The sequence below is a fragment of the Balaenoptera ricei genome, chromosome 8 (assembly GCF_028023285.1).
Source record: "Balaenoptera ricei isolate mBalRic1 chromosome 8, mBalRic1.hap2, whole genome shotgun sequence".
NCBI classification, from domain to species: domain Eukaryota; kingdom Metazoa; phylum Chordata; class Mammalia; order Artiodactyla; family Balaenopteridae; genus Balaenoptera; species Balaenoptera ricei.
The window spans coordinates 60,088,703-60,210,598 of record NC_082646.1 but is presented as its reverse complement, the minus strand read 5'-3'; the positions used below and the strand labels follow the sequence as shown (position 1 = coordinate 60,210,598).

Genomic DNA, 121,896 nt, shown 5'->3' with positions numbered 1-121,896 from the left:
AAAATCTATTTGATACTTTTAAGAAGATACTTTTTATATTTTATCTGACATTCTTATTTCTTTCCACAAAAGAGTTGGTATCATTATGTAGCTTATTAATGGAAAGGGAAGCCCCAGTGGTGTACTTTTGGCCCTGCTATAAGTCATTCTTTCCTTCAAAAAACTTTTTTGATAGCATGCTCTCTTCTTAGCACACAGGTATCCTGGGACAGGATTAACTACATCTAAGGATCAAGGGTCCCCAGAATGCCCTGGGTCTTGGGGACATGTTAATTTGGTGATGGCTGCTTTGACATCCTTGTTCCTCAGCATGTAGATGAGAGGGTTGAGGACAGGTGTGAGAATAGCATGCACCATGTTGCCCATGATGTGGAAGTCAAGGGGTAGGTCAGCCTTGTAGGCCACATAGGCTATGGCAATGGATGAATAGTAAGTGCCAACCACCAGGAGGTGGGAGCTGCAGGTAGAGAAGGCTTTCGAGAGTCCTTCTCGGGAGCTTATGCGAAGCACTGTGGCCAGGATATGGGCATAGGAGAGAAGCACCAGGAGAAGGGACAGGAAGGACACCACCATGGTGATGCAGAAGCCCATGAATGTCTGGGGTGTGGTGTCAGAGCAGGAGGCCTGGACCACAGCCAAGTGGTCACAGAAGCCATGGTAGATGTGAGCAGTGCTGTCAAAAGCCATGTGGAAGGTCTGCAGTACTGCTGGTATGGGCAGAAGGAGGGTAGTGAACCAGGCACTGGTTGCCAGTGCAGCATTGGTCTGTGGGATCATGAGGACAGGGTAGTGCAGTGGACAGCAGATAGCCACATAGCGGTCATAGGCCATGACCACCAGGACGAAGGCTTCAGAACAGGAGAAGCTGTAGAAAAGGTACATCTGCAAGAAGCAGGCAGAGAAGCCGAGGCAGTGGTCCCTGAGTAAGAGGAGAGATAGCATCTTTGGGACAGTGGATGTGGTGAAGAGGATGTCCAGGGCTGAGAGGTTGATCAGGAAGAAGTACATGGGCTTGTGGAGTCTGGGCTCTATCACCACGGCCACCAGGATCAGGGTGTTACCCACAAGGATAAGCAGGTAGAAGAACAAGAAGATGAAGGAGACAGGAAGGAAGAGGAACTCCTGTAGAGAGGGGATGCCCACCAGGTAGAAGATGGATGAAGAGTCTTTTGATCCATTACAGGCTGTGGCATCCACGGTGAGACAGAGCTACATGCCAGGGTGACAGGCCATCAGAGCATCTGGAAACTGGATAAAACAGGAGTTTGGAAGGAGAATTCTGTTCAGTTCACTCTACAATTAATGCAATCCAAATCATTTATGACCAAGTTTAGAGGACTGGTGGTACCATCGAATATTAACTCTTCCGTCTTAACGCACAATTTACTCCTTCCTTCTTCCATCAACTCTTTAGTAAGTATCTACAATGTGCAAGGCTGTGAGAAGGTAAACAAGGCACACAAAGCCCCTGCCTTCACAGGGGCTTAAATTCTAGTAGAAGGATGGTATGTTTAAAAGCCAATCACACAGTTAATTATCTAGGTACAACTGTGATAAGTGCATTCAAAGAGCTTCCGTCCCTTCCCTGCTCCATTTCCCACACTATCTCTTGGGCATCAGATCTTAGATGATCTCTTAGATTCCTACGTTATTGTTTTTTACTTTTGCTCTTGTTTCAAGTTCTACTAAGTGACATCACTATACCACATCACTAGAAAGGGATGATTTTTCCAATATTTTCTGCCGCATGCTGCCTGCTCAGGCTACTCATTACCCAGGGAATGTCTCCCCTCTCATTTTCCGGGTGCAGCAGCTCTGCCTACCTCTCTCCCTGCCAGGTTCTCTGGGTGCTCTCCCACCCAGTGATGTTTCAGTGATGGGAAGGACAAATGCCTTCAGAGGGACAACTCTCTTCCTGATGGAGACCAAGCTGATGGTGCATCTTCCCCTCATTTAGGGCCTGTCCTGGGTCTGTCATCTTCCTTCTTCCTGGCTGCCACAGCCCAATGGGTATTGTGTTTAGTTCTTTGATGCCCACTCTGCTGTGGGCTCCTCCAATACCAACTCAGAAGAAGCCACAAGGAGATGTCGTGAGAGCTCTTGTTGCTAGAAAGGACCCAGAGAACTGAAAGCTGTAGCTGCCCAAATACAAAAACCCCTATATCATAGGTTGTTCATTAAATGTGTGCTGGGGTCAATGCAGGGACTGCTGAGGCAATTTTGGCTTGTCCCGACTTCAGGATGAGCCTCTAATGAGTGGTCCCGGCAGTTTCTTGTTTACATCTGCATCACTGCTGTTTGAACCCTGTTGATTTCACAAGCAGTTTCCCTTTGAATTCCTAAGAACGACAGCTACCTTCTTTCTTCTCTAAAACAAATGCAAAACAAACTAGTTAAAAACACCTCTCGTGTCCTAAAATTACAGAATGTCAGACTGGAAAAAAAGGTGTTTTTAATCTTCAATTTCAACCCAATTCCCCTCCCCCACACTTCCTCACCACCTTTTAAAAATTTACTAGTTTGCTCTGTGATTGATTTGGATCATGCAGCCTGGCTTCTAGATTTGGAAGTGGTGACTGGCAAATGCTTTGTCTAAAATGAGCATGGGAAGAACAACCGGCCTGTGTGTGTGCTCCTTGAAAGAGAACCTCAGAGGTCACCCTGAGGACCTGGCAAGAGAGTGACCTGATTGTCTCCATGTTGAAGGGTTAACCCTCAGTTAACTAGAACCCCGTTCCAACAAGTGTGGTCACCAGTTTTTTTTCACACCCAAAGGAATGCAAACTGCACTGCCCTGGACATTTCTGCTCTCAGAGAGGCATCTGTGCCTGCCGGTCCCAGGTGAGGCAGAGCAGGGGATTTGAGGGGCAGAAACGTAGAGGGCTGAAGCCAGAGGGGTCCTAAGGGAGCCATCAAGTCTAACTCCCCTCTCCTCCATCCTCCGCCCCACCGCTTTGCAGATGGAAAAAGGGATGCTGAGACCCCAGTGGAGAGGTGGCGCATGGCTTTTTACACCAGCTGGTACTGGACTATCCAACAGGCAGACCAGGCATGTGCTGGGTCACCAGCCAAGCAAGGGAACCAAAAATACTTTTTGAAAGAATTTAACATTTAATCTTTCAAAGCACCATTCAGCTGGCCCATCATAGGAAATATCCAGATTTGGCTGGACTTTCTTACACTATTTTACGGGTTAGGATTACACACTACATCTGAATGATGTAGCCGTGCGTAGGGTCTAACGGGTGCTGCTTCCTAGGGCACAGAACTTGCCGCAGCAGGTTCTCCCTGTTGGGATTGTCTACAGGCCAGTTATAGTGCTTGGTGGGGACAGGGAAGGACAGAAAATCACCGAGTGTCCAACCTGATGCTGCATTTTTTTTTTTTTTAGTGGATGATTTAATATAACCTTTTGAGAATGTAAGAAGCCAGTTATATAGAAAACCAAATATATACCAATAACATAAAAGATTTAAATAATGCATCATCAAAAGCTTAAATGTTTGTGTATACAAATGTTACATGTATGCAATTTTCATCTCTATAGATAATGCACATTTTTCTTTTATCCATACTTCCCTTACAAAAACCTATCATATACTTTATTACAAAGATACTCTTATTTAGTTCCAAAAGGGTAGATATTTTATGTTATAATTTGATGAAACTTAAAAATCAAGACTAGAAACATGATCAAAGGAGATATATACTTTTTTTTTCAGAAAGGAAGAAATATTGTTCTTATTAAGTTATGAGCACTTTTTTTTTCTTATTAGTCATCAATTTAATACACATCAGTGTATATATGTCAATCCCAATCTCCCAGTTCATCACACCACCACCCCCACCCCCCGCCGCTTTCCCCCCTTGGTGTCCATACGTTTGTTCTCTACATCTATGTCTCAATTTCTGCCCTGAAAACCGGTTCATCTGTACCATTTTTCTAGGTTCCACATATATGCGTTAATATACGATATTTGTTTTTCTTTCTGACTTACGTCACTCTGTATGGCAGTCTCTAGATACATCCACGTCTCAACAAATGACCCAATTTCGTTCCTTTTAATGGCTGAGTAATATTCCATTGTATATATGTACCACATCATCCTTATCCATTCGTCTGTCAGTGGGCATTTAGGTTGCTTCCATGACCTGGCTATTGTAAATAGTGCTGCAATGAACATTGGGGTGCATGTGTCTTTTTGAATTATGGTTTTCTCTGGGTATATGCCCAGCAGTGGGATTGCTGGGTCATATGGTAATTCTATTTTTAGTTCTTTAAGGAACCTCCATACTGTTCTCCATAGTGGCTGTATCAATTTACATTCCCACCAACAGTGCAAGAGGGTTCCCTTTTCTCCACATCCTCTCCAGCATTTGTTGTTTGTACATTTTCTGATGATGCCCATTCTAACTGGTGTGAGGTGATACCTCATTGTACTTTTGATTTGCATTTCTCTAATAGTTAGTGATGTTGAGCAGCTTTTCATGTGCTTCTTGGCCATCTGTATGTTTTCTTTGGAGAAATGTCTATTTAGGTCTTCTGCCCATTTTTGGATTGGGTTGTTTGTTTTTTTGATAATGAGCGGCATAAGCTGTTTATATATTTTGAAGATTAACCCTTTGTCCGTTGATTCGTTTGCAAATATTTTCTCCCATTCTGAGGGTTGTCTTTTCGTCTTGTTTATGGTTTCCTTTGCTGTGCAAAGCTTTGAAGTTTCATTAGGTCCCATTTGTTTATTTTTGTTTTTATTTCCATTACTCTAGGAGGTGGATCAAAAAAGATCTTGCTGTGATGTATGTCAAAGAGTGTTCTTCCTATGTTTTCCTCTAAGAGTTTTATAGTGTCCGGTCTTACATTTAGGTCTCGAATCCATTTTGAGTTTATTTTTGTGTATGGTGTTAGGGAGTGCTCTAATTTCATTCTTTCACATGTAGCTGTCCAGTTTTCTCAGCACCACTTATTGAAGAGACTGTCTTTTCTCCATTGTATATCCTTGCCTCCTTTGTCATAGATTAGTTGACCATAGGTGCGTGGGTTTATCTCTGGGCTTTCTATCTTGTTCCATTGATCTATGTTTCTGTTTTTGTGCCAGTACCATATTGTCTTAATTACTGTAGCTTTGTAGTATAGTCTGAAGTCAGGGAGTCTGATTCCTCCAGCTCCATTTTTTCCCCTGAAGACTGCTTTGGCTATTCAGGGTCTTTTGTGTCTCCATACAAATTTTAAGATTTTTTGTTCTAGTTCTGTAAAAAATGCCTTTGGTAATTTGATAGGGATCGCATTGAATCTGTAGATTGCTTTGGGTAGTATAGTCATTTTCACACTATTGATTCTTCCAATCCAAGAACATGGTATATCTCTCCATCTGTTGGTATCATCTTTAATTTTTTTCATCAGTGTCTCATAGTTTTCTGCATATAGGTCTTTTGTCTCCCTAGGTAGGTTTATTCCTAGGTATTTTATTCTTTTTGTTGCAATGGTAAATGGCAGTGTTTCCTTAATTTTGCTTTCAGATTTTCAATTGTTGGTGTATAGGAATGCCAGAGATTTCTGTGCATTAATTTTGTATCCTGCAACTTTACCAGATTCATTGATTAGCTCTAGTAGTTTTCTGGTGGCATCTTTAGGATTCTCTATGTACAGTATCATGTCATCGGCAAACAGTGACAGTTTTACTTCTTCTTTTCCAATTTGTATTCCTTTTATTTCTTTTTCTTCTCTGATTGCCGTGGCTAGGACTTCCAAAACTATGTTGAATAATAGTGATGAGAGTGGACATCCTTATCTTGTTCCTGATCTTAGAGGAAATGCTTTCAGTTTTTCACCATTGAGAATGATGTTTGCTGTGGATTTGTCATATATGGCCTTTATTATGTTGAGGCAGGTTCCCTCTATGCCCACTTTCTGGAGAGTTTTTATCATAAATGGGTGTTGAATTTTGTCAAAAGCTTTTTCTGCATCTATTGAGATGATCATATGGTTTTTCTCCTTCAATTTGTTAATATGGTATATCACATTGATTGATTTGCATATATTGAAGAATCCTTGCATCCCTGGGATAAATCCCACTTGATCATGGTGTATGATCCTTTTAATGTGTTTTTGGATTCTGTTTGCTAGTATTTTGTTGAGGATTTTTGCATCTATATTCATCAGTGTTTTTGGTCTGTAATTTTCTTTTTTTGTAGTATCTCTGTCTGGTTTTGGTATCAGGGTGATGGTGGCCTCGTAGAATAAGTTTGGGAGTGTTCCTTCCTCTGCAGTTTTTTGGAAGAGTTTGGGAAGGATGGGTGTTAGCTCTTCTCTAAATGTTTGATAGAATTCACCTGTGAAGCCATCTGGTCCTGGACTTTTGTTTGTTGGAAGATTTTTAATCACAGTTTCAATTTCATTGCTTGTGATTGGTCTGTTCATATTTTCTATCTCTTCCTGGTTCAGTCTTGGAAGGTTATACCTTTCTAAGAATTTGTCCATTTCTTCCAGGTTGTCCATTTTATTGGCATACAGTTGCTTGTAGTAGTCTCTTAGGATGCTTTGTATTTCTGCAGTGTCTGTTGTAAATTCTCCCTTTTCATTTCTAATTTTATTAATTTGAGTCCTCTCCCTCTTTTTCTTGATGAGTTTGGCTAATGGTTTATCAATTTTGTTTATCTTCTCAAAGAACCAGCTTTTAGTTTTATTGATCTTTGCTATTATTTTCTTTGTTTCTATTTCATTTATTTCTGCTCTGATCTTTATGATTTCTTTCCTTCTGCTAACTTTGGGTTTTATTTGTTCTTCTTTCTCTAGTTCCTTTAGGTTAAGATTAAATTGTTTATTTGAGATTTTTCTTGTTTCTTGAGGTAGGCTTGTAGAGCTATAAACTTCCCCCTTAGAACTGCTTTTGCTGCATCCCATAGGTTTTGGATTGTCATGTTTTCATTGTCATTTGTCTCTAGGTATTTTTTAATTTCCTCTTTGATTTCTTCAGTGATCTCTTGGTTATTTAGTAACGTATTGTTTAGCCTCCACGTGTTTGTGTTTTTTACATTTTTTTCCCTGTAATTCATTTCTAATCTCATAACGTTGTGGTCAGAAAAGATGCTTGATATGATTTCAATTTTCTTAAATTAACTGAGGCTTGATTTGTGACCCAAGATGTGACCTATCCTGGAGAATGATCCATGCGTACTTGAGAAGAAAGTGTAATCTGCTGTTTTTGGATGGAATGTCCTATAAATGTCAATTAAATCTATCTGGTCTATTGTGTCAGTTAAAGCTTCTGTTTCCTTATTTGTTTTCATTTTGGATGATCTGTCCATTTGGTGTAAGTGAGGTGTTAAAGTCCCCCACTATTATTGAGTTACTGTTGATTTCCTCTTTTAGAGCTGTTAGCAGTTGCCTTATGTATTGAGGTGCTCCTATGTTGGGTGCATATATATTTATAATTGTTATATCTTCTTCTTGGATTAATCCCTTGATCATTATGTAGTGTCCTTCCTTGTCTCTTGTAACATTCTTTATTTTAAAGTCTATTTTATCTGATATGAGTATTGCTACTCCAGCTTTCTTTTGATTTCCATTTGCATGGAATATCTTTTTCCATCCCCTCACTTTCAGTCTGTATGTGGCCCTAGGTCTGAAGTGGGTCTCTCTTAGACAGCATATATATGGGTCTTGTTTTTGTATCCATTCAGCAAGCCTGTGCCTTTTGGTTGGAGCATTTAATCCATTCACGTTTAAGGTAATTATTGATATGTATGTTCCTATGACCATTTTCTTAATTGTTTTGGGTTTGTTTTTGTAGGTCCTTTTCTTCTCTTGTGTTTCCCACTTAGAGAAGTTCCTTTAGCATTTGTTGCAGAGCTGGTTTTGTGGTGCTGAATTCTCTTAGCTTTTGCTTGTCTGTGAAGCTTTTGATTTCTCCATGGAATCTGAATGAGATCCTTGCTGGGTAGAGTTATCTTGGTTGTAGGTTCTTCCCTTTCATCACTTTAAGTATATCATGCCACTCCCTTCTGGCTTGTAGAGTTTCTGCTGAGAAATCAGCTGTTATCCTTATGGGAGTTCCCTTGTATGTTATTTGTCATTTTTCCCTTGCTGCTTTCAATAATTTTTCTTTGTCTTTAATGTTTGCCAGTTTGATTACTATGTGTCTCAGCATGTTCCTCCTTGGGTTTATCCTGTATGGGACTCTCTACGCTTCCTGGACTTGGGTGGCTATTTCCTTTCCCATGTTAGGGAAGTTTTCGATTATAATCTCTTCAAATATTTTCTCGGGTTCTTTTTCTCTCTCTTCTCCTTCTGGGACCCCTATAATGCGAATGTTGTTGTGTTTAATGTTGTCCCAGAGGTCTCTTAGGCTGTCTTCATTTCTTTTCATGCTTTTTTCTTTATTCTGTTCTACAGCAGTGAATTCCACCCTTCTGTCTTCCAGGTCACTTATCCTTTCTTCTGCCTCAGTTATTCTGCTATTGATTCCTTCTAGTGTAGTTTTCATTTCAGTTATTGTATTGTTCATCTCTGTTTGTTTGTTCTTTAATTCTTCTAAGCCTTTGTTAAACATTTCTTGCCTCTTTTCGATTTTTGCCTCCATTCTTTTTCCACGGTCCTGGATCATCTTCACTATCATTATTCTGAATTCTTTTTCTGGAAGGTTGCCTATCTCCACTTCATTTAGTTGTTTTTCCTGGGGTTTTAATCTTGTTCCTTCATCTGGTACATAGCCCTCTGCCTTTTCATCTTGTCTATCTTTCTGTGAATGTGGTTTTTGGTCCACAGGCTGCAGGATTGTAGTTCTTCTTGCTTCTGCTGTCTGCCCTCTGGTGGATGAGGCTATCTAAGAGGCTTGTGCAAGTTTCCTGATGGGAGGGACTGGTGGTGGGTAGAGCTGACTATTGCTCTGGTGGGCAGAGCTCAGTAGAACTTTAATCCGTTTGACTGCTGATGGGTGGGGCTGTGTACCCTCCCTGTTGGTTGTTTGGCCGGAGGCGACCCAACACTGGAGCCTACCTGGGCTCTTTGGTGGGGCTAATGGCAGACTCTGGGAGGGCTCACACCAAGGAGTACTTCCCAGAACTTCTGCTGCCAGTGTCCTTGTCCCCACGGTGAGCCACAGTCACCCCTGCCTCTGCAGGAGACCCTCCAACACTAGCAGGTATGTCTGGTTCAGTCTCCCCTGGGGTCACTGCTCCTTCCCCTGGGTCCCGATGCCACACTACTTTGTGTGTGCCCTCCAAGAGTGGAGTCTCTGTTTCCCCCAGTCCTTTCGAAGTCCTGCAATCAAATCCCACTAGGCTTCAAAGTCTGATTCTCTAGGAATTCCTCCTCCCGTTGCCGGACCCCCAGGTTGGGAAGCCTGACATGGGGCTCAGAACCTTCACTCCAGTGGGTGGACTTCTGTGGTATAAGTGTTCTCCAGTCTGTGAGTCACCCACTCAGCAGTTATGGGATTTGATTTTACTGTGATTGCACCCCTCCTACCATCTTATTGTGGCTTCTCCTTTGTCTTTGGATGTGAGGTATCTTTTTTGGTGAGTTCCAGTGTCTTCCTGTCGATGATTGTCCAGCAGTTAGTTGTGCTGGTGTTCTCGCAAGAGAGAGTGAGAGGGCTTCCCTGGTGGCACAGCAGTTGAGAATCTGCCTGCCAATGCAGGGGACACAGGTTCGAGCCCTGGTCTGGGAAGATCCCGCATGCCACGGAGCGGTTGGGCCTGTGAGCCACAATTGCTGAGGCTGTGCGTCTGGAGCCTGTGCTCCGCAGCAAGAGAGGCCGCGATGGTGAGAGGCCCGTGCACCGCGATGAAGAGTGGCCCCCACTTGCCACAACTGGAGAAAGCCCTCTCACAGAAACGAAGACCCAACACAGCCATTAATAGATAAATAAATAAATAAATAAATAAAATTAAAAAAAAAAAGTGGGAGTGAGAGCACATCCTTCTACTCCGCCATCTTGGTTCCGATCCCTGATGCTGCATTTGATGTACATCATCTCCTCCCATCATCCAACCCTTCCAGGGAGTGGTTATGCCTTTCAGCATATGAGAAATTGAGGGTTGGAGAAGGACAGGCCTTTGTTCAAGGCCATGGCTGGAGGGGGGTCAGAGCAAAGGTCATTCTGGAGCCAGTCTGCTGTAAAAGAATCTTGCCTGGCAACCAGAAGTCCTGGCTCCTGCAGCTCTGCCGCTCACTTACTTCCTGTGACTTTGGTGTATGGCTGTTAGCATTACTGACACCATCTTGGTCCTTTTCACTGTCTCCTGACCCTAACCAGGATTGTACTGTGTGGTACCATCAAAGGCTTTGTAGTTAATAGATATTGTTTAATACTCATTAGGACCATGTGGCCTCTATGCTGTTAGTCCCCAAACAATGCTGAAAATCTTCTCTGATATATTCCTGGTGCCCATGAGACTGGTCACCCATTCATAAATCTTGACTTAGGAATGCACATCCTATCTCCAAGCACTTACCCCTATACACTAGGTTAACTATAAAATTGTCCCAATGCCCCCTTGTGGTGTGTAGTGCAGCTGCGAATGCTTCCAGATCATCATCCACCTGATCCCGATCCCACTCTGTGAATAAGATACCCTATAATAAACTGATCCATTGATTACATGGAACTGCCTGCCTCATTTTTCGATCTCAAGATGCCTTCTCAATTTTAGTTCCCTCCATGAGAAAACACTTGGTTTTCTCACCTGTGCAGTGAAGGGTTTGGAGGAAAAGTTCTCTGAGGGGTTTCCAATCCAATGAACTGTTTTCTGTGTCCCCTCTGGGTCTGGCAGAGCACATGTCACATGGACCATGCCCCAGAAGGAGAGGGCGAGGGCTTTCCCTCCTAGTGAGTACCTGCTGCCAGCCAGGGGCTTTACCTCCATCATGTCCTATGGGCCTTAGTGGTCCAGTGTGTGCACCTGTGAGTCAGAAAGGACTGGGTTCCAATCCCAGCTCCTACCTGCAGCTCATTTCCTTCTGGGCTCATTTCCTTCATCTGTGACCCCCTGGGTTTGTTGTGAGTCCTTGCAGAGAGAATGCTTAAACAATGCTACACAAGAGCCTGGAACAGGTAGGAACTCGAAGTGTGCTAGTGTTTCCAATGTTTCTGCCACCATTAGCCTTGCTTTCCCATGGGAAGGCTTTGGCCAAGATGACATGAATCCACCTCTGAGCACACAGATCTGCCAGGATATGTGGTCCAAGGTCCAGCAGCCCACATACACACAGCCAACCTGGATCCTGGACGTCTGCCTCTTGTGCACACACAACCAGTCTTCCTGACCCCTGGTCCTGGTTCTACCTGCCCCCCACATCCTTGCCCTGTCTCCCTACTCTGGTCTTTGCTGAGCTTTGGCACTTCACCCTTAGCTCACTCACCTTCCAAGCCCTGTCTACCTTGGTGACTCTTGTGTCCCCTTTGTGTCTTCCAACCCGGCCAGGCAGAGAAGAGCCAGGTAGGTGCTGGGCTGTGGCTCATTAACCCCCTAACCCCTCCTTTTAGTCAGGCCTTCGGGGGTCCTCTCCCTTTGGGGCTCCTTTGAGGCACTGAGTCCCCACCCCCCAGTCACCCAGGATCAACTTCTTGGTCCCTCCTAGAGCACGTGTTGGGAGGGGACTTGCCTCTGGGATTTGCTGATAATGAGAACAACATTGTTAAGAGCCCTCATGGGTTCCAGAACTTTACAACCAACGGGGCAGCTTTTATTGACATTATTCCATCTGGTCCTCAGAACAGTCAGGGGAGACAGGCAGCCCAAGAAGAGGAAACTGAGGTCCAGAGAAGTGAAATGACTTACTGATGCTTATACTAATGTTTAGTATCAGAGCTGCAAGGCAGACCCAGGGCTTCATTTCCAGGCCTGTGCTCTGCATATGGGTAAGGGCATAGGGTCTGAAGAGACAAGTCCTGGGTATGAATACCAGTTCTAATATATTTTAGCTATGTCACCTTAGGCATGTTACTTAACCTCTCTCAGTCTGAGTTTCTCCATCTGTAAAATGGAACATAACAATATTACCCATCTCATAGAGTTTTTGAGAGGATTTAGGACATAGTGAAACATGATTTTTTGAAACTGACTCCAAGGGTTTGGTTTGTATTATCTAGCAATAGCCAGAGGAGAGGCTGCCTGCATCTATTCTATTTCCCAGGGGACTAGTGATGTTCATCTCCTGCAGGAGAAGATACAACTTTCATGGGCTCTCGGAGTCTCTAGATGCCAAACAGCTGGCTTCACCAGGTACTACTGTCAACAGCTGGCATCTGAGCTTAGACTGCTTAGTACCCAGTAGTTGGTTTTTTCTGCTTATAAAGTTACTCTCTTGCTCCCTTTCCCCCCAGAAGGAAAGCAACAAGGGTCAGGGCCATCATGCCTCTATCTTAGGGTATATATGTGTGAGTTGTTAGCAGCCAACACTCAGCTGCCAGCGGGAAGACCACTAACTGTGTCTACTATAGTCTATCCCTTGAACCTCTCGGATTCATTCACTTTTCACAAGTTCACTCCATTTGGACATAGGGTTTCCAGGATTCTGATTAGTCACAGTTTCAAGGGAAATTTCTAAGAGAAGGATTAGTTGGATTAACGACTGCCCTCGCTGCTGCAGTCAGTCCCAACGCTGCAGGTGACACTTCATCATCCCTCTCCTCTGCCACCCATTCTAGATTCCCTTCCCCTTTCCCTTCACATTCAGTCATTTCAGTGGGTCTAGATGGATTCCCTCCTAGCATGACCCAGACCCTCATCCCTGACAGTTCTGAGCCCCTGTTTACTCTGCCTCATCAAGCTATAGTTGCTTTAATTGTCCACTAAGAGTTAAAGTTGGCAGAAACCAGAAATGCTCACTTGCCTGAGTGCTGACCTCCCAGCCCCCATTATGTAAGAGTGGTTTTACCTCCTCCTGAAGATCACGGTCAATTGCCCTTCTAAATATGGTAACTCCTTTTTCTGACTGCTGGTCTGCTTTCACAGTGGGCTTAAAATGACCAAGCAGAAGCTGTAGCTTTAAATTTAGTGAGATTTACTGTGTCTCCTGGTGAATCCGGACTGCTTAATCCACAGAGGCCAGAATCGTCAGGACTGGAAGTACAAATTCCCTCAAATAGGTCACTGTGGGTAATGGTGGATGGAGCCACTCTAACTTCCACCCACTGGTTCTTGGCAGGAAGCATCACTTTTTAATGGGCATCCAAGCTGAAAATGGATCCATCCCATTGGATGGGAACATGGACCCTATTACCGCTCCCTGATTGGAGCAGCTAGTGGTTTTCTTATGCAATCATTTCCAGCCTCCCACCCACCTATATTGCTGATACATGAGTATTTGCTAACAAACAAGTGATACCAATGCCAAAAATATAAAAACTTACAGGAGAAAATGTTTACATTGAATCAAATGCTAACTTCTTGGCTCCCACAGCCCCCTTTGCTTCTCTCTGTCCTAGTACCTTATATTATTTCTCTGGGTCTGACTCCCCAGTTAAACTATGGATACCTTGAGGGCAGCAACTATGACTGGCTTATTTCTGTCTCTAGCAGTCCTAGTAAAGATTTTAAATATAAATGATTGGATGATCAAATTTTATTCATCACATTACTGACTGATGAAAACTGTGAAAACCAATTATTCTATAGCACCAGTGGGAAGACTTCTTGATCCAGTATTTGAGGACCAGGTTTTAGCTGTCTGCTCAACTGAATGAAGTCAATTTGGGTTGCTGTAATTCATTTAAAAATATTTATTGTGTTTATTCTGTGCTGGGCACTGTCATTGGTGCCCAGGGAGCTGAACTATTTGCATCTAAGGATTAAGGGTCCCAGAATTCCCTGGGCCCTGGGGACATGCCATTTTGGTGATGGCTGCTTTGACATCCTTGTTCCTCAGCATGTTGATGAGAGCGTTGAGGACAGGTGCGAGAATAGCATGCACCACGTTGCCCATGATGTGGAAGTCGAGGGGTAGGTCAGCCCTGTAGGCCACGTAGGCTATGGCAATGGATGAGTAGTAGGTGCCAACCAGGAGGTGGGAGCTGCAGGTGGAGAAGGCTTTCAAGCATCCTTCTCAGGAGCTGATGCGAAGCACTGAGGCCAGGATGTGGGCATAAGAGAGAAGCACCAGGAGAAGGGGCAGGAAGGACACCACCATGGCGATGCAGAAGCCCATGAAGGTCTGGGGTGTGACGTCAGAGCAGGAGGCCTGGACCACAGCCAAGTGGTCACAGAAGCAGTGGCAGATGTGAACAGTGTTGTCAAAAGCCATGTGGAAGGTCTGCACCACTGCTGGGATGGGCAGAAGGAGGGCAGTGAGCCAGGCACTGGCTGCCAGTGCAGCATTGGTCTGTGGGGTCATGAGGACAGGGTAGTGCAGTGGGTGGCAGATAGCCACATAGCGGTCACAGGCCATGACCACGAGGATGAAGGCTTCAGAGCAGTTAAGGCCATGGAATAGGTACATCTGCAGGAAGCAAGCAGAGAAGCTGAGGAAGTGGTCCCCAAGCAAGAATAGGGACAGCATCTTGGGGACAGTGGTTGTAGTGGAGAGGATGTCCAGGGCTGAGAGGCTGATCAGGAAGAAGTACAGGGGTTTGTGGAGGCTGGGCTCTGCCACCACAGACACCAGGATCAGCTCATTTCCCACCAGGATGAGCAGAGAGATTAAGAGGAAAATCAAGAAGACAAGGAGGAAGAAGGATTCAAGCAGAGAGGGGATGCCCACCAGGTAGAAGACAGGTGAGGAGTCCTTTGATCCATTACAGGTGGCTTCCATAGTGGGTCAGGGCTGGTTATTTGCAGACAGACACTGGAAACATCAGTACATATCTGGAAACCAGAACAACCAGGGGAACATTAACTAGAACATGCATCTTTTTGTTTCCAACATGGATCTCAATCCTAACTGTTTCTTTGTGCCTGGAATTTCATTGCACAACTAAGATGCTCAGGATAATGAGTTGTCTATTGAGCAATGGTTAAAAAGCTGGTCCTGTGTCGGGGGCAAGAGGGGTGAACATAAACCCCTGAAGGGCTGTCAAGGGACAGGTACAACACTTACAAAGAACTGGGGCCAGTATTAGCAGCTCCAGGGACCCAGAGAGCCCCACATATGGAATAAGTTTCTTACAATTAGAACTATCCCATAAGGCAAAACACTGGCTTGAGAATGAGTGAATTCCTTATAACTAGAGGTATGCAAAGCTGGGGTCTTTTGAGCTGAAATGGTGCGCAGGAGGTTTAATATTTAAATAGGAGCTAGATTAAAAACCCTTAAGCAACCTTCTGACCCTAGATCCATTGGTTCTTTAAAAAAAAAAAAAAGTAACATAAATGAACTACATCAATCAGATTGTGGAGGATTCCCTTTCTATGATATCTTATTGATAGGAAGAGCTGCTTCCCCTAAGGGCTGCTACAGAATGCAGTCTGCTTCAGCCAAGAGCAGCTCCCCTTTCTGTGCAGCTGCTGCTGGGACTCTGTCTGTCTCAGTCTAACCTGGGTCCTTGTATCCTGTCTATTTGTCATATCCAGAGACCAGTCATCCTGATTTGCCCAGAACCGCCTGGTTTTAGCACTGCAAGTCCCATCCCAGGAGATCCCTTAGTCCCCGGCAAACTGAGATGTCAGTCACCTTGCGAGGGCAGAGGCATTGTATATGCCTTTGGTAGAAGGAGTGATTTCCCGAAAGGAATCCAAGTGGAAGATAGATTCTCCCCCTGTTGGGAAAAAAACAAACTCTAGGGCACTTCCTGGGTCACTCCATGGTCTTTCCCCCTCCTGGCTGCTGCAGCTCAGCCGGTGTCACTGTTAAGCCACTTCATGCCCACTGCTCTGGGCCCCAGTTCAGAGGGCACCACAGAGAACTGGAAAGTCTCAGAACCAGTGCCAGGAGAGAAGAGCAAGCACCCTTCAGGGAGTAACTCCGCTCCCAGGAGGCTGCTGAAGGTTACTGCGCGTGCACGGCAGCCCAAGGCCCCCGAAGTGAGACTTCCCAGCCCCCAGCACTGAGCTGAGGGAAGTGTTGACTCGCCCTTCACCTTGACTAAGTGATCCAGGGTCAGGTTATGTTGATGTTCAGATCACAGCCTCCCTGCCCCAGGGACCCCTGGAGCAGATCCACTTGGTTTTCCAGGACCACCTCCAGCTTCTCCCTCTTCTAACAAACCCTTCTCACGCCACAGAATACGTAAGCGTGGAAATGGCCTGCAGATAATTGAGTCCCTGACCCTTTCTTTCACAGATGAAAAGTCAGGCTGGGGAATTCCCTGGTGGTCCAGTGGTTAGGACTCTGCGCTTCCATTTCAGGGGGCGCGGGTTCAATCCCTGGTTGAGGAACTAAGATCCCGAAAGCTGGGAGGCCAAAAAAAAAAAAAGACAAGTCAGGCCGGGGTGGGGATGGGGAGCAGCCCCCAGGTCAACAGCTGGTCTGTACCAGACTTGGTCCTGGAAACCAGGCCTCAGGCTCTGGTCTTGGACTCTTTCCACCAAGCCAGGCCACCTGGAGGATTTGGAAGCTCTGGTTTCCACCTGGGGAAAAAATAGGCCAAAAGTTTTATTTTCCTCTCTCCATTTCTTAGGCTGATGTCAGAGACAGTTATGGATTTCTGTTTGGTTCTGAGGGCGTTTTCAAACAGTTTCAGATGGTCTGGTTACTAAATAGAGGCGCTACATGGCTAGAAAAAAAATGCTCTTTTCAAGAAATGACTTAAGGAAGAGGTGGATTGGGCACATCTGCGTGGAAAAAAGTCATGACAATCAGGTCCCGTGTCCTGAGCAGAACGGTTGTATACCTGGTGCCTGGTAGTTGTGGCACATATACACAATGGAATATTACTCAGCCATAAAAAGAAACAAAATTGAATTATTTGTAGTGAGGTGGATGGACCTAGAATCTGTCATACAGAGTGAAGTAAGTCAGAAAGAGAAAAACAAATACCGTACGCTAACACATATATATGGAATCTAAAAAAAAAAAAAAAAAAAAAATGGTTCTGAAGAACCTAAGGGCAGGACAGGAATAAAGACGCAGACCTACTAGAGAATGGACTTGAGGACACGGGGAGGGGGAAGGGTAAGCTGGGACGAAGTGAGAGAGTGGCAAAAAACAAAAAACAAAAAAACCCTACAACTACAGTTTCAGTAGTTGTGGCTCACGGGTTCTAGAGTGCAGGCACCAGGCACCTGGTACCTGGCTCATAATAAACCCTCAACAAATATTTTTTAAATAAATGAATTAATTAATGAAAGGGTTAACCTGAGTTAAACTGAACTTTTTCCCATAATGGACTAGTCAGCAGGGATTTTTCTTTTCTTTTCTTTTCTTTTAACATCTAAATTGATAGAATGCACATTTCCGGGGAAGCTGCTGCAATTCTGAGATGCTGTTCCCTCCGCTGGCTGGGCCCATGTAAGCAGGTTTTGCAAGGTCTGCGGGGCAATCACAGAACATCAGAGCCAGAAGGGTCCTTAAAAGCAAGCAACGTAGTCCAATCCCCACAGCCCTCCTCCCATTTTTCAAATAAAATAACTCAGAGAAGGGAGTGACTTGCTCAATCAAGGTCACACAAGGAGCTGGAAGTCAGACTCCGGGCTCCCTGCCAGGTCTCCCAAGGGTCCACCACGGGAGAGGCGCTGAAGCGTCCCTGTCTGGCAGCCCACATCATTCTTGTATCCCTCACCAGCCTGAGGATTCCTTGGGGCTGGAGACTGACCCTGACTCCTTTCCTATAAAGCCAGGATCTCAGTGTGGCCCAGCGCCTGGCTTCTTCGTGTTTCCACAGAGCTGTCCTGACCACCTCAGGGCTTTCCCTCCAGCATTGCTGCGGAATCAGACACTTCATCCTGTGGAAAGCTTCGGTCCTGCTCCCCTATTGTTGCTGATAGGCAGGAGGAGGCTCAGAGAGGGGCTATGCCTGGCCAAAGTCACACAGCCAGTGAATCAGCAGCCAGCCTGCAATGCTATAAATTGGGGCAGAACGATTTTAGCCCATCTCCCTTCTCGTAGGGCCCCTCTCATAGTGGGGTGATGGTCCCTAATTGCCTGTCCCCTTAAACTGTGCCCTTCCAGAACCCTGTCCCTCCTTGGGCTCTGACAGGCTCTGGGCACTTCCTTTGCAGCCTTCATGCCTACATAAGAGGGGGCTCAGCTCACCTGCAACCCAGGCCACTCCAGCTGCCCCTTCCTCTCCCCAAGCCAGCGCTGCCTCAGTGGGGAGGACACGTTGGGGCTGAGACTGGTTCCATTAAAACCCCAGGCCCTCCTGTCCCTAACCTGCTGGATCCTCTCCCCTGAGGTCCCTTTCTAACAGGGCCCTGTGTAATGCTTTTCTGAGGACTCCCAAGTGGCTGGTTAGCAGCTACCACTGGGCTTGGCTGATATTAGAACAACAAGATTAATAGTCCTCACTGGGGCACAGAACTCTGTGGTCTATGGAGGTTTTCCCACCTACTGAGCAACAGTTCACAGCCCGACGTGACAGGTGAGGAACCCAAGGCTCAGAGGTGAAAGGAATTGCCCAGGTCACACAGCAGGCCGAGGGCCAGGCAGGATGGAGGTCTCAGATTTGCTAACTCTCAGTCTAGCCTCTGAGCCAACCAACCACACAAATGAGACGAAGTTTGTGAAAAATCTCTATATAACTGTAAAGTGCTGTGCTGTTAGCCAGGGGATGGGGGTGTGGGGACCCTTCAAGTGTTTTGAAGCTAGAGGAACAGGTGTGACAAAGCAGAGAGCCACTCAGGTTCCCAAATCTTCACTCTCTCTCACTCGCTTGCCCTCTCTTACTCTCACTGTTTCTTAGATGCCTTATAACTCCAAGTCCAACCTCCTCCAGGGAGCCTTCCGTGACTTATCTTCCTCCAGCTCCCAGGGCTCTTGCTCTCCTCTGGATTAACCAGGCTGACTGCCTATGCCATCCACTTTAAAGATTAGGAGGGGACTTCCCTGGTGGCGCAATGGTTAAGAATCTGCCTGCCAAGGCAGGGGACATGGGTTCAAGCCCTTGTCCGGGAGGATCCCACATGCCACAGAGCAACTAAGCCCGTGTGCCACAACTACTGAGCCTGCGCTCTAGAACCTGCGAGCCACAACTACTGAGCCTGTGTGCCACAACTACTGAAGCCCACGTGCCTAGAACCCTTGCTCCTCAACAAGAGAAGCCACTACAATGAGAAGCCAGCGAACCGCAATGAAGAGTCGCCCCTGCTCGCCGCAACTAGAGAAAGCCGGTGCGCAGCAATGAAGACCCAACACAGCCAAAAATAAATATAAAATAATAAATGAATTAAAAAAAAATAAAGATTAGGAGAACTGAGGTTCATCATTCATTCCACATTGAATGAAGCTGGCTTCGTGCTGGGTGCCTGAACACAGTGAACTGACAGTCTAGTGGAGGTAGCCTATGGAAAAAATTGACCACCAATCATATCCAGTGTGATCTGTACTACTATAGAGTTAAAGGGCTCAGAGGAGGGAACAAAGTAGGTTTGCATGATGGAAGACAACTTTCAGGTGGGTTGTGAATTATAAGCAGATGAGGAGAGCTCTTCAGGCCAATAAGGCAGGGACAAAGTGAGGAAAGGGTGGAAAAGTAGATGTGTTAGAGGGGCAGATAGAAGTGTGTTTGGGATGCAGTATAGAGGGAGAGACTGGGAGTCTCAAAAGATGAGGTCTGCAGGGGCCAGAACCAGAAGGGTCTCGAATTCCAGGCCAAGGAATACGAAGCCAGCACGAGGACATTGGAGAACTAGGGGCAGCCTTCAGGCAGGGGGTTAACAGATGCTTGTTTCAGAAAGATCACACCCACTGCCACGTGGAGAAGGGATTCAAGCGGGAGAGGCTAGAGGCAGGGAGGCCAGCCAGGGAGATGGGTGGTGAGGAGAGAAAGAGGGTGAAGGAACAATGATAATGATGACAGAAGCTGCTGCCCTTTAGTGAGTGCTTACTTGTACCAATGACTGTGCCCTGGTGGTCACATACTTGGTTTCAGTTCTTCTGATCAGTGGTTTTTATTACCCTGGTTTTTATTATCCAATTGTCTTCAAGGCCCACACTTCTTAACTATCAAGAATCAGATAGATCTTCAAGAGGCAGCATTGTCAGAATTTGATAACGGCATATGGAAGAGTGCGAGACGATGCTGGGCGTTCTGGCTTGGGTGATGAGGCAGGTGGCGGTGATGTTGGCTGAGCTGCAGCACGTGGCGGTGGGCAATGGGCAGTGTAGGTGAGAAGACTTTGCAGGGAGATGATGAGTTTGGTTTTGGACATGTTGCATTAGAAGGACCCATGGGATATCCAAGTGGGGATGACCAGCAGGTATTGGAGGGTTTAAGTCTGGAGCTCAAGAGAGAGAGCTGAGTTGCTGACAAAGACTTGGGAGGGCTATGCTTTATGGAGCTAGGGAGAGAGTGTAGAGTGAGGACAGAATATTGGAGGAAACCAACATGAGACTGAGGCAGAACAAGAAACGTCTGCAAAAGATGCTGGGAAAAAAATGGCCAGAGAGAGTGAAGCAAAGCCAGGAGAGTATGATATCACAGAGGCACTCCAAAGGGCACATGTGGCCAGCAGCAGTAAAAGCTGCTGTTGGGATTGGAAGGATGAGAAGTGAAGAGTGTCCAGGAGATCCAGCAAGGAGGAGGTCAGTGGGGACCTCAGGGTGAACAGGTCCAGTGGAACGATAGGAGTAGAAGTTTGGTGGTGTGGACATTTGGGGGGTAAGTAGGGAGAGTGGGTAACATTTTCAAGATGTGTGGCTGTGAAGAGACGTGGATGGTTGGAGGGCAATGAGGGATCAGGGAGGATTTTGTTATATTTTTAAATTGGAAATATTTGAGCAGATGTCCCACCATTTGTTGGTAGGAGTTGGCCAGCAGAGAGGGAGAGGAGGAAGGGATGGTCAAAGAGGAGGAGAAGTGGATCTTCTGAGCCCAGGGTCTGGACTACTAGTAGGTGAGAAGGAGGTTTAAAAGAGAGAGAGAGAGAGAAAGGCAAGATTGCAGATTTAGTGGTACAGGGGTAGGGGGGCAACTTTCACTTAAGACAAGAGTGGCGGGAGAATTTCATGAAGAGGCTGAGACTGCAGGGGAGTTTGTTCTCCATCGAATGGGTCTGAGAGGGCATATAGTGGATATGTGCTCAGATCCTGGTGCCAGACCAGTTTGGGTTCAAGCCTGGCTGGGAGCTCTCTGAGACTCTGTTTCCGCTTCTGTAGAATGGGGGTTTGTTTACTGAGTGCAAGCTCTGTGCTAGTGCGGCGCAGGTTGAGAAGAGGTGAAGGGTGCCAGCAGGTGTCAGAAGCGTCTTCTACCCAGGTTACACAGCCCTGTCCCTCTCTCCTGGGACCGTGGGGAGGCCCATAACATTCCCAGTCCAGGTCTCACCCACCTGAGAAAGTGGGGAGGTCCAGAAATGTCTCTAGGAGGCGTCCATGTATCTCAGGAACATTTTCGAGCTCAGAACAGAAGACAGCCTGGCCCTCTAAGTTCCACCTGAGTGCAGGCGAGCTGCCTAAGCCGCTCTGCCCTGGAAAGTCGTCAGTGACGCTCTGTCTCTCTCCGTCTCACCCCTGCTGCTCCTCACCTTCCCTGGTGTCAGGCTCCCACACATGCGAGAGGCTGGAAAAGGAAGGTGCCAGGGAGGAAAGGGAAGTTATAAATACGTCCAGGGAGAGACGGGGCTGCCTCCCGGTGTGGGCAGGAGGCTCCTGGAGCTCTGGGGAGGAGAGTCCAGAATCAGGGACCACGACGGGGGCCTCCAGCATGGAGGGGGCCTCCTCATCGCTGTCACCATCCTTCCTGCCACCAGGAGGCAGTGTGGCATCAGCTTTGGGGGCCAAACGCACTTGGGTTCAAATCCCAGCCCCTCCATTTGGGCAATGACGTCACTTCTCTCTGCCTTTGTCTCCCCTTTGTGAATCGGGGTAATAGTACCAGCAATACTGGCTGGAATGAAGGTTTAGTGAGACACGCCAGGTGAGAGTTCTTTGCAAACTGTGAAGTGCTGTGAAGAAGTTTTCTATACCATCACCGCCATAGCCACTGAGAAGTTACCCCAGGATGTCTTCCCCTCTGAGGTTTTTCAGCCTGGAAAGCTGGGAGCAGAGGACCTGGCTGAGGAAAGTTCCCTGGGGTATGAGCAGTCTGTTGAATACTCGCTGATGAAGGCCATGTAGAGAACTAGGATATTATCCTGACCACAGCCATGTTCTTTCGGGAGCACAGTCAAAGGTGCTATACTCAGTGCTCAACTCTGCATAAAACCTCATGGCTTAGTGACTGATGGACAGATGACTGAGTCCTCAAACTAGTCCTTTGGGACAGTTAAGTGCCAAGGTTAGGGACATGAGCTCTGGGACCAGATAGTCTAGGTTAAAAACTGGTCTGCCAGGCTTCCCTGGTGGCGCAGTGGTTGAGAGTCTGCCTGCCGATGCAGGGGACATGGGTTCGAGCCCTGGTCTGGGAAGATCCCACATGCCACGGAGCAGCTGGGCCCGTGGGCCACAATTGCTGAGCCTGCGGGTCTGGAGCCTGTGCTCCACGACAAGGGGGGCCGCGGTGGTGGGAGGCCCACGCACCACGATGGGGAGTGGCCCCCGCTTGCCACAACTAGAAGAAAGCCCTCACACAGAAACGAAGACCCAACACAGCCATAAAAAATTAAAAAATAAAAAAAATAAAAATTAAAAAAAAAAAACTGGTCTGCCTTTTACCTGCTGTGTAACCTTGGGCAAGTCTCCTAACCTCTCTGTGCCACCATTTTCTCCCCAGGTGAGGGGACTTGTGGTCACGTCCGGTGTACCTGTGCAGTGCTGGGCCGGCCTCCTATGGTGAGGGGGCTCATGGTATCGGCCACGTCAGAGCTCTACGTGCACTGCTTTCACAGCCCCCTCCGGGAGGGGACTTGTGGTCAGTGGTCACGTCTGGGGTACATCTGCACTGCTGTCACAGCGTCCTCTGAGGGGGGGACTTATGGTGAGCAGTCAGGTCTTAAGTACAAGTGCACTGCTGTCACAGCCTCGTCAGGTGAGGGGGCTGTAGTATCTGTCACGTCAGAGGTACACGTGAAATGCTGTGAAAGCTTCCTCAGGTGCGGGGAAGTGCAGCGATGGTTCATGTCTCACCACATGCCTCTGGCCTGTGGAGCTGTGACATCACTGCATGTGTATCGCAGACCTGACCACTCACTGCACAACACTAACCTGTGCAGGGTAGGACATGTAAGGTTATCATAGGTAGTTGGGAACATTGACTAAGTTGATACAAGTAAAGTACTTTGAACAGTGCTTGGCCTGTAATGAATGTCAGTCATAATTATTGCATTCATTTTATAGTCAAGGACACTGAGGCTTAGAAAAATGAAGTAACTGTCCAGCGCCACATAGTTCGTCGTTTGCTGAACTCGGGCCCAAGGGACTCCAAAGAGTGGATTGGTTTGCTTATGCTGAACTGCCTTCCCTTGTGGCTATTTCTAGAAGATAGTTGATATTTCTCACTCAAGAGACAGGAGTCTCCAACCTAAGGACCCTTAGGAGGAGATTCTGTGGCCCTCTAGGCTCCCGGTCTGGGCTCACCTCTGATTCAGACACCACCGTGAAACCCGCTTGCTGGAGAGTTCCACCCCTGCCCTTGCCAGAGCCCAGGCCTGCTCCACATGGGACACCTCAGGCCTGGTCTCTCCCCTCCCCGAGGAAGACACGTCTATGTTCCACTCAGAGAACAGAAAAAAAAAGGGGGCAGGCATTTTAATAAGGACGGCACCACTTCAATGGTGCGAGAATTTTACACATGAGTGCCAGGAACAGTTGGAGTGAGTGAATCTAGGAAACATGTGTGCAGAGTGGAGGGAGTGGGTGTGCTTGGGGTGGAACATGAGAAGGAGAGAACCAAGCAAAATGCAAACTGACAATGCTCCAAATAAATAGCACTGAGGAAAACAGCTTAGCCTGTTCCAGCCCCTCCTGAGAGACTTAGAACAGAGGCAAGTTGGGTGTCCCACCCTGGCCCAGACTGGGCCCTACCGGCAGTCAGAACCCTCCTTGCCTGTATAGTCGTCACTGGAGCATTTGTGGAGGACCAACCTGGTCAAGAAGCAGCTGCCCATGCTCAATCTGCTTCCTGCCTTCTGCATCTCCAGGCTCATAACCCCATCAGGTGAGGAAGTGACTCATCTTCCTAGGTGAAGCATGAAGCATGCTTCCCCAGCAGCTGTCATAAACTCTGCCCGAGTCGCAGAAATGAATCCCGGGCAGTGAAGGCCCTGGATGTCTATAGATAACCCCTGCAGTCCTGCCACACTTGCTTTCCCCCAGAGAACAAAATGGTAGTAATGTTTGTTGAGTACCTATTAACTACTTACCAGGCACTGTGCAAAGTACATCCACTCATTAGCCCCATCCTGCAGATGAGAAGACAGAGGCATGAGGAATTAAGTAACACATGGGTATGAAGTTTCGGTTTGGGAAGATGAAGAAGTTCTGGAGATGGATGGTGGTGATGGTTCCACAACACTGCGAATGTACTTAATGCCACTGAACCATATACTTAAAATGGTAAATTTCACGTTTTGGATATTTCACATACACATTTCACGTGTGTATTTCACATACACACCAAAACCCCCTACAAACAAGCGAAGAATTAACACAGCTACCAAGTGGAGAAGCCAGTAGTCCTGCCCCAAAGCCTTGTTCTTGTACCTTTTCCTCTCACTTGCAAGTGGAGATTCTGATCTGGCAGAAGACAGAGAAGTAGGGGGCACTCCATATCAGGCAGAGGGAGATGGGTTTATCCTGAGGGCGCTGGGGAGTGGGGTGGGAGCAGGGTTTAAAGAAGGGAGGGGCATGGTTAGATTTAAAGTCTGGAAAGTTCCCTCTGGCTCACAGGAAGATGGAGACCGGAGGTGGGGAGGAGGCTGGGACACTGCCCGGGCCAGAGCTGCTGGTGGCCAGGACCAGGGCAGTGAGAGCAGGATGGGAAGAAGTGGGCCGGTTTGAGAGACGGGTGTGGAGGAGAGGGAGAGAGGGGAGCAGGCGGTGACCGCTCTCACTGGGCTCCTTCTGGCCTGTCCATTTCAGCCTCCTCTGACAGTCATCCTTCCCGCCCCCTCCTCCTGGACTGGAGTCTTAAAGGAAGAGCCTGGGGCACCGACCTCCTCTCTGGCCCCCAGGGGGCAGTGTTACAAAGTCTGCAGGGCGTTGGGGCCCTTGCAGCCAGGGGCAGACGCTTGCTCCCCTTGGTCTCCACTCCCGATCTCCGCTGTACCCCCTCCCCCATGTCCCCTCTCCCAGGAGCCAAATCATTAATAACCGTAATCCCTCATGTCCCGCACTTGACACTTTACAAAAGCAGTGGTACATCCATTAGCTCATGTTCCTTCCCCAAAGACGGGGGGCAGAGCAGAACGAGACCTACCCCCACCACTTTATAATAAGGAAACTGGGGACCGGGCAGGACATAGGACCTGACCAACGCCAGTGTGTTGGTGGCAGAGGCAGGGTTGGGAGCCACGGGCCAGCCAGTGCCCAGTCTGGACCCTGTGAGAGGGGACAGCCTGCAGCACCCACAGAACAACAGCTGTTAACAACTTGAGTGCCCTCCCACCTCAGAGGGCCTTCCCAGTGATTGAGTCACATGGGGTTGTCAGTGAGGTCAGAATGACCCGGCCTCTGATTTACTTCTATCGCATCCTCTGCTTCTAGAATTACAAGTCATCGCCATTACCATCGCCACCATATTAATAATGGCTCACGTCTGCTTAGCTCTCAGACTTAGTGAGCACTAGTCCATCAACTCATCTGAGCCTTAGGACAGCCCTGGGAAGGTATTTCACAGACAAGGGTCCTGAGGATCAGAGACGGCAAGTGACCAGCCTCAGATCACCCAGCTAGGTCTCCAGGGAGTTTACAGTCTCCTGGGAGAGCTACGCACATACAGAGTGAGATGAGTGAGATAGAGTGAGATGATTGGGTTTAGTGCAGCCCTGCCAGGAGGTTTCCCATCATCTCTACGGATGAGGAGACTGAGCCTCAGAGATCTTCTTAGCGGGTCAGGATTGAACCATCTGATGCCCACGCCCATGCTCTGTCTGGGCACAGGGCTGCCACTTTCAGGGAGGAATGTAGAGTTTCCAGCAGAGTACGTGTTCTCTCCGGGCTGGAGGGAGAGGCTGGTGGGAGGTAGAGGCAGTTGGACCCACGGGAAGGCTGCTGTTAGGGCAAAAGGGCTTCTCTAGAAAGAAACTCCAGACCGGGTTTAAGCTGCAGAGAGCACAGCATGGGCTGTGTAAGGCTGGGTGGGCTGGAGGAGCCATCGGCTGTGCTGAGCCATGGTGGGTAGGGCTGAGCGGCCAAGCCAGACACCTACCTGCCTGCAGACCCATGATTCTCCTCACCTAGTTGGGAAATTTGCTGCGTTCTCATCCAGGAGCCATGCCAACAAAGATGGGAAAGTCCTGAGCCCTTGGCAGGAGGGTGTCTGTTTCTCATTCACCAGAGGGAGAAACTGAAGCCCACGGAGAGACTGGGACTTCCCTGTGGTCATGACCCAGCACAGCCTGCCTCTCTCCAGCCTCAGTCTCCCAATATGAAAAAGGGAGGGGATGAATTAAGTGAGCTCCAGGTTCCTTCCTGCTCTGACCTTCTGAGTACCACGGGTCCATCCTTGCTGTCCTTGGCTCAGACCCCAGCCCCGGCTGTATCCTCCACATGTAGCCCTGGGCAAATCACATGGCCTCTCTGAGTGTCAGAGTCCTCATGGGTGAAGTAAGTATGCACTGCCTTCCTTGGGCAGATCTAATGAGCCATGCATGAGAGCATGTCGGCACAGCTTGAGGTCTGACCCCCAGGCAGCACCTGGGGGTAGGGATGGCTGAGGCTCTGACCGAGGCCATTACTTGTCTGCCTGGCCAAGGGCCCATTTATAGATATCTGCTCTCTGGCTGCCAGGCCAGAGGGAAGTAGGAGCAATGGTGCTGATGTGGCAGTTTAGAGCCTTTTTCAGGAAGGAGCTTCCGGCCACCCTTCCCCTTCCCCCACTGCCCTGCCCCCCCTCATCTTCTGGGCACCCTCACAGTGATCCTCAGAACAGTCCTGAGGGTGGGCCATTTGATATCACCATGTCCATTTAACAGGTGAGAAGACTGAGGCCCAGAAAGGAGAAAGGACGTGCTCCAAGTCCCACAGCAAGGTAGTTACAGAGCTGGGACCAGAACTGAGGTCTCGAGGCTGGAGCCCAGGACTCTCCCCTTGTAACCAAATTCCTCTTTTGCCTGGCTTGCAAAAAGGCATTTCCCCACGTGGGATGACTTGAAGAGGTAAAGGCTTGGGTTCTGTGAACGGCTTGGGGTTTCCAAAGCAGCATCAGGCTCGATACAAGGCACAGGAGTGTGCAAACATCATGGGGCCCTGGAAGCTGCAGAGCTCTGTAAACTGTGCCAGGCTTTGCCAACGGTATGGGACTCTAAAAAGACATCAAGCTTTGCAAACTGTGGGAATCCACAGATGGTGTTGCGATCCACACACATCATGGGGCTCTGTAAAATGCACAGGGCTCAGCAAACCTCACGTTGGCAAGTGGCAAAGGTGGGGTGCAAACCAGGTTGGTTGAACCTCAAGTTGGGGCCACCCAGAGTGGAACCTCACTGCAGGATTAACCCAAGAGCTATCTGAAGGCCTGTTAGCTTAACTCCCAGAGGTCCCAGGGATTGGACTCGTGCTCTAATTCCACAGCTGGGTTCAGGAATATTCTTGGACCTGTGTCAGCCTGGGGAGGCTGAGGTGATATATGAAGGCTGCTCGTGCCTGAGGTTACTGTATGTTCTGTGCCCTATGGGGTGCTGTGCATGCTTTTACTCAAAGATTGGTGAAATGAACTTAGCCAGCCAAGCTGGTCCCAGCATCTTTCCATGTGCAGAACTTCTGCAGCCTCTGGGGCCAAGGAGGGGGCAAGTGAGCCTCCAGAAAGTCGAAAAGACCCTTCCCTCTCTCGACCATGCACCTGCAATTTGGAGTCTGGAAGGCTGCACCTCTGCCAATCTCTGTGAGGACTCACAGTGCCTGTCTGAAGGATTTAGAGAGAGAGAGAGCCAATTTGGTTTTCTCGAGCAGGATTGAGGTCTGGTTTTCCATCAACACAAGCCAGCTGTTGACCTTTCCCTGGGTGGTAGTCCTGCATTCCCATTTCTGGTCTCTCAGAGGCTCACTCACGTTACGAGTATCTATCAAGGGCCTACTGTGTGCCAGGCTGATCTGTGACTACTTCAGATACTCCCCCGCTTCCTTCTAGCATCCCATACAGCCACTGGGAGCCAAGTGGGGCTGACGTGTGTCTCTCTGTCGTTGCACCCCAAAAGCTGAACTCCAATCCCACATCCCTACATCATGCAAAAACTCTATTGGAACTGGGTCGGGTTCACTTCTGTATGTTGGATTTGGGGGAACCCAGAGGTTTTCCTCAGAAAATGCAGCCTGGGTAGAGGAAAAAGCCTGGTTCCTAGCATCAGAGGTTCAAGGCGTGATCCCACAACCTACTAGCTAGGTGACTTCTGGGCAGTTACTGAGACTCAGTGCCTCATCTGTAAAATGGGAGAATAAGTACCCGGCCCACAAGGTCATTAGGAGGGCCAAATGGAAAGCGAAAGTGTGGAGCAAGGAGGAAGACCAGGTTCCTTGCCCTCTCACTGCCCTGTTCTGAGACCCACCTCTGCCACTCCCTTCTCCGAGCTCCAGGCCTCAGCCTTGGATTCTTTTTCGCTCACTGAACTTGCACAGTAGCCCTGCGAGTGAGGACTATCGTCCCTTCTTTATAGATGAGGCAGCTGACTCTCAGAGAGGTGCAGGGACGTGCCTAAGGCCACTTGACTGGCGAATGACAAAGCTGAGATGGGACTCAGGTCTGTCTGGCTCCAAGGCCTCCGTCCTCAGTCTTCAGTGCAGAAAACTCTGGGAATCTCATATGTCCTCTTCTTCTCTCCACCCTCCCTCCGCTGAGACGGCCGTACTTTTTGGAGCTGCTACCATGGGCCCCTGCCCTCCCCCAGAGGCGCTGGCCACTGTGACTCCCAATGGATAGAGCCCCTCCTTGCTCTGGATCTGAGGAGCTCAGAGAGGAGATAGGGGATCAGTGAGAGGGGGTGCGAGCTTGAGGGGGACAGAGGTTCAGTGAAGGAGGACAGTGGGGGAAAGTGGCTCTGTCCGGGGCTCCTGGTGGGTGAAAAGAGTTCGGTGTGGGAGGAGGCTCAGAGCGAGAGTGGGAATGCAGAGAGAAGACTGGAAAATCAGGACTGAACGACCCCAGGGCTGGGAGGGGCCACCCATCCACAGTCCCTCCGCCCCTGACCTCTCCACTGCTGTAGGAGAAAATGTCCAAGCGCAATGCCAAGCCAGAGGCTGTGAAGGAGCGGGCTGAGGGGAAGCTAGCCAGCAGCCTCCTCCCATCAGCGGGGCTGGATCTAAACAAACCCATCCTCCTCCACAGCTCTGGCCCCGGGCTGCCCCAGCCAGAGATCAGAGGAATTCAGAGAAAGAGACAGAGAGAAGGAACTAGTGACCAAGGGAGACAGGCACTTGGAGAGTGGGGTCAAGTCTGAGCAGGACTTCCTAACCCACCTGGAAGAGGTGGCAGCTGTCCACTGTGGCCCCAAAAGCATCGATCGACCCAGTGCCTGGAGCCCCCACGTTGGCGCATCCCTGCTGTCGTTCCCTGGCTGCTGTCTACAGAAGCCCCAGATAAGTTCTCGCTCCCTCTCTCCCACTAAGCTCCAGTCCTGAGACTGAAATAGGGGCTGAAGCTCACCGCGCCCCAGAAATCATGGGACCCAGGATAGGTAAGTCTGGACAAAGTCAGAAAGGGGCATTGGGAGGGAGTCTGGGGCCCACGTTCCCAGGGCGAAGGGTGAGGCTGTAGAGGTAACTTGTGCGCTCTGGGGTGAGGCAGGGGTTCGCAGTTCCCTACACTGAGCCAGACACATGGCCAGACCTAGTGAGGGTGTGTTGAATGAATGAGTGAATGACCAGAGGGGCAGGAAGGGACACTGTTTACTTAGCTGGAGGCAGGGCACCCAGCCTAACCTCCCTGATGAGACAGAGAAACCGAAAGGGCAATGGGAAGGGAGGCCCCTGGATGCTCCCCAAGCCCTGTTCTCCCTTTGAAGTAGGGAAAGATAGAGACAGACAAAGCAGACAAAAACAGAGATAGAAGTATAGTCAGACACAGAGCAAGTCCAGAGATACTCAGTGTCAGACAAAATCTGAGACAGAAGGCCAGAGACAGCAGGAGAAGACAAAGATCAACAGGTGTCAGCTGGAGCAGTGCAGGGACAGGGGCGACCAGCTCAGAGAGAGGGCTGCGGAAGAGACCAGGAGAAATAGAGAGAAGCAGAGACAGTGAGAGAGAGAGAGAGAGAGAGAATCAGACAGAGACAGATCAGAAGAGAGACAGGCCTGCAGACAAAGAATCCGAAAGATCAGCACAGAAAAGAAACCGATTCAGAGAAAGACCTGAAGAGACCTACATGCGTTTGTTGGTGGTGGGGCGGGGAGGAAGCGGGAGGGGAGGTGTCCCGAAGCCTTGAGAAGCCAAGTCTGGAGCGTGCCCAAAGCACCACGTGGAGAGGGCGGCGGTTCTGGGAACAGAGCGTCCTGCTGAGCTTCTTGGGCAGGAGGAGGAAGGTGGAAGAAACAAAGGGTCTTCAGATAGGGTGGCCCTCGGGCTGGACGCCCTGCAGCGATCACCTCTGGCCTTCTCCCAGCTGTCTGTGTGCCTCACACCCACTCAGGCAAGGCCGGACTTGCATCGGGGAGTGAGGCCTGAGGGCTTCCTGGGCTGAGCAGGCAGACGCGCGGCTGTGTTGCGGCCATGGCTGTGTTGCAGTCACGGCTTGAGGACGTGGCGTGGAAGGAAGGGTGGGGGTGGATGCTTCCTCTGAAGCCCTCGCAGGAGAGATGACAATGAGGTCAGATGTGAGTGAGTTGGTTTGCAGATGGGCCACTGACAAACCAAATACCCAGTCAGCCTTGGCATGTTATGGGATCTGAGGGTTGGTGATCCTACGGGAAGAAACTAGTGACTTTGGCTGTACTGCACCTGTCCCCCAACTGTTATTCTGACCCCTGCAGGGCTCGGCTCTGGAATATTCTCTAGCTGGCCCTCCGCTTCCCACACACACAGCAGGAGGCTGACCCCAGCTTCTGCCCACTGAGGCACCCGAAGCCTCCTCTGACCTCTCTTCCTGAGCCCCAGTCTGAGCTATGGCCAGGCTTCCCCCATGCTCTCTTTCTGGTCTGAGGGATGTGGGGATGCAGCTGGGGCAGGACACAGAGCCTGGAGCCTGGTAAGAAACCCACACACAGCTGGCCTGAGGGAGAAGGGCCAGCAGTCCCAGCCAGGGGCAGACACCAGAGAGAAGAGTCAGGGTCAGACCTGGCCGTCAGCCAAGTCCCAGCACCAACTCGCCACGTGCTTTTAGGCAACAGGCAGAGCTTCCCTGTCTATGGGGGAGACGCTTAAGAAAATGATCTCCCCAGACCATGCCCATTTTGTGAGTTAGGGAAGCTGCTTTCCCACCTCTGCACCTTTGCTCAGCTTTACCTCCACCCGGAAGGCACCTGCCCACATCCCATTCTGGTGAAATTTGTCCTGTTTTCTAACTCCTCCAAACACCAACTCTTCCAGGAAGCCTTCCAGACTGATTCTCCCAGCTGGAAGTAACCTCTCTCCCATATGCTGTTTGACCCTCTCTTTGCAGTTCGTCCTTCCTTGTTCCTGGTACTGTTTCTGTTGTTCTCTCCAGTCCTAGGTTCAAATGTGGGCCAACCCAGGGCAGGGAGGTGGGGCAAGGGAAGGAACCAGGTTCAAATTGTAGCTCTGCCTCACTGGCTTTATGAGAATGCAGTGACATTCTCTCACCCTTTTTAATAAGTGAGGAAACACATGCTCAGAGAGGGCAAGTGACTCGTCCAAGGTCACCCAGCAAGCAAGCTGCAGAGTCGGGGCCAGAACCAGGCCTGTCCCATGCCAAAGCCCTTTCCGTTCTGTGCCATTGCCCTCGGGGCTTCCTCTTCCCTTCACACACCCCACGCTGGTGAGTCACCACCCACCTTGGGCACTTCTCCACTGGTTCCAGACAAAGCAAGCTGTTCTCTGGGAGCTACTGACTGGGGAGTGGGCAGGGGATTTATTCCCCTAGGCCGGGCCTGGTCCGATGTGCCAGATCTCAGGCAGCTGGGAACCACATGGCGAGCTTGCCTAGACCCCACGATCGGATGCCAGGTATCCACTGCCCAGTCCGCTTCTGTCCCTCTCTGGGACTCACTTTCTCCATCTGTGCAGTAGATGGTAGGGGTCGGCTGAGGTGGTCCCTTGGTCCCTTCCAGTGCTGAGAAGCTCAGTTTTCTGTCTCTGGAGAGAGCAATGGAGCAGAGGCCTCTTGTATGGGGCAGGCTTGGCTATCTCCAGGATGCAAGTCTGGGCCTAGCCACACCCTGGGGGTGGAGAGGAGGTAAACTTGGTTCCTGCTACCCCTCACAGGCTGCAGCCCAGAGCCCTAAGCACTGATGCTTGGAGTGATGGAGAACAATGCCCGCCTCCCCAGACTGGGAGCTCCCTGGGAATGGGGTCTGATCTGATCCATTCCTGAGGGCCCAGAACCTGGCCCAGGTGGGGCAGAGGTGGGGTATTGGGGAAGGCTCAGCGCAGAAGCTCTCCTCCGTCCTCCTCATGCCCCCAGCAACCCCTGCCCCATGACGTTCCTTCCCTCCCTCCAACCTGCTATGAAAGCCTACTCTTATTGAGGACTGGAGACTCGTGATAAGGAGTGAGGTGGGGTACAATGGGGCCCTTGGGGAGTAAACAGTAAAGCACAGAGAGTGACAAGCTGGGACTCTTGGCTGGGGGAAGCAGTGTGGCCTGGGCCAATGGCCACGTGTCTCTGGGGCTCAGGCTCTGTGTTTTAGGCCTAAGGAGGCCGGCCTGGATTCCCTGTGGGCTCAGGGCTCAGGGCCCACCCTCCATCCCCCAGCCCTCATCACTATTTTTAGGGTCATCTCGGGTCTAGATGGGGTAGTCAGGGCTGGACTTGGGAATAGAAATTCCCAGCACAGTGTCTCTGACCCAGCTTGGAAAACACCAGAAAGCAACAGCTGGAGGCCAGCAACATGCTATTGTCCTCCCAACAGACCACCCAAGGGTCCTGCTAGGAGGAATTTCCCAAAAATGACAGCCAAGCCCAAGGCCCAAGACTGCCCCCCCCCCCAATTCCTGTCTGTGATTCTTCCCCTGCGGAAGCCTTGTGGGACCACACGGGGAACTGAAGCCCTCAGGGGTCCCACACTGCCTCCACCCCACCCCAGGCTCATGCTGCAGCCCCCCCGCTTCCCCAGACTCCCACACTCCACCCTTCTCTCCTCCCTCACTCAGTTTAACTCAATTCAAGAATCATGTTTTTAAGCCTGGCCTGGCCTTGAAAGATGAGAAGTGGTTTGCTGGGAAGGCAGGACACTCCAGGCTGAGGGTACAGCATGTACAAAGGCTGAGAGGTAGAAAAGAACAGGATGAGTTTGGGGAATAGCAAGCATCTACTGGGGCGAGAGAAGAGTGTTCACTAGGGGTGGCCTTGACCTCCTGGAGGTTGTGGCGTCCGTACTCACGTGCTGCAGATGGGGTCCTCAACTCACCATTGTTGAGGGCCACAGTGTACCAGGCAGGGCATTTTCCTTTAACCCTACCAAAAATGCTGTGTGCCCAGAGAAGGCGGCTGAGGCTTAGAGAGGCTAAATAAACTGCCTAAGATCACAGCCACAATGTGGCAAAACAAATATTTGAATTCAAAGTCTTCTGTCCCAGAGGGTTTCAACAGGGACCAGATATGGTCCATCAGGACCCAGCAGAGGACAGCCTCTGCCCGGGGGAGCCCACTGGCTAATCGGGCAGATAAGAGGGGGTCATAAGTGATGCAGGAGGGCGACCAGCCTGGCATCCTAGAGAAAGGGCTGAGGGAACTGGACCAGGAGGGGCAGGGGAGGCTTATGGAGGGAGAGAGAGCTGGCGTGGGCTGCAGGAGCTAGGCCGGGGAGCCAGCAGGCTGAGGGAGCCCAGGGCAATCTAGGAGGTAGGAAGGGCTGGAGGCGAGGGTTAGCCATGAGGCTGGCCTCCTCCTACCCACACACCTCCAGAGAGAGGTATCTGGACAAATGGATTGCCCAGTGTCTGCGGCTGGGAAATCATCACAGCTCAGGCTGTGGCTGTGTGAGTGCTGGAGGTTGGTAGGTTTTCCGGAAACCTCCGGGCTCCTTTGTGACACTGCACCATTCCCTCAACCTTGGCACCTGAACATGGTTCCAGGATGGATTCCTCCTTTTGCTCTGTTCTCCTCAGTCAGGGCATATGGCGGAGGCTTCTCACTCTCAAAGGCAAGTTTGCCCTCGTGTGGCTTCTGCTCCCTTCTCTCCACACATGCCTTCCAGACTGAGAACCAGACTGGCTCTGGCCCGTGTCCTCTCATGGGCTGTCCTGGAGCCCACGATCTCCTAGGCGTCTTCCCCTGGGAGCCCCCCTGCCAGCCCAAACTCACATGTCCAAGGCTGAGCTTACTATCACCCTACAATCCTGCCTTAAATGGTGGTACACCCAGACCCAAAGCCTCACCTCTCCCCACTCCCCTGCCCCCAGGGCTCCTCGGCCTCCTGCACTCCCCATCCACCCACTTTTCCACCCAGTACTGTCCTTTCCATCCCATCTCCCCACTGTGGTCCATCAGCTCATTACTCTATATCCCCGCTGCCACCACCCGGCCCAGACCCCATCATCGCTCGCTCCCCTGGACCCCACTCCTGCACTCTCCCGGGTCCCGGCCCACAGCCTGACTTCTCCACTCTCTCCCAAGAGGCACGGAGGTCTTCATAGGAGGCCAAATGAGACCTCATCACTGGGCTCAGGACGAAGCCCAGCCCTCCAGCCTGGCGTTCAAGGGTGGTCATAGCCTGGCCCCTCCAACCACTCCAGCCTCACCTCCCCACCTTGACCCCAGTGCTCCAGTCTTGCTGGACTATTTGTTCCCTGAGTGGTCTTTGCACTTTCATACTTCTGCCCTTTACTCTGATGTTTCCTCCCCTGGGAAGCCTCCCAGAACCTTTAAATGTGGTCTAGGACCTCTTCACTATGTTTCTATAGTCTTGGAACTTCTTGTGTCACACAGTGAACACATGTTGTGATTCTGTATTAGATGTTTGCCCCGCCATCACACACACACACACCCACACACACACCCTGGTAGCTCCCTGAGAGCGGGCACCTGGGCTGCTTGCTTCCAAGACCCCGGCCACCTGCCTTGTGGAGCTGTCAGTATGTGTGGAAACAGTCTTCATTCTTACTCCTAGAACAAGCAGAGACAAACTCCATCCCCACCGTGGTGACCCTGGGCAAGTCATGGCCTTTTCTGGCCTTGCTGCCTCACCCTTCAAAGGGTTAACCCAGCCTTGGCTTCCTGTCCAGCAGACTCCTCAGGCCCAGGGTTGCTGTGGGTCACAGATGGGGAAGCCCACAGGCAGGTGAAAAGGGTCCTGAAGCGGGCCAGGTGGGCCCAAAGAGGCTCTAACAGGGCAAATTGCCACATGAAAGGCAAGCATCTTAGACCAGCCGAGTGTTTCCATATGGGAATGTGGGCCCAGTGTTGCCAGATCTGCTAATCTTTCAAGAAAAAACAAAAATCGGGAGTTTTGTGTGAAATTTCCTGATTTTTTAAATGCTGCCAACTAACTTAAAAACACTCAGTGAGCCAACATTGTACAAGCCAAATAAAAATGTCTAGGAGTCAGATGTGCCCCCAGGCAGGACTGCCATCCGCCCCGCACAACTCCAGAGGGTGCCGTTCACTTCACGGCGCACAGCTTATGCAGCTACACATGGGGCCTTTGGCCAGGGCCCTCCCGTTGTAACCTCTGCCCCGTATTATCTCTCTGCCAGTTCCTCTGACCAGCCTGGCAAAGCGTGTATGGTGGCAGGGGTAGGGGAGAGTTCTTTCCTTCTCTCTCTTTTTTTTTAAAATTAATTAATTTATTTATTTTTGGCTGTGTTGGGTCTTCGTTTCTGTGTGAGGGCTTTCTCTAGTTGCGGCAAGTGGGGGCCACTCTTCATCGCGGTGCGCGTGCCTCTCACTATCGCGGGCCTCTCACTATCGCGGCCTCTCTTGTTGCGGAGCACAGGCTCCAGACGTGCAGGCTCAGTAGTTGCGGCTCACGGGCCCAGTTGCTCCGCGGCATGTGGGATCTTCCCAGACCAGGGCTCGAACCCGTGTCCCCTGCATTGGCAGGCAGATTCTCAACCACTGCGCCACCAGGGAAGCCCCTCCTTTCCTTCTCTTGCACAGGGAAATTATCAGGAAAAAAAAAAAAAAAAGTCTTGGAATGCAGCAGGTGAGGATGGAGAGGGGAGGGAAGACAAGGAGACAGCAGCGGGAGGTTTCCAGAGGGTTCTGTGCCTCTTCAGGGATCAGGAGGAGGTGAGAGAGTAATGCTGGGGCTGAGTGTCCCACCGGAGGACAATAAGTTCTGAGGCCTGGAGATAGCTCCACCGGAGGACAATAAGTTCTGAGGCCTGGAGATAGCTCCCTGGAGAGTTTGGAGCAAACACTGACAAAACTGACACTGTGCAGCATCTTGGAGTTAAAGGATGTTATCTGTGTGACCCTCATGCAGGCTTGAGAGGCAAGGCTTATTATTCCTATTTTGCAGAGGCTCAGAGAGGTCTAATTGCTGGCCCGAGGCCACACTGGGTCTGAGTGACCCTAGATCGTGCTCTCTCTGCTGAGGGACAGGCTGGAATGTTCTGGAGAAAAAGTGCCCTTTCCTTGTCCCTCCTTGGTCCAAGCCCTCTTCCTCCATCCTCAGGATATGAGAACTCTCCCAGGCTCTCTCGGCATTTCTCAGCCCGCCCCTCCTCAAAGTTCAAATCTGGGCCTTGGTTATGAGTCCTGAACTTTCACCATACTCAGGTCCCCTGGACTGAGGGCCACATGTCCTTCTCACCATATTTCTCTGTCCAGCCTTGCCCTGACAGCACTCTCTGAGACCCACAGAAGAGGGTGTTGACTGACCAATGAACTGACTGACTGACTGACCAGCTAAAGAACCAGCTGGTAGAACGGCCAACTGTCCCCATACAACCACCTTTGACAATTAGCTGGAGGGAAGCCAGGCCGGAATAAGAAATGGCTACATGGCGATTATTTTTCATAGGTTCGAAGGCCATCGTTGGCAGCCACCATCTCATGGTTGCTGTTAGGGGCCCAGGTGTCAGACAGACCTGAATTCCAGTCCAGGCTTTGCCATTTACCAGCCCCAGGACCTGGATAAGTCCCTTCCCCTCTCTGTGCTTCAGTTTCCTCATCCACGTCATGGAGTCACAGCAGCTACGTCAACGGTTTGCTAGGAGGCTGGGTGAGTGTGCCCAGGCCAGCACATAGGGTAGCCCCAGGGCAAACTCCTCCATCAGGCCACTTCCTGCAGGGGGAGAAGTTGAGCCAGAGAGCTGGGTCTCCCAGCCCCCTGCCTGCCTGGCCCTTCAGGGCTGAACTTTCTCCTGGTTCCCAAGTTCTAGATGTGGCAATGCTCCTTGCTGTCCCAAAGCAAGTATGAAGGCGGGCGGGGTGTTTGTACCTGACAGGGAAGAAAACAATGTTCACTGAGCACCTGCTATGCACCGTGTCTGTGCTGGTTCCCCACATGTTGGTGACACAACCTGTCAATAAGACAAAGTCTATTATTTACCGACATAAGGGACAACACCACTTCTCAAAGCTTTGGCAGTATCTCGGAGTGGGGAGGAAAGGTCAATATTTGTTGAGAATTTGGAAGTTTGTTTTACAGCCAGTTCTTCAGGACGGGGAGAGAGGTGGGTGAGGGAGGGTTGACCAGGACTGGGTAAGAATAGTGATACCACAGTCCAGGGTTTGCTGGTAGAAACAGCAAGGTGAGGATCTGGGGGGCAGAGATTCGAAGAATCTGAGGTGCACATCCTGTTGATGGTTTCCCTTGAAGAGTCGCTCCATCTTTTCGGAAGTTCCTGTCATAAAAAATCAAGCCATTTGCTGGGGCTGCTCAGTCGAAGACGAGTAACAACTAAAAATGCTAATGAAGACAGTGGAATAGCAAAGTCAAGTTAATGTCATCGGTAAGGTGTGGTTTGGGGCTTCTAGTGTCCAGGCTGAATGTGGCGGGAGGGTCTTGTTCTCGGGGGGCGCTCTCGGCAGTGGGAAGTAGGGATTGCTGGCCCTGCGTTGAGGATGAGGAAGCAAAGGGGCCACTGGTCTAAGGGATTAAAACCTGGGCGATTGCCTCCACAGCTAGTGAGTGTGCACGGCGGGAGGGGGTCCAGCTCCTCAGGTCTTGCGGTTGACTGGGGCTTGGATGGGAAAGAGAGAGTTGATCCACAGACGGAATAACTGGAGCTGTCAGAGGGAGGCGTTAACGTGGAGAAACCAGGGGTGCGTGGAAGGGAATGGGTTCAGGTGGGCCTGTGGCCTCAGAGGTACTTGAAAATTATCAGGAGAGGGGAGAGCATTGGCCCTCAGGAGGCCTACTGTGTGCCAAGCCTGAGCCAGGCACCCGAGATGCCTTACCTCCTTGAGTAGACGCTATATCCTCGCCTTACAGAGGAAACAGGCTGAGAAAGATAAAGGGGCACGTCCAGGCTCGCAGCCCCATATCTGCCTGAGATGTGCTGTTTATAGCTGGGAGATGGCTGGAGTAGGCAGACCCCTGAGCCTTTCCAGGAAAGAACAGGCAGGGAAAATCAACCCTTCCTGTCGGGCTGCTATCTGAACCTTGCCCCTCATCCCCCAGACTCAGATTCCTGGCCGTGGAGGGGGTATGGCCACAGCCAGGACCCCGTGCCTTGCAGACATCTGGAGTCTCTGACTGAACTGAAGGTGTCTGGCTGACAGACTTTTGGGGCAACTTTCTGACTGGCTTTCTGAGCAGCTGCTCTACAGTGAGTGGGCAATTGACAGCCCGAACAGACAAGTCTCCTGAAGGACAGTGGACTAGTGGACCAGTGACTTACCAGCTGATGGACATGAGTGCACGAGCAGCCGCGTGACCCACCGACAGGCACACAGACCCCTTGCCTGCCAGCCCTTGGAACCACCTGGCATACCTGGGGCCCCCAAATCTGGCTACCCACCTAGGAGAGGAAGAGGCTGGAATTTTTTCCTCGGACCTGGTTCCCTGTCTCTCTCCTTATTCCTACAGGCCACCCCAGCCCAGCCCAGGGTCACTCCCTCAGCTGCCCTCTCTCCTGTCAGGGCTGGCCCTTGAAAAAGCCTTCACAGGACGGGAAGGGCCTCAGAGGCAGCAGGTGAGGTGAGGTGGACACACAGCCCCGGATTCGGGACCCTCCTTCCAGGGGGAGTTCTATCCCTTATCAGGGAGTCAGACTGTCTGCCGCCAGCCCCCCTATAGAGGCCTCCAGCCCACAGGAAGGGGTCAAAGGGGACTGACAACCAATCTGACCAGCCCTGTTCAGGGACCGACTGGCCACCCAACACACTGACTGGTGGTGGCTCTCAGGGGGGACCCGGGGGGACAGGGCCAGGGCTTCCCTCCTCCACCCAGAGGCTCACACTATACACCGGGCCACAGGAGGGTGGAAGGTTCTGAGCCAGTCCATTGACCTTTTGCCCCCTCCCTCATCCATCCCCTGGGTTTCTTTCAGAGCTGGGGATACAGGTCAGTGACTTCTGCCCTTCCAGCCTCAGCTCCAGCCTCATCATCTGGTTGGCCTGGCTCCTTGGGGGCGGACACTGCTGCCTTCCAGGCGGCCTGGCTAGGTTTGGTTGGGCCGAGACAGAGAAGAACGTGTGCTTCTTCCCCTCATCAAATCTGTGCAAGGAGCACAGGGTGACACTGAGATGAACACCTCGGCTCGTGTTCCTGCACCAACGTGAGCCAGCAGAGCTAGTTACCTGTGAGCCTTGGTGTCCTCATCAGCAGCATAGAGATCAAGAAAGCACCAAAGGCGTGGAGTTGTTGAGATGCTCCACGAGCATGCAGAATGCGCATGCAAGCCTTTACATAGAGGGACAGCATGTAGCACAGCCTCTGTGCTATAGTAGGTGACTGGTCTCTACTGGTGAGAGGAACTGGGGTTCAGAAATCATCCTGTCAATCTCCTCTGGCTGAGTTTGCTTGGAACCCCCTCACCTTCTCTTCTCCTTCAAAGTGACCTCCACAGAGCCTCGCCCCAACTTCCCTTATCTAGGCCAACCCCTTATCTCCTCCCTGTCAGGTGCCACTTTTGTTTCAGCATCTCCTTGTTTCCTCTGAGTGTTCATACCCCGCAAAAGGGACTCCCTCCCAGCCACACACACTTGCATTTCCTCAGCCAAATTCCTCAAGCTATTTGTTTTTTTGTTTTTGTTTTTAATGAATTTATTTTTCAAAATTTATTTATTTTTGGCTGTGTTGGTCTTTCATTGCTGTGCGCAGGCTTTCTCTAGTTGCGGCGAGCAGGGGCTATTCTTTGCTGCGGTGCGCGGGCTTCTCATTGCAGTGGCTTCTCTAGTTGCAGAGCACGGGCTCTAGGTGCATGGGTTTCAGTAGTTGTGGCACATGGGCTCAGTAGTTGTGGCTCACGGGCTCTAGAGTGCAGGTTCAGCAGTTGTGGCGCACGGGCTTAGTTACTCCGTGGCATATGGGATCTTCCTGGACCAGGGCTCAAACCCGTGTCCCCTGCATTAGCAGGCAGATTCTTAACCACTGTGCCACCAAGGAAGTCCCTCCTCAAGCTATTTAAATAGACATTTTTCCAAAGATATGGCCAATAAGCAATGAGAAGATGCTCAACATCATTAGTCATTAGGGAAAATCAAATCAAAACCACATGAGGGTTATTTGTAGTGAGGTGGATGGACCTAGAGTCTGTCATACAGAGTGAAGTTAAGTCAGAAAGAGAAAAACAAGTACCGTATGCTAAAGCATATATATGGAATCTAAAAAAATGGTACTGATGAACCTAGTTGCAGGGCAGGAATAAAGAGGCAGACATAGAGAATGGACTTGATGATCCAGGGGTGGGGTGGGAGGGCAAAGCTGGGGCAATGTGAGAGTAGCATGGACATATATACACTACCAAATGTAAAATAGTTGGCTGGTGGGAAGCAGCAGCGTAGCACAGGGAGATCAGCTCGGTGCTTTGTGATGACCTAGAGGAGTGGGATAGGGAGGATGGGAGGGAGGCTCAAGAGGGAGGGGATATGGGGACATGTGTATGCATATGGCTGATTCGCTTTGTTGTGCAAAAGAAACTAACACAGTATTGTGAAGCAGTAATACTCCAATAAAAGTCTATTAAAAAAAACCACATGAGATATCATTTCACACCCATGAGGATGGCTATAATCAAAGAGACAGACAATAATAAGTATTAGCAAGAATGTGGAGAAGTTAGAACCATCATCCATTGCTAGCAGGAATGTAAAATGGTTTTAGAAAACAGTTTGGCAGTTCCTCAAAAAGTTAAACATAGAGTTACCATATGACCCAGGAATTCAACTCCTGGCTATATACCCAAGAGAACTGAGGAAAAAAAGAAAAATAAAAAATATATATATAGAGAGGATTAACCAAGATGGCGGAGTAGAAGGACGTGCTGTCACTCCCTCTTGCGAGAGCACCAGAATCACAACTGACTGCTGGACCATCATTGACAGGAAGACCCTGGACTTCACCAAGGAGGATACCCCACGTCCAAGGACAGAGGAGAAGCCACAGTGAGACGGTAGGAGGGGCGCAAGCAGAGTAAAATCAAACCCCGTAACTGCTGGGTGGGTGACTCACAGACTGGCGAACACTTATACCACAGAAGTCCACCCACTGGAGTAAAGGTTCTGAGCCCCACGTCAGGCTTCCCAACCTGGGGGTCAGGCAACGGGAGGAGGAATTCCTAGAGAATCAGACTTTGAAGCCTAGTGGGAATTGGATTGCAGGACTTTGACGGGACTGGGGGAAACAGAGACCCCACTCTTGGAGGGCACACACAAAGTAATGTGTGCATCAGGACCCAGGGGAAGGAGCAGTGAGCCTGGGGGAGACTGAACCAGACCTACCTGCTGGTGTTGGGGGGTCTCCTGCAGAGGCGAGTGGTGGCTCTGTTTCACCGTGGGGATAAGGACACTGGCAGCAGAGGTTCTGGGAAGTTCTCCTTGGCGTGAGCCCTCCCAGAGTCTGCCATTAACCCCACCAAAGAGCACGGGTAGGCTCCAGTGTTGGGTTGCCTCAGGCAAAACAGCCAACAGGGAGGGAACCCAGCCCCACCCATCAACAGTCAAGTGGATTAAGGTTTTACTGAGCTCTGACCGCCACAGCAACAGGGAGGGAACCCAGCCCCACCCATCAATAGTCAAGTGGATTAAGGTTTTACTGAGCTCTGACCGCCACAGCAACAGTCAGCTCTACCCACCACCAGAGCCTCCCATCAAGCCTCTTAGATAGCCTCAACCACCAGAGGGCAGACAACAGAAGCAAGAAAAACTATAATCCTGCAGCCTGTGGACCAAAAACCACAGTTACAGAAAGATAGAGAAGATGAAAAGGCAGAGGGCTATGTACCAGATGAAGGAACAAGAAAAAACCCCAGAAAAACAACTAAATGAAGTGGAGATAGGCAACCTTCCAGAAAAAGAATTCAGAATAATGATAGTGAAGATGATCCAGGACCTTGGAATAAGAATGGAGGCAAAGATTGAGAAGATGCAAGAAATGATTAACAAAGACCTAGAAGAATTAAAGAACAAACAAACAGAGATGACCAATACAATAACTGAAATGAAAACTACACTAGAAGGAATCAATAGCAGAATAACTGAGGCAGAAGAACGGATAAGTGACCTGGAAGACAGAATGATGGAATTCACTGCTGCGGAACAGACTAAAGAAAAAAGAATGAAAAGAAATGAAGACAGCCTAAGAGACCTCTGGGATAACATTAAACGCAACAACATTCGCATTATAGGGGTCCCAGAAGGAGAAGAGAGAGAGAAAGGACCAGAGAAAATATTTGAAGAGATTATAGTCGAAAACTTCCCTAACATGGGAAAGGAAATAGCCACCCAAGTCCAGGAAGCGCAGAGAGTCCCATACAGGATAAACCCAAGGAGAAACACGCCGAGACACATAGTAATCAAAGTGGCAAAAATTAAAGACAAAGAAAAATTATTGAAAGCAGCAAGGGAAAAACGACAAATAACATACAAGGGAACTCCCATAAGGTTAACAGCTGATTTCTCAGCAGAAACTCTGCAAGCCAGAAGGGAGTGGCATGATATACTTAAAGTGATGAAAGGGAAGAACCTACAACCAAGATTACTCTACCCGGCAAGGATCTCATTTAGATTTGATGGAGAAATCAAAAGCTTTACAGACAAGCAAAAGCTAAGAGAATTCAGCACCACCAAACCAGCTCTACAACAAATGCTAAAGGAACTTCTCTAAGTGGGAAACACAAGAGAAGAAAAGGACCTACAAAAACAAACACAAAACAATTAAGAAAATGGTCATAGGAACATACATATCGATAATTACCTTAAACGTGAATGGATTAAATGCCCCAACCAAAAGACATAGACTGGCTGAATGGATACAAAAACAAGACCCATATATATGCTGTCTACAAGAGACCCACTTTAGACCTAGGGACACATACAGACTGAAAGTGATGGGATGGAAAAAGATATTCCATGCAAATGGAAATCAAAAGAAAGCTGGAGTAGCTATACTCATATCAGATAAAATAGACTTTAAATTAAAGAATGTTACAAGAGACAAGGAAGGACACTACATAATGATCCAGGGATCAATCCAAGAAGAAGATATAACAATTATAAATATATATGCACCCAACATAGGAGCACCTCAATACATAAGGCAACTGCTAACAGCTATAAAAGAGGAAATCGACAGTAACACAATAATAGTGGGGGACTTTAACACCTCACTTACACCAATGGACAGATCATCCAAAATGAAAATAAATAAGGAAACAGAAGCTTTAAATGACACAATAGACCAGATAGATTTAATTGATATATATCGGACATTCCATCCAAAAACAGCAGATTACACGTTCTTCTCAAGTGCGCACGGAACATTCTCCAAGATAGATCACATCTTGGGTCACAAATCAAGCCTCAGTAAATTTAAGAAAATTGAAATCATATCAAGCATCTTTTCTGACCACAACGCTATGAGATTAGAAATGAATTACAGGGAAAAAAACGTAAAAAGGACAAACACATGGAGGCTAAACAATACGTTACTAAATAACCAAGAGATGACTGAAGAAATCAAAGAGGAAATCAAAAAATACCTAGAGACAAATGACAATGAAAACACGACGACCCAAAACCTATGGGATGCAGCAAAAGCAGTTCTAAGAGGGAAGTTTATAGCTATACAAGCCTACCTAAAGAAACAAGAAAAAGCTCAAGTAAACAATCTAACCTTACACTTAAAGAAACTAGAGAAAGAAGAACAAACAAAACCCAAAGTTAGCAGAAGGAAAGAAATCATAAAGATCAGAGCAGAAATAAATGAAATAGAAACAAAGAAAACAATAGCAAAGATCAATAAAACTAAAAGTTGGTTCTTTGAGAAGATAAACAAAATTGATAAACCATTAGCCAGACTCATCAAGAAAAAGAGGGAGAGGACTCAAATCAATAAAATCAGAAATGAAAAAGGAGAAGTTACAACAGACACTGCAGAAATACAAAGCATCCTAAGAGACTACTACAAGCAACTTTATGCCAATAAAATGGACAACCTGGAAGAAATGGACAAATTCTTAGAAAGGTATAACCTTCCAAGACTGAACCAGGAAGAAATAGAAAATATGAACAGACCAATCACAAGTAATGAAATTGAAACTGTGATTAAAAATCTTCCAACAAACAAAAGTCCAGGACCAGATGGCTTCACAGGTGAATTCTATCAAACATTTAGAGAAGAGCTAACACCCATCCTTCTCAAACTCTTCCAAAAAATTGCAGAGGAAGGAACACTCCCAAACTCATTCTATGAGGCCACCATCACCCTGATACCAAAACCAGACAAAGACACTACAAAAAAAGAAAATTACAGACCAATATCACTGATGAATATAGATGCAAAAATCCTCAACAAAATACTAGCAAACAGAATCCAACAACACATTAAAAGGATCATACACCACGATCAAGTGGGATTTATCCCAGGGATGCAAGGATTCTTCAATATACGCAAATCAATCAATGTGATACACCATATTAACAAATTGAAGAATAAAAACCATATGATCATCTCAATAGATGCAGAAAAAGCTTTTGACAAAATTCAACACCCATTTCTGATAAAAACTCTCCAGAAAGTGGGCATAGAGGGAACCTACCTCAACATAATAAAGGCCATATATGACAAACCCACAGCAAACATCATTCTCAATGGTGAAAAACTGAAAGCATTTCCTCTAAGATCAGGAACGAGACAAGGATGTCCACTCTCACCACTATTATTCAACATAGTTTTGGAAGTCCTAGCCACGGCAATCAGAGAAGAAAAAGAAATAAAAGGAATACAAATTGGAAAAGAAGAAGTAAAACTGTCACTGTTTGCGGATGACATGATACTATACATAGAGAATCCTAAAACTGCCACCAGAAAACTGCTAGAGCTAATTAATGAATATGGTAAAGTTGCAGGATACAAAATTAATGCACAGAAATCTCTTGCATTCCTATACACTAATGATGAAAAATCTGAAAGAGAAATTATGGAAACACTCCCATTTACCATTGCAACAAAAAGAATAAAATACCTAGGAATAAACCTACCTAGGGAGACAAAAGACCTGTATGCAGAAAACTATAAGACACTGATGAAAGAAATTAAAGATGATACCAACAGATGGAGAGATATACCATGTTCTTGGATTGGAAGAATCAACATTGTGAAAATGAGTATACTACCCAAAGCAATCTACAGATTCAATGCAATCCCTATCAAATTACCAATGGCATTTTTTACGGAGCTAGAACAAATCATCTTAAAATTTGTATGGAGACACAAAAGACCCCGAATAGGCAAAGCAGTCTTGAGGCAAAAAAATGGAGCTGGAGGAATCAGACTCCCTGACTTCAGACTATACTACAAAGCTACAGTAATCAAGACAATATGGTACTGGCACAAAAACAGAAACATAGATCAATGGAACAAGATAGAAAGCCCAGAGATAAACCCACGCACCTATGGTCAACTAATCTATGACAAAGGAGGCAAAGATATACAATGGAGAAAAGACAGTCTCTTCAATAAGTGGTGCTGGGAAAACTGGACAGCTACATGTAAAAGAATGAAATTAGAATACTCCCTAACACCATACACAAAAATAAACTCAAAATGGATTAGAGACCTAAATATAAGACTGGACACTATAAAACTCTTAGAGGAAAACATAGGAAGAACACTCTTTGACATAAATCACAGCAAGATCTTTTTTGATCCACCTCCTAGAGTAATGGAAATAAAAACAAAAATAAACAAGTGGGACCTAATGAAACTTCAAAGCTTTTGCACAGCAAAGGAAACCATAAACAAGACGAAAAGACAACCCTCAGAATGGGAGAAAATATTTGCAAATGAATCAACGGACAAAGGATTAATCTCCAAAATATATAAACAGCTCATTCAGCTCAATATCAAAGAAACAAACACCCCAATCCAAAAATGGGCAGAAGACCTAAATAGACATTTCTCCAAAGAAGACATACAGACGGCCACGAAGCACATGAAAAGATGCTCAACATCACTAATTATTAGAGAAATGCAAATCAAAACTACAATGAGGTATCACCTCACTCCTGTTAGAATGGGCATCATCAGAAAATCTACAAACAACAAATGCTGGAGAGGGTGTGGTGAAAAGGGAACCCTCTTGCACTGTTGGTGGGAATGTAAATTGATACAGCCACTATGGAGAACAATATGGAGGTTCCTTAAAAAACTAAAAATAGAATTACCATATGACCCAGCAATCCCACTACTGGGCATATACCCAGAGAAAACCGTAATTCAAAAAGACACATGCACCCGAATGTTCATTGCAGCACTATTTACAATAGCCAGGTCATGGAAGCAACCTAAATGCCCATCAACAGACAAATGGATAAAGAAGATGTGGTACATATATACAATGGAATATTACTCAGCCATAAAAAGGAACGAAATTGAGTCATTTGTTGAGACGTGGATGGATCTAGAGACTGTCATACAGAGTGAAGTAAGTCAGAAAGAGAAAAACAAATATCGTATATTAATGCATGTATGCGGAACCTAGAAAAATGGTACAGATGAGCCAGTTTGCAGGGCAGAAGTTGAGACACAGATGTAGAGAATGGACATATGGACACCAAGGGGGGAAAACTGCGGTGGGGTGGGGATGGTGGTGTGCTGAATTGGGCGATTGGGATTGACATGTATACACTGATGTGTATAAAACTGATGCCTAATAAGAGCCTGCAGTATAAAAAAACAAACAAAACAACTAATACTAAACTTTCATTGGGTTATTTGTATGGAAACATGTTAATATAAATGTTTCAGACATTACATGAAATTTCTAAAAATCTTATATTTGTATTTGTATGGAAATATGTATGGAAATATGTTAATATAAATGTTTCAGACATTACATGAAATTTCTAAAAATCATATTTGTATTTGTATGGAAATATGTATGGAAATATGTTAATATAAATGTTTCAGACATTACATGAAATTTCTAAAAATCTTATATTTGTACTTGTATGGAAATATGTATGGAAATATGTTAATATAAATGTTTCAGACATTACATGAAATTTCTAAAAATCTTATATGTTCTGGTATAATGTTATAAGTAATAATCCTATTTATTACTTTAAAATGTATATCTCAGAAATAACTAATTTTCTTGTCAACTGCATTATTATGAACTGTCATCAAATCTTTAACCGTGGTCATTTTTAAGTCTTTTGTCATTTACAGACAGTTCTGGGTGTACTCTGATGATTTTGCAAATATGTTCCTATAAAAGGGTTTCATCTTCAAGAAATACATGGAAAAGACTCTGACAAGTACAGGTTTCTGGTAACGGACTGTACTGCTGAACTGAATGAATAAGCATTTTCAGAACTCTAATGAAAAACTGATGAACTCATAAAAGTGCTAACAAAAGATCAAGATGAAAAAAAAAAATTAATTACATGGGACTGAGTGAACTGATGAGGATGAGTATAATTTTTGTGACTTTCTGTCTGAATTTAAAAAAAAAAAAAAAATTCCACAAGGACTCAGAGGCAAAGAATATACAAATCAATTTTCACTGCAAAGTAAAGGAGCTGTTACAGTGGAGGATTACTGGACTGAATGTCAATACTATGACATAGTATGAGTGTGTTTCATGTTTGGTAATTGCAATCATTGTTGCTTTTGTTGTGGTCATCCATGTACAATGCTTGGTGTCAGTCGATTTATCTCTTGTAAAAATAAAATACAGTGTGTGTGTGTGTGAAAAAAAAAAAAAAAAAAAAAAAAAAATATATATATATATACACACACAAAAATTTGTATAGGAATATTCACCATACCTGAAACAATACAAATGTCCATCAACAGATTAATGGTAAACAAAATGTGGTTAATATATAGCCATACCCTGGAATATTATTCAGCCATTAAAAGGAATGGAGCATAGATACATGCTACAACATGGATGAACTTTGAAACATTATGCTAAGTGAAAGAAGCCAGTCACAAAAGACCACATATTGTATGATTTCATTTATATGAATGTTTATGAAATATCCAGAATAGGCAAACCCAGAGAGCCAGAAAATAGATTAGTGGTTGTCAGGAAATGGGAGGAGGGAAGAATGGGGAATGACTGTTAATGGGTGCAGGATTTCTTACTGGGGTGATGAAAATATTCTGGATTTAGATAGTGGTGGTAGAGTATGACTTTTTGAATGTACTAAAACCACTAAATTGTATACTCTGAAAGGGTAGGTTTTATGGTGTGTGAATTATATCTCAATTTTGAAAAATTCCTTAGGCTCCCAGGTATCTTGTGTGAGGAGCACAAAACCCTCACTGGCGGCCGCAGGCCTCCGTAGCCCCCTCCTTGAGTTTGCCTTCCATCTTCCTGGAGAAGGGGTGAGAGGTCCCACACCACCTCTCTGGGTCAGAAGTGTCCTCAGGGCAGTTTTCAGGCTCCAGAAGGAGCTTGTTGAATGAGCGGAAACTCCTGCCAGGTTGAGAGGCATCTGAGACAATGGAGTGGCTTCTGCAGGAAGCGGGACCCCAGAAGGGGAGGAAGGCCAAGGAGGCCTGGGCTGCGAGGAGGTGCAGGTGGTTTTCATCGAAATGGAGGGGTGGAGTCTCCCAAGGCCAGGCTTCCAGGCTCCTCACTGAGATTAAACGTCAAGAGACCGGGAGAGATGCCTCTGAAGGGACTGCAGTGAGTGGGAGACTGACATGGTTACCATGGTTACCATGGGAGAAAACCAGACACGCATAATGGGGCCAAGAACCCAGGTTCTAACCTAGCTCTACCTCCTGAGTCATCTCCACACATGGGGCCTCAGTTTGTCCAGGGGTAAATGAGAGGGGTTAAATGGGATGACCTCTTAGTGCCCTTTCTGTGCAGACCAGCCACCTGGTTCATGTACGATTTGGGCATTGGGGTGGTTAGTTCTGTGATTATAGGCAGGGTGGTGCCCTGTGGAGGTGTTGGTATCTGTTCCAAACTACCCCCAGGAAAAGCCTTTATGTCCTGACTTTGGACCAAGACTTGACCATGCACTGGACCCCAGACCTCTGATCCTAGACTGAGCCAGACAGACACAGACCCAGACCCAAAGTCAGCCTCCAGGAGCACTGAATGTCTCACAGATATAGGCCCCAGGGGGGCTAAGGCTGTGCATTTCTACACCAGGGCCACAGATTAAAGGTTGTGTGGCAGCATCAGAAACTTCTCCCTAGAAGGAAGATTTACGCTGGGAATGGAATGAAGGTGTGAATAGGTGGTCCCAGTGGGATCTGACCAGCATGGGCACATGGAGCACACACACACCCTCTTAGGAAGGGCTCTTTCAGCACCTGGGACGCAGGAAGGCTGATGGTGCTTTGACACAGATTCTCACCAACCCCTGAAACACCTTGGGCTACACGGTCAGGGCCATTCTCTGGGATTCCATCTCCACTCTCATGCCCTGGCTGTCTGTCCCACAGGGCCGATTGGTGAGGAGCTCCAGGTGCCAGACAAGGACACCAAGGCCATGGTGGGCACAGAAGACACACCTGGAGGCAAAGCCAGGCCAAATCCTCAAGATTTGCGGCCAAGTGTGTTTCACAGCATCAAGGTACCTCTCAGGGCCTGGCAGGAGCAGGGCCATCCAAGCTCGATAGAACAGGCTCTGCCACTTACAGGCTGTAAAATGCCAAGCAAGTTGCTGCCTTTCCCTGAGCCTCAGCTTCCTTATCTGTAGAATGGGTAGTTGTGATCTATAGAAGCACTTAGCTTGGTTTCAGGTATGTGTTCTCTCCTTCCAGAGAGGCTGCTCTGTGGGCAGTGGGTGACCAGTCTTCTTGGTTCCTGTTTTTCTAGCAGGAAAGAGAAGGACCCCAGGGATCCTGAACCTGTATGAATACTGGGAGTGCTGGCTCCACCAACGGCAGCCCTAAACATCCAAGCCTCCACCAGCACCTACAGGGTGTCAGGCCCTGTGCCAGAAGCTGTCCCCACATGGTCTTATTTAGTTCTCATAATAACCTGGGGAGGCAGGGGTGTCTTCCTTGTTGCACAGATGAGGAAACCGAAACTCAGAAGAACAGACACTCTATTTTTTAAACTCTGGCATAAACACCCTATTTTTAATTCTTTGAAGCAAGCTTTTTCTTCTCTTAGGAATTCTGCCAGTTTTTCAGGAGGAATGCAGGCAGGCGGGGTGTTTGGGTGAGGCTGAGTGAGGTGGGGTGGGTAGCTTGGGGGTTCGCTGTGTGCAGGTGGTCTCCCAGGGGAGCTCCAGGGGAGGACTGTGTGGGATGGGATCTGGGGAGCTTCCTGGGGAAAAGGGTAGGGTGGTGGAACATGGAGCGGGGTCCAGTCCAGCCTGGGGGACCTCTGGGGGTCAGAGGGGCTCCTGTCATCCTTGGCCCCATGAAGACCCTACTCTCGGCCCTGTGGATTCCAGGTCGACCCCGGACTCCTGGGGTACCCAGGACAGCTTTCCTAGTTTTTAGGCCTGTGTGAGAATCCATGCATTACTCCAGTATCTCTCTCTCTCCTCTTGTTCTGGACTCTTCCTCTCTTCCTCTGTCTCCTCCTGTGTGACTGTCTCCTCTGACTCTGTTTCTCTATCTCGTGGCCTCACTTTCCCTCCCTCTCTCCAACCCCATCTCATCTGTCTACCACCCACCCGCCACGATCTCCCTGGCCCTCCGCCCACCTGCTGCCATCACCGCGGCCCCTCCGACAGTTCTTCGTGCTGTGCCACAGCCTGCTGCAGCTGGCGCAGCTCATGATCTCCGGCTACCTCAAGAGCTCCATCTCCACGGTGGAGAAGCGCTTCGGCCTCTCCAGTCAGACCTCGGGGCTGCTGGCCGCCTTCAACGAGGTACCGGCCCCGGCACAGCTTCAGGGGGGGACACTGAGGGAGACTCACACCCCCCTCCCCCTCCCTCACTGCCCCAACATAAACCCTTCCCCCCCAGTGCCACATGCAGCCCCATCTTAGCGCCTTCCTATCCCGCCCTTGGGGGGCCCTCTGTTGGGGGACGCGGAGGATTTTACAGCTAGCCAGGGTCCCCATGTCCCCCCATTCTCTTTTTGGTTCCTTCACCTTTTCAGGCACCCGGCTATTGTCCGCCCCAGGAAGGAATCAGAGGAAGCCAATTCAACAGTAGCGAGAGAGGTTTAAATTAGATCAAAGGCAGAACTTTGGGACCTTGGCGTGGTTGGGGGAGGGGGTGTTTCCGCGGCGTGGAGTTGCCCCGGGATCCACAGGCCTCTGCCTCTGGGATGACAGCCAGACAGCCAGGAGTGGACAATCCGCTTTGGGTGGATTGGGAGATCAGAGTCCAGCTGTGCCCAACCCCTTCCCCACCAGATGTTTTCACCCTCAGAAAGGGCCGCGGTCCCGAGAACACTCTCTTTCTCCCTGACCCCCAGTAGATTTCTGTGAAATCTCTCTCCCTTGGGTGATGTGTCACATTCCTCCCAACCCAAGGCCTGTGGTCTACACCGCGTCCCCAGGTGCTCCTTAGCACTCCACCCTCAGATCTCAGAGGTGGGAAGAGAACGTCATTACCTGGGGTCTTGGGCAGTCACTCCCTGACTCTAGGCCTCAGTGTCCCATCTATAGAATGGAGTGACTGTCCTTCCCAGGATCAGTCCTCCCACTGACCTTCCGCTGATACCACCCCCCTCCATCGGCAAGGAGGTAAGGGGTAAGTGCCTCACCCGCGGTCAACAACCAGTAAGCCGCAGAGTGGAGTTCACACCCAGCTTCTGACAGCAGAGCCGCCCTTCCCTGCAAACTCTTACGTCCCCTCCAGCACCCACATCTGAGGGTTTTGATTCTAAGGCTCAAAATCCAAGCCTTAGTTCTCTGGCTTTAGACTTTCTTTATTTGTTTCTCATTCATGACTTCCCAGAAGTTCTAACACGGGGCCCAACCCACATTCTAGAATAAAATGGAACTTCTAGCCCTGTCCACGCTGCTCTTATTTCTCTCCTCTAATGGGACACTAGGGCCCTTCCTAGGAGGACCCAGAATCTGTATTTTTAAGACGGACCCAAATGATTCTTATTCAACCAGCTAGTCCATTCTACAGAAGGGAACACTGAGATTGGCGAGAGCGACAAGGCCGGCCCTCTGCTCCACTTTAATGGGTCCTCTCATCCCTTTGCAGGTGGGGAACACAGCCCTGATCGTGTTTGTGAGCTATTTTGGCAGCCGGGTACATCGGCCCCGCCTGATCGGCTATGGAGCTATCCTTGTGACCCTGGCGGGCGTGCTCATGACTGTCCCCCACTTCATCTCAGAGCCGTACGACTACGACCACACCAGCCCCGGTAAGAGCAGGAGGGGCTGGGCTGAGGGTGTACATGAGCTGCCGCATTACTGCGCACATGGCCCATCCTCAGGCCTCCAGAGGTTAGGATGGACCCAGCTTCCCAGAACACCTACTCCTCCCCGCCCCCCACCCACTGCCTCCATCAGCCGCAGCCCGGGCGGGTCCCTCTGGCAGCCCTGGGCAGTGGGGTAGTGGGTAGTCCTGGGGCAGAGAGGTGAGGCCCTCTGGGCATCTCTTGGTGAGGGCCTGTTTGTATGTCACTGCTTTTATTTTTGAGATGGGGGTGGGTTTACAATGCAGCCCACTTTAGGGCCTGGCCTGTGTGGGTCCTCAGGAAATACTTATGGATAATAATATATAATAATAATATATAATATGTAATAATTTGTATATAATAATAACAGTATCACACACCACTTACTAGGCACCACTGTTCTAAGCACTTTATGTGTCTTGATGCATTTAATCCTCACAAGAAGCCAAGACATTGATGAAAGAAAGAATGAATGAGTGAATGAACAAATAAAACCATGAAAGAATTTTGGACAGGAATAGTGAAGCCCCTGTTGAGCCCAGTGGGATTTTGTTGAGAGTCAACTTGACAGATGGATGCCTGTCCCTTGGAGAACGACTCAAGCAGCCTTCCCTGTCCTATCCACCTTTCCACCCATTCACCCATCTATCCATCCAATCACCTACCCATCTACCCATCCACCCATCCATCCACCAGCCCCTCAACAATCCATCTGGTGGTCCACCCAAGAAACCCTTAGCGCTGCCTACTTTGTGCTGGACCCTCTCAGGGGACTCAGTCCTTGCCTACTGGGAGCTCCCAGTCTGGGAGAGGAAACAGACAAACAATACCTCCCTTTTCCTCACTCATTGTATCAATTGTGTGAGGAAGGAAGAACAGGACTGAAGGAGCCCAGGGAAGGAGCCCACGGCCCAGCCTCCATCATGGAAGGCTTCCCAGGGGAGGAGCGCTGTCAGAAAGCATCCTTCCTCCCTTGTCCTCCCATCAGCTCAGACCCCAAAGCTCCTACTCTGTGCCAGGCCCAGGGGTGGAAAGATGGAGCAGGTACAACCAGCCCCGAGAAGCTGCGAGGGAGCGTGGGTTGGCGTGAGCGTGGGCAGCTCTGCCACAGGCCAGAGCGTCCAGCACCAGACAGCCAGGGGGAGCCGGTAGAGCCCTGAGTAAGGGAAGGATACTGGAGGCTGGAGTGAGCTGGAGGAGGTGGCAGTTGAGAGAAGGTGGGCATTTCAGGTGGAGGGAACCTCACAGGCAATGGCTGGGAAGTGGGGAAAGTCCAGGAAGAAAGCAGAGTGGTTATCTAGGCCTGAGTGGAGAACCGTCAAGAGGCCTGACTAGGATGCTGAAAAGTTACACTTCCTTACATTCCTCCGTCCAGAATCTTCACTTTAACAGAGATTTTCCTGTGCAGGGTCACACACAGTCTTCATCCTCACTGCCATACAACACCCTTCTGCTCCCCATGAAACCCCAAGCAAACCGCTTCTCCTGCCTGAGCCTCAGTCTCCACATCTGTCCAATGGGTGGGCCAGACTTGGTGACCACCAAGCACCCACGCTGCTCTGACATACAAGGCTATTTCATTCACTCGTTCCTCCTCATTAATGAATTACTTATCATTAGTATTTATGTGCCAGGCCCTCTGCTAGGTACTGGGGACCCAGGGGTGGAAAAAAAAAGATCTTATTAAAGATCCCCATAATAATCCTCATATCTAGTGTCTAGTAGGCACTGTGCACAGGCACCAATCATCACTCCTAATGCTTACAACCCTTTGAGCAGGTGTTATCATTATCCTATTTTATAAGTGAGGAAACAGGCTCAGAGAAGGAGGTACTTCCCCAAGGCCCACAGCTAGTAGACATGCCCTGGTAGGCTGTCCCTAGAGCCTCTGCTCTGAACTACTGAATTATTCTGCTTCTGAATTCCATATTTGTGTAGAACTTCCATCCTAGGGGGCTTGTTCAACAGATGACGAAACCGAGCCCAGAGGGGCTGAGGGCCTCTCTGCCAAAGTCTCACCGTCTTCAACCCAGGCAGTCTTGGTTGAGGGTCCAGGTCCTTGACTTTGGTTCACATGGCTTTTTCCAGCCCTAAAGAGTGGCTCTCTGGGCTGGGTGGACATGGCTCAGACCTCCCAGAAAGGGCTGGGCCAGCCGCAGAGAGAAGGCCACTTCTACACCCGCATTCGGGATAATAATAGTATGAGGGTCTTCTTAAGTTTGCTCAGCAAATATTGGTGAGCTACAGGAAACAAATGTCTGGTACTAATTTAAGAAATTTCCCTTTATTGCACTCTGCATCTGTGTCCCGAGCTGACACCGAGCCTCCCCATAATGAAGGTCAAGGGCACTAGAGCCCTCCACAGCCCAGGCCCAGCATCCCCTCTCTTGCCTGGCCCTGCCTTCAGCCCTGGCCTTGACCTTTACACTCTGTGAGCCAGCCATGCTGAACTTCTCAAGCTCCTGGTTTTGCATGTGCTGTGACCTCTTTCTGGAAAACCCCCCTCCCCCACCTTCCCTTTCTGGAAAATCTTGTTTGTTCTTCTCCACCCAGTTCAAACTCCACCTCCTTCGACCGCCCCACCCCTCCAACCTAAGAGCCACTGTTGCCATGGCACTTCCACATATCTCTGCTCAGAGAGGTGACACAGGGCAGTTTAAGAGCATGGACTCAAAGCTGGACTGCCTGGGTTCCAATCCTGACTCTAACCCTTGCTAGTTGCTGTCTGAGCATCAGTTTTCTCATCTGTAAAATGGGAGTAATGAGAGCACCTCTTCCCTGGGTTTGTTGTAGGGGTCAGATGACTTATAAACAGGGCATTTAGAACAGTACCTTGCATCAGTAAGTGCTATATAAGTCTTAGGTATTGTCCTAATATTTTTTATCATCTCTCAGCAGACATGCCACAGGACTTTGAGGCCTCCCTGTGCCTGCCCACCACTGAGGCCCCAGCCTCAGCCCCGGCCCCATCCAACAGCAGCTGCTCAGGCTACACAGAGGTCCAGCATCTGGCCGTGGTGGGGATAATGTTCACGGCCCAGACCCTGCTCGGCGTGGGCGGGGTGCCCATTCAGCCCTTTGGCATCTCCTACATTGATGACTTTGCCCACCACAGCAACTCACCCCTCTACCTCGGTGAGGACCTGTCCCACCCCTCGGGCTCTGAGGGAGCGCCCAGCCCAGGTCGGGCTAAGTATGAGTCCCTGACCTCTGCCCCATGTGGCTGGTAAAGGTCCAGAGAAGCCTTGGAGAGCTCCCCGGCCCTGACCGGGGGAGATGGGCTGCTCTTGCCCGCTGGAGGCTGGGCAGGCACTAACCTGCAGAGGGAAGCCGGGCTAGAGGGGTCTAACCTAGGCTTCCTGTTGCAGGGATCCTGTTTGCAGTGACCATGATGGGGCCAGGCATGGCCTATGGGCTGGGCAGCCTCATGCTGCGCCTTTACGTGGACATTGATCGAATGCCAGAAGGTGAGCCTCAGAGCACACAGTTGCCCCCAGGGGCACATAGACACAGCAGACTGACCACTGGTCTCATAGGAGACACTGAGCCAGGGGACCCAGGTTCAAATCCCAGCAACCCCATGACCTTGGACATGCCTCTTAACCTCTCTGAGCCTCAGCTTTCCCATCTTTGAGATGCTCTCTGTCCCGCCCACCTCCCAAAGCTGTAATCAGAATGCAGTGAGAATATGGCGATGAGCTATAAGGAGGCATCAGATGGAGAGTTATAGTTGTTGTCACTATTGTTGCATGTCTTCACCTAGTTCCACCCCTGAGCTCCCCCGGGCCCCCAGCCCCCTGCTCAGATACGCTGTGGAGCAGTACTCTTCTTGGCCTGTGGGGCACTCCCATCTGTCAGGGGACAAGCCTCAGGACACAGAGAGGACACTGGCATGCTGGAGAGAACTTTGGAGCAGGACTCAGCTACATTGGCCATCTCAGATGGGAAATCCACTCGGTGACCTCTAAGGACCCTTCCAGCTCTGACCACCTCAGAGCCTGACAACCTGTGCTAAGGGCACCATTTGGGGAATAGCGGTCTCTGATCCAGGTAGTGGTCAGGGTGGGCCAAGGAGTGGAACTGAAGCTGGGTCCAAAGGCAGCCAGGAGGGAGGAGTGCTGGGGATCCCAGAGCTCTGGCGCTCTGTGAGGAGTGGGAGTGGAATTTTTTTAGAACAGGTCACTGCGGCATCTCAGCTGCCTGCTGGTCACACCAAGTAGCTCTGAGCCCCCAGCTCTGCCTTCTGCCTCCTGCTGCTAAGATGTCCCATCCTTCACCTGGAGATTTTCCAGCAAGCCCTAGAAGCCTCAGGTGACACACGTACAGGTAGATGGACAGGCAGATTCTGTTTCTTGTTCTCTGGCTTTTGCCCAAGGGTGCCTCCAGTCAGGACAGGTCTGGGCAGCTCTGAACAAGAGTCGTTAGGGAAAACCCTGCCCCACCTCCCTTCCTTCTAGAAAGCTGGACCAGGAGCCAAATGTGGACTCTGGTTGTAACTCCTCTCTCCCTCAATGGAGCAGTCTTGGGAATCAGGAGTCAGTTTCCCAGACGCACCCCAGCTCAGGGGATGGGGGTATGTTTCTGGCTCTGTTGACATCATCCTGGCAGCTATCCCACCTTCACAGGCAGGTGTGGCATTCCTGTGGACCAATGTGCCACCTCCTTAGTCCTTCTTTCTCTCTGGGGGATTGCATGGGTTGGGCGGGTCATATCCACTGCAGGCACAGACTGGTATGTGAGAAGCAGATCTGAAATGTGTGTGTGAGTTCCCACCAGCCTGGCACAGAAGCCAGGGGAGTAATACGTGGAGGAGGGAATCAGTGCAGAAGCCAACTTTGCCCCTAGTTTTACAGATGCATTTGCTGAGTGCTGACTGTGTACTCTGGCTCCTGTCCAGGAGGAGCTCAGGATCAAGCACCTGGGAATCAGCCCTACTCATGGGGTTGGTGTCATCATGCATCTGTATTGTTAGAAAGTGTTTGCAGATGCTGTGGCAGTTGAAGGAGGAGGTACCCAACTCAGCCTTGGGGTCAAGAGGTCTGATGGGAGAGGTGGGCACTCCAGTCAGGAAGTACACCTGGGATAATCTTGTCCTAATTACACCTGGAGGGGGATCAAAATCACCTGGGGAATTTAAAAAAAATTTTTTTTTATTGTGGTAAAAGTCACATAATATAAAACATACTATTTTAACCATATTTAACTGTGCAGTTCAGTGGCATTAAGTACATTCGCATTGTTATGCAACTCTCACCATCCTCCATCTCCCGAATTTTTCACCTTCCTAAACTGAGACTCTGTCCCCATTAAACACTGACTCCCCATTCCCCCTCCCCACCTCCCACTCCCACCCTCACCCCTACCCCCCAGCCCCTGGCATCTACCAAAGTACTTTCTGACTCTATGAATTTGACTTTTCTAGGTACCTAGTATAAGTGGAATCAAACAGTATTTGTCTACACCTAATGTATATTGGAAGGCATTTTTAAGATTAACTTAATATATGTCCTGCAAACAGATTGTACCTTCTTTTTTTTTTTTCTTCCTGTGCTATACAGTAGGTGGGGAACTTGTTAAAGGCACAGATTCCTTGGTCACCTTCCCACCCCATCCTGTGGCAGTTCTAAGCTGGTCATGGGTAAGGCCAGGTTTTTTTGACAAGCACCCCTTGTGATTTTAATCATCGTGCAGGTCTGAGAACCACAAGAGTCATCCTAGCCATCAGTTTCATAATAATAATCACAGTAGTTAACAGTAAGCAAAGAGAAAACACCCATGTAGACATTCTATGTGCCAGCACTATTCTAAATGCTTTACACGTATTAGTTTCTATGATTCTCACATCAGCCCTATGATGTAAGTGCTACTAATATCTGTACTTTACAGAGGAGGAAACCGAGGCACCAAGAAGTTAAGTAACTTGCCCAAAGTTATGTTAGTAATGGAATTCAGACCAAGCAGTCCATTTCCAAAGTCCGTGACCTTGACCACGACACACATTGCCTTAATCGTTGAAAAAGTTGAGGCCCAGGAAGGGTCAGGGACTTGCCCAAGTTCACACAGGATATACTAACAGGCAGAGGCACAACTGGAACCCAGATCTCCTGACTCCCAGCACAGGCCACTTCATGTCTCAGAGGCCGGTCCCAGGGTGGTGGCCAAGCAGTGACAGCCCATCCTGACCCTAATATCACATGGTCTTCTCTTCCAGGTGGCATCAGCCTGACCTCAAAGGACCCCCGATGGGTGGGTGCCTGGTGGTTGGGCTTTCTCATCTCCGCTGGCACGGTGGCCCTGGCTGCCATCCCCTACTTCTTCTTCCCCAAGGAGATGCCCAAGGAGAAGCGTGAGCTTCGCTTCCGGCGAAAGGTCTTGGCAGTTTCAGACCCACCTGTCAGCAAAGTAAGCCCCCTGCATGCCCCACTCTAGTCCAGGCTCCACCCCCAACCCACTTGTCCTCCTTTATAACTTTAAACTCCATCCCTCCTGGGCACTGCACGTCACAGCTTACAAAGCCATCTCCTCAACGTCCCTGCACAGTGTGTATTTCCTGCCCCTCCACAGCTGAGGAGCTCGAGGGCCAGAGATGGAAGTGACCTACCCAAGATCACGAGACCAGCAAGGACAGTGCTGGAACTAGAACCCAGTCCTGTCTGAGCCTTCTCCCCTCATTCTAACCACTACCCTACCGCCTCTCTGCTTGTTGCTTTAAGCGTTTGGTAGATTCTGAACGTGCTATGGCAATGTTGAGAACTGGGAAGAGGTGGAGGGTTTGCAGGAGGGTCTGGGAAGGCTTCTCTAAAGAGAGGGGAGTTGAACAGGACAATGAAGGACGTGCGGAAGCATGGAAAGGAAAGGGAGGGGCATTCTCGGTGTGGAAACAGTCTGGGCAAAGGATTTGGCTATAGAAATGAACCTGGCCTTTTCAGGGACAGTGAGGGGACAGACATGTACTGAGTGCCTCCCTGGGGCCAGGCGTCAGGCTGGACCCTGGGGCTCAGCACATGGTCTCCACCCTTACTTAAACCAGGCACAGCCTAGACTCTGAGGACGGAGTCTCTTTAAGAGACAGATAAGTTGTTAAGATAAGTAATAACTGGCGAGGTACCGCAGGGGTATTTCACTGAATTCTTCTGCTCGGCTCATGGTCTTTCCTCAGAGGACAACACTGAGGCCCAGAAGGTGCAAGGATGTGCTCAAGGTCACAGGTGGTAGGAAAAGGCAGGACCATGTGAGGCTACTGGGCAGGAGAGATGATTCTGGGCCAGGGACCTCTAAGTTTTCCAGGGACCCACAAAAACACGAGGCCCGAAAAACAATAAATTGGCTCTAAAATACAAAAGAAGACAAAATAGAAATGTCTTATAGAAGCTCAATTGTATGTCATTAGCGTCAGCTTCATTAACTTTTCTTTAATTCTCATACACATTTCATTACATTCTGAAAATTTGTGCATTAGACTTTCTTTTTTCCCAAGTCTGGGAGTATAAGGGAAAAATACTCCCGTTTTACCTTTACCTGTCCCCACGCAATATTTCTGTGGATTTGATTGTTTGCTGGAGTGGCTAACAGAAATCAGGAAGACACTGACTTATGTGTACCAGTTTATTACATAATAAAGGATATGGTAAATGATACAGATGAACAGCCAGATGAAGAGATACATAGGGCGAGGTCTGGGAGGGTGCCGAGCGCAGGAGCTCTGTCCCTGTGGAGTTGGGTACATCACCCACCTGGCTGTGTTCACCAACCTAGAAGCTCCCTGAACCCTATACTATTGGGATTTTTTATGGAGGCTTCATCACGTAGGCATGGTTGATTATTAACTCCCTTGTAGCCTCTCTCTCCTCTCTGCAGAATTAGGGGGCAGTGGTGGGCTGAAAGTTCCAAGCTTCCAATCATGGCTTGGTCTTTCTGGTGACCAGCCCTCACCCAGGAGCCCACCAGAGTCAGCTCATTAAAACAAAAGATGTTCCTATCACCAGGAAATTCCAAGGGATTTCGGGGCTCAGTGTCAGATGCTCTTACCACTCAGGAAATTACAAAGATCTTAGGAGCTCTGTGTCAGGAACCGGGATCAAAGACTAAATATTAGATCAAAAGATTCTCCTAACACCCTTATTTACAAGAGTTTTAGGACCTCTGTGCCAGGATTTTGAGAAATCACAAACAATCATAAATTAAGGAAGTTAGTTGTTGCTAAGTAATTCAATTTCAAAGGGACAATTTATAAAAATCCTGTCAAATATTTTGCAGCAAGAATAATTCAATTTAATGTTGCAGGTTGGTGCATTTGAATATGTTTGCTGTAATGTGAGATAGTGCCTCATCCTTAGAGCAAGAAAATTTAGGCCTAAGAGGAAGGGCTGAAAATGTGTCTGCCTGGAAAAGCTGGGACTTGACCCCAAGTCATTCTGACACCACACCTGGCTGCCTTCACCAGCCCATCTCCCACCCCCTGCTGCAGCAGAGGCTATATACATGGGGCTGGGGGGACCAAAGAAAATTGATGTTGGGACAGCCAGCAGGGGCCAGAACAGGAAAAGTCTTGCCTGCCAGCTTCAAGAGCAGTGTGTAGCCCTGGAGGGAGTCCCATGGCTTTAGCACCAGGTGCTAAGTACAGAAGGGATTGGAAGGGACAAGGGAGTGTGCAGAGAGCAGCTGGGGGCAGGGAGATTGATGTGACAGCTGTGGTGTTGGTCCAGGCAGGAACCAGTGCATTGGCAGTAAGGCAGGGCGTGGGGATGAGCCCAAAGAACCACGCAGGAGGGGGACCACACAGACCTGGATCTTGCTCTACTATGGGACGGGCATCCCAGAGACAGCGAAGGGCTGATGCTGGCTCAGAGGCGGGCGAGGCAGGCGTTGGAGAGAGACCAGTTTCAGGGGAAGAAGACAGCTTGGAACCACAGATGGTCCTTTCTGGTTCTGCTTAGCTCATGCCAAAATATGAATGAGAAGAAATTCCTGGAACTTGGGGAATTCTTAGAAGCAAGGGTGATCACAGAGGAAGGAAGGGAAGAGACTGGGTTGCCAGTTCTGGGTAATCTCCAAGCTGGGTCTTGCCACAGAGAAGTGGCACTTCTCTGTTCTGAATTTGATCAGAGAAGAAGTGCCACTTGAGCCACGGGGTGGAAGAGGTGGAAGAAACAAGGGTGAGCCTCGGCTATGCTGGGCTCAGTCATATGTCAGTCATGTGACCTTGAGCAAGTCACTTCCCCATTCTGTTCTGTTGTGTACGATGCTGAGTTTAGATTCCTGGAGCAGTATTCTGTGTGCCTCGGATTCTGAGAATGCACTATTCCTTGAGTCGAAGCTGCTGTGATGCAGAGATTCAGATTTTTAGAGCTGTGTCTCTGTGATGACTTGAAACACTGGCTCCCTCGCTGTGAACCTGTCTGGCTGTCTGGATTCATTCTCTCAGCACATCGGGGATGGAGAGTGAGGAGGGAAGGCGGTGAGAGGTTCTTAAAAAAGAACCGAAGGCTGAGAACATGATGATCTGCTTCCAGCAGCATTCAGGCAATAAATATTGATGTGGGAGGAACTGTTCCCCGCCTCCTGAGGCTGCCTAGGCTGGGTCTGCTTGCAGTTTCTTGGGCTGGCCCAGCCCACTCAGGCCACTGATGGGGAGGGGGATGGACCAGGAGGAAGGGCCCAATTAGACAAAATTGGCAGCCAGAAAGTCCAGGTCCTCATACGTGGGATGTGTATCTTCCATGGGGAGTAGGAACAGGCAAGGGGAGAAAGTGAAGTGGGGGACTATTTCTGAAGTCCCTTCAAGCACCCCCTCCCAGGCTCAGGGGTCCTCTAAATACCCTCCTAGAAGTAAATGCAGCTTTTACTGGTATCCAGGAGATAGTGGTATATTATATAAAGATTGCGTGACCCAGAGAAGGTCTCTGGCCTCAGTCTCCCTGTCTGCACAATACGCAGAAGACTGGACAAAGTCTGCTAGCTCTGGCAGGTTCATTGGTGTCTCCTTTAAATGGCTCCCTGCCTATGGGGCAGTACGTGAGCACTTTTACAGGAGGACCGAGGGGTGTATCCCACAGCCCTTGCCCCGAGGAGCTCTCGGGTAGTGAAAGAAGGCCAGGAGCAGACAGACGGAGGATGACTGGATGACAGCTCAGGTTTCTCCCATGGCCAGTGCTTAGCGTTCCCTGCCAGCGGGGAGGGGACTAATAGTCTCCACAGACAAGACTGTGAGACGGGGGATGGGGGAGGCCATATCGGCATGGGAGGGGCAGGAGCTCTGCTTCCCTGCCTTTGGCTCTGTCCATGTGTCTGTGACCTCAGAGCTCAGGTGGCCACCCAGACGTCTTTCTAGAAGTGAACCAGGGCAGGCCTCACCTCTCTCAGGCCTCAGTCTCCCTGTCTACCATTAGCCAGTTTCTAAGGTCCTGTCAAGCCTCCGGGCTCCTGGAACATGGCTCTGCAGAGCCCTTAGAGTAAAGATGGTCTCTTAGGGGCTCCCTAGCAGGTCAGCTGGGCCCGTATAGCTTTGTGGCTGTAGGATCCCATTCAGCCAGCAGCCCTCCTGTGCTCTCCACGCCCTTAGGCCCTTCTGAGCTACCCTTCAGGCTGGACCAGGGGCTGAGAACAGATCCCCTGGAGATCCTGTGTCCCCACCCAGACTCTGAGCACCACTGGCCTCTGTCATATTTCCCAGCAGCCTCAGTGTCTGTTATTCTGGGGCATCTCCCAGAGTCTGGGATGGGAATATTACCTGGTTTTAAAGTTCTATGTTTCTAGTAGTTGAAGATTCTCGAGTATTTATGTTCTATTATTCTAAGATTCTGCACCTCAAATGCTGTGTGACTCCCAAAATTCACATTTCTAAGTAGCTACAGTTTTGGCCTAAGAGTCTATGAAATCCATTGTCTCCTGGTCATTCACCTCGATGCGCTTCTTTGGGAGAATGTTCAGGGATGGGGACAGGAGTGGGCAGTGGCAATGGCCTTGAAAACCTAGGACTTAGGGCCTGTCCGTTGGGGTCTGCCCAGGCGGAAGGCCCCTGTTCCCCTGGGACTTTGTGCTCCCACTGCAGCCCCTGTGAGATTCAGGGTGACACAGGTCTTCCCTCTGCCTGGAGTCTCTCCCTTGCTGGCACTGCCTCCAGAGCCCTCCCAGCCAGCTTAGAAGCCCTCTTGTTTCCTTCCCCGTCCCAGGTGACCCAAGCCTTGTGACTCCACCCTCACCCCACCTCAGCTCCCTAAGGTAGAAGGACCTGTGTGATCATCCAGTTCAACGCCCACTCCCTCTTACAGACAGAGGGATTGAGGCCCAGAGAAGGTCAAGGTTGTGCCCGGAGCTTAGCCAGCACCACCTCCCCCTGCACCCGTCTGTACAAGGCCAGGTCTTGGCCCCAAAGGGCTGAAGAGAGACTTCCTCTCCCTGGCCTGGTGCAGATCAGAGCTTCCTCATACACTGGGGCTGGAAGGCCCTTTGGAGTGATCTGCTCAAGTGGTTTTCAAACTGCACCCCATAGAACCCAAAAGGTGCCACCATAGGGACACTGAAGAGAGAGGTTCCCCAGCAGGACTAAGGACCTTCCTCTCCTACACACACACACACACACACACACACACACACACACACACACACACACTTCAGTCAGACTAGTTCTACTTTTCAGTGTTTTTATACCAGTCTTTTGAGTGAGATTTCACTTGGGAAAAGGGTTCTGTTGCAAAAACCAGTTTTAAAAACATTGGTCTAGTCCAATACCACCAAATGATAGAGGAGGAGACTGAGGCTAAAGGGAGGAGGTGTTTGGTAGCTGATCTGGCCCATGAGGCACCATGTAAGCCTTTCCTTAGTGTCTGAGTTGGAGGCATTGCTTAGTGGCAGGGAGGAAGGCCAACAGCAGCTTTGTCTGCACCACCTGACCTGCGTATGAATTCTGACTCTGTCACTTACTAAGTCTGAAATCTATAAAATGGGTATAACCATACAATCTATACTTTGGGGGGTTTGTAAGAAGGAAATGAGGCAAAGTGGTGAGGTGGGTGGTTCAATACCTGACATGCAGGCTCAGTAACCAGGAGTGCTTGTTCTTAGCATGGATTAGGCCAGCTCTTAAAAGGAAAAATTACCTTTTCTCCAATATTCTTCTTAGATGCTTTTCTATATCCTACTTCCACTCTGTTCCATAAAAGGTTTGAGACAGCTCACAGCAAATACATGTACAGTACTAGTAAGAGAGTGAGAAATTAGGCCAATATGTACTGTCTACTCTGTACCATCCACTGTTCTAAGCCCTTTGTATTAATTATCCCATTTAATCCCTGTAACCCACCTATGAAATAGGTTCAGCTATTACCCCCATTTTACTCCCGAGGGACCGAGTTACAGAGAGATTAAATAACCTGGTGGAATGGCTAGTGAAAGGTGGAGCTGGGATTCAGGCCCAGGAAGAACCATCTCAGGGCCTGTGCTGAGTCACTCAATCAAGACCAAGACCACTCGTTGAAACACTTATTTGGTCCTGAGCTTTCTGGTAGCCACAGGGAAACGAGGTGCGGCCAGTTGCAAGAATCCCATTGTAAGAGAGCCAGGAGCACACGGCTCCCTCAAAGAAGCTCAGCTGTCCAGGACCTCTGCTACAAGACACGATCTCCCTCCCACAGAGGATAGGAAGTTAAGCAGATAACCCCATCCCTGTGGCTGCTTCCTGTGGCCAGATGTGACAGAAGGTGAGGGCTGGCAGAGAGTTCCACATCACCCACCAGGGTCAGCGCTGGCTCCGTGGGGCTGGGATCACAGCCCCGGCCCAGAGCCTTCAAGGAACCCAGCTTCCTCTAAGGACAGCTCCTGGGCCCCCTGAGGCCCCGCAGGCAGTGGGACCTTCCTCGTGCTGGACCACACACAGCGTCCCGGGTCCCACGGGCTGCAGCAGTCAGCACACAGCCCGAGAGGGGAAGTTCTGACCGGCTCCCTCAGCCCAGACCTGCTGACCTGGGCAAACCACAGCCCAGATTGGTCATACTCTGAGCCCCACTCTGAGCAGAGGCTCGATGATTCCTGTTTCTGGAGCCCACTATTAGTCGGAAGTCCTCAAAACAGATGTGGGGAGAGAGGCGGAAACTTCTGGAGAGCACAGAGACAGGGGCTGGAGGTCAGTGTTCCCAGCACCCACAGAAGAAAGCCCAAGTCCCTCAGCCTGGCCCTCCGAACCGCCCTGCTCCTGCCCCGAGAGGCTCTTGAGAGGCTCGTGGCTGTCGTCAGTTGGTCCCTCCCACCTCCCAGACACCTCTCTTCCTGCCCCTGCCTTTTCGCTAGTATATGTCCCTGTTTCAAATAACCGTTTCCTTCCTATCTCTCCAATCCCAGAGCTCACCTCTGCCTGGATGCCCTCCTGACCCTGCAACCCCTGAAGGTCTGTCCCTCGCCTCCCGTCCCCAAAGCCCAGAGGTCAACACGGGCACAGGGGGTGGTAATAAAGCCTAGTCTGCCAATTACTCCCTGGGTGACACTTGCCCTTTGGGGGTCTCTGCCTCCTCTTCTGTGAAATAGGTGCAGTAATAGTCCCCACACCAGACTGTTGTGGGAATTAAATGACAGGGTGGATGTGAAAGTGCAGTGTAGACCACATAGGGTTATACATGTGGCAGCAGATGACACTGTGGTTGTTTTTACTGTTTACTTGGGGACAAGGAACCCCATGCAAGGAACTCACAAGACGTTGCCTGTCTGAAGGGCAAGACTGCTTCTCCCTGATAGGAAACCTAGGAAGTTGTCAATCTATCCCCACCCTTCTTACTTCCATTCCTGGGGCAGCACCCCTCTCCCTCCGGGACCCTGGACCTTCCCACACGCTCTCTCACAGCTTGGCTAGGACTGAGAACAGAGTAAGGTGAGTCTCTAATTCTCCTTAAGGCAGCGTGTCCAAAAGAAATATCATGTGAGCCACAAATGTTGTTCTAAATGGTCTGGTAGCCGCATTCAAAAGGAAAAGAAATTAATTTTAAGAAGAATTTTCTTTCATCCTCTATATTTAAAACATTCTCATGTTAGCATATCATAAATACAAAAAACTCATTGTGAGATATTTTCCGTTCCATTTTTTCATACCGAGTCTTTGAAATGCAATGCGTATTTTACACTTACGGCCCATCTCAATTTGGACCAGCCATAGTTCCAGCGCTCAGCGGCCACATGCGGCTGGTAGCTGCATCCAACAGCACAGCTCTGAGATATAAATGAATAATAGACCCACAGTGCCTTACCCAGAGAAACAAGACTCAGATTTCAGGCCCCTTCACATCACCCCACAAAGGTGCCTCCTAATTCCACGAGTCCTGCACCATACTTCTGATTCACAGGGCTTGGTGGATAAAGTGTAAGTTTTCGACTCGGGCAGGCTTGAGCTCAGATCTTAGTTCTGCCACTTACTTGCTAGTTGTGTGATGTTGTGCAAGTTACTGTCAACTGAAAAAAAAAAGCACAACATGAGAGTTGTGAATTAAGTTTTATTTGGGGCAAAATGAGGACTATAGCCCGGGAGACAGCATATCAGATAGCTCTGAGAAACTGCTCCAAAGAGGTGTGGGGGAAGGTCAGTATGTATGTGATTTTGGTGAAGCTGGGGAAGGAGGTGTGGTACATGCAATCAAGCACACATTCTTGTAAAAGGTTGCTGCAAGTCACGAGGAGCAGACGTCACCAGGAAGGATTTTAGTGCTTTTCTAGATATGAGGAGATGCACAAACTGGGCTCATAAAATCTCCTCCTGAAAATATCTAACTATCTGAAGGCCTGTTCTGCCAGTTTTTCCCAGAGTACAGCGTGTCTTATTCCTGGTCTCCACCCTGAACTCCTTTCAGGGGATGTTGAAGGTCAGCGGTCACAGCGGCTTGTGATTTAATCCTTGTAGAGGCAGACGGCAAGTGCCAGGTTTTAGTCGGCATTACCTAACCTCACAACTTATTTGCTCCTGTGTGGTGTGTAAGTCTCCTTCCTTTGCAGGTCCCAGTGAGGCTGGAGCAGGAGCCACCAGCCCACATACCAGTGGCCTGGCATGGCTGGAGTCTCCGTTCTGCTAGGCCCTGGGGGCTCAGTGTGGACCCTTTGCCCGCCCTTGAACCAGCAGCCATCTCTGAGCTTGCTGCCAGCACAATAGCATCTCCTGTTGATGTTCTCATTTTCCTTCCAAGAGCCTGGCGTTGCCTGCACCCACTGCCCGTGGGAGCCATCTCTTGCACTCCTTCTTTTCATAGATGTTTCACAGACATCCATTATTTCACTCCAGGCCCTGTGCTAGGCATCAGAGTTTCAACAGAGAGCAAGGTAAACGTGGTGTCTGCTCTTACAGAGCTCAGAGTTCAGCAAGGGAGAGACACTGAACAAGGTTTTACTCAGACCCTAAGTGTGTATAAGATAGATAGTTATTTTCTCTGAAAATCAACTTAACATCTACTCTGAATGCCCATCCTCCTGGCTCAGTAGGAAATTCAACTTCAGCCTTTCTCAGGGCTCCCCCACCAAGGTGAAGCAAAGGTCCTGAGGTCTTACAGGGTGTCCAGGCACGAGGGAGGTCCTATTCTCACCCCCACTGCACCCCTAGTAGGTATCAGCCTCAATCCATCCTGGTCCATGCGGTCCCCCTTAACCTGCTAGGAGCTGAGAGGCTCCGTGTGGCTGGGAACATGGGGACCCAGCCTCCTTAAGTCATTCTGCAGCCTGCCCCTGAGAAGTGAACTGCTTTCTTGGGTACTGTCGCAGAGGCTATGTGGCTTCCTGCTTCTCAGGGAACCCCTCTCTCCTCTCCCTCTCCTCACAGCCCCCCTCCCCACCCCCCAAAACACCCAGAGTAATCTTCTCAATGGTACCAGGTTTTGGAAACAAAAGCCAGAAAGGAAAATCTTGCAACAATGACTTTCTGCCCTGCCACAAACCTCCCCTGAGGCCAGGAAACCCAGAGCCCAGTACCTGCTGGAATAAAAGTAGAGATGAGGAAGGGAGAAGCCCACGGGGGCCAAACACACTTGAACGGATGTTTGAATGAATTTCCCTGCTGGGGCAGGGCCAGCCTTGAGCCAGCCAACACCTGGAAGTGAGGTGGAAGAGGCTTGGAACAGAGCACTCCCAGGGTGGGGGCCCGCATGGAGGTCCTGAAATGTGGGGAGATCCAGTATTTGCTCCTTTAAAAAAAAAAGATGGGAGACAGAAGAGAAGGTGTCAGACACCAGCCAGAGGGTGAATCTTATGGGGACCTCACAGAGGCTCTGTGGGGAGAGAAGAGGCAGAACCAGAGACCTCAGATGAGCTCTCCAGCCCAACCCACCCTTCCCCATGGTATATAGCACCCTAGACCAGGGGGAAGTCAGTTTGTGCTTGCATGCTCCTAGTGATGCGGAACTCACTTCCTCAAAGGGCAGCCTCATCCAAGCTGCTCGTCACATTGGGCTTCAGTCTTTCTCCATGGAACTTGTTGCTTCTAATCTTGGTCTCGGGCTGCACAGAAAAGTGTAGTAAAATCAGACCCCACTCGATCACTTATACTTGAATGACCCTGTGCCAGAAGCAACTTCTCTAAGACTTAGTTCCTCGTATAAAAAATGGGTACAATAATAGTACCTGCCTGAAAGCACTGCTGTATTGGAGTAAGGCAGGCAGAATACTCAGCACTTAGTGCTGGTTCACTCAAAGCCTTGGTTCCCCCTGCCCTTAGGGTGAACCAGCCAAATGCACACAGGCCCTGGAGTCAAGCTGTCCGGGTTCAAATCCTAGCCAAACCACTTACAAGTTGTGTGACCAGGCAGGTTACTTCATCTCTCTGTGTCCCAGTTCTATCTCCTGAAAAATAGGGATTATAATGGTACCTACTTCAGAAAGTTGCTGTGAGGTTTCGATGAGTTAACGGATTTGTCATTAGAACAGCGCTGGGATGGTAGTTAAGTGCTCAGTAACCATTAACCATTATTTATCCTTATTTCCTTCCCTCTTTGGTGCAATCAGAAGACCGTAATTGTATCACCCCTAGTCTTCTCTTTCCTGGGATCAGAGACCTTTTTTTCAGGCGTTGCACAGAGGCCATCCTCACCCTGGCGGAGGGGCACACTACAGGTTAGCCATGTGCTTCCTCATAGTGTGGTCGCAGGGCTGAGCAGTCCCCTCTGGGTGTGGTCTGACTCATCCAAAAGGAGGAGGGGACTGTCGCCTCTTGGCTCTCCCAACCCAGTTCCCTTCCTGGCACAGCAGACAGGATGGAACAGGATGGGCGCTGGAGGCTCCTGCTCCTGGTGACTCTCCAGGTGCTGACAGCCGTGAGCGATACAAAACCGAAGATAGCAGTGTGGTGATAACCTTGGATAGAGGTTGGTGATGCTGCTGATGGCGGTGAAGACAGTGGTGGGGGTAACAGTGATGTGAGAGACAGCGATAATGATATTAGTGGTTCCGATAATGATGTTGTTGCTGGTGATTCCGAAGGCTAAGGTGACCGTGATGATGTGATAAGGATGGTGTGATTGTGCAGGCAATTAGTGACCTTGACAGAGGCAATGACAGTAGTAAGGACTCTATCGGTTGTTTATTCATGATGACGTTGGTGATGCGAATGGGGGTGATATTTAAGGTGATGGGAATAATGATGATGATGGTGGCTACGGTGGGAATTTTCATGGTAATGCTGGTTATTACGATGTTAATAATGGTGATGACAGAGTGCAACCATTGGAATTTCATCGATTTTTTCAAAAACCACTTAAGTATCTACAGGGCCAAGAACAAACGGGACACTGCTGGCAGTGACAGACCCCCGCCCTCTCCTCTCCCAGAGCGCCCGTCCCCAGCGCACAGCATCTCTGAGCAGAATGCCTGGCATCCAGCTGACTGCCCTTGGCCGTGTGTCTTCCCAGGGTGAGGACACCTCCTCCGAGCGGAGCCCTGGGGAGTCCCCAGAGAAGAAGGATGGCCTAGCCCAGATTGCCCCAGACTTGACTGTGATCCAGTTTATCAAAGGTAAGTGAGCTGAGGCCAGAGGTGGGGCCAGAGGGGCACATGGGACTGTACAGAATCCAGCCCTTCCTGCCTTTCTTGATTCACGTTCCACATGTACAGGACCTTCCTGAGCACCATATATTCCCTGTCAGTCTTCGCTCAAAGGGTCCCCTTTGCCTGGAGCATCATTTTTTATTGCTACCTGTTAAAATCTTTCTTGTCCCTCTAGGTCAAACCACTCTGTCCTTCCCCCAGCCTGGCTCTCTCTCCTCTTGGCTCTCTGAACCTCAGGACTCCTGTGTCAGCTCAGATCTGTACTGTCTAACCCTTCTACCAAGCAGTGAGCTCCTGAGGGTCAGGGCCTGTGCTGGCTCATCTGTGACCCTTCTTCTCCTCCCACCGTGGAGCCTGCAAACAGGAGACTCTCAGTAAATTTTTTTTTTTTTTAAAGTCCTTGGCTGTGGCATAGGCGAAAGGAGCTCTGGGCTGAAGTCCAGAAATCTAGGCTTTTGTCCTGGGCCCTTGCTCCTCTCTGGGCCTCAGTTTCTCCATCTGTACAGTGAGAGGTGACATCCATGTCACCTGACCCTGAGACTATGAACTAAATTGATCAATAACCAGGGTCCATGTTGTGACCACGCCATCCTTTCTAAAGAGTCTGATCCCACAAACACTGAGTGCCTGTGGTGTGCCAGAGCACTGGACAGTAAGTCAGAAGACCTGGTTTAGAGGCCTGCCCCTGACACTGACCAGCGGACAATCTTTTAGAAGTTACTTTCCTCCTCTAACCAGAGTTTCCTCATCTGAAAGATTGGGTCAGTAATCTTTGCTCTGCCTCTCTCAAGGACTGTTAGGAGACTCAGATGGGATGATGAATGGAAGGTCCTTTATATGGATTAAAAAACTGTGCTTGTATTGATATGATACAATTATTCTTTCAGTCATCACCCCTGCCCTCCTTTTATAATTCTGACCATATCCCAGGACAGTAAATTGAGTTGCCTGTGGTTTAGGAGGGTGATAACCACAGGGTTTGCTTGAACCAACCCCCCATCCCCAAGGAATTTTGCAATAGGAAGTTAATTAGGCCCACTTCTTGGGGCCTAAGTTTTGATGCTGGGGTGCCAGTGATCTAGCCCCTGGTTCTCCAGTACTCTCAGGGACAAGAGGCTGGGCCTAGAGGCAGGGGCTTAGACTCCCTAACCTCAGGTCACCCCCAGCTGCTAGAAGGCCCTAGTGTGCTGTTCCATGGAAGAGCTTGTTAATCATTGCTTTGGTTTCAGCCCAGAGGAAAGCTGGGGCCAGTCGCTGAAACTGGATCCTGGAGCAGGTGTCCTGGGCCACATTATCTCTGATGGTTTCAGCTCCTGCGTGATCCTAGGGGAGACCAAGGCACGGCCGGCACAGGCCCTGTGGCTGGTCAGCCACCCTGGCTTCTGGGCTTTCTGCTGAGCTCCAGAGGTGCCAGTCTGATCCAAAGGCTTGGCCTTGACCACCTAGGACCAGTGGGGAGGCAGAGGGAGGAGGAAACATGGTCTTTCTGCTGGAGGAGTCCTAAACTCAGGGGAAGACAGTCTCCGAGCTAAGGAAAGGCTATCTGATGGGGGAGACATAGTCCCTGAGCTGGGAGAGGCCCTGTTTGATGGGAGAGACACAGGTCCCTGTCTGATGGAGGGTACACAGTCCCTCGCTGAATGGAGGGAGAACTTGTCTTGTCTAATAGAGGAGACCTGGCTTCTTTGCTGGAGGAGGCCCCTGTCTGATAAGGGAGACATAGTCTCTCAGTGGACAGAGGCCCTGGCTTGTCTGATGGGAGGAGACATTGTGCTGACCTAAGGGGAGCCCCTGTCTAGTGGGAAAGAACGTCTCTGAGCTAGAGACAGCCCTGGAGCTCCCCTTCAGGCATCCTTATCTAAACTAAAGGCATAGCCCTGCCCTCCAGAAATTTTCCATCTGTTCTAGGGGCAGGTTGCAGATGCTGAAGAGAGATAGAGAATGGGGACAAAGTGTACTGCAGTGATGAGCACAGGAGAATGGGACGGAAACAGTCCATGAGATGGAGCCCTCTAGAGTCAGGCAGCCAGAGGCACAGGAACGCAGGATGGGGTGGGAGTGGAGGGATAGAAGGGACAACGACCCTTACACGAGCAGCCAGGAAGCTCCCAGCAACTCCTGGCCTGGCCCAGACCTTCCTAGATGAACTTGGGCGAGTCCCTGCCCTCTCTTGGCCCTACCTGCATCACCCGTACAGCTTGGGCCAAGCCCAGGCTACTCCTCGCCAGGACAGCTCAAGGAGGGAGGGAAGCTGGAGCAGCTCTCCGGGGTGAAGGCCCGGCGTCACTCCCTCCCCACTCCCAGTGCCGCTGAGTGCACTGCGTGTGTGGCAAGGAACTGAGGGCAGGAGGAAGGCCTGGGACAGGAAGAGGGGGAATTCCACAGCCCCAGCTCCCAGCCACCCCGCCCAACAAAACAGTTCTTGGCCAGGCCCAGGGGGCTAGGGAACCAGCTGGCTCGGCTCTGGCCATGCTCTGAGGACAGACAGAAACTCCCTGGCCCTGCAGCTGCAGGGACAGAAGGGAGCCACGCCCTCACCCCCACTCAGCCCAGAGGAGCCCATGGCCATCTCCCCCCACCAGCCCAGCCTGGCAAGTGTTTAAAGCTCCTCTGATGCCTCTTCTTTTTTTTTTTTTTTTTTAATTTATTTTTTATTGGCTGTGTTGGGTCTTTGCTGCTGCACTCGGGCTTTTGTCTATTTGCAATGAGCGGGGGCTAATCTTCATTGGGGTGCCCGGGCTTCTCATTGCGGTGGCTTCTCTTGTTGCAGAGCACTGTCTCTAGGCGTGCGGGCTTCAGTAGTTGTGGCACGTGGGCTCAGTAGTTATGGCTCGCGAGCTCCAGAGCGCAGGCTCAGCAGCTGTGGCACACAGGCTCAGTTGCTCCGCAGCATGTGGGATCTTCCCGGAGCGGGGATCGAACCCGTGTCCCCTGCATTGGCAGGCAGATTCTTAATCACTGCATCACCAGGGAAGCCCCGATGCCTCTTCTTAGAAAGGCCTTTCCTCCTCTCTCCCTCACACCTTATGTCTAACTTCATCTCGCCTCCTGAGGGCAGAAACACGTCTTTCTCTTTTGTTGTTGGTGGAGAGAGAGTCCCACAAAGCCTCTGGTCCATCACCTCGGCTGCCCCTGCTGATGAAGGCCCTGAAGCCCAGAGTTCGGAACCAACCCAATGTCATGTGCCCTTCAGTTTAGCAGATTTGCAAGGAGGGAGACCTGTACACAGGCATTGGTTTAGGAGGCAGCAAGGGAGGGGAGGGCTTCAAAGCCAGAGCCGTCTCATCTGTTCTTGTTTCCAAGCTTTTGCCTCGGCTGCGCCCCTATAGGAATTCCTTCCCCTCCACCTCTCCAGATCCTCTCGTTCTTCAGACCCTACCTCTGTCCTACCTCCAAGAAGCTGCCCAGCACCAGGCCTGCTCAGCTTCCACCTTCTCCGGAGGTTTTAGATTCTGCTCCAACATTTTGCTATTTGATCACCTATTAGGCTGTATGTCCATTCATTCATTCTCTCATTCATTCATTCTCTCACTCATTCCATAAGTATTTTTTGAGTGCCTACTATATACCCTGGGCTCTGGAGATTCAGCAATTGACGCAACAGATAAAAATCCCTGCTCTAAATGAAGCTTACATTCTGGTGGGGTGACAGTAAAATGGCTAAATGAGTAAAATGTGTAGTATGTTAGGTAAAGTGCTGTGGAGAAACATAAACTAGGAATGGGGAAATCAGGGGAGTGGGTGCTGTCCCATGTTGGGGACACAGAAGGGAAGACAAAGGCCTGGGTTGGCTTGGAAAGAGCTATTGCAGGACAGGATGGAAAGGACTGAGTGGGGGTAAAAATGAGATGAATAAGTAGAACAGAAGATATGAGATGGGATGAGATGAATGAGATAGACTCAAATGGGATGGTATAGAAGGGAACTACATGGAATCGCATTTTGAGTAGAACTGAGTGGAAGGAAATGCAATTGAATAAAATGCAGTCTAACTCAATGGAATGCAAAGCAACCGAATTTCAAAGATGGAATATTATTAAATGGAAAGGACTCAAATGTAATGGGATGGAACTGAATGCAACAGAATTAAGTGGAATGAGATGGGATGGAAGGAATGGAACAAACTGAATAGGCAGGATGGGACGGAAACGCATGGCATGGCCGGCCCACTTTGACCGTCCCTCCCCTCACCCCAACAGTCTTTCCCAGGGTCATGCTGCGGACCCTGCGCCACCCCATCTTCCTGCTGGTGGTCCTGTCCCAGGTGTGCATGTCGTCCATGGTGGCAGGCATGGCCACCTTCCTGCCCAAGTTCCTGGAGCGCCAGTTCTCCGTCACAGCATCTTATGCCAACCTGCTCATAGGCTGCCTCACCATCCCGTTGGCCATCGTGGGCATCGTGGTGGGGGGCATCCTGGTCAAGCGCCTCCGCCTGGGCCCCATGCACTGCGGCACCCTTTGCCTGCTGGGGGCTCTGTTCTGCCTGCTTCTCAGCACGCCCCTCTTCTTCATGGGCTGCTCTACCCACCAGATTGCAGGCATCAACCACCAGCCTGGGTGAGTATGTGCAAGAGCCTGTGAGTAAAAGCTGCAGGAGGATGCCAGGGCCACGGGAGGGGGTGGCCTGGATAAGGCCAGGTAAGTGGGGCGCCCCCCACCTCAAATCTCCTGTCCCCTCCCCTCCCCTGCCCGCTTGGCTCAGTTGTGAACAGTGGGACTTGTCTCCTGAAGGCTCCAGTGAAGGTGTCAGGCACCACTAGGTAGGGATGGGACTTTGTGGGCAGGACAGCTCAGGCCTGGGGTGGGGTGGAAGATGAGGCAGGGCAAGGCCACTTGTGTGGACGGCACAGGTAAGAAGGCCCCTATCAGGAGTGCTGCAGAGGGGACTTATGCCCTGGGAAGGAGTTGGCCTGGAGACTTCAGAGATCCTTGGTCCTTAGAGGCTGGGAGCTAAAATTCTGCTGTTCCATGACCCTAAAATTCCAGAGATCTTTTCCACATCTGTGGGGCAGCACCTGCCTCTACCCTCCAGGGGGAAAGTCTCTGATGCCTGTCTCCCTTCTCCTTCCCCCACCCCACCCACAGTCCTCCACAGACACAGACCCTCTCCCCCGGGAACCATCTTGGAGAGAGTGTTGCAAGTTCCATTGCTGCCTCTTCTCTGGAATGATTTTGTTTTTCCTGGGAAACTGCTCCAGGCTTAGGTTGGCCCAACACCCAGCTAGAATCCCCCAACTTGCTCTGTTCTCTCCTCTCCCTTGGCATCTCCTCCCTCCACCCAGGGGCCAACTTTCCACACCCGGGGCTCCTTCTGTGTGACTACGGGGGCCTCAGCCCAGAAATGCTCAGCCCTTGCCCCTTCTGTCCCAGCTCCCACCTCGCCAACCTCTCCCCCATCTCCCTTCCCTCTCCCCTCCTTCCCTGTTCCTTCTCCTTTTCCCAAAGGTCCAGGGTGGGTCCTTCTGTCTGCAGAGCCTTGTTCTAGGCACCGAGGTGGGGCTTCAGCCAGGCCCTCATGAAGCCCCTGGTCTGAGGAGGGAGCCAGGACCTTTTCATGATTTTTAGAGTAAAAAGTAAATGAATATTTTACCACAATTTTTAAAAAAAGCAAATGGGAAAAAGTGAGCCTACCTCACATGCCCCATTTGTCTCTTCTTCTGAAGCCTCTCACCTTGACCCTGACATCTCATCTCATCCAGGTTCTCATCTATATTCTTGCAATTTACTCAGCTTTGGGTTATAATTCATGAAGAAGCCTTTGGGGACCAACTGAACAAACTGAGAATTTCTCATACTCCAGCACAACTAATGGTACCAACAGCTGCTGAGAACTAAGGGTCTCCTACACGTCCAGCTCCTCCCATATTCCGTATTATTAAACCCTCACGGGAATCTCTGGGATGGGTCCTACCATTATCCCCATTTCACAGATGAGGATAGCAAGGCTCAGAGAGGTGGAGTCGCCTCTCTTCTGATCTCCTGCCCCTGGGCCTCCCTGGCCCCACTCAGACTAGAGCGGAGTCACTCCTGCGACTTGGGGGCAGGCCCCCAGAAGGGAGTCAGGTGGGTCTAAAATGTGCCCTAGACAGTGAACAGGGCAGTGAGAGTGAGGGAAAGGTCGTGAGACTGCAGGATGGCGACGGGAAGGGGAACCTGCAGAGCTGACAGAGAAACTGAGGCCAGAGAGAGGCAGGAACAGGTTGGAGATCCCACAACTACTCAGGTTCCCTGACTGGGCCCCTCACATACAGTTCTAATTTGCCCAGAAAAGGAAGCAATCCAGCTCATTGAGATAAAGGCACTTTTCATCTGAGCCTAAATTCTGAGAAGAATTTATCTTATGTTCCCTAAAAGAAAGGGTCACTGAGGAACAGAGATGTTTGCAGAAGCAGCGCAAAGACTTGTAGGGTCTTGGGGCTGGAAGGGGGTCTCAGAGCCTCTGGTCCAGACTCTGCTCCCCACTTCTCCCATTGGAGGCCTCCTGCAGCTTCCACTGCAAGGGGCTCACCGTTACCTGTCATGGAGCAGCTCTGACAGTGAAAAACCTCTGCGTGGAGCTGAAATCTCTGACCATGGCCGTCAGGGGAGGTTTCAGGGCTGAGGGAGCCCTGGCTCGTGGCCTGAGGGAGGGAGAGCCAGGCCAACCTTGCCGGCCTTCTCTCCCACCAGTGGCCAGCCTGGGCTGGAGCTATTTCCAGGCTGCACGGAGGCCTGCTCCTGCCCGTCAGACGACTTTAACCCTGTCTGTGACTCCAGCGCTCGTGTGGAGTACCTCACGCCCTGCCACGCGGGCTGCACAAGCCGGGTAGTCCACGAGGCTCCGGACAAAAGCCAGGTGGGTCAGGCCTCTGGCCGCTCCCTCTGCCTCCCACGGGCTCTGCCCTCCCCACCTCTGTGCGCCTGCCCCGCTCTCAGCTCTGAACGGTCTCGCTCTGGCTCTTCTCTCTGTCTGTGTCATCTGTCTCCTTCTGCTGGCAGATGTAGAACTTTATTCTTTCAATAAGCTTTCATTGCCAGCCTGGGCCCAGCCGTGTGCCAGGGCTCAGAGCGCAGAGGTGAACCAGATCTGGCCCCAGCTGTCCATGCAGGGGAGGTGCAGAAGGAAGTAACTCAGGGATTCCAGGGCTGGTGATAGGCAGGAGAGGTGGTCCCCACAAGTACAGACAAGGATGCAAGGAGATACATCCCACCTGGGAGGGTCCCAAAAGGCCTCACGGGACGTGGCATGTGTGCTGGATCTTCAAGGGTGGGCAGGCAAACTAGGGAAGGGCTTTCCAGGCAGGGAGGGCACATCACATGGTACACACACGCACACACACACACACACACACACACACAAATACAGTGTTTCAAGAAACTGCAAAGAAATTATTGGAGCAGAAGCATAAGGGTTCATGGAGGGAAAGCAAAGCCCAGATAAGGAAGGGCCTTGAATGCCAGGCCACGAGTGGGGCCTTTATCTGGAGAGCAATGCGGAGACTTGGATGGGTTTTAAGCAGGGGAGTGACAGGGTCAGACCTGTGTCTGATCACATTTGAGGCCATAGTGCGGAAGAAGGTGAACAGAATGCAGGCCAGGAGACAGGGAGACCAGTGGGGAGGCTGGAGCAATGAGCCCATTCAGTCAGTCAGTCAGTCAACAAACCTTCGCGGAGCCTCTCCTTTGTGCCAGGCCCTGTGCTGGGGGCTGAGGACAGACCCAGAGCCAAGGGTCCCTGCTGTCAAGGAGCTCCCGGGGGTGGGGTCGTGGGGGAGAGGAGGAGTGGGCAGCGTAACTAGCAACAGTGCGTTCTACGTGAATCTTAGAAGTACCACCAAGACCAGCTGTTTCCTCCTCTGCTTTCCTCTCATTGCCCCCAAAGGACAAGTGGGGACAATGCTCACCTTCCTCAGGGCCCCCAGGCTGGAATAAAGCATGTGTGTGGGTGTGGTGTCAGGCTGGTTGTTATGACAACGCCTCCCTCTCTCCGGAGACCCCCACTCCCATCATGCGGAACCCCTGCCCTTGTGTCCTGCTGGGCATCCGCATCTAAGCCCAAGACTCCTACAGGGAGAGACCTGGGGCCCACGGGCTGGCGCAGAGTAAAGCACCTGGCTGATGATATTTCAGAAACCAGCCAGGCGCCACCTGAGCTGTGTAAACTGTTTGCATTTGGAATAATCGCAATCCAGGCTTTCGAGCCTCCTAGCACTTACTGTCCTGACTTGGTTTGATCTCCCTGAGACCCTTCCAAAGTCCCCCAGGCCCTGGCAGCTGGGGTTGGATCCCCGAGGCAACAGCGAACTCCTGTGGATAGGGGCCTGTGAGCACTGAGGCCAGGCCACCTGGTTCAAATCCCTGTTCCGCCTCTAACTGGCTCTGTTACCTTAGGCGAATTTTTTAATCTGTACCTCAGTTTCCTGGTCTGTGAAATGGAGGTATTGAGTGTCTACTACATACCAGGCACTGTGCTAATGTTTTACCCGGATAAATTCATTAAGTGAAGAGCCACATGACATAATCCATGAAAAGCACTCAGCACAGTGTCTGAGGAATTTTAAGCATGCAGTAATCACACTTCTATTATGCCCATTATACAGATGGGGAAGGGAGGCCCAGGAAAGGACCAGGCATTGCCCAAAGTTTTTTTTTTTTTTAATTTTATTTATTTATCTATTTATTTATTTATTTTTGGCTGAGTTGGGTCTTTCGTTGCTGCGCACTGGCTTTCTCTAGTTGCGGCGAGTGGGGGCTACTCTTTGCTGTGGTGCGCGGGCTTCTCATTGCGGTGGCTTCTCTTGTTGCGGAGCACGGGGTCTAGGCGCATGGGCTTCAGTAGTTGTGGCACGTGGGCTCAGTAGTTGTGGCTCGTGGGCTCTACAGCACAGGCTCAGTAGCTGTGGCGCCCGGGCTTAGTTGCTCTGCGGCATGTGGGATCTTCCCAGAGCAGGGCTTGAATCCGTGTCCCCTGCATTGGCAGGCGGATTCTTTTTTTTTTTAATTTTTTATTATATATTTATTGGTTGAGTTGGGTCTCTGTTGCTGCACGCGGGCTTTCTCTAGTTGTGGCGAGTAGGAGCTACTCTTCATTGTGGTGCGCGGGCTTCTCATTGCGGTGGCTTCTCTTGCTGTGGAGCACGGGCTCTAGGTGCGCGGGCTTCAGTAGTTGTGGCACGTGGGCTTCAGTAGTTGTGGCTCTCAGGCTCTAGAGCGCAGGCTCAGTAGTTGTGGCGCACGGGCTTAGTTGCTCCGCGGCATGTGGGATCTTCCCGGACCAGGGCTCGAACCCGTGTCCCCTGCATTGGCAGGCGGATTCTTAACCACTGCACCACCAGGGAAGCCCTGCCCAAAGTTTTAATGCCGGAGCTGGGACTAGAGCTGAGGGCTCTGGCCTCTGAGCCCAGCCCCCTCTCCAGTGCATCCTCAGAGGTTGTGTTGGGTATAGTATTTGGAGGAGGGTGTAGCTGAGTCCTGGTCAGCACTCACAAACTGTCACCCTGGCCTGGAATTGTCTGTTGGCGAGCCTGCCTCCTCAGGCCAACCTGAGCTACTCAGCCCAGAGATGGATCAGTCAGTGTCCAGCACAGCTGTGCTCAGTAACAATTTATGAATGAGTAAAGGCCCAGGGGAAAGATGGGAGACGTGGATGGCCGGCAGCAACTAGGGCTCAGGGGGTGGGGTCCTAGGGGGTGAGAATCAGAGGCAGCTGGAGAGATTAAAGTCATTCATAAGACGAACTTCCTGCCATGGAATTAGATGAATATGAATGAAGGTCTGGGAAAACCCCAAGAGAAAGGCCTCTAGCTTTTTAATCTCTCCCAGCAACCTTCTGCCTCCAGAAAAAAGAACAGGATAATTCTCTTCCAATAACCTGGCCTTGGCATATTTCTCCACTTACCTGTCCCTTCATTGTATCTCCGACCCAGTGGATTGCTCAGCCCGTGGTGAAGGTCCAAACAGTGTGTGCTCAGGGGGGCAGGCACATGTGGCAGCATAGCCTTGTCGTGCAATGGATGGAGCACCCAAACACCCAAGATGGAATCCTAGGTCTCCAATCTCTCCTCTCTCTCTCTGTCTCTGTCTCTCTCTCTCCCCGTCTCTTTCTCTCTCACCTTGCCCTAATTCCACCTTCTAAATATCTCTCAAATCAAAACCCTTTTCTCCATCCCCCTCCCCCTCCCCCTCCCTCCTGCCTCTTTACCAGGATCCCCAATCAGGTCCATCCTCTTGCATCAGCCAGAGCAGCTTTTGTGCTATCAGGTCTTGTCTCTGCCATGCTTAAAATCTTTCCAAGGCTCCCAGCATCCATCTCAGGGCTTCCCAGCCCTTTTCACATTGGGAAGAGTCTAAAGCTGCCAAAGCTGGAGGTGAAAGGCCCAGAGAGTTCCAGCTGCCCGGAGTTCACCAGGTCACCCTGAGGGCTGATGGGTTCCCTGCACGCCTGTCGCTCAGCTGAGGCCAAGGTCTCTGGGGCACACTGGTTGGGAAACTGTGATCTAGGGGCAGAAAAGAAAAGCCAGGTCTTCCTGGCTCAGCTTTGCTCCTGTTGAGGCGTCTGAGGACACTGGTGGTCTAGACCAATTCTGAAAGAATCTGGGGGTTTTCCAGGCCAACTTGGGGCTGGGAATGAGGGTTGCAATCAAATGTGAGCCTGAGGACATTTCATTGCACTTTAGAAAAGGGTCAGCTTTTCCTCATTCTTCAGCCTTTGGTGGGGCCCCAGTTTTCCGGGCGTCTCCTATTAGACTTTTCACCTGGCAGGAAGGAGGGCTAGGACTCGTCCTCTGGCCCTGTAGCCCCCAGCCTCAGAAAGCTGTGCTCCATTGCACAAGGTTCTGCAAACACCTGGCGGCCAAACCTTGTTTCAGGCTTCTGCTCGCCTCTCTGGGTTTGCCTCACTTAGTACTGAACCTGAGTATTTTTTCCTTCCTGCCAGCTCATAGATGCTCTCAGGACATTGTTTTCATTGTTTTATTTTATCCATCATTTTAGATTGCTGTCAGCAGGATGACTGACAGGGCACCTAGTCCACGCTGCTTCTGGAAACAGCAGTCATGTTCTCTTTCGTGTCCAGGGTTCTTCACAGTGTGGCCCCAGCACACACACACCCCACCCCCATGCAAAGAGAAGGCAGAGAAGGCCTCCCCTCTGCCTTCTCTTTGCATGCATTCTGCTCCCGACAGAAGGAAAGATTTGCTGGCTTTTTTCATGCCACTGTGATTTTACATTTAGCTTTCCCTCTACTCATTCCAGTTTTCCTCTTGGTGAACTCCTATTCATTTCTCAAGACCCAAATCTAACACCCCACTTTGGTGAAGCCTTCCTTGCGCCTCCCTTACCTGCTGAACCAAGACTCCCACTGATGCTATCTGCCCCTCTCCATCCTGTGCTTGAATCTCTCCTTGAGAATTCACTCTAGAATCCAGTGCCCTGGAAGACCTCAGTAAAGCGGGAAGGGGGAACACTGAACTGGAAAATCTGAATTCCTTCCTCAAAATACTTTGTTGCTTTAATTCCTTGCACAGACAGTCAGGAATTTGGAACATTCTGACATCACCAGGTGAAAGAATGAGTGAGTGTATGTGGTGTGTGAGTGTGTGTGAGTATATAAGTGTGTGAGCATGTGTGTGGGGTGTGAGTGTGAGTATGTTTGACAGTACATGTGTGTATATGTAGTGAGTGTGTGTGAGTGTATGTATGTGTATGAGAGTGTGAGTACATAGGTATGTGTGTGAGTGTGTGTGTGTGTGTGTGTGTGCTATGTTGGGAGTGACTCTCTTCTAGTTCCCTCTCCCTGTTCTCTTCTCCACGTCCCCTCTCCCCACAGCCTCAGCCTGGGCTCAGCCCATTTGTGTGCAAACAGCCTGTGTCCAGGTACCTGTCAGGCTGCTCAAGCCATCCTGACTCAGCCAAGGGGTCAGAAATCCTAGCATCCAGCCAGCTCTGCCCCAGTTTGTGTGTGTCTATGGGTCTCTCATAAGCCTCCTGGGGCCTCACCCCTTGGCCAGCTGCTTGTCCTTAGAGGTTCCTGAAGGCTCTTCTTCCCCCCTCCCCACCCTAGGTCTTCTACACCAACTGCAGCTGCGTGGTAGGGGGCGGCCCTGTGCCAGCAGGCTCCTGCGACTCAACCTGCAGCCACCTGGTGCTGCCCTTCATGATCCTGGTCAGCCTGGGTGCAGCACTGGCTAGTGTCACCCACACACCCTCCTTCATGCTCATCCTAAGGTGAAAGCAGGGGCGTGCTGGAACCAGTGGATACCAAGAGGTTCCTAACCACAGGCAGGATAAGGGATCCTGAGGGAGGTGTTCGAAGAAGGAGGTGTCCTGGGCCCCCGAAGCAGACCAGGCTCTCACTGTCCTGTCTTCATCCTCATGGCAACTGCTGAGATGAAGTTTTCTCCCCATCTTACAGATAAGAAAACTGAGGCTCAGAGAAATTCAGGAGCTAGCCCCAGGTCATGTAGCAAGTTTTCGGTGGAATAGTACTGATGCCAAGGCCCAGAGCCCAGACCCTACTTTCCCCAGAGGAGGAGAGGCCACACCTAAGCCCCTGCCCTGGCCTCCAGTCTCAGTGAGGAGGAAGTGGGGGAGCGTCACCTGACTCTCCACCCCACCCGACCTGCAGTGAGCTGGTCACAGGTGGTGCATCTAGAAATCCAAACCCCATCCGTGTGGTCTACGACTCTTCCACTTCAAGTCAACAAGCACTAAGTGCCCACTGTGGACCCAGCCTGTGCTGAGCACTGCCTCTTGGTCCAAGATCTTTCTGGCCGTTGTCCTGAGGGTGCCTGCTGGGACTGACAAATTGTCACCTGAGGCCATAAGAGGACCTCAGAGCAGGATAATTCCAAATTTTCATTATGCTGGGATTATTTTATTCCCCATCTGTTTTCTAGAAAATTAGAAGGGGGATGGAGCCCCTTACAATATTAGAAGGCATGTAGATCCATAAAACAGGCTGGCTGCAAGAGCAAAAGTAGAGGAGTCAGATGCCCCAGCAGGCAGGCTGATTAAGAGAAGTTCATGCAGGCAGTGTATGGCACAAATTCCAACCCTTGACAGCCATCAGCCGTGGGGTCTTGGCCAAGTCACTCAACCTGTCAGTTTCCTTACCTGTAAAATGGGCCTAATGCTATACCTACCATATGGGGGGGGGACGTGGGGGGTGCAGTACAGAATAACTGAGCCGTAGTAAGCACTCCACAAATGCCAACTGCTGGGATTACTTAGGAAGAGGAGCCAGTGATTGCCAGGGCACCCCAGGCTGAGACATCATAGTGATCAGGGAAGTTAAACAGCGTGTCTGGTTGCCCAGCTCCAGGTTTTGCCAAGTGTAGGAGGAAGGGAAGAATTTGGTGGGACCAGGGGGTGGGGAGAGAGGGGTGTCTGTGACCGGCAACACAGGGAGGTCAGCACAGGGCCCTGATGGTCAGCGGGTATAGCCGGGACCCGGCTCTGCCGGTTGAAGGGAGTGTGGGGCCTGAGCCCCGCTCCCCAAGAACCTCAGACTGGGGGCAGGCTGGTGCTGGGTGGTGGGAGAGAAGGGGATGGTGAGAGCCCCTTGAAGGCTGGAACCCTCTCAATCCTCATGTCACCCTGTCCCTGCTTGTTAGGGGAGTGAAGAAAGAAGACAAGACTCTGGCTGTGGGGATCCAGTTCATGCTCCTGAGAGTTTTGGGTAAAGAATGTGCTGGGGACCACTGGTCCAAGGCCCGGGGGGCACAGGGATGAGTGGGGCCCGGTCCCCGACCTTAGGGTTCACTGGCCCACAGGGTCACAGATCTGACCTAGGTACCCTGGAGGTGGGTGCGCAAGCAGCTAAACAGCCCATCAGGGAGACTGCATCCAATACCAGGGTAAGGGGCGGGCTTGAAGGCTGAAGACTTAATGGGCCAAGAGGCCCTCGGTGCCTCAGAGCCCTGAAGAGTTATATATGCCAGGGAGTGGGCAGGGGAGGTACCGGGGTGCTGGGTTCCATTGTCCCCTGAACACCTCCTGCAGCCTGGATGCCAAGCCCCGTGATCCACGGCAGTGCCATTGACACCACCTGTGTGTACTGGGCCCAGAGCTGCGGGCGTCGGGCCGTCTGCCACTACTATGACCACGACCTGCTTCGAAACCGGTGAGACCGGGGGTAGGGGCTACCAGGGGGCTGTGAGAAAGCTTCTGGAAACACTCTTGGGGTCCCAGGCAGGCCACCAGCAGGGAGGGGAGGTCCACTGGCATCCACCTGCAAGGTGACCGGTGCTCTGTGCAGTGCTGGTCTCACCAGTCCTGCAAGCTAGACCTTGTCTCCCCCTTTGATGGATGAGGAAAGTGAGATTTAAGTGAGTGGCCCAAAGTCACACAGCTGATAACTGGCAAAGCTGGGCCTGACCAGTCTGTGCTGGCTGAGTGAGGGGAGAATCAGGGGAGCGGCCCAGCTGTGAGAGAAACAGGGAGTTGGGGTGGGTTAGGAAGATGGCTCTATCTAGGACATAGGAAGCCTAGGATGCAGGCCCAGCTCTGCCTCCCTCATGGCGAGACCTGCCTTTTTGGGGACTTAATCTTCCCATCCATACAATGGGGAGACCAAAGGAACCTGAAGGCAGAGAGGCTGCAGGCCCTGGGATGGATGGGCAGCTGGGGGGAGGGACTTACTAGCAGAGCTGGGAGCAGAGAGCTGTTCGCTTCCAGCTCTGAGGAGTGCATGGTTCCAGGAGGGCTTCCTAGAGGAGGAAAAGTCAAGAGGAGTCTTGGTGAATTAGACAAACAGGAGGGGGAATCCTCCTTTTCTTGTGGCAAGCGATGTGATCCAGAGTTGCACCTGTCAGGCCCCCTGAGCCCTTAGAGAGACCCAGAGGGAGGCAGGGCCAGCCCAGGCCACGAGGCAGTCAGCACAGGGCAGGGAGAATGCCCAGGCTTCTTTGGAGCCTTTTGCCCCTTCCAAGGAAGGACCCCCATGGGGGTCAATTCTAGGGGTTCCCAGCCAAGGCCATGGTGACAGGGTCCACTGTCCTGGGGCTGGAGGCCTATCCCCGCCTCAACGTCTCCAGCTACATAATGGGTGATGATTTCTGACGCCACTCTGCTTCCAGCCCAAGCACATCCAAGCCCTGAACGGGGCGGTCCTGAGTTCAAGGGTCACTTGCTCTTTCCCAGGTTCATCGGCCTCCAGTTCTTCTTCAAGACAGGCTCTCTGGCCTGTTTCGCCTTGATTTTGGCCATCCTAAGGCAGCAGGACAAAGAGGAGGGGACCAAGGCGACCATACCCAACTCTGGCCTACAGCAGCAGCTGTTAGCGTCAGGGGCAAAGAAGGAGCCTGAGGAATCCACAGTGTGAGCTGTCCCAGGGCCCCGTTCTGGCCAGGACTGGCAGCCATGGCGAGTACGTCCTCTGGGCCCTTTGCCTGAGATTGGGGGTTGGGAGCCCTGTTTTCCAATTATGAGTCCTCCACTAACTTGCTGTGTGGCTTTGAGCAAGCCACTGACCCTTTCTGGGCCTTAGTTTGCTCACCTGAACCAAAGAGTTACTTGCGGGTTTGTTGTGTTGGCCACTTCTGAAGCTTGAGGGTCTTCCCCCTCTTCTCCCCCAGCCACACGGGCTGACCTGAAACCAGGCTTTCCTGGGTGGAAGGACTGCGTATCTTTCCCCCAGGGCCCGAGGATAGAGCAGTGGACGATAGTAGGCCAGGCTGCCCCGCGTACTGGGTCCTGGCCCTGCTCTGCTGCTCACCTGGAGCACCTTCTCTGAGCCTCAGCCTCCCAGCCTCCATCTCTGTCAGGTGGAAATGAACTTGTCAGCTTTCAGGCCCCTTCAGCTGTGACCATCTGTGTGGCCAGGACAGACTCAGGTCTCCTCCCCAGCCCCGCTCAGCCTGGACTTGGGGCCAGTACAGCCTCTGTTGAGAAGTGTCCATTTGGCGCCCCCTGGAGGCAGAGCCCTGAGCTTTGGGGAGACACCCTGGGGAGGGAACTGGTCCCACTCACGACATCCAGGCTAGGCAGGGCCTTCAGGAAACCTGGTGTGAGGGCCCCAGGGGCCTTGGCTGTGCAGGGAGACTCACTCTCTGGAGTCAGGAAATCCCAGCCCTTGCCCTCAGGTAGCCACAGTCTGGGCGAGGCCTATTCTCTGCCTGGTGGAGACGGGGACCCAGGTCCCAAAGACCAAACACACTCAGCATAGACTCACTGGTACCCATGCATTGCCAAGATTTCACACATTTGACCTGGGCCCACCAAAGCCACTTTTTGACTTTTGTGACTAGCAGAATCCCAATTTCACCATTTCCTCCCAGGTGCCTGATTCTATGTCACCTGGGGTTGTGTAGACAATGTCTGGTTCTGTGACACCCACATTTTGGGGTAACATCTGGTTCTCTGTGATGCCTGGGTTGGTGTAAGAACCTGTTCTTTGTGATGCCCAGGCTTGTGATCTGGAAGCAATAATGCGTGGCTCTGTGTAATAAGTGGGTCTATGGGATGCTTGGGTCTGAACAGACAAGGTCTTGTCTGTGTCAGGCCCTGTCTTGCCTTGTCTTGTTTTATGGCTAGTCTTATCTGGCCTGATTATCTCCCTGGGACGGGGAGAGAGTTTCCCAATCTGCTTCCAGCCCAATCTGGTTGCTTGGGAGGCAAGAGACAGGGAGTCATCAGCAGGAGCTTCCCAAATCCGTGTCCAGCCCTGTGCTGTGGGCCAGGGGAGAAGCTGGGACTTTGGGGGCAGACGTGGCTCTGGCCCTCTGCTCAGCTCTCGGTGGCAGGGCTTTGAGGCTATGCCACATGAAAGCAGAGGGAGGTACAAAAGTTCTAATTCCCATTTTTGTTCTGCTGGTTGATACCTTTAAATGTCTAACAAATATCTGAGCCTGAATTTATCAGTGCCAAGAGTTTCAGAGTCTCTTCCAACAAGAAGAGGCTGTTTGTATGTCCATCTTCCTCCTCCTTCCCTCTCATTTCCCAGGTTTTGCAGAAATAATCTGGAATTATAGATATAGCTTATTATTAAATTTGTTCTTGCATAATGTGTCTCTGTTACAAAAATCCTTTCTTCCAAACTGTATTAAGGTCTGCAATAACCAGATTATTTCCAGTTATTTAGATTTAAGTTTTACTGGATTCATTGCTCACCGTTATTTCTTGTATATTACATCTTCCCCTACCTGTATATCCTGGTCTAATTTTTGTTCGGCTTGACTACTTCCTCTAGTAATGGTTTCAGAAGGGGAATAAGGTCACAAGGCTTTCCAAGTCCTCACCTGTCCAAATGGTCATTCAGGTTTTACAGAAGAGGAGATGGTTCAGGAAGGATAAGCAACTTGCCCAAGATCACACAAAGTAAATGCCAGAGCCAGGATTAGATCTAGATTTTGTGGGAACTGACGCTTATACAATTTGGGGAGTCCTCTTTAAGAAAAAGAACACAAAATTAGGGAAGAAGGTGAATATTTACTTAGAATGAAAAAAGAAGTCAAAACAAATACATCTCACAATTCAGAAAAATAGCATAAGATTTTTTACTAACTGCTGTGCGTACCTCCAAAATTTTCCCCCTAATGGTTGGAAATATTTTCTAAAGACTAGCTTCTGGTTCTATACATTTCAAACCTGTTTCTCCTCTATTGCCCATATACTTCCAGGGCCAGGCAGGAGAAAACACTTTCATGTCACAAGATGACCTCTGGATATGACACCTTGATGTCACAATGCCAAATGAGTTGGACTGTGGGTAGGATGATTCCTAGAAGCCATTCTCTGTACAGAGGTAGCTAGCAATGATTTATCTATTCATAGAGGTGACTGAGAACCACATAACTATATCCCAATGAATCCAAATTAAATTGATCCCCAACTCCACTCCCCCTTAGCCATATTCCAGAAATGCCCATGCCAACTGCTTCACATAAAGGGAAACTGGGACACAAGGAAACTTGGAGTGGAAAGAACTAGCAATCTTGACCCATAGTGGTGAGAGTGTCTACCTTTGCAAATTTCCTGAGAACTTGACAACAGGAACGTATTGCTGAAGCCTCTCCCTGGGCCTGGGTAGAGGCCGTGGTGCTCAAGCAGCCATAGCTTCATGCTAGTCTACCTCTGGGTTGAGCTGAGATTCGAAGAAGACGAGGTGCTTGTGCTTAAAATCATCCAGGCTGGTCAGGGAGGAGACTCCAGGAGTAATCACAAGAGAGACGAGGGGCTGAGAGCCAGGGGTGGAACAGGTAAGGGCCAGCGACTTCCCAGGGATTCAGGGGGTCCAGGGAGCAGCCCTCTTCCCTGACATGGCCTCTGGCCAATGGGAAGCCGCAAGCAATTACACCTGTGAGCTCACTTTCTTCTCACCCTGTCCCTGAGAGTTGGAGGAGAGGCACTAAGTCTCCTACTAGATGCTATGGTGGTAAAATCCAGCGGAGAACAGGCCTGGAACCAGAATGAAGATCCTGACGCCTGGCCCGGAGTTCCTTTAGGCTGTAGACTCATGCTGCGAAGTTGCAGGGCAGGCAGATGCCAGGGGGCCAGGAGCCATGATTGGAGCACAAATAAACGAGGAGCAAGAACTGGGACTTCCCTGGTGGCACAGTGGTTGAGAATCCGCCTGCCAGTGCAGGGAACACGGGTTCAATCCCTGGTCCGGGAAGATCCCACATGGCACGGAGTAACTAAGCCCATGCGCCACAACTACTGAGCCTGTGCTCTAGATCCTGTGAGCCACAGCTACTGAGGCCACATGCTGCAACTACTGAAGCCCACGCACCTAGAGCCCGTGCCCTGCAGCAAGAGAAGCCACCGCAATGAGAAGCCCGCGCGCTGCAATGAAGTGTAACCCCCGGTTGCCGCAACTAGAGAAAGCCCATGCGCAACAACGAAGACCCAACACAGCCAAAATAAATAAATAAAATACATAAAAAAAAAAAAAAAAAAAAAAGAATCTGCCTGACAAGGCAGGGGATACAAGTTCGAGCCCTGGTCCAGGAAGATCCCACATGCCGCGGAGCAACTAAGCCTGTGCTCCACGACTACTGAGCCTGCGCGCCACAACTACCGAAGCCTGCGTGCCTAGAGCCCGTGCTCCGCAACAAGAGAAGCTACTGCAATGAGAAGCCTGCACACCGCAACGAAGAGTAGCCCCTGCTCACCGCAACTAGAGAAAGCCCGCACGCAGCAACGAAGACCCAACACAGCCAAAAATAAATAAATAAATTTATTAAAAAAAGAAAGAACCCACGGCACCCTTGCCATTCTTTAGACATGTTGAATTCTTTCCCCCTAACAAGCCCCTACATGTGCTCTTCCCTCTACCCAGTTGGCCTTCTTCACATCCCCACTCCATTGTTTGTCTCTCCATCCCGCTTCATGAAGTCCTGCCCAAACTTCCAGACCCAGCTCAAAGGCCACCACCTCCAGGGACGCAGCATGGTATAGGCAACAGGAGTGGGTGGCAACCACCTTAGGGAATCCTATAAAAGATATAGACTCTCCATTAAAAATGCACACAAACTTATACACAACTGTGCCTCTGATTTCAGAGGTTGGGGACCATTTGAAGCCTGGCGGTAGACCTCCAGTGGAGTGGAGTAAAAAGAACAGAGTTTTAGAGTCAGTCAGATTTGGGTTCAAATCTAGACTCTGCCACTGATTCACGGTGTGACCCAAACAAGATTTAACTTCTTTGCCTCTCAGTTTCTTCACCTGTAAAGTGAGGTTGATCATTCCTGTCTCCCAGAAGGTATGAAGACAAAATAATGATAACATACTCATTCACAGGCAGTGTACCTAATGATCAATATTTGTAAGTTTCCTTCCCCTTCCCCTGTTCCTGAAAGGAGCACATGGGGGTGGAGGTGGGAGTGGGCAGTAAGGACAGGGAGAAGGCACCCCTGAGGGGAGGCACCACCCTCGCTCTGCCCTGCCCTGGCTGCAGCTCTGCTTGTCCCCTAATCTCTCTGCCACTGTCAGCCAGGGCTCAGCCTGCCCAGTCTTATCTCCCCCCACAGCCAGCCTGGGACAGCTTTTCTCAGCCAGATTTACATTTTTATTGATTTTCTTTCTCCCTTCCAGAGCAGTCCCTTCCTTCTGTTTCCCCTTTTGCTATAAAATGGGCTAACCCTGGAAGCAGCAGTTCTGGTGCTGGCCAAGAAGTGATGGTTCAAGGATAGATTCATTCACCATTCATTCATTTATTTATTCAAACACCCAATCAACCAACAAATCTCATGGCTGCTCTATGCCCCTGTGCTGGCATGACTGGGGACACAGCCATGGGTCCAGTACAGGAAACTCCCAGTATAAGCAGACAAGCTGACAAATAGTAATAAAAGCATGATTAGTCATATAGGAGAGGGAAGAAGAGGAAGCCATGTATTCTTCCTGGGGTCACCATGGAAGGCTTTCCAGAAAAGGTTAAATCAGAGCTGGCCTTAAAGATTAGGCAGGAAATCCCCAGGTAGAAAAGATGCAAATAGACATGAGAAACAATGGTATGAGCAAAGATAGGAAGGCACAAGAGAGCAGAGTGTGTCTGAGATATGGTACAAGAGCGATGTGGTTGGGATGTACTGCATGTGCAGGGCCATCAGGAGAGAGAGGAGAGCTGAGGCTGGATGTACCAGTGAGGACCAAGCCTTGAGTTCCAGCTGAAGGCTTTGGATGTCTTCCTGAGGCCAAAGAGGTGCCCTTGAAGCATTGACTGATGGATTATTCGATTGACTGGTTATTTCAAGCAGGGAGTGACATGACAAGATTTGTGTTTTAGAAAGGCTGCAGGCTGCACCCTGGGAGCTTTGAATGGAAAAGGGAAGCTGGAGGCCAAGAGCTCAGGCTGGAGACTGGTGCTTAATCAAGAGAAGAAGTAGGAGACCTTGAACCAGGTCATCCTTGAAGTGGGGACATCTAAGATGAGTCTTGAAAGATGAGTAGGACCATACCAGGTGGAGAAGTTGGGAACAGTGTCCAGGGAGAAGAAACTACACAGATGAAAACTCAGCATACAGAGAGCTCCTGGCAAGCTTGGGGATTTTCCACTAGTTCGGCAGGGCTACAGTGTGGTCTAAGAGAAAGGTCATGGTGAAGGATGTAGCTGAAGAAATGGGTCAGGGCCCTCAGTTTCGCTCAGTATTCTCTGTCTCCTGAACCTAGACTCAAGTGGGAGAGAAGAGGGAGCACTGGCCACTGTGTGGAGCTGCCTCCCCTGAAGACTGAGAGAGGCTTTCCGTGATCACAGCACTACATTTTACAAAGTCCCTTCACACTTGATCCTCATGGCTTCCTGATGAGGAATGTAGAACAAGGACTATTGGCCCCATAGAGTGGATAAATAAACTGAAGTCTAGAAAACTACAGGAACTTGTCCAAGGTTGCTCAAGAGCTCAGGTATCCCCCTTTTAAAGCTCCAATGTTTTTTCTAATAAACTTACTTGTCCCTGAATCACATACACACAATAGATGTAGTAGCTACTAACTAATGTGATTGGAATGGAAAAAAAGCATAAAAAAACACATCAGAGTAAGAGATCTCCTCCTGTCCTCAATTCCTCAACCTTCACCCTGGAGCTGGAGACATTCCAGCTGAGAAAACCAGGTTTCCTCTGCTTTGGAATCCAAAAGACATGAGGGCAAATCCCAGCTCTGTCACTTTCCAGGTGTGGGAAGTCAACTGCATTCATCTCAGCCTTAATTTTCTCATCTGAAAAATGGGAGAAACAAACCCTATCTTTCATAGAGTTGTAATGAGGACTTAATGTGGTAATGTAAGACTATAGTAGTTAACTATTGCTGAGTAACAAATTACCCCAAAACTTAGCAGCTTAAAACAACAAATATTTATTATCTCACACAATTTCTGAGGATCAAGAACCCAGAATTGGGCTAACTGAGAGATTCTGGCTCAGGATGTCTCATGAGGTTGCAGTCAAGTGTCAGCCAGGGATGCAGTCATCAGAAGGCTCCACTGGGGCTGGAGGATCCACTTCCAAGCTCCCTCTGTGGTTGCTGTCAGGCTTCCATTCTTTGCTGGCAGTTGGTAAAAAGTTTCAGTTCCTTTTTACACAAACTTCTCCACAAGACTGCTTATGACATGGCGGCTAACTTTCCCTAAATGAATGATCCAAGAAAGAGAATCTACCAAGATGGAAGCCACAGTATCTTTTATAATCTAAACTTGGAAGTGACAAACCTTTATTTTTACCATATTCTTTTGGTCACACAGACTAAGCTTGGTACAGTGTGGGGCAGGAACACAAAAGGGTGTGGATACCAGGAGGTGTGGATCTTTGGGAGCCATTTGGAAGCAGGCTACCACAAGTGTCCAGAACAGTGCCTGGCACCCAATAGGTACTTATTCATTAGTAGCTGCTATTATTCTCCCTGTGCTCACAGACTAGCTGGGAAGACAAGATTTGGACATGAAAAGAGAGAGCTTGGCAAAGTAGACTGCAACTTGAATTGGGCAATGCTCAATCACATGATGGAAGAGGGTCTGCAGGACAAAGGGGTGGAAATAAGGGAAGGCCGCCTGGCGGAGGTGGAGCTGAGAGGGGAAGCCAATTCAGCGAGGAGACAGAGGGTGAGTGTGGCACACACTATTTGTTGCCTTCCCGCAGCCAATCTCGTTTTCCTCTTTCCAGTAGCAAGGTGCCCAGCCACAAGGATGATCCAAGCCCTTCAAGGAAAAGCCTTCCTCTTTGCCAGTGAATAGTCTAAGAGTAGACATGTGACTTTATTTTGGTCAGTGAGATATAAGGGAATGGTCTTCTTGGAAAGCTCCCCTCTTGGATAAGAGAGGCATGAGAGAAGATCCTTTGTCTCCCATGCCCTTTCTTCCTGCTTGGGAGGACATGGTACTTGGTACCACATCAGCCATTTTGTGATCACAAGGGGAGTCTCTCTCAAGGCTTAGAATGGGAAAAACCTGGGTCATCAGAGACATAACCAGACATATTCCGGTTGAATAACCAGACCAACCCTGGCTCCACCTTCCTCTGGCTTCCTTGTTAAGGAAATAAAAGGTTTAAACCATCAGGTTTTTTCTTACTTGCATTCTAACTGATTCAGTGAGCAAAGCATTCCAGTTCCCTCTGGGGTTTTTTCCTTTTCCGCAGGAAGGTAGAGTGAAACTGTGGAATAAGAAAGGGCCCTTGGCTGGGAGGCAGGAGTCCTTGGTCTAACCCCAGCTCTGCCTCTGAGTTGCTCTGTGATCTTGAGCAACTCCCTGCCCCTCTGGGCCTCCAATAATCACAGGTAATATTTATTGACTGCTTGCTGTGTGCCAAGCACTCTGCTAAGAGCTTCCCTTGCATTATCTCATTCAATCCTCACATCAACTCTGCTATGTCAATATTATTATTCTCCTTATTTTATAGATAAGGAGACTGAGGCCCAGAGATATGAGGTAATTTGCCCAAGGTTACATAGCAAGTTAGTGCTGGGTCTCTGGATTCTGAATTCATGCTCATCTTTCTCTAAAGCCCAGGCTCCTGACCATAATGCTATACTGCTTGGTGGTAAAAGGATGTCTCTGGACAAAATGACCTCTAAGGGCCTTTCCAGCTCAAATATTCTTTGACTGGCTGTCCCATTTCTAGCTACATGATGAACAAACTAGCTTATCCTAGAGAAGAAAGAAATAAGGACTGTCTTTAGCCATCTGAAAAGCTGTCATATGAGTGGGAGATTAGACATACTCAGTGTAGCTCAGAGGACGTGAACTGGACAAGTGCGGGGACACTACCGGGAGATAGAATGCAGCTTATATAAGGGAGAGCTTTCTAGCTTCCATTCAGCAGGGATAGGGGTATGCACAAAGGCAATGGCTCCCCTGTCATGACATTTACACAAGCCTGTGTTAGATAAACATTTGTCAGAAGTACTGCATTGAGTAGGAACAGGATTGAACAGCTTAAAACTTGTGGTAGGAATTAAAGAGGATAATATACTCTAGTACATTCTAATACTCCTAGCACCATAACTGATACAAATAGAGGGAGTCAATAAATTGCTCTTTCTTTTCCTTTTTGACACTGAGACTCTTGGATTTTAAGATTCTCTAATATGGATTTTTGGCCCTTTGGCTGTAATATGCCACAGTTCTATAATTTCAACACATTGTGATTCTGCCCTGCTAAGATGCTATGATTTTAATACTTTAACTTTCCATGATTGTGTGGCTCTGGAAGCTGAGCAGTCTATGATTTTGTAATTTAATAGTCTCTAGCTTTAACAATCCAAGATTCAATAAAGTGTCTCTCACCAGCTCTAGAAATATGAGGGAGTGGCTCTATGCTGTGCTTCACTGGCCTGGACACACATTGGGCTACCACCTCTGCTCATGTTATCATTCCACTGCCTTCCCCCACCCCAGCCTCATTCTCTCCATACCAAAAACCCCTCCTCCCTGATTCCTACCCCATCTTCACTCCACACCTACAAAGTAGGTATATTCACTCTCTATCTGCTGGTGATTTTTCATTAACTAGGAAACTTCTCTGTGTCCAGGCTTGTGCTTATTCCAAAAGGTATATAAGAGAATGAGAAGGTATGGTTGTAATTCTCAGGGGGCCTAGGATCTAAGGACTCAAGTCCCTTGCTTTTGTTTAAGTTCAACTCAAACTTACCTCTACCGGGAAACCTTCCTTGACTGACACTAAATATCTAGCACCAGTAACCTTAATCACAAATGTGAAGATCTGACTTCTTTGATTGATTATAGTGCACATTTTATCTGTTTATCATGTTTTCCAGATTATAACTGAGATTCCCTCATAAATTAAGAGCATGTCTCTTCAACCAAACTGAGAGTTTTGTAGAGGAAGACCATGTCTTCCCCATCAGACTGGAGGCTCCATGTGGACATGGTCCATGCCTCCCTTATATCATACTTGAGCTAGAGTTAAAAGCAAAGTGATGTTTCTCCACCAGATTAATAAATACCCAATGGTAAGTTCATTTCTCTGCAATGGACTGAGGATTTTATAAAAGCAGAAGCTACATCTCCCCTTAATATGGGGAATCTCCAAAGGCCAAGGGCTGAGCTTCCACTCATGCTGGGGGCATCTCCCTGAGATCAAAGGGTCTGGGGTTCTCCCTTCTCTTTCTATTTCTTTAATCCTAGCTCAGGACTCTAGCCTGAAGAAGAGATATTTTCTCTAAATCAGATAGACAAATGAAAAAGAGAAGCTTAAGAACTCAAGCCTCTCCCCCAACAAGTCCAGACCCTTTCTTGCTCTATCCTGGGCCATCTCCTAAGAGCTGCCATCCCTCTGCCCAAACTGGGGCCCTCCCAGCCAGCCACTCGAGCAGCAAGTGAAGATGTCAGCACCTTGGACAGCGCCCAACCCATTACAGGCCTTGTAGCTAGCGGAAGCCAAGCTCTCCAACTCCCTTAGCCTCTGGGTGATGAATTTCCTTGTTGCTCAATTTGATTAAAGCCCAGTAGATAACCAGAGCCCCTTGTTCCTTTCTCTTTTCTCTTCCTGATGAACATAATCAACTCCATCAGGCTGGGAATACTTGCTCTTAAATACTACCTACCCAGCCCCGGCCTAGGCGTGAATCAGGGACACACTGCCAAAACACTTGGAAGACTCACACGTTTTTTCCTGGAGAATGGAAGTGGGAGAGGAAACTCTCCCTGAGATGTATAGGGGCTGTGAATGGACGTGAAATGTGGTGTTTGGGTAAAGAAAATCCTGAACTGAAACTCAGGAAATTTGAAGCTTAGTTCTGAATAAGCTTTGCCACTAATCTAGATATGATCTAGAGCAAATGGCACACCCTTTATGAGCCTGTTTTTCCATTTGTAAGATGAGGATGTTGGATTAGACAATCTCAAATGTTGTGTTCAGTGCTAAAATTCTATAGGAACATTTAAAACAGATAAGGAAAGAGATTTGCCCAAGGTCATACGGCAAGCTCATGGCAAATGTGGGTCTGAATTCATGGCTCCTGGTTTCTACTTCAGTGTTATTTCACTTGCACAGAACTTCCCCCTTAGTCTACATCGCAGACTTTTTGCCTGGGGACAGAGCTGAAGAAGTTGAAGACAGGTGAGATAGAGTTCATTGGTGCCAACAAAAGGGAATAAAATTTTAAGATATGTGGAAATGCTGATCTCTATGCAGAGAGCATAGTAGAAATAACGAAGATTAGGGGGAAAGGACGACTTCATAGAGACAGAAATTCAACCCTAAACTCAGAGAAACCCTGGAAAGGTTTTGTGACTTGCCCAAGGCCATCCAGCAAGGCAACTGTAGAATCCTCTTAAAGAGAAAGAGTGAACTCTTATCTTGATCAAGTGTTGGGAGGTGCCCATGTCAGAGAAGAGAAGAAAAAATATAAATCAGGAAGTATGTATTAGGTACTAAAGTGTGCCCAGATCTGCACTAAACACCTTGGCAGGAACATACAGCATAAGACATGAATTCTGCTTTCTCCATCTTTGATGTGCTGCTTCTTCTACTTGGAATTACTTCCAATGCCTCTGTGTATGTCCAAGTACTGCTGTTCCATCAAGGCTCAAACCAAAATCTCCCCTGGTGGGAAAGCATCCATAACCGTATCCAGATGCCACTTCTCTCTCCTCTGAATCTGCAAAGCATTTTCTTTGGTCCTGTTTTATAGTACTCAGCATCGTCTGCCTTATTTGCTCCCATCCTCTCCCATAATGAGTGAAGAGAGAGAGAGAGCCTGCATTTTATTCAGCTTTGAATCACTCAGAACACTCAACACAAGATTTGAAATGTAATAGAATCTCAGTAAGTATTGGATGGCTGAATAGATAGATGGATGGATGATGAATATAGATGTATGGGTGACTGGGAGAGAGAGTAGATGAAGGGATGGATGTGTGGATGGGTGAGTGGGTATATGGGTGGATGGTGGGTGAATGTATGGATGGACAGATAAGTACATGACCATATAGGTGGGAAGAAAATGGATAAATGGGCAACTGGGTTGGTAGGTAGGTGGGAAGATGGAAAGGTGAATGAGTACAAGAATGATTCTATGGACAGCTGAATGGAAGTGTATGTAGGTGGATAATGTGGTTGGTGAATGGATGGATTAATATATAGTTAGATAGTTGTGTGGGTGAATGAGTGGATGTATAATTACATCATTATATGGAAAGATAAATGTCAGCATATGTAGAAAGAAGAATTATGGGAAACATGGAGATATTCCTAATATCACAAAGATCATTTTCATGGAGACTTTCCATTGCTAATGTCAGAAAAATGACTATGGGGGTGAGCTGACTCTGTGCTTAAGCTGAGTCAAAAGTGTGCTAAGGTTGCGAAAGATCTCAGCCTGGTATCAATGAAAGGCTAATATCACGATCAAAAAAGGTAGTAGTCCTGCCTTGACCTGAGCTGTTCACACTGCCCTGGAGCCTGTGTTCTGCTCTGTGCATCTGGAGGGATGATGACAGCCATGGCTTGTCCACATAGGAGATACAGCGAGGAGTAATCTGTAAAGCCTACCAAATGAGGAACTGGTGAAAGAACCAGGAGTGTTCAGCCTGGAGAAGAGAAAAGTCGGGGATGATAATCATCATGGCTCAGGATCTGGCTGGCTATCCTGGGGCATGCCCTGTGGCCCCAGAGGCAAATCTAGCTCCCAGAGGAAGTCACAAGGCTGAGGTCTCAGCCTCATGTGAGAAAGGCCATCATACAAGAGAAGGACTTTCTTGGGGGAGTGAGCTTCCCATCTCTGGGGCTGCACAAGTATGATCTGGACATCTTCTATGAGAGAAGCTACAAAGTGGAGACTTGCTTGATGTGGAAAGTAAATAAGGGCAACTCTGAAATCTCTTCCCACCCCCAAATTAAAACATCTGTTCATCTCTTCAATCCTCAACAATTAGGTTCAGCTGTGCCCTGAGTTCATATTGGAATGTAGGGAATTTCCATCCAGAGCTGAGGGTTTGGAGAGATTTGGGAGACAGAAATGGGGTCTAATGGGACCCTCAACTTTCTGTGGAGGTCTGGGGTTGAGGAATGAAGAGAAACTGAAAATGTCCTTTCAGAGGCCCAAATGACAGAGGAGGGAGAGAGTCAGAGCCACTCAGAGCCAATCCGTGACCTAGATTCTCTGTAATTAATGAGCCTATGTCACTGACGTGTTGGCTTCTGATCAACACTGTCTCCCCAACCCCGCCCAGCTCTCTGGTATGAGAAGATTAAATCAATTAGGAGGAGGAGGAGATCTGGCTGGCGCTGGTTGGGAACAGCAGATAATTCACTTACATAACAGAGTATTGAGGTTTGGACTTGGCCTTTGAGTAGTGGCAGTGGATCCCAGACCCCAGCTTTTGGGAAGAGACTTCAGGAGTCGGGAGTAAAGGCAGAGGGAAATAAAGGGGGTCCAGGGGAAGGGGCAGCTATGACCCCAGGCGGAGGCCCATATTCCCTCTTCTTGCTGAGAACAAATCCCCTGTTCTCTGGGCTGAGAGAGGGACAAATTGAAAAATCACTCTTCTTTCCCCCAAGTGAGGGGGTCCCAGCCACCAAAGTTATTCATAAATGAAAATCTGACCAAGCCTCTCTCCTTAGCCTGGCATTCGAGGCCCTGCAAACTTTCCTGGGGCATCTCCTGCCTCCAAGGGGTGCGGGTGGGTAGAGAGGCAACAAACACCTCCTGGTTTTCCCTCTGTGCCAGGTTCTAGCTAGGCACTGGAAGTACAGAGAGAAACAGACCTAGTTCCCTCAGAAGCATGGCCTAGTGGGGGGACACATACCCACAACGCTGTGTGCCAAGTGGTAAAACAGAGGCCTGCATGGGCAGGACCCAGAAGGGTCACAAATAAGGGAGGCCTCCTGGGGCCAGTTCCAGAAGGCTCCCCAGGGAAGGCAGTCTCACTGAGCCTTAAAGGAAGGATGGATGAGTGGGAGTTCATTGGGCTGACCTGGTTGAGGGAGGGCCTTGGGTGGAGGGAACAGCATGTACAAAGGCATGGCAGTAAAACAGCTTGGCACACATTCAGGGAACTAGTTGATGTGGCTGGAGCTTAGAGCATGAGTTAGGAATGGGGGAAATGAGCAGGAGAGGTAGCCAGTCCAGGTCTCGCTTCTGATGGCATGCCAAGAAGGCACTGAGGCAATGACCCCAGTGTCTCTGATCAATCTATGCTTCCTGAGCACTGACAATATGCCAAGCCCTGTGCTGGGACTGGGGGCAGATGGAAGTGGGGGATAAAGAGGTGAATGAGACTCAGGCCCTGTCCTCCAGGAGTTCTAGAAGGGCACGCAAATATTTTCCGTTTCCAAGCTGATAGTCCCAGCTTGGCTCCAGGTGGGATTCAGGCCTGGCTGGTGTCTCTGGAGCTCTGCTTATTGGCTGGGTCTACCCGCAGCCCCTTGCCTAAGGACTGAGATGCCCAGGCAAGCAGTCTTGCTGGTCAAACGTGACCTGGCCTTGGGACTTCCCTGGTGGTCCAGAGGTTAAGACTCCGTGCTCCCAATGCAAGGTCCCTAGGTTCGATCCCTGATCAGGGAACGAAGATCCCACATATGGCAACTAGAGAGCCCGTGTGCCACAACAAAGACCCAGTGCAGCCTAAATAAATAAATAAAAATTAAAAAAAAATAGTGACCTGGCCTCTGGGGGCCTGCTCCTACCACCTAACTCCTGAAGACCAGTCCTGTGGCAAACAAGGTCCCCATGAGCAAATCCAGATAGATGGGAGAAAGTGACACCGTGAGCTGGTATGCTAGCGAGGGAGGCAAGGCATGGGTCGAGAAACGCTTAGGAGTTGTACTGGAAGGGTCTTGGGAGACACTCAGGGTTGTTATCTCGGGTCATGCCATCCTATGGGAAACAGGAGGATGTAAGGTCAGGAGGAGAACAAGAGGAGTTGCAATGGTTTCAGGCTCCTCAAGTTATAGGATTCATCAGGTGGAGGCCCATGGAACCTTAGGAATTCAAGTGGACCACACACAAGCTGCCTGTAGGAAGCAGGCATGTGGAAATCCCTCCCTCACCTGTTCTCTCCCTTCCTTCATTCTTTCCTTCAGCAGCTCTCAGTACCTCTTCTATCCAAGCAGGCTCTGGGCTGAGCAACGAGGCACAGATCTAGGGTCACCCTGTTCTCTGTCCAAAGGACCAGCATCAAGCACAACATTCTAGCATATCCAGGACTTGTTTGCATTAAAATGTTGGCTGGGAATTGAAGCTAGGGCCTGAAATTTATTCTACTGTTGGAAAGATTTAGGAAGTAACCTTTGTGATTGCAAGCAACAGAAACTGACTCAGACTAAGCAAAACGGAAAAAAAAAATTATTAGCTGTTCCACTGGGCAGCTCGGAATGGATGAGAAAGCTGGAGAACCAACTGAGTGGGCAGCTGGATTCACAGCCAAGGTCATACCATAGGAACAGCTGGCCCCAATGCCTCCACTAGCCCGACCTTTGAACATCTCCACCATACTGCCCACCCAGACATGGCACTGCTACATGATGTAAGCACAAATGAATGCTAACGAATCTTCTTCCCAGACTCCTCACCAATTGTCACATCAAGGTCCTGAGCCAGGAACAACTGGCCAAATTGGCAGGGGGTGGTAGTGGTAGAGTATCTGGCCCCTTTTGGCTTTGAAATGGAAGATTGGGTCCTCGTTTCCATAAGGACTCACTTAGTGGGGGATTTACTCAAAATACAAAGCAACGGATTGGTTTTAGGCAGCAAAAACTGTGACAGATGTCCACTACACCTTTATTGAGGAGTCACTAAATGCGGGATGCATTCCAGGAGTTTTATATAAACAAATCAGCAAAGCAGACTCTCTTTTTTAACTGGATAATGGTTGATCCCATTTTATAGCTGAGGAAATTGAGATTCCAGAGGTGAAGTAAGTTTCCCAAAGTCACTCAGCTGGTAAGTGATGGAACCAGGATTCCAATACAGGTGGGTGGTTTTGTTGTTACAAATACATTATGCTGTCTCCCAAATTGTAAACACAGAGAATTTGTACTTACCATTGCTAACATTTTATTTAAAGTGTGGGGCACAGAAAAATGGCTAGAAGTAAATGTTCCAATATCTTCACACGATGATTGATGGGATAATGGGATTATGAGTAATTTTTTCCTGCTTTTTTATGTTCTTCTGTACTTTCCTTTAAAAAAAAAAGAGTATGCTTTACCTTAATAATTATAAGAAAAAATAAAGTAAAAAAACAGTTTTAAAGATTATGACAGTGTTAACCCAATCATGGAGAAAATATGCATAGAAAAAAGACTGGAAGGAAATTTGTCCAAAAAGTCTCTGGATAGTGGGATTATGGGTCTGCTTATTTTTCTTTCAACTTCTACTTTCCAAATTTTCTATAGTGAGCGCTCTGAAACAAATGTAAAATAAGTTTTATTTTTAAAACCAAGCATAAAAATGATATTAACAAAGAGATGGTACAGCCATGCCTTAGTCCTCTTAAGTTCCCATAGTCACGTCCTATAGTGGTTTGGAAACCAAGGTGGTTCTGGGTTTTCTGGGGCAGCCTGGCATCCCTTGCAGTGTCTGCTACCAGAGCTGGCAAAGCTGGTGTGCCCCACTGTCACCAGTTATCTCAGGCTCAACACTCTGAGCCAGGGTGGGAATAACCCAGCACTCCCACCTCTTGTAGCAATGTACATGCTATCAGCCTCTGCTAAACTGTGAGGATTCAGCTCCGGGGGCTGGAATCTACCTCTCTGCTGGTTTTATCTCTCATTTCCCAGGCTTCAAGGTTCGCCTTCCCGCCTACAAATGGGGCGGGGCTGCTCAGTCCTGTGACATTTAGGCCCCTCGGAGGTGCCTTCTGTGTCTTCTTGTCCAAGCTGCAGGTCCCCCTTCACCTCTCCTTCCTGCCCTGCACAATGCCAAGTGCTGTGGATGGACAGAGGACGGAGGCTTGGTCCTGTCTGGCCCCTGTCTGGTGGAGGAGTCAGTCTTCCAATCTCAGGGAGACTCTAGATTATTCACTGCTTTAGGAATGTCCCAATCAGATGGAAGACGCAGTTCCTATTTTCCAGGAGTTCCCAGTGTAACGCGGCGACAAGACAGGAGAGAGCAGGGGTTGATTCATATGGAAGACAATTGTCTCAGCCAACCCTGACTCCTAAAGCTTCTGCCTTAGGACCCCGCTACCTCCCTACCCCCTCCTCGAGGTGGGACAGTCACGGTCATAGCCTCCTGGGCCCTCTGGTCTCTCCCCTCCTCCACCTCCCCAAGCACAGGGAGGTTTCTTATGCCTAGTGCATCCTCTGGCATCCTCCACCACTACCCCAACTCCCCTCCACTCCCACTTCTCCCTTCCTGCTCCTCAGTTTCTCCCCAGGCAAGGCAAGGGAGCTAGATAATCTTACAGGTCCTCCATCTCAGTGGGGACATTCTGTATCTCATTGCCCCTTCCCAGACCCCTCCCATTCCTCTTCCTTCTCAGCTTCTTCACCCGTCTGCTCCCTCTCCTTCTCCGTCCATGTACACCCCCTTCCTGCCAAGCCCCCAGAATCTCCAGGTGGAGGCCCACTTTGGCTGCTGCAGTAAGGGATGCAGTGGGGTAGAGTGGAGGTGGCTGGCAGAGAGAAGGGCCCAGGCCAAGGCTGAGGGCAAAGAGGCTGGGCAGGACAGGCAGCCAGCCCCAGCAGCCCAGGCCAAAGCTAGCTCAGCAGCTTCAGCTAAACTCTAGCAAGGCATCTACGCTTGGGTGGCAGCCCCAGAGCTGAGAGGCTCGTGGGGAGGGGAGCATCTGCTGAGGTCGGCACAGCCTCCAGAAACCTCTCTAGAGGATGAGGAGGCCACAGAGAGTCCCAGCCCAAACTCTGGACTCAGGGATGAGAGGAAATGACACTTCCTCCTCCCTAGGGAATGTGACTTAGGTCCTGGAAATCTAGAATCCAGGGCTGAGAGTGTCCCCAGAGGACACCTGCTGGGTATAGGAATCTCCTCTACTCCCTGATGGGCTGTAGAGCCCTACCAATGAGCCTTCTGGGGCGGGAAGCTCATTCCCTTCTACGGCAGCCCATTCCACTGAGAGCTGGTTCATGCTCAGTTACCAGACTGCCATCAATGACTCCTCTGTGCCAGGACCTGGGCTGGACCGTGAGGATGCAGAGATGAATGTGGTCCCTGCCTTCAAGGAGCTCTCCATATAAGGAGGGAGACAGACACTGACCACACACAGTGATGGGGGAGCTGAGGGAGCCCAGAGGCAGCCCAGAGGCAGCATCAGGGTAGGGTGGGGGTCAGGAACTGCTTCCCAGGGCAGGCAATGGATCCCAGGGGGCCTTGAATAAGCAGCTTCAATTACCACCTAAATGCCAACAAGTCCCAGCTCTGCAGCTCCAGCCTTGACACGGCTCCTGAATTCCAGACTTAAATATCCAACTGCCCATTCAGCCTCTCCACTTGGATGTCTTGGCATCTCAAACTCACTAGGATCGAGACAGAGTTCACCCTCTCTGCCCACCCTGGACCTGGTCTTCCCTCTCTCAATGAATGATCCCGTCATTCACAAGCCAGACACCCCAGAGCCATCCCTCCCCCTCACCCCATATCCAGTCTGTCACCAGGCCCCGAGTGACAAACCCACCACTTCTCCCCACCTCCATGCCACCACCCCACCCAAGCGCTGGCCTCTTCTACCTGCACTCCTCCTTCCAGCATCTCCTCAGTTGTCTTCTTGCACTCAGTCCCCTTCAATCCTGCAGTGACAGCGATCTTTCCAAAAAGCACATAAAATTGTCACCTCTCTGCTTAAAAGCCTTCAGTGGCTTCTCCTTGCCTTTGGGATAAAGTTTAAGACCTTGAACAAGGCCCGCAAGGCCCACCTGGCCTGGCCTTTGCAGACCTCGCCAACTGTGTCTCAGCAACGCCCTCCTCCATCTCTTGACCTCTTGTCTCTGGCCCACCTAGCTTATCCCTGCACCACAGAGACCTCTGTACATGTTATTCACATTGTCTCCCCCCTGAGCACAAAGACATGGTCTGCCCTCCTTTCCTCTTCCAAATTGACTCCCAGGATGTCTGTTCTTTGCGTGTTCACTGCCCCTGAACACCAGTCTCTGGCCCTTCTCACTTGAAAGAACAGCTTCAGGAGATAGCCGATGGTTACAAAGTAACCAGCAGACTTGGAGCCCAAGGTCTCAGAACCTCACAGCATTCCCAGAAGCGCAGCCCTGACTCTGGCTCCCAGATGCCTTCCAGAATCCCTACTCTGCCCCTGCTCTCTTCTTTCATTTCTGGGCTGGGGGCTGGGAGTGGAAGGTTGGCAAACCTCCCCATCCCCTCAGCCCAGACACTTCCTGGGCCTTATAGTGAGCCCAGAGGGGCAGAAATGAAGTGCCTGGGCTGGTGCCCTCTGCCTGGACCTGCACCCCGTGTGCTCCCTGGGCTCCCAGATCAGCCAGCCGTACTCAGGCCTCAGGCCACGTACTGCCTCCTGTGCAGTCGGCCAGGACTTCCCAAGGCAGGGGGCCTGTCTTCACTGGGCTCCCGCAGCACTCAGTACGCCCAGGACTGTCAATTCGCCTGTGGCTGTGTTGGTTTCTCTGCCCAGACCAGGTGCTCAGCTTGCTCAGGGGCTGGGTGTTTTCATCTCTGCACCCTGAGCCTAACTCCAGGGTGGTCTCAAAAGAGAGGCTCAGAAAAGCCTCAGCATTAGAATTTGGGACTAACATCACAGAAATGTGTGTTTTTGTCTTCTTCTCACATAAACTGCTGTTCAGCTGTCCTTCGTCCTAAACACTTGGTGAGAAGGTGGACCTAGGCATCTGACCAGCCTTGGTTTTGATGCCAGCTCCACCTGTTTCTAGCCGTGACCTAGAGCAAGTGCTTAGCTTCTCAGGGCCTCAGTTGCTTCCCCTATAAAATGAGAGCAACGTCCCCCTCTTAGGGGGTTCATAATTAAGTGAGTGACCTTACGCAGAGGGTATGGCAGATAGTGTGCGCTCAATAATTCCTTCCCCTCTCCCTCACCCAAACTTTTCCCCGATAGGGGACTTGGCGTTTACCTGGATGAACTTGAACCTATGGTTGTCACCTATAGGTCAAGTCAATTCAGATCATTTTGAAACCCAGTCTGGCCATCTGACACAGTCACTCTCCCACCCCAGATTAGATACACATTTTATTTGGTCTCGTCCAAGTCCTTCCAAAAATATATCAGACCCACAAGTCAGCATGGAGGACAGAGCCTGAGCAGGGCTCTAGTCTGCCCTGCAGGCTGCCATTGATCCATTAATCCGTTCTCCTCCACCAGCTAGCCAGGCAGCTAGGCATTCCCCTAGAGTATCACTATTTGATCCTGCCCCTCATCTTGCCATAAAAATACCTTGGGAGATGTTCCAAATGCCTTTTGGGGTTTTTTTGTTTTGTTTTGTTTTTTCAGTTTTAATATTTTTTTATTGAAGTCTAGCTGATTTACAAAGTTGTGTCAATTTCTGCTGTACAGCAAATTAATTCAGTTATGCATATATATACATGCTTTTTTATATACTCTTTTCTATATGTTTTATCATAGGATATCGAATCTAGTTCTCTGTGCTATACAGTAGGACCTTGTTGTTTATCCACTCTATATATAAAAGCTCACATCTGCTCACCCCAACCTCCCAATCCATCCCTCCCCCAACCCCCTCCCCTTTGGCAACCACCAGTCTGTTCTCTATGTCCGTGATTCTCTTTCTGTTTCATAGGTAGGTTCATTTGTGTCATATTTTAGACTCCACATATAAGTGACATCATATAGTCAAATGCCATTTTGAAATCAAGATTTTCAAGACTCTGACCTACCCCTGATCTCAGGTTCTCCCAAAGGAGGAGATAGGAGATTAGCCTGACTTCCTTTAAGTAAACCTGTGCTGGGTCCTGATGACCACTGCATTTTCTTCTTCATTTTTTAATGATATAAAGCATTCTTTTTCTGCTGTCTCTGTTAGTGTTGTTAAATCTGAAGAATTTTCAGTCCTCAGTGAAAAGTCTCACTTAGAAATGATCAAATTAACCCAGGCTACTTGCCTACAACAGTTGACTATTGGCTGAAAACAGCTCAAAACACTTAAATGAGAACTTCCCTCTACCACAGGAAATTTGCTTTCTGAATGAATGAAGGTTTTCTATAGGAAGGTAAACTTCCGTCCTGCTCTTCTGACTCATTATAAATGTGGAATGGTAAAATTCAAATAATCACCATCTTCTTGTAATATTGAGTCAAACATTCACTTGTTAAAAATGGAACAACATTGTGCCTTAATAAAAGCTTAGCTGTATATTTTAAGTCCTAGAAAAAAAGCTGGGCTGACTATGGTTTTCAAAGTTTTGTAAGATTATTGAGAACACAAAAAGCCAGTACAAGAGGGAGCATAATGAAATCCAGCAGGAATAATTTGCAATTAGAAAACCCCACGCAATTCTTCAGCCAAGGATAATGGTGATCCATCTTGAAAACACATGTGTCCCATGCTGGGCACTGATGAGGCTAATCAGACACACTCCACTGACACTTTTCACAATACCGAGGGGCCCCTAATTGCTGGTGGGTGCAGACAAGCTTCTTGCTGCTCCTCTCAGGAGATCATGACGATTAAGAGCAGGCCTGGAGCCAAAGAGCCTGGGGTGGAATCCCAGCCCTTCTCCTACTCACTCTGTGACCTTAGGCAAGTTACTTGCCCTCTCTGTGCCTCACCTTTAAAATCAGGATTGAGAATCACTACCTTTCAGAGTGGTGGTTGTGAAGACTGAACCAGCAGCTATGTGAAGTCAGCCTGACCCAAAATATATCTCTCCTATTCCTCAGTTGCTACTGGGGTGCTCAGAGGCAGTGCCAAAGGAGGATCCCCATGCCCTTCCCCATCCTGCCGCCTCTCTCGGCCCCTGCCAGAAGACGCAGCCTGCATGGAGGGGCGCCGTGCCCACAGTGGCCCTGCCCCGAGGCCCAATGCTCCCCCTACCCCCCACTCTGGACCACGGCCTGGCCCTGGCCCAGTTGGCCTGCTGGTGATCTGCCCAGGCTAAGCAGGGGTGGCTTGGCTCCAACAAGGGCTAAAGGTTCCTCATTTTGTTTCCTGCTTCAGCTTAACCACCTGGGGTGGGTTGCGGGGTAGGAGGAGTGGCGAAGTGGGGAGAAGAAATGCACTCCTTCCTCCCCGTCTCCCCCTTGGCAGGGTACAAGCTGTGCTCAGTCCAGCACTGTCCCAGGAAAGCCCCCCACCCCGAGGGTCCCCTGCATGGTACCCCAGGGCACGGAAGCCATCTGCCTCTCTGTCTCTGCAGCGCCTCCGCCGTCCCTCCAACTGTCCCTCTCTTTTTATGTCCTTCCCTGGTTCAGCCTGTCCTGCCTGTTGAGTTCAACAGCTCTTCTCAGCACTTGCCACTTGCCTGCCCCTCCCCAGGCTGGGCGCTGGGGGCACAGAGATGACGCAGACCAGGGCTGTGCCCTCTGAGTGCTCATTTTATAGCACCCAGAGCACAGGCTGCAGAGCCCACAGCCTAAGCTGGACTCTCCACTCGGCCCCTTTTAAGTTGTGTGATCTTGGGTCAACTACTTAACCTGAGTGTCCACTTCTTTATTTAACAATTGGGGCCAAAGTACCTCCATTTCAGGGCCACTGTGAGAATTAAATACAACCATGTATGTAAAGCTCTCAACTTCAGTGCACTGGGTACAGCGGGCCCTCAGTCAAGTCAGCCTGCCTTCCCTCCCTCCCTCCCTCCCTCCCTCAACCCAGCTGCCTCTTCCAGAGGAGAGGGCCATGACAGAGCCTGTGCGTAGACCTGGAGCCCTTCCCCAGCTGGGGAGCCGAAGACTCCAGGGTCAGATGGGCCCCTGCATGCAGGGCCCAGCCCCGTGCCGGGTGGTGTGGAGCACAGACCAGCCAGAGCTCTGCCTGCCAGGTGCTTTCTTTCAGAAGTAGACTCAGTCCTCTGACCTCCTTTTCTCTCTCCCAGTGGCTAATTAGGGCCGATTGTGGGCTCCTTTTTAGCCTTTCTTTTTCTGAACTTCCAACTGGCTTCTTTTTTCCTTCCCCAGGGCAGGGCTGGAGACACACTGGCAGGGCCAAGCTGAATCCCCGCCACAGCCGGGCCCTGTGTGTCCACCAGGGGTGTGCCACGGGGGCGGCCGAGGTACAGAGTGCGGCGTTGCCTCAACAGGGAACAGCTTCTTGGCTGCTCGGGCTGCTGTCCATTGTCCCGAGGTTCCTGTCCTAAGTCCAGGTACATGTGGGGCAGCCAATTATCAATGTTCTGGCCAGCCTTCAAGGTCTTCCTGCCCACCTGCAGCCTTCCATAACGTGATGAGCTCATAGAGATCCCCAGGGAAATCAGGCCTTTATTAGGATTGGGGAAAACTACCGCAACCACACCTGAGGCTGAATGCTTTCTCTACCATTTTGGGATACAGTTGGGGAAGTCTAGGGACCTCGAATGTGACCCACTGGGGGAAACTAGCACTAAGTCATCCTGGTAAATGGCCAACATGAAGCTGGAAAGGTAGCAGAGGCTCTGGGGCAGCAGGAAACAGCCAGGCCTAGGCCGGTGTGGCAATTGATGATCTGTCTGCAAAGAGCGGCGCTCTCTGGGGGCTCCTTCATGAGCTGGGCGCTCCAGCACTCCAGTGGTGAGAAATGAGTCAGCCATGAGTCCCAGGGCCAAGGATCGGCAGCAAAGGGCACTGAGAGCCAAGGTGGGACCCAAACATCTTCAGTCACTAAGAAAGAACTGAAACTGCAGTGAAATAAACCTGCTCCAGCTGGTTAGAGAGGAGGAGGGCGGCAGGGGCTGGAGCCAGGAAGGGCTGTCACTTACCAAGAAGCACAGATCAATGGAAAGGGTAGGCAGGTCAGGACAAGGCCATATAGGAGCTCTGAGCAGAAGCAGAGAAAGAAAGAGACAGGGGTGGGGTGATGGGTAAGGGGGGCAGTGGAGTCATCAGGAAGGTTTCCTAGAAGAAGAAGGTCACTATGAAGGTCAGGAAATCTGATGTCAAAAAAGTTTGGGAGGTAAACTGGAGGTGGGCTCACCAACAGTCTTGAGTGTCAGAGCCTGTGCTGTGGTTACCTCTGCATTCCAGGTGGTGCTGGGGGAGTGATGCTGGAGCCGCTCAGACCAAGGTGTCCTCCATGCTCCAGCTCCAGCTGGTGGAGGCTGCCACATGTTCTCATCACGCCTTCTCACCTGCAGCCGGAGCCTGCTGCCTGATGGCTCCTCTGCTAATGGCCTCCAGGTGTGTCCTTGGGCCCCTGGGGGGAGACGTCATGGAGGACACACCCCCTCCTACCCAATTCCCACCCCTCTGGTCACCTTCAGCCACAGAACCTGGGCTGGCCTGGGGCAGGCCACGGTGCACTGGTGCAATCTCATCCCAGGTGGGAGGGGTATCAAAGGTCAGACTGCCTCCTTCTCTGATTGGCTACTGATTTCTGAGCCCCCCTCTTCATTGTCACTTCTGGCTCCTTGGTGCCTTCAGTGCATGGGACCCAGGGGTAACATGAAATTTGTCCTATGGAATAAGATGGCTGCATGGGCTGCATCTCTTTGGGGAGAGGGGTTGGCCTGGTGCCTCCTTGTGAGACTAAGTGTGTCTGTGCCTATGGGTCTCCATGACTATGGGCCTGTTTCTGCACATCTGTAACTCTCTTTGCATGTCTGTCTTTGTAACCATTTGTCTCTATGTCTGAGGCTGTGTCTGTGTGTTTCTCTGTGTATTTCACAGCAAAGATTTCCTTGAGTGAAATAAATTCCACCAACGTTTATTGTCTAATAAAATGGAAGTCCAATATCGTCCTTCCTGCTTCACCTCCCTAAGGCCTTAAATTTTCATTCCAGAGTTATTTCCAGCCTAAATGGGGTGTGGGGGAAAATCTGATTCATGCTCTTCTGGGGGTTATTTGGACTCAGGAAGGTAAGAGGCTCATGACTGATGAACTGCAAAGCAGCAAGGGTGCCAGAAATCACTTCCCTGTGGCTTGGAGCAGGCCCCAAGCTCCAGACACCTTGTAGTCACTGGGTCTATCTTCTGGTATTCTCCTGGTCCAGGCTGATGCTTGAGTGAGTCTGTGCTCCTGGACCAGAGCTTATATTGACCACCAGCTTTATCATCACCCTCCTCACCATTACCTCCTTCGTCATCACCACCACTACTATCAACACCACCATTACCACTATCACTCCCTCTGCCATCACCACCACCATTACCATTGCTGTCATCATCCACACAAGTAGTATACCACAGTCACTGTCACCATCAACAACACTGTTCCATTACTAATGTCAGAGATTTCTAGTTACATTTCAATAACTATTTCTCCTTCTTCCTCAGCAGTAAGGACCACAACTTTTTGCTCGAAAAATTGTCCCCCAGTTAAAAGACTATAGTTCCCAGGCCCCTTGAAGCTAGTTAGATGTGGCCATGCAAGTGAACATGTTGGATGAAATTATGGGAAGTGCCCATAAAGGGAAGGGGCACCCTTATTTATCTTTTGCCTCCATCTGCTACCTGATGTGATGGCTGGTACCCTAGCAGCTATTTTGTACCACAAGAATGAGGACTACACCCTGGGGAAGGCAATGTGGGAGGCTGGAAGGAGTGTTGGTTTTCTATAACTGTGGAGAAACCATTCAGACTCTGGACTGCTATGTCTGGACTTTCTTTTATGAAAGAAAAAGAATGAACTTCTATTTCTTTATCATTTAAGAGATTATTGTTTTGGGCATTCTGGTGCATACAGCTAAACCTAACCCTAATTAGTCCACATCACCTCATATCAGTTTGCATTAAATAGTTCAGGCCAATGATCTGTATATGGAGGATGGGGTGGGGAGTGAGGGAGCTAGGCCATGAGGGATGGGGCAAAGAGAGAGAAGGAGGAAGGAAGAAAGAGAGAGAGAGGAGGAAGAGAGGGAAGGAGGGAGGGAGGGAGGGAGGGAGGCAAGGAGGGAGGGAGGGAGAATGAGTGAATTCCAGGACATGGGAGTGATTCCGACCCTTGGGAAGTAGCCATTCTGAGGCAGACAGTAGCAAGGATAGGCATTCAGCACCATGGACAGATCACAGAACTCAGTAATGAGGGGACAGAGCAGGAAAAGATGAGAAGAGTTTTGTGGTGGTGGTAATGGTTGTTTTCCCTCAAGGTATGTTCATTAACACCCACTCTGCACCAGGCACTGTGCCAGGAACTGTTCCAGGACAAATTTCCACCAAGGCCATATTTAGCTCCCCAGACCAGAGCAAGTAAATCAACACGGGAAGGCTTGCTAAAGAAGGAAGAACTGATAAACCAGTTGAGGGGTGGAACAAGAAGACTGCATGACAGGATGGACAGATACTGAAGGATCAGGGACCCTCGAGCAGGGGGTTACAGGTTGGAAGAGAGTGGGTCAATTGTTCTGTGAATTAAAGGAGAGTTCAGCATTGGGTGAGAGTTAAAAGAAGTGAGTTCTCAGGACCCTTCGATTCCTCAGGTACTGCATCAAAGATTCCAGTTTCTGGTCTGAGAAATCTATGATACTGTGATTGAGGGGTATGTGGAATCTATGATTAAGATTCTACAATTCTAATTCTAAGGCTCTGAGCCAGTTATCTACTGCTGTGTAACAAACCACCCCCCAAAACTTAATGGCTTAAAACAGCAACCACTTTATTTGTTCACAATTCCGTGAGTCAGCAATTTGGGCTCGGGCCAGCTAGTTCTCTTGGTCTTATCTAGGGTCACTCAGGCAGCTGGAATCAGCTGGAAGATCATCTGGGAGCTGGTTGGTCTAGAGGGCTTCAGCAGGATGGCTCACTGCTGGTCTCTTCCTCCAAGAGGCTTACTTTGGTTTCTATACCTGGACATCTCAGGGGAGCAGGAAGAGGGGAGCCCCCAGGCACAATCACTTTTTAACCCTCTGCTTGCATTACATTTGCTGATGTCTCAATAGCCAAAGGAATTCACATGGCCAAACCAAAGTCAGTGTGGCAAGGGACAGCATAAAAGTATGGATACAGATAGGCAGGTTGCATTGGGGAACATTAATATAACAACCTACCGCAGGCTCTAAGTGCTTCACCACCATTCATATTACCAACACCATAAGAGTCTTATGTTCTGATTCAAACAGACCATGGCTCTATGGCTCTCGGAGTCTGTGGTTCTTAGAATTCAATGTTTTGATTCTAAGATTCTGTAATTTTAGAAGTAGAAGGCTTGGTACAGCTCAGGAGGCTCATGAGGACCCAAGAGGATGGTCGGGAAGTCGAGCAAAGTAAGGTGACTCCCAGACTAAGCAGGAACCCACACGCCTCTTCCATTCCCGTCCCTCAGCCCCCAATTTCCCGCTAGAGCAGGCAGTGGGATGAGCTGGGAATCAGAAGTCCTAGATTATAGACCTTGTTCCATCATTAGTCTGAGGTGACCCCAAGCACAGCTCTTAACTGCCCAGTGTTCTCATATAACCAATGGAGATATCAATCCCTGTCTTCCAAATGACACAGAACAGTGGTGAAGCCAGGAGAACTGGGCCCACGAACTTCCATCATCAGGAGCCTGACCCTGACACAGCTTAGGAAGAGGGTTTTGCTCCCAACTTCTCAAATTATATCTGCAGCTGCTGAGACCCTGAGTTTTAAGGAAGCCAAGCTTTAAATATGTTATTGCCCTTTGTCTGTCCTAACCCCTACCTGCAGAAGAAAGGAAGGGGGTTGGGGAGGAGGGGAAAAAAGAATCCAGCTCAGCTCCTTTCCCTTTCCCCCACCCACTTCTGTCCCTGACTTACACTGGAATCCTGGGGCCAGACCCTGCCTGGCCTTGAGCCTCAGTCTGCTCTGCCCTTTAGCCTCCCCAAGAAGAGGATGGAGGCAAAAAGCAGCTCCGTGAGAGGAGACCTAGACCTAGACCAGGGCAGCAGCTCATGAAATGTAACAGCTAGAGGGACTAGTGGCAACCCACAGGCTGAACCACCTTGTAGCACAGGTGAGGAAATAGAAGCCCAGAGAGGGATAGGGACCTGCTCAAAGTCCCACAGCCAGCCAGCAGCAGACGAAGACCAAAAGCCAGGTGGGGTCATCCTCTTTTGTAAACTTCAGTTTCCAATTCTAAACTGGGGATAACAAACCCAACCTGGGGCACCACTTAGAAACTGTAAAGCACAGTGCAAAGGTAGTAAGAAATCGGGTTTTTTCCCCATGGCCTGGAAGTCTGGGTGGAGGAGGGTGGGTTGAGGCGCAGGCAGGCAGCACTTACGACTTTCAGAGGATTCATCCAACTCATTTAGTCTAGCCTTTCCCCAGAGGCCCAGGCCACAGAGTGGAGGAGGAGGGTATTAAATATCGGAGAGTTATTTAAAAGCTGGTTGCCCGCCCCTCAGAAGCAGAGTGTGGCCTCTGCTGACTCAATGGAGAAAATGAATCTTGGGTCTATGGATCTTCCTGTGTCTCATGGCAGTGGGGGGAGGGGGAATGAGAAATGGGAACAGCAGAGCCTGCAGTGGAGTGTTCCCCTCCCCACCAGCGCAGAAGCCACACGAGAGAACCTGGGGCCTCCCCCACTACCTAGTGCCTGAGCTTCATCATGTCAGGCCTGCGGGGCTGCTCCTCCACTTGCCTCAGAGAAAGAGGGGGCAGAGGGAAAGGGAGGCCAGCGTGAGGGCCGCCAGGATAAAGGGAGCCTGGATTGCAGGCTGCTACAGCATCAGACTTAGGAGGACCCACAGCCCATCCTACCACTGCTTTATAATTTGGGGGCGGGGGCAAGTTCAAGGTCACACGTTAAGAAGGTGGGGGCACCAACTTGAGCAAGTCACAGCATTACCTTCCCCTCCATGACCCTCATCCCTAAAAGGCCAAGGGGCACAGGATTCAAAAGCCCTCCGAGATCAGCCCGTGCACACACACACCTTTGAAGAGAGGGAAACAGAGCTGGAAAGGCAGACTTGTCTGCGGGCTCCAGTAACATTGAGTTGCCCCTAATGGACAAAATGGAGCTGGAGGCAGACGGCGAAGGGCTACCTGCTGGGTGACCTCAGGGAAGTTGAAAACCTCTCCAGGCTCCCTACCAAGGCTTAGTGGAGCTTATAGAGGGTAGGGCCTTTGCAGGGAGAAAAGGGTGTAGGAGCTGGGGTTTAGGGGACGGAACAGCTCCTTGAAAGGCTGAGAGGGGCTCTGGGACCTAGTGGGGTAATAAACTCAAGAATTGGGGTCCAGCGTGGCTGACATGGGGGATTCTCAACCTAGCACAGGGCAGACAGGATCATTCTGCCTGGGTGGGGCTGGGGTGATTCATTTGCTGAGTCCTAAGGAAACCCTGAGTGCCTGCACTCTTTGCCCACAGGCTCCCCTGGGATCTGACCCAGTCACACTCCCTAGAGAGAGAACCTAGGATGGGGAGGGCTGCGGCAAAGGAGATGAGCAGGAAACCTGAGCTCCTGTCAGGCTCGGGTCCCAGTTAGCTGTGCAACCTTGAGGAAAGCACTTGACCTTTCTGGGAGGCTGTCTACTGGTGTAAAGTGTAGATGGAGGATCTTCACCTAGCTTGCTTCACAAGGGTAGATCGAGCCAGAGATTTTTAAATCATTATTTCATTTAGTAAATGTTCCCTGGTGCCTTCTCCATGCTGGAACTCTGAGCTGTGTGCTGACAACACAAGAAATCAGACAGTTCTGAGCCCCAATTGCTGACAGTCAGGGGGCTCAGGAGAGCTCTAGCCCTCGGATCACGCAATGAAGTTCAAAGGAGAGAGAAGGAAGCCATGAAGGCTTCCTGGAGGGGACAGAACTCAAGCTGAGCCCTGAGGGACAGTAGGCTGGACTGGAGAAATAGAATCAAGGGGAGAGAGCACCTCATGTGGGGCAAACAGTGAGCAATACACTCGATGCATCAGAGAATAAACACACAGCCTCAGACGCAACTGGACATACATTTATTGAACACCTACTGCATACTGAACACTGACAATGCCAAGACGGAGCGGGCTGTTCCTCCAGAGAACAGAGACCCCCAAATGGCTCACAGACTTGGTTCTGGGGGAACCTGGACAGAGAAAAGGAACACCTGCACAAAATGGAGGGTGGGGAGAAGGCAGGGTAGAGGCATATACGGAGACAGCAAGTGGAGACTCACTCCTTTTACTATCTACCATGAATTTGAGGTATTGGGAGATGAAGGAAGATGGAACAGAGCAAAACGACATGGGAACTAATTACTCTCAGAAAAGGGCAATGCCTCATCTACAGTCACATGGATGCTAGGTGCCCAGACCCTAATGATATGGCTTTTCTTGTTTCAAAACCTTTTCCCTTCATGTTATCACAATAGCTCTGAAAGGACCAGGAATGACAGGAATTCAAAAGCCCACCTACTTTGCAGAAGTAGAAGCTGACAGCCCAGAGGTGGAGAGACGTCCAAGGTCACACCAGACCCACCCTGGCATCTGTTCTTGGCCTCAGATTCCTGGGGTCAGGATGAAATTTCCCTGTGGTGCTGGCCCCTCTCAGATGCAGCTACTACCTTGGACAAAGCCCTGGGCAAGGACCCTGGGGCCAGGTTTCTAGGCAAAGCCCTGAGGACCACAGGCTTTGTGGCAAGTCCCTGGCCCTCTGGCCTCACCTCCTCATTTATAAAACACAGTCATTGCCTTGTTCTCTGCCACCTGATGGTCCTAGGTTCCCTCTGGTCCTCCTTTCCCCAACTGAGGTGTCTAGCACCTGCACACACACCCCAACCCCCTACCACCAAAGCTGCCTGCTACTCAGCAGGCATCAGCCCATCAGAAACCAGCCGTCATGGGACCTGGGGAGGGAGATCTGGCCTTGGCAGTTGGTCTGTGATTTCTTAGTGGCTGGAGGCAGAAGGGGCTCTATGCAGCAGGACAGAAAAGCAAAGACCTTTTCATTCATTTACAAACATTTACTGCACAGTCTCTTGTGCTAGTCCCTGTATCGGAAACACAATAGTGAAGAAGAGCCAGTGTCTCCCACTGGGGGAGATGTCATGGCTGCGGCTTGGAGCTGATGTGGGCCAGGACTGGGGTGAGTGCAAGAGCTGAGGGCCCAGCCTCAGTGGCATCTGTTTGAGCTCTTGTGCCCATATGAGAAAAGACACCACACCCTGTTAATTCCACAGAACGAGGGCATGGTGGAGGGCAGGCGTGGGCTCAGAGTGTGTTGGCCGACCTCTGGATACATGTGCTTGCACGCATGAGTCTGTAAGCTTGCCCCTCTGAGAACACACCCAGGCACTTGCATGGCCCCAGAGGTAGGAAGGTTCAAATATGTATGTGATTATGAATCTACGGACACAAGCCAGGATGCACTCAAACCTATGTTTATATGTGCACACGTACGAATGAGCCTGAATGTACTTGCAAGAGGCACATCTGAGGCTGCCTGGAGCTGTGCACAAGCTTATGCAAGCCTTCCTATGCATGTGTATGCACACCCAAGTGAGCATGAGTGTGTGTGTGTGCTTACATGTGAACACACCTAGGTCTGTTTACGTGCTAAGCTTGCTTCTATGTGTACAAGTGAATGTACAACCGCACATGTACATCTGTACAGACATGTCCAACATGCTTGTGCAAGTTACTATTCTCATCCGCCAATACTTGGGAGTGACAATGGGGACAGGGGAGAGAAAGGGGAAGGAGAAGGGGAGGCCACCCCCCCACCCCCAGCATCAACAGCCCTGGGCCTTAACAATGGCCCTTGTCTGAGACCCAGGCCACTGCAGGGTCTACGTCTTCTCCTACCTCTTCTCCTTAAGTGGTGTTGATCTGTTGGTTGATCAGTTAAATATAACCTCAGGGAAGGAGTCAACCCAACAATCCCTAATTCAGGTGAAAGAGAATGACTCTTAGGTTGGGGGGAGCCTCTATCCCAACCAGCTCTGCTGATACCAGAAGGGCTTTCGGATCAAGTGTCAGCCTCTCCAGCCTGAATAATTCATGCCAAGGCAAGGAGTGCTCCCTTCTCAGGAGTCTGTCCCTTTAAATCAGGTCTGGAGCTTCCCAGTTCTGGAAAAAAAAAAAAAAAAATCCAGAACAAAACAAACCTATAAACAGCTCAGCCCTGGCCCCTTCTGAGACCCCCACTCCCTGCTGCAAAATCTGCTCCCGGTCTCACAAACCCTCCTACCCATTCAGTATTTACAGGTGAGGTACCCTGGAGGGGAGGAGGGGCAGCTGATGGTATCCAACAACCCTAAGGTCCCTGAGACCCAGAATAGCCTAGCGGGGGTACCAAGGTGCTGGGGCAGGGAGGGTACAGCAAAGAGCTGAATCACCACACCCACCGGGTCCCCCGGCCTAGGAAAGTGCCTGGGGGAAAAGTCCAGCCTGGTGGAGGAAATCAGATGGAAGAACTCCCGGCAGAGCAGCCAGTGACTTGGGGGGAGGAGAGGTGGAAGGAGGAGGGGATGTCGCTGACTTCCTCGGGGTGGATGGGGTGGGGTGGAGAAGACGTTGGTCTCCCGGGACTTGCAGGGGTGTTGGCCGAGCCAGGCCTGATGTAACTGGGGTGGCAGAGGAGGGGGCTGAGGCTGGGGATTTTCCTCACTCCTAGCACAGCCCTCTCCCTGATCACAAGGATAAGGAAGAGGCTGAAAAATGAGGAACTTTCCCAGCCCACCCCTCATCCCTGCCTGCGCTGGTAGGAGGAGCCTTAAAGTCCTCCCCCCAAATTCTCGGCCGGTGATGCTGACCCACCTGCCTGCTCTCCCGAGCCCGGCCCCACCCTACCCGACACGTCCCAGAGAGGGAGGGGGAAGGTACCAGCCCAAACGCGGCGGGTAGGGGGAGATGAGGGGCAAATAAGTCAGAACCTCGGAGAGCCAAACTTCTCAGCGGTCCGGGAGCCGAGAGGGGGGAAGAGAAAGAGCAGCAGCCTAAAGCCCTGGTTCTCGGGAGCCTCCCACCCCGCCTCTCCGCAAGGAGGGCGCGGAGACACCGCCGGGGGCGGAGGAGGAGGCCGGGAGGCGGGGAGGGGGGAGGCAAACCCTGCCCACTCGGCTCCAAGCCCAGAACGGCCGCGGAAGCCGGAGGCCGGTGCGCAGGGCGAAGAGGGCACCGGGGGCGGGGGGCTCCGCTCCCCGCCTGACCCCTCTCGCCCCAGCCAGGAAAGTGAAGGCTCCTCGGACTATAGAGCCAGCGGAAGGACCGACCACAGCCGCCGGGCGCTCCCGATCGAGGACTTGCCCCACCCGCCCCCCTCCCCGCCCCCAAGGGGCTCCGAACTCACTGGTGAGCGCGGCGGCCCGGGCGCTGGATGCGGGGGCAGCCGTGATGGCCCCGCGCGCGGGACAGCCGGAGCACTGGGGCCCGCTGCTGCCGGGGCTGCTGCTCGTGGCGGCGGCGCTGAGCCGACCCGCCGCGCCCTGTCCCTTCCAGTGCTACTGCTTCGGCGGCCCCAAGCTGATGTTGCGCTGCGCGTCGGGCGCCGAGCTCCGGCAGCCGCCGCGGGACGTGCCACCCGACGCGCGCAACCTCACCATCGTGGGCGCCAACCTGACTGTGCTGCGCGCGGCCGCCTTCGCCGGCGGGGACGCGGACGGGGAGGAGGCGGAGGCGGAGGCGGCGGGCGGCGTGCGCCTGCCGCTCCTGACCGCTCTGCGCCTCACGCACAACAACATCGAGATGGTGGAGGACGGCGCCTTCGACGGGCTGCCCAGCCTGGCGGCGCTCGACCTGAGCCACAACCCGCTGCGCGCCCTGGGCGGCGACGCCTTCCGCGGGCTGCCCGCGCTGCGCTCGCTGCAGCTTAACCACGCGCTGGCGCGGGGCGGCCCCGCGCTGTTGGCCGCGCTGGACGCCGCGCTCGCCCCGCTCGACGAGCTGCGCCTCCTGGGCCTGTCGGGCAACGCGCTTAGCCGCTTGCCGTCCGCCGCGCTGCGCCGGCCGCGCCTGGAGCAGCTGGACGCGCGCCTCAACGCGTTGGCCGGCCTGGGCCCCGACGAGCTGCGCGCGCTCGAGCGCGATGGCGACCTCCCCGCGCCGCGCCTGCTGCTCGCCGACAACCCCCTGCGTTGCGGCTGCGCTGCGCGCCCCCTGCTGGCCTGGCTGCGCAACGCCACGGAGCGCGTACCCGACGCGCGGCGCCTGCGCTGCGCCTCCCCGCGAGCGCTGTACGACCGGCCTTTCCTGGACCTGGACGAGGCGGGGCTGCGCTGCGCCGAAGGCGACGCCGACGGTCGCGGGGAAGAAGTGGAACTTGCCGGCCCAGAGCTGGAAGCCTCCTACGTCTTCTTCGGGCTGGTTCTGGCGCTCATCGGCCTCATCTTCCTAATGGTGCTCTACCTAAACCGCCGTGGCATCCAGCGCTGGATGCGCAACTTGCGCGAGGCGTGCCGGGACCAGATGGAGGGCTACCACTACCGCTACGAGCAGGACGCAGACCCGCGCCGCGCTCCCGCCCCGGCCGCCCCCGCCGGTTCTGGGGCCACTTCCCCCGGTTCGGGCCTCTGAGCTTCGCTTGATGGGACTTGGGGGCCACCCCTGCCAGCTGATGACCTGTCCCGAGGCCGTGGGTATGAGACACCCGCGAGCTTGGGGCTTTGAGACCTACCCCTGACCGATCTGAGACCTTTGGATTATGGCATCTCCCCCACCTGGAGGCCCCAAGCTGTACCCGCCTCCCCAGCCTCTGAGAGCTGTCACCATCAAAGACCCAGAGACACTTCTGATTCCAGAAACCCCGTCCACCCATCCCAAGCTCTGACAGCCCTCCTGAACCACCAGAAGCACCACCCCCCCCCCCTTTCAGCACTCACCCAGAGACCCTGTCCTTCAATCCGAAGGCCCTGGGACTGCTTCCACTACCCTGTGCTTTGAACCCAGACCTCTCAGCAGGAAACATCCCCCTAGACTACACTCCAGCTTGCAACCCTCGGCTCCCTTCGAGGGCTCGGGGACCCTCACATCCCATTCTGGTCTCAGAAGCAGAGCAACCCCACCAGAAGGTTTCTGTGGACTTTGAGCCTTTTTTCTCGTTTCGGAGCTCTTAACTCTCCATCCTGCATAGAGACCTGCATCCCAGGAGTCTGAGGGTTGGGCACCCTCCCCCAATCTGAGGATGTATTTCATACCACCCACCACCCCAGCTCTTGCTCAGGCCCCTCCCTTCCTTGGCCCAGGCTTGGGGTTCAGCTCTTCTCTGTCTCTCCCATCCCAGGGACGGGCACACCCCTTTATAGCCTTCACGTGGAGCTGATCCTCAGCCTTCCCCACTTTTGGCTCTGATACCCTAATACTCAGTCCTTGTCCCCAATCTCAAACTCTCAGCTCTTCACCCCTATCTGAGTTTCTTCCCCCGGCCCAAGTCTTAGGCTCTCAATTCCTCCTACATCCATCGCTTGCACTCAGAACCCACACTGCCACTCACTGGGTCAGGGTCCAGTGAGGAATCCATCCCTGGGATATGCCCAGCCCCCTTTCCTCTTAGGATGAGCTCTCTAGCCCTGCAAAACAGGCGCAGATGCGAAGCACCCCGCAGCCATACTAGCAGATCCCCATGGGAGATCCTGGAGGAGAGAGTCCTGGGGGTGCAAAGTAGATGGTCTGGCCTCACAACCAGGGTCACCTGACCATTGTGCCACAGAGAGGGGTGGGGGAGGGGCTCTGAAGGGCTGGGAGCTGCTGGCCACATGCTCTTTCCCACCCATGTGACTCTTCTCCCTTGGAGAGTCCTCTCTGCCACCTCCTCACCCCGGCCCCACCCCCCCGTATGCCTTCTGGAAGAGGAAGGGAAAAGCCCTCCGATACAGGGTCAGAGCCTCAGCGCCCTGCCTTCTGCATGATCCCAAAGCACAACTGGTGAGTGGGAGGGGGCCGCCTCTCCCTGACTCCCACCCCCTGGGTCAGGC

At 50.3% G+C, this 121,896-nt stretch overlaps 4 protein-coding genes across 9 annotated transcripts in view; 2 read left to right on the top strand and 2 right to left on the bottom strand.

Annotated features, from left to right (window-relative positions):
* Nucleotides 1-231: 231 nt before the first annotated feature.
* On the bottom strand, nt 232-10,869 carry LOC132370158 (olfactory receptor 2AT4-like). Its single transcript, XM_059929906.1, has 2 exons — nt 10,861-10,869; nt 232-1,209 (listed from the first exon to the last, which is right to left on the bottom strand). The coding sequence occupies exons 1-2, from the start codon at nt 10,867-10,869 to the stop codon at nt 232-234; spliced, it is 987 nt and encodes a 328-aa protein (XP_059785889.1).
* A 2,917-nt stretch (nt 10,870-13,786) lies between these two features.
* Nucleotides 13,787-14,752, bottom strand: LOC132370157 (olfactory receptor 2AT4-like). Its single transcript, XM_059929905.1, is given in 1 exon segment — nt 13,787-14,752. A coding segment is annotated over 1 exon segment (966 nt).
* A 14,640-nt stretch (nt 14,753-29,392) lies between these two features.
* On the top strand, nt 29,393-88,836 carry SLCO2B1 (solute carrier organic anion transporter family member 2B1). Of its 6 annotated transcripts, XM_059930798.1 has the most exons (15): nt 29,393-29,802; nt 50,270-50,400; nt 51,517-51,654; nt 52,952-53,114; nt 56,046-56,285; nt 56,519-56,617; nt 59,362-59,552; nt 71,015-71,117; nt 75,350-75,707; nt 77,820-77,985; nt 83,191-83,354; nt 84,743-84,807; nt 85,131-85,251; nt 86,271-86,496; nt 88,748-88,836. In XM_059930798.1, exons 1-14 carry the CDS (start codon nt 29,787-29,789, stop codon nt 86,449-86,451), a joined length of 2,136 nt encoding a protein of 711 aa, XP_059786781.1. In that variant the 5' UTR covers nt 29,393-29,786; the 3' UTR covers nt 86,452-86,496; nt 88,748-88,836. The 6 variants fall into 6 exon arrangements, with proteins under 6 accessions (XP_059786781.1, XP_059786782.1, XP_059786780.1 ...); XM_059930799.1 differs by lacking the exon at nt 88,748-88,836 and having other exon boundaries at nt 56,049-56,285; nt 86,271-88,134; XM_059930797.1 differs by lacking the exon at nt 88,748-88,836 and having other exon boundaries at nt 86,271-88,134.
* Nucleotides 88,837-119,072: 30,236 nt separating this feature from the next.
* The window catches only part of TPBGL (trophoblast glycoprotein like), a 2,948-nt gene continuing 124 nt past the window's right edge, over nt 119,073-121,896 (top strand). The window contains exon 1 of the mRNA XM_059929458.1: nt 119,073-121,896. This exon is cut by the window's right edge and continues 124 nt beyond it. Coding sequence (XP_059785441.1) covers nt 119,321-120,499 — 1,179 coding nt within the window. The 5' untranslated portion in view covers nt 119,073-119,320 and the 3' untranslated portion in view covers nt 120,500-121,896.

Bases quoted from the DNA above. Each gene is read 5' to 3' on its own strand.
- SLCO2B1 (XM_059930798.1), top strand. The intron at 53,115-56,045 runs GTAAGAGCAGGA...ATCATCTCTCAG, and splicing joins CTACGACCACACCAGCCCCG to CAGACATGCCACAGGACTTT. The intron at 71,118-75,349 runs GTAAGTGAGCTG...TCACCCCAACAG, and splicing joins TGTGATCCAGTTTATCAAAG to TCTTTCCCAGGGTCATGCTG.